Source organism: Carassius auratus, chromosome 4, assembly GCF_003368295.1.
Source record: "Carassius auratus strain Wakin chromosome 4, ASM336829v1, whole genome shotgun sequence".
NCBI classification, from domain to species: domain Eukaryota; kingdom Metazoa; phylum Chordata; class Actinopteri; order Cypriniformes; family Cyprinidae; genus Carassius; species Carassius auratus.
Genome location: NC_039246.1, coordinates 3,244,974 through 3,371,756, shown reverse-complemented (window position 1 = coordinate 3,371,756; position 126,783 = coordinate 3,244,974). Strand labels below are relative to the sequence as shown.

At 40.5% G+C, this 126,783-nt stretch overlaps 1 protein-coding gene across 4 annotated transcripts; it reads left to right on the top strand.

Annotated features, from left to right (window-relative positions):
- Nucleotides 1–29,648: 29,648 nt before the first annotated feature.
- LOC113066867 (membrane-spanning 4-domains subfamily A member 8-like) lies at nt 29,649–126,130 on the top strand. Of its 4 annotated transcripts, none has more exons than XM_026238963.1 (10): nt 29,649–29,758; nt 42,193–42,385; nt 94,975–95,085; nt 99,047–99,115; nt 101,751–101,888; nt 110,000–110,068; nt 112,707–112,844; nt 121,842–121,958; nt 124,754–124,825; nt 124,979–126,130. In XM_026238963.1, the coding sequence occupies exons 2-10, from the start codon at nt 42,218–42,220 to the stop codon at nt 125,051–125,053; spliced, it is 957 nt and encodes a 318-aa protein (XP_026094748.1). In that variant the 5' UTR covers nt 29,649–29,758; nt 42,193–42,217; the 3' UTR covers nt 125,054–126,130. The 4 variants fall into 4 exon arrangements, with proteins under 4 accessions (XP_026094748.1, XP_026094740.1, XP_026094757.1 ...); XM_026238955.1 differs by lacking the exons at nt 29,649–29,758; nt 42,193–42,385 and adding exons at nt 91,411–91,496; nt 94,290–94,476; XM_026238972.1 differs by lacking the exons at nt 29,649–29,758; nt 42,193–42,385; nt 110,000–110,068 and adding exons at nt 91,411–91,496; nt 94,290–94,476.
- Nucleotides 126,131–126,783: the final 653 nt, after the last annotated feature.

The following is a 126,783-nucleotide window of genomic DNA, read 5'->3' as shown; positions in this document are numbered from 1 at the left end:
CCAATTTCAGTTTAATTGAGATAACTTGAATGCACAATGAAAAAACATGGTTTTTAAAAATTGTTATGGAGTTATCTGTTTTTGCAAATTAATTCTTCATATTCATACATAGATATGTGTAAACATATAACATTTTACAAAAATAAAAAACAAATCTCATGGCAGATTTTGATCAATATGCATTTTATTAAATGTCCTGTGACTGCACATAAATAAACTCCTTCATGTTGTGGTGATGCTGCACTGATCAACACAATACTTTATGATATTTTATGAGAAAGGCTACAAAACTTTTATATGATTGTTTGTTTATTGATCTTGCCTTATGTATAATTTCTCAGGGATCCCACAGTTATTTGTCTATTTTTATTTAATTTTTTGTTATAAGACTGCTCCTGAAGATGACTATCGAGCATATAACAGTAGCAACTTTGTTAATGGATTATAAGAAAAAATACATGAATTAAATGTAATAAATATGCAATTTTTTTCTATGTAGTTTTTACTGTAAAAACTTTATTATGTAACTGGTCGTGTGACTTGTCAGTGGCAGGTGATAGAAAGTCCAGCAACTGTCAAGTGGGGGCTTAAACATACATGTATAATACAATATAAAGTGTACCCACTGTAGTTTAATTGTTTTATACAAAGTCAAGTATAGTAGCTACTTCATATTCTGTACTTTGATTCATGTTGTTTTAATATGTTTAGGTCACGGCAACCTAGGCAGACATTGAGGCACAGCAGGTGATACCAGACACACCCAGGCTCATTATGCTTGGTAAGTATGTGGTTTTTCATACAATTTATTATTTATGCACACACACACACATATCAAACATATCATACACACTGGAACACACTAACACACACTTTGTAAACTCACTCACACTCTCACAGACACTCACACATACCATGCTCATTCACACCCACACACTCACACATATGCATACTCATAAACACTCTCACTCTCATAGACACTCACACATAAGCTCATATTCACCATCATACACTCACTTACTTACACATACTCACAAACATACTCAAACAGTATTCACACTTACATGTTTGTACACCTACCCTCATATACACACATACTCATACACCCATTTACACATTCACAATAAAACACAAACATACTCAAATAAACACACTCTCACAGACACTCAATACATTCATGCTCATATTCACTCATATGCCCCACTCACTCACACATACAAACACGTACATACTTACAGATAGTTGTACAGCTACACACTCATATACACTCACATATACAAATTCATATTCACATGCATACACCCACTCACTCAAACACGCACATTCACATACACAAAAACTTACTTATATAAACACATATACATATACATACTTATACACACTCATATTCCCTCATACACCCACTCACTCACACACACATACAAACACGTAATATGCTGTACATACTCTCAGATGTTTGTACAGCTACACACATACTGTACATACTCACGCACAGATGTTTTACAGCTACACTCATATCCACTCACAGATACACACTCATACACCCACACTCACACACACAGCTGTATCAACATAAGTATTTTTATTCACTTTTATTATACTCTATGAATGTGTACAAACAGTAATGTATAAATTGCAAGTCATTCACGGACTTTGTTGACAATGTTGTTTTTGGAATAAAACATTTTAGGTAATTAACATTGTGTTCTTCATTTTCAGAACATTCAATTATGACAGCATCCAAGTGGATGCTATCAATTGAGGGAAACATTATCTTGACACTGGAAAGCAGTGACACGTTTATAACCGCCTTTGCAGTGATTTTCGCAAGCTACTACATCTTCAACATCGAGTACCAGGAGTCTGCTGCTTGTACACTAGAACTTGTTCAGAGGCAAGTGAATTTCTTTCTGCATTACACTTTTGTATTGTATTTAAATCATGTGTGCAACAGTTGAGTAAGAAATAAAAGTTGGAGGACGGGAGGAATTTGAGAAAAGGTTGAGTGCATTAGTCTTTTTTTTTTTTTAAACATATTTATTAACTGGTATGATATTGCTAACAGGTTCCTGGTCAGAATCAACCCTGAAGATGGAAATGCCAGACAGTTAAAGTGTACAGCCTGACAGGGAGTTAGCAAGAGGACCAAGAGGTTGGTGCAGAGGAAGGTGACGGCCATCAACCCACATGTTAATAGTTTTATTCAGTCCTTGATGGAGTCCTTGATCAGTCCTTTTATTCAGTTTGAATGGAAAACTTCAAACTGAAGCCTGCACTCACCACCACTGTTAGTGGGACACTCAAGTTCTCTTTTCTTGTATGTTTTCTTGTATGTTTTTGTTTCATTAACATTTGTGCAAACTTAAAGGGATAGTTGACCCAAAAATGGAAATTCTGTCATTGTTTACACACCCTCAAGTTGTTCCAAACCTGTATGAATTTCATCCTTTTGTTGGAAACAAAAGAAGATATTTTAAAGAATACTGGTAACCAGACAGCGGACGGCACTCACTGACTTCTATAGTTTTTTTTTTCCTATTATAGAAATCAAAGGCTACCATCAACTGTCTGGTTACCAACATTCTTGAAAATATCATCTTTTGTGTTCAACAGAAGGAATAAATTCATACAGGTTTGGAACAACATGAGGGTGAGTAAATGATGACAGAATGTTTATTTTTGTGTCAGCTATCCCTTTAAAAGCCATTAATACCTGTGAATTGCTGATGCACTGAACATTCAATGGTTTTAAATGAAATGGTTGTAATAGTTTTAATTGATTGAATAAAACATTTTTGACAAGAACATTGTTTGGGTTGTCTTTTGATTTGGACAGGTATTCTGAAGTATAATTATAATATTACTTCCTATATATTTATATACTGAAATAACTACATATTATAATCATAATATTAACATTATTAGTAATTATTTTGAAAATTATAGTAATATTTAGCAGTAATGAATCAATATAGATATTGCAGTACAATACCGTATTAATTACAGCAGAAGCAGACTAAAATGAGAAAACATTGTAAAAATACAGTAAAATACTGTTTTGTAAATTGAATTACAGTATAAATCTGTACTGTAAATCACAATACAGTAACTTGCTGGCAACCGTGCTGCCAGTACTGTACTGTAAAAATACAAGAAAATAGTTAACAGTGTAGAGAACACTTGCACTGTTGTTGGCATTTGTTTCTTTACTGTGCATGCCTATCCATCCATCCCTCCCTATCTATCTGTCTGTCTGTCTGTCTGTCTGTCTGTCTGTGTGATCAGAACCACTTTTGATTTTGAATTAAATAAATGTAAGGTACAATAATAAACCCTTTGAGCCAATCTTGGTAGGCTCAGTTGTGTTTCAGAGCCTTGGTTAGCAACTTTACAAATTATGAAGATTTTCATAAATGCTTAGTGAAAATGTTACTACCAATTAGAAGGTACTGTAAATCAAGGTACACAAAGACTAAGTCTTAACTTTTGTCATCGATGACCACTGTTGATGGTATCGCTATTGCCTGCATTTCGGTATGATCAGATCGGATGACAGAACACGGTACAATCTATTGCCACTATCATAAAAGGAGGACCTCAATTCTGCGCATGAAAATCTGTGACTTCTCCAACACCACTTTTCGATTGACTCTTGGAATTAGGAGAAGTCACTGCATCTGTAATAATAAATGAGAAATGTTGATACAGTGATGTAGACAGTACATTTACAATTCATTTTACGTAGACACTTTACAGGACAGCAATGGTGTCATCAGGGTACCCCTTAACTGGGTTGGTGCAGTCATGGTCATCACATATAAACTGTCTTGTGGTGCTGTGTAAGTACTGCAGATGGGATGTCATGATCTCGGCTTCGGGTCCATGTTTTTCACGGAAACATATAGATGTTTCCCACAGCCAAGACATTTTCCCCTGGGACCACTGTCATAGCAGGAAATGCTGATGCACCTTCAGTAATACCTTGAAGCATTCATCAAGGGCCTGCTTGTTCTCAGTTTCACTCAAAACTGTAGGTCTGTTCTTCATATCTAGAAAAATAAAATATAGCAGGTTGTCAATTGTGCATGTGTTTGCTAGTGCTATGGTTCTTCTTGCTATCTGTCCCTTCCCAGACCATGGAGGGGCAATGTAAATGCTTTCTAGGCAAGATATGTTTGATGGTGGGTTGTAGTATTTAGCTTTTTTTCTGTCTGCCTTTCTTCCATTTCTTCTCCTGGCTCAGTGGTAGTTCACAGTTGCTGGTTTCGGTTTCATTTTCAGTGACTCTCTTTTGGCGAGCTGCAGAAACACTCAAACCACGCATTCTACCATATAAGAATTTATTCATAATTTGTACAAAATCTCCAGGTCTTCTGTTGAGTTTGTTTCTGAAGATAGTTATCTCTATGGTCGGAACCAATTTTCAACCTGAGAATTTGTCTCTTGTTTTCCCTAGATGTTTTAATATAATGCCAGTCTATAATGGCAATGTTGCCAATTATGGCTTCAAAATGTCCATCAAGGTTGGCCAGTAATAGTGATTCACTTGAGCTGCCTCAGTGTCTTGTCCATGCTGTGCCTCCAGTAATGTTTTCTCAAATAGTTTAGCAAACGGGGAGTCATGAATGATTGTCTTTGGAGTTGTTTCTGGGATTAGGTCTTTCAGAGAGGTTTCGCTGCAATCAGTCTGGTTTTGTATTTTTGTCTCCAGTGTATTCAGACCATCAAGTATGGACAAAGTATCTCTTTGAGTAAATACTGGTAACATGTCTTTCAACAAAGTTTGGATTTGAGCCAGTGTGGTGGCATTTTGCACTAGTGCAAATGAATGCAGAAAAAAGGCTTTTGTTTCTTTGGTGCACTTAGCCTTTGCAATTTTGCTGCTCAACAACTCCATCATGTGTGCAGCACATACATGCACAACAGTAAATGTACATGGTTTTGCTTCCAGACATACCTCAAGACACTTCTGCAGGTATGTGTGCATGTTACACTGACAGAATGTATGCAAGGTTGCATGGATGATTGCCCAGCCTAAATCAGTTTCTACTTTCTGGGGTTGGAAGCTATGTTTGTACATGTAAATAAAATCCCAGCAAAGGCAGGTTAACCAGTTCTGAATTGTTGCTGTGCTCTGATCTAATGACATCATCTCTGCTACAGGAATAGTTGTTGCAAAAGTTGACAGAACTGGGCAGCAAAGTGCATAATATAAAATATTTTTACAATTTGCAAGTTTTTAACAACGCTTCCAGTGGGGTCTAGGTACAGAAAAAGTTTTGTGTCCTTTTGTAAATTTCTTATGAGTTAGAGCTGTTCAATGGTATACACATGTAATGTAAAGGGAGAAATTGCTATGTACTGCAGGTATTGGTGTTTCAGAGGTTCAGATTTTTTATAAAGTCCTGCGATTCTTGAATTTTTAGACGATCTGATTTTAATTGTCCATTAGCAGCTTTTCTGCAGCTGCCAGTTTTTAAAAAAATCCAAAAATTAGATTTGAACTTAGAACTTAAACCCTGAAACTCATGTTAAAACTTATGAATAAAAATTCACTGACCTGTAACGTCGTTCTGTCATCTTGAACAGGAAAATAGTAAGAATGTATCCTCTGTGATTATGGATTATGGTCATGGATTACATTTGAATGTAAGGTTATTAAAGGAAATCATCAGGTAAATAAAGTCACGGTCAGACTATAAATAGCTAGCCAGCAATGATCCCATCTTCTACTACTGCGATTCTTTAAATAATGTTAAAATGGTTGCTAAGAATTTTCCGGAAATGCACATAATTCATAACAATAAATGTTTAACACGTGTGTAATTAACTCACATGTGTGCAATTTAAGAAAATGTTACTGCCAATAGAGTCTGAGAATGTGACGTCAGCAATCCAATGCATTCTGGGACTTGGGCCACGGACGCTGCTGTATGTATTGTATTGGATTGACAATAAACTGCTTTGTACATTTTTTTTAGCTGTACAGAGCAAACAATGGTGAAAGCTTGTTATGTAATTAACTGCCATACTCGTACTCACGACCAGCGTGGTAAGTTTATTTAGAATGGAGTGCAATTTTTAAACTTTCCCGCCTGGAAACAGCACCTTGATCTCAGGTCTCCCGAGTTAACAAAGCGGCGTCACATGGCTTGGTTAGGAGCAATAAGAAGGAAAACCATCAGCTTCAACAATATTTCCCAAATCACGCTGGTTTGTTCAGGCCATTTTCACAAAGGTAAGTTATAACCAAAACACGTTACATTTTTGTTGTTTTTACCAATAGAAATTGAGTTATTGTTACTACGCAAACTTTATTAGCTTAACTTAATTAATGTCAGGGTTGTCACTTTGGTCTGGTTTATTGTTGGTTATGTGTGTTGGCAGATCATGGATTTGAGATTCGAGACAGTGTTGGACTTGTGCGTGCATTCACCAGAGGACGCAGCCAGCTGGATGCAAAAGATGTGGAGGAAACACAACGGATTGCTCACCTCAGGGTTCATGTGGAGAAGGTGATTGGATGTGTATGCACAAAGTAAACTATACTGAATGGAATTGTACCAGTCAGCATGGTACTCCCAAGTGAAGGTGAAGACATGACGTTCCTGGACAAGATATAGTGACTGTATGCTGTGCCCTGACTAATATGTGCCCCAGCTTTGTCACGAAACCATAAACTATATAACTAAAGACACATAAGAAATATTAACCTGTATATACTGTTTACACACATGTAAATATTTCGGATATATGTGCATTCATATATATATATATATATATATATATATAAATAAATAAATATACACAAATGTACGTTAAATAAACAACTTTCATTTTGGATGTGATTAATCCATTTTACATCCTTACATTAAATGTTACCTATGCATGAACAGCATCTCCTGCATTATTAGTGTTGAATTGAATTGACCACCTATTACAGTAATAAACAGCAAAATGTATCAATTCTTTATTTGTGCATCATAACACACTGAGGTACATGTGTACAGTTTACAATAATGAATATTAAAAAGTAAAGGGGAAATGTAACACATAAAAAGTAATTAGGTAAACAAGTATCAAGACCACAGGTAGGGCAGTAAAAAAAATATATTAATTTATACGTTCAGTGCACTTGTAGTGCTAATACAACAGGAGTAACATGTAACAACCGTGTAACCTTCAAGTATCAAGAACATAGATAATGCAATAAATGAAAAAAGGTAAATAGAAAGACAATTATTAAAATTAATTAATTCAAGAGCTTTGTGTAGACAACCATTTTCCACTCATTGACGTGGAAAATCTGAAGGTCCTGCACGCATCCATTTGTAAATTGCAGGTGGGCCTCGAGAGATTTATATTCATAATTTTCTTGTTTCAAAGGCTCTCAAAAAAGGAGCATGTAGAGGAGTTCAGTAATTCACTCTCTAATGAACACCTGCATTAGAACATTTTCTGATGTTTTATTATGGATATATGACCAAGACAAAATGCCCTCCAAAGCATCTGTATATGCCAAAAAAGCATATTGGGCATGTCATCATGTTATTTCAAAGGCTCTCAAAAAAGGAGCATGTAGAGGGCAACAGTAATTTCCTCAGTAATTGAACTTATTTTTATCCACAATTTATGTGCAAAAAATCTCATTCTCTTCTCTTCTGAAAGAACGGCGCTCCCTTTCCCAGTCTAAACAGTGGATGCAAGCGTCACGGGCGATGCCTGTATGCAATTCACCACTCACGCAACAGTAGCCGGGTGATATTGGTAGAGTCGGGTCATGTGATATTCAGATCAAAATGGCAATTGAAGAGGAGTGCATTCTAATTAAGTTGCATTAACAAGGTTCGGGAGGAGCACATCAGATACTTAGCATAATAAGCACAGGTGGTACACACTTAAGATAATCAACACTAGGGTATATATACAGCTGACTTACCTGTCTCCATTAATGCAGAAAAAAAAATATTATAAAACAAAAAACAAATAGAAGATGTCTGGCTTTTATGAAAATGACTGATGAATCATATTATTGGTATTATTATTATTATTTTAGTTTAACAGTTATTATAATTTTTTATTTTAAATAAATATGTATACTGTTCATGTCATATAAATAAGCCGTAGTATCAAAAAAATCGGACCTTACATGTTTGAGTCTCTATCACTATATATTTTCAAATGTATTAACTAAGTTAACAAGTTTCATTTGTGACTTTATTTTATTTATCCTCTTTCATGTTTCATATGACGTTTAAATTTGTCATATTCTTCAATCTCTTAACCTTTCATTTTGAATCACGCTGGGTCTCTCGCCAGAAGTAAATCAAACTTCAAGGCTTGTGATTGGCTGTTTGCCAGTGATGTCACACATTCATGTGCACGTGAATAGTGATGTAAAACTCCTAACTTGATTCACGTTGTTCACACGCTTGAAAGGGTGAAACGGATCGTAGCTGATTGTTTGCACTTGTTTCTAAATATTGCTGATTCAAGCATTTTAAACAATTTGCGCGTTAGGAGCTTGCGCGCACTCATTCAAAGCACGCGCTACGAGCAGCATTTGAGAAAATTCGCATACAATTAATTCATCTTTCGTGTACGCGTTTACGTAACTTCTGAATGTACACATGTAACCCAGGTTACAAGAGCCAGCACCTGTGAATAGAGAAAAATATATATTACCACATATGTAAATAAAATAAGACTATTTTATTAATATCATCCCATTATTTTATTCATATTCATATTATATATCGAATTCTCAACTTATACTAAGTGAAATAATTAATAACAGAAATGTCTAGGAAAATAAGTAAAATTAGAAACTGGCCGTTTAAGAGTAACCCCTCCCTCAAGGTTGACGTCAAAAAGAAAAACAGAAGAAGGGAGAGAACGGTGAGAAGCGGAGACATGGCGATTTAGCAAAAACAGCTTTTGAACAGAGATTTAAAGTGTTTTAAGTTAAGTCGATCTGTAAGAGAAGTGTTTTGAAATATGAGAACAGTGTTCGCTCGTTAGCAGTAAAGTGGTGCTTACATTAGACGATTTGCGATTGCACTGGATCTGGAGAAAATAGGAAACAGAAAAAAGTTAATTCACTCGAGAGAAACCAAAAGAGAGATTTTTATTTTTCCATCCGGGATTGTTCTGTTTACTCACTATTTTCTTGGTAAGTGAATTACATGTATATGTATTTGTCTGTCCTTTATATAAATTAGTTAGTGTAGTGTTTCACTACAAAACAAACGTCTAAATTATGCTTTATTTCTGTTCAATGTTTTAGAAGAAAAATATATGTGTATATATGTTGATTTGTGGTCAAATGGTTATTTTATGTCAATAATATGTGCTGAAAGTGTGATGCTAAGCACAGGGAGTTATGCTAACCATGCGGTCTTAGCTAATGGCTAACGCATTGATTTATATGGGTTGAGTAAGTTGAGCAAATCAGTTGTTGTATTTTAATGAGAAATGTGTTTAAAGGAAAAGAGATGTGTATATTGTGAGTGCAATTGTACATTTTTTCAGTGTGTTACTGAAATATGCTTTTGATATTGAGAGCTCTGATATTAATTGTAATTTTCTGCCTTGTTTTGCAAGGTTGGGTTTTTTTTTTGTTGGTTTCTTTTCTTTTCTCTCTCTCTTCTTTGTCTATTGATGTTCCTGAGAGCAATGCTGATTCTGGATCTGGAGTTTTGTTGACGTTTGGGAGAATTGTTTCTGCTGTCCATCGAGAGAGAGAGAGACACACGGTTGCAGAAACTGGCGAGCCATCCCATTTCATAGAATCTGGAAGTTGTTCATCACACTGGTAGGAAATATTGTGTAAACCTGTTTTTTACTTTTTGGACACATTTTTTGCTAAGCATCGAAACTCTTTTCACTCAAGGATCTGAGTATTTTTGTTTCCACGTTGGACATTTATTTCAAAGGACTAAGCATTTGCTTTGGACTGGTACCTTTTCATCTGGTTATTTACCTGTGCATTTTTGTTGTTTACTTTCTGTTGAGTTTTCTGAAAGAGTGTAAAACATTGTTGGTTATTTTAAGAGTGAAACTTTGAATTTACATTTTCAAGAGTGTGAAGTTGTATCAAACCAAAGAGTTATATATATTATATCATAATCTCATTAAACTATAGATAAATAAGTATAAAATAAATATAAATATATAATTAATATAATCAAATAATAGATAAACATATTAAGAGGTATTTAGGAGCTTTACATAAAGTGAGAGTTAAAGTGACTACTGTAAGTAGTTATTTCCATTAATTGAAAAGTGTTTGGTTCACTTGAGATTTACCATTGTCTATTCAAATTGTTATTCTTTTGCTCTTTCAAACAATCAAAATCTACATAAATACTTATCTTTTTCCAGAAGTTGTTGTTGTGTTCTTTCTCCTGCTGCAATCCTGACTCCTGAGCGAACGTAGTCTTCTGATCCGGCCCCACACATACATAGAAGTAGCTGTGAAACCAAATTATTTCCTTCCGTGCATTCTTCGCGGGTGTTACAGGGGAAAACTTGGCGAGCCAGCCAGGAGTCTTGGTTGCAACAAGAGTCTGTGAAAGAACCAGAGAAAAATAAACCTGTGAGCCTCAGAAACTTAATCTTTAAAAGCAAAAGATGGAGATAGTGAAACAGGAAAACGTTAATGTAGAGAACGCACTTTTGATTGAAGGCCTTACGTTAACTGAAGTTGACAATGAAATAGAAAAATATTTGCAAAGATTTGGCTCAATTAGCAAAAATCTCATAATTGACGACCCAGAGTCTGAGTTCCATAGAAATGCTATTGTTGAATACAGCCACAACTCAGCGATCCAGAAGTTACTTCCCCTTCTGCCCTTGACTCTAGGCAGTCTATCTGACCCAGCTGTGACTTTCCGTGTCCGTACCCTTCCTTCTGCATACACTAAGCCCACTAGTCGCACCGCCACAGAAGGGTATCTTGAAGAATTAAGAGCCATTGCCAAAGAAAGTGGGAGGCCTTTTCAGAGTGTCCTACAGGAAGAATTGGAGAAAATCGCAGATACTCATTCTGTCAACCCTCCTCCTGCAACAGATGCTCAAGATATTGAGAATAAAAACCCAACCAAGAGTGAGATTACCTTTGTGTCCCCACCTGTTTCGAGAGTCACTACGGAGGATGTTAGTGTACCCACCAGTCTCACATTTCCTGTAAATATCATAGACCCACCCGGTGTCCAGAGGATGGTCGTTGAGCACATAGTGAAAAGCGACAATACTTCACAGCAGACTTTGATTCGTCTGAGGGCCTTCTCTGGGAAGTCCCCACGTCCCCAAATGAGCTGGATTTCGACACTTGGCATGCGAGTGTCGACTTCTTGTTGAATGACCCTTCCATTTCTGACTTGCATAGAACCCGGAAAATTCTGGATAGTCAATTACCTCCAGCAGCTGATGTTGTGAAGCATGTGCACCCTCCAGCCTTACCTGCTGCTTATCTTGAGATCTTGGAGTCTGTGTATGGTTCTGTAGAGGATGGTGATGAGCTGCTGGCTAAATTCATGAGTACCTGTCAGAATCAGAGTGAAAAGCCATCAGGTTACTTGCACAGGCTGCAGGTCATTTTGAGTACGACGATCAGACGAAACGGAATAATGGAAACAGAGCGGGATCGCTACTTACTGAAACAGTTCTGCAGAGGGTGTTGGGACAATAGCCTCATCGCAGATCTCCAGCTTGAAAAAAGAGAAGCGCATCCACCTGCTTTTGCCGAGTTGGCAGTGCTTATACGTACTCAAGAAGATAAACAAGCTTCGAAGGAGGAACGTATGAAGAAACATCTTGGACTGTCAAAACCTTCAGCTGGTTTTCCAAAGCTTCGAGTACCTTCCAATCAGATGTTGGCTTGCCCTTGTGATATACCACATTCTGAGAATTCTGAAATGAGTCTGTTAAGGAAGCAAGTAGTGGAAATTCAGGCTCAAGTCACAGCCCTGAAACAGCCACCAGATCAGAAGAACAAGAAAGGTTTCTCTGAGAAGGTTGAGCTAACTGCTCTGAAGGGGATGGTGGAGGAGTTAAGCACCCAGGTTGCGGCAGTGAAGGAGTCAGTAGCCCAAAGTTCAAAATCAAGCGATTTGGAGGAATCAGAGATTCGTAAGCTGCGAAGTCAAGTGGCTGAACTGCAAGCTCAGAGTGCTATTCGTCAGACACCTCAAGCATTCTATATGCAGAGACCGCTTGATACAGTGAGGAACAATGACCCCAGGAAAAGCTCATTGAGGACTGATAGGCCTCGTGCTTGGTATTGTTTTTCCTGTGGAGAAGATGGACACCTGGCAGTTAATTGCGAAAATGCAGCGAACCCCGCTAAGGTGACGGAGAAAAGGGCTAAGCTGAGAGAGCAGCAGCGTGCTTGGGACTCTCAGTATGGAAGGCCTACTCAGCCTTTAAACTAAAGAAGGTCTTTGTAGGAGGGCATACGAAGACCATACATTCAGACTATCGCCCTGAATGTTTTGAACAGAACGTTGATACAGATAGACATAACACACCGCCGTCAAACTGCTTGCCCAAAGGGTTAGTAGGAGTGAAGTGTACGGCAGAAGTTATGATTGGAGACAAAAAAGTGAACTGTCTGCTAGATACAGGCTCACAAGTGACTACAGTCCCTCAATCATTTTATGAAAATAATCTGACAGACTCTCCCTTGAAACCACTGGGTAACCTGTTAGAAGTTGAAGGGGCTAACGGTCAGGCTGTACCATACTTAGGATACATTGAGTTAACCCTAAAGTTTCCTGCAACGTTCATTGGGGTGGAAGTTGAAATTCCTACTTTGGCGTTGGTGGTGCCAGACTTGACGAGTTCCCCACAGATCCTAGTTGGAACTAACTCCCTTGATGTGTTGTATAGCAAGAGTGCCAAAGAGAGTTCAGTGAAGCTTCAGTCCAGTCTTTGTGGATATCAGGCAGTACTTAGAGTGTTGGAGGCCAGGTGGATTCGAGCTACCAGCGAGAACCTTGGGTGTGTAAAAGTGAAAGGGACCTCTGTGGAAGTTATACCTGCAAAAAGTACAGTAGTTTTGGATGGTGCAGTTCATCTGAATGGGCCCTACATGAAAGGATGGGTGGCCCTTGAACCACCATCGATTCCTTTGCCGAATGGAATCTTGATTGCAAGCTGTCTGCACTCTCTACCCCATAAGCATCCAACTAAGTTATCAGTCCTGCTGAGGAATGAGACACAAACTGACATACGACTTACTCCTAAAACTGTGTTAGCGGAAATCCATGCAGTCCAGAGGATCATGGGCCAGCATCAAGGTTTAAGCAAGGAACCAGTGGAGAGAGAACGTAACACTGGCAACCTCACTTTTGATTTTGGAGACTCCCCTTTATCTGCAGAATGGAAGGAGAGGATCTCAAAGTTTCTGAGTTCTAGGCCTGAAGTCTTCTCGCAGCATGACCTTGATTATGGTCACACGACAAAAGTGAAACATCAAATAAAACTAAGCAATGAGACACCGTTCAAGCATAGGGCTAGACCTATTCACCCTCAGGACGTCGATGCTGTGAGAGCTCACCTCCAAGAGTTATTGTCAGCTGGAATCATACGCGAGTCCGAATCCTCATTTGCCTCGCCCATTGTTGTGGTTCGTAAGAAAAATGGTGGAGTAAGATTGTGCATCGATTTTAGGAAGCTTAATTTGCAGACAATTAAGGATGCTTATGCGCTTCCAAACTTGGAGGAAGTCTTTTCCACGTTGACTGGGTCGAAGTGGTTCTCCGTGCTTGACCTAAAATCGGGATTCTACCAGATCGAAATGGAAGAAACAGACAAGTGTAAGACAGCGTTCGTTTGCCCATTTGGATTCTGGGAATTCAATCGAATGCCACAAGGAATATCCAATGCACCGAGCACGTTTCAAAGATTGATGGAGCGTTGCATGGGAGACCTAAATCAAAAAGAGGTGTTGGTGTTTATCGACGATCTCATTGTGTTCTCAGAAACTCTGGAAGAGCACGAAGCAAGGTTGTTACGTGTCTTTAATCATCTGAAGGAGTATGGATTAAAGCTATCTCCTGAGAAATGCCATTTCTTCCAGACATCTGTAAAATATCTGGGCCATATTGTCTCCCAGAGTGGAGTGGAGACAGATCCCTCGAAAACTGAAGCTCTGAAGACTTGGCCGAGGCCAACGAATCTAAAAGAGTTAAAGTCCTTCCTAGGGTTTGCCGGGTATTACAGAAGATTCGTCCGGGATTTCTCTAAGATAGTGAAGCCTCTTACAGATCTCACGGCTGGATACCCTCCACTCCAAAAGAGTAGGAGTAAGAGGTTGAAAGATGGATATTTCAATCCCAAAGAGGAGTTTCATGAGAGATGGACTCCAGAGTGTCAAATTGCCTTTGATTCCATCATTGACAAGCTTACGTCTGCGCCTGTACTTGGTTTCGCTAACCCCAAGCTCCCCTATGTGCTACACACAGATGCCAGCACCACAGGGCTGGGCGCAGCTTTATATCAGGAGCAAGAAGGGCAGAAGAGAGTTATAGCTTTTGCCAGCAGAGGACTGACGAAAGGAGAGAGCCGATACCCTGCACATAAATTAGAGTTCCTGGCGCTGAAATGGGCAGTTACCTCCAAATTCAGTGATTATCTTTACGGAGCGGAGTTCACTGTTGTCACGGATAGTAATCCTCTGACATACATCCTTACCTCGGCAAAGCTTGATGCCATTAGTTACCGTTGGTTGTCCAGCTTATCAACCTATAACTTCAAGCTGCAGTACAGAGCTGGCAGCCAAAATCAGGATGCCGATGGGCTCTCTCGCCGACCACATGGTGAACTTCTTGATGACTGGGTCTCACGGAAAGAAAGAGAAAGAATCAAACAGTTCGCTCTGCACCATTTCATGGAGCAAGAAGCTGAGCCATCTGTTGTTCTTGCAGACACCATAAAAGCGATATGTGACAGACATCAAGTGGTTGGATCAGCTGAGAATTCAAGCCCTTCTGATATTTCACTTACCTTGATCGAATCCCTCACTTGCCATGAAGATGCTTTGCCCAAAGAGTTCCAGCAGGAGGATGAGCATGGTCTTCCAGATCTCCCTCAGCTGTCTCCATCGTCTTTAGCAGACCTGCAGAGAAAAGATTCAGAGATAAAAGCTGTCATAGAAGGATTGGAGAGTGGTAAGAAGCCCAGTAATCTTGGGAATCAGTCGTCTACTTTGCGGTTGTGGTTCAAGGAATGGAATCGACTTGAGTTAAAGAATGGGATATTGTACAGAAAGAAACAAGATCACGGGGTTCCCTTGTATCAGTTGGCGCTTCCCATTTTTCTTAGAAGTACAGTGTTGAGAAGTCTCCACGATGATATGGGTCATCTGGGAACTGACAGAACTTTAGATCTTGTCAGATCAAGATTCTTTTGGCCAAGAATGTCTCAAGCAGTGGAGAAAAAGATCAGGACATGTGAACGTTGCGTTCGTAGAAAGACCGCACCGGAAAGAGCAGCACCCTTGGTGAGCATAAAAACTAGCATGCCACTGGAGCTGGTGTGCATAGACTTTCTGTCTTTGGAACCAGATCGGAGTAATACCAAGAACATCCTGGTTATTACAGATCACTTCACCAAGTATGCAGTTGCGATACCAACCAGGAACCAAACTGCTCAGACTGTTGCCAAAAGTCTATGGGACAATTACTTTGTACACTATGGGCTCCCAGAAAAATTGCATAGCGACCAGGGGGCAGACTTTGAGTCAAAAATGATAAAAGAACTGTGTAAGATTGCCGGAATACGTAAAGTCCGAACCACCCCTTACCATCCAAGAGGGAACCCTGTGGAGCGATTTAATCGCACACTTCTCCAAATGTTGGGAACACTGGAGAATGAGAAGAAATCTCAGTGGAAGGAATTCGTAAAGCCCCTGGTACATGCTTATAATTGTACCCGGAACGACACTACGGGATACACACCTTACGAACTTATGTTCGGACGGCAACCCAGGTTGCCAGTTGATTTGGCTTTTGGATTACCGGTGGATGCCCCTACAAAGTCACATTCCCAATATGTGCAAGATTTGAAAGCAAGATTGCGAGAAAGTTATGACATAGCTACTAAGAATGCTGAGAAAGTGGCTGGACGTAACAAAAGGAGATTCGACAAAAGAGTGGTCGCTTCTAATCTGGAAGAAGGAGACAGAGTTCTTGTGAAGAATGTGAGACTAAGGGGTAAACACAAATTGGCTGACAAATGGGAGCAAGGAGTTTATGTAGTTGTCAAAAGGATTCGTGATTTACCTGTTTACGCTGTCCAACCAGAAGGAAAGACAGGCTCTCTAAGGACTTTGCATCGAGACCTGTTATTACCCTGTGGGTTTTTGCAGCCAAGCAGTCCTGATATACAATCTAAGGGAAAGGTTACTAGGAAACCTAAGACCAGGAGTTCTTCTAATGATGTAGAGGTGCTGGGATCAGAATCTGTCGCCGAAAGCCAAGAGTCTGAGGATGAACAAATCCTATGTAGTGTTCCAGGGAGATCCTTAGAATCTGACATTGAGATTGTTACAAGTTACTTACCTCGTGTTCTGGAAGGAACATCTGGCTTACCTGTACCTGAGCCTGTGAGGAAGAGCTTACCTGCCCTGGAATCCGAAGAGGATTTTTCAGTGGAACCTGTGGACGAATACTTACCTGAAGAGCAACCTGTGGAGGAAAATGCAGGAAGTACTGAGTTACTGAGTGAGGAGAAAAGCAGTGAGGCAAATGAAAACCGTCATGTTGCAGTTTCACAGAAAGAACAGACCGAAAATGCTGATCTTGAGGATATTATTCCCAGACGCTCACAGAGAGAGCGACACCCCCCTAAAAAGTTTGAATACCCCACATTAGGAAATCCACTCACCACAGTGTTTCAGTCCTTATTGCAAGGCTTAAGTAAGGCAGTCGAGTGCTCCTTTGAAGAGTCTGTGGTTCCCCCTATCATCGATGTGTAAATGCACAGGGACGTGCATATATTCCGTGAGGGAGGATGTAACCCAGGTTACAAGAGCCAGCACCTGTGAATAGAGAAAAATATATATTACCACATATGTAAATAAAATAAGACTATTTTATTAATATCATCCCATTATTTTATTCATATTCATATTATATATCGAATTCTCAACTTATACTAAGTGAAATAATTAATAACAGAAATGTCTAGGAAAATAAGTAAAATTAGAAACTGGCCGTTTAAGAGTAACCCCTCCCTCAAGGTTGACGTCAAAAAGAAAAACAGAAGAAGGGAGAGAACGGTGAGAAGCGGAGACATGGCGATTTAGCAAAAACAGCTTTTGAACAGAGATTTAAAGTGTTTTAAGTTAAGTCGATCTGTAAGAGAAGTGTTTTGAAATATGAGAACAGTGTTCGCTCGTTAGCAGTAAAGTGGTGCTTACATTAGACGATTTGCGATTGCACTGGATCTGAAGAAAATAGGAAACAGAAAAAAGTTAATTCACTCGAGAGAAACCAAAAGAGAGATTTTTATTTTTCCATCCGGGATTGTTCTGTTTACTCACTATTTTCTTGGTAAGTGAATTACATGTATATGTATTTGTCTGTCCTTTATATAAATTAGTTAGTGTAGTGTTTCACTACAAAACAAACGTCTAAATTATGCTTTATTTCTGTTCAATGTTTTAGAAGAAAAATATATGTGTATATATGTTGATTTGTGGTCAAATGGTTATTTTATGTCAATAATATGTGCTGAAAGTGTGATGCTAAGCACAGGGAGTTATGCTAACCATGCGGTCTTAGCTAATGGCTAACGCATTGATTTATATGGGTTGAGTAAGTTGAGCAAATCAGTTGTTGTATTTTAATGAGAAATGTGTTTAAAGGAAAAGAGATGTGTATATTGTGAGTGTAATTGTACATTTTTTCAGTGTGTTACTGAAATATGCTTTTGATATTGAGAGCTCTGATATTAATTGTAATTTTCTGCCTTGTTTTGCAAGGTTGGGTTTTTTTTTTTGTTGGTTTCTTTTCTTTTCTCTCTCTCTTCTTTGTCTATTGATGTTCCTGAGAGCAATGCTGATTCTGGATCTGGAGTTTTGTTGACGTTTGGGAGAATTGTTTCTGCTGTCCATCGAGAGAGAGAGAGACACACGGTTGCAGAAACTGGCGAGCCATCCCATTTCATAGAATCTGGAAGTTGTTCATCACACTGGTAGGAAATATTGTGTAAACCTGTTTTTTACTTTTTGGACACATTTTTTGCTAAGCATCGAAACTCTTTTCACTCAAGGATCTGAGTATTTTTGTTTCCACGTTGGACATTTATTTCAAAGGACTAAGCATTTGCTTTGGACTGGTACCTTTTCATCTGGTTATTTACCTGTGCATTTTTGTTGTTTACTTTCTGTTGAGTTTTCTGAAAGAGTGTAAAACATTGTTGGTTATTTTAAGAGTGAAACTTTGAATTTACATTTTCAAGAGTGTGAAGTTGTATCAAACCAAAGAGTTATATATATTATATCATAATCTCATTAAACTATAGATAAATAAGTATAAAATAAATATAAATATATAATTAATATAATCAAATAATAGATAAACATATTAAGAGGTATTTAGGAGCTTTACATAAAGTGAGAGTTAAAGTGACTACTGTAAGTAGTTATTTCCATTAATTGAAAAGTGTTTGGTTCAATTGAGATTTACCATTGTCTATTCAAATTGTTATTCTTTTGCTCTTTCAAACAATCAAAATCTACATAAATACTTATCTTTTTCCAGAAGTTGTTGTTGTGTTCTTTCTCCTGCTGCAATCCTGACTCCTGAGCGAACGTAGTCTTCTGATCCGGCCCCACACATACATAGAAGTAGCTGTGAAACCAAATTATTTCCTTCCGTGCATTCTTCGCGGGTGTTACACACATACACACAGTTATATCAAAATAATTGTCTCATTGGTAAAACTCAATAAAAACAATTTGTGCTTATTGTAGTTCTGTAGTAAGTTTTTCTTTTTACATCTATAATACTTTTGTAAAAGAAGCATCTCTGTCTGTAACTTGGCATTTTCGATTTGCATTACATTCTTTTCATTCTCTAATTTTAGTAATAAAATTTGAATAACATAGTTCTCATAGACAATCTACTTTAGGGCAGAAAAGAAATGACCTTTTGAAAAGATTTGGTCTTCATCCCTCCTGGGATGCCGCCGCTCTCCTCTCTAGAAATATGGCTCATAGTCTTAGTGTTTATACTTGACTAACTGGGGCCCAGGTCAGGAAGCAGAAACACTGGCTAAACCGACCGTCTGCTAGCAGCCTCACGTCACAGAGGTCAGCTAATTCTCAGCACATAGAGACTCTTTCACCTAGATATCACACTATAGAGACTGTGTCTGTTCCCCAAACTAGAAAATACCAAAAAAGTCAAATTTAAGAGTACAAATTAAATTAAGGTCATTCTGAACTCTACTGGGGTTAGACAACACTTCTCAGGACCTAGTCATTAGAGTTGTGACGTTCGCGAACGAACCGATTCTTTTGAACGGCTCATAAACATGAACGATGGGAGCCGAGTCGCGACTGGAGAGGAGCCGTTCTTTCTATCGTTCTTTTTTCCTATGCGTGTTCATACAAATGAGCTCCGCCAGGAGACAGAACAGTTATAGGGGGAGGGGCGCACCCAGCGCAGGCCAACCCTTTATAGCGTGATGATATTAGTTATTAGTTGTGCATGCATTTACATTGCAATTTGTGTTCATTTAAAACTTATTTTAAAATCATTAAAAATGTTCTTTTGTGATACTGTACTTGTATAGAAATTTTTCACTAAAAGCTGTTTTCCACAGACATTCATTGCAGCCCACTTTGTTATTGTTCATTGACTTGAAGGGGCTGATGTCCTATTTGCAAAGTTTACAGTAGTAATAGTATGTAGTATGTAGACATTTCCATTTTATTTATTCTAATTTTATCTACTTTAAAAAAAAAAATAGTTTTCTATCAAAATGTTCTTGTGTGATAACAATGTTCTTGTGTGGAAGTGTTTGTAGTAAAAGCTGTTTTGCACAGAAATTCATTGCAGCCGGCTTCGTTTTTTATGTTTATTTGTGAGTAGGTATTGTATGAATAACATAAGTCAACGTAGTTTTACACACACACACACACACTTTGTACTAAAGGTAAATCAAAATAATGATGTCACTGTCTAAGCAGAGGGATTTGTGCAACCCTATGGAATATAGTCCACACATGAGAAATGAGGTAACAATCAATATTTCAGAATAATTCAAACTCAGATATTGGTGTGTGATATCTGAGCTTTAATTATTTGACTACAAATCTCACCTCATAATACCTCCCAGTGATTATTTCCAGGATAAACTGAGATGCTCCCAAGCTGGCTTCTTAAAACTGACTAAATATTTAAAAAGAGCCAAAAGAGCCATTCTTTTGAACGGCTCTTTGAAAGGAACGGATCGCGAAGATCCGGATCCCCTCAAAGAGCCATAAATCCCATCACTACTAGTCATTGTCGAAATCATACTCTAGATATAATACAGCCAAACGATGCTATCTCAGATCATTACTTACTTTTGTGCAAATTTTAGTTAAAACTGTAACTTAATTCTTGTTATAAGTATGGAAGAACCCTCTCTTCTTCCACAAAAGACTGCTTTTTAAGTTATCTTCCTGATGTATCCAAATTCCTTAGCATATCCAAAACCTCAGAACAACTTGATGATGTAACAGAAACTAAGGACTCTCTCTTTTCTAGCATTTTAAATGCAGTTGCTCCTTTAGGCTTAAGTAAAAAAGTTTGACACCATGGTATAATGAGCATACTCGCACCCTAAGGAAAGCAGCCCAGAATATGGAGCGAAGCTGGAGGATAACAAAACCAGAGGTATTTCGGATTGCTTGACGGGATAGTAACATATCCTACAGAGAACCATTAAAAACTTCTAGATTCGATTACTTTTATTCTCTTTTAGAAGAAAACGAACATAACCCCAGGTATTTATTCAATACAGTGGCTAAATTAACGAAAAATAAAGCCTCAACAAGTGTTGACATTCCCCAACATCACAGCAGCAATGACTTTATGAACTACTTTGCCTTCTAAGATTGAACAGTGCACTATAGATCCCCTGAGGAACAGTTCCACTTATTCTCTACTATAGGAGAGGAAGAATTGTATAAACTTGTTAAATTATCTAAACAACATGTACTTTATTTTTCCGACTATAAGTCGCAGCTGAGTATAAGTCGCATCTGTCCAAAAATACGTCAAGATGAGGGAAAAAACATATATAAGCATACATACATACATACCAACATATTCCAGGAATCCAAGATGGCAGCTAAGGTCTCCTCAGTGTCTCTCTCTGGACTGATTCCATTTAACTGGATTTCATTGTATTTACTGCTTTTAAGTTGTAGTTTTTATGTTGTACAATTCATTTATATGGACATTTCATCTTGAACTTTTAAGAAGATTGTGGACTGCTATAGGAGTTTAAAAATGACAGTATACCTCTACTCTGAGCTAACTTTGCTAACCTGAGCCTGATCCAACTGATCCTATTAGCCCAATGGCTAAACAGAGCTAGGGAAACATTTTATCCATAGTTGTCTTTTGTAATGATCTGAGTGATCATTGTGTTATTGCTACTTCGAGAGGCAGTAAAATACCCAAATGTAAAATCGCAAATTATTAGAAAGAGGAATTTAAATTTTAATGAACTAGCCTATCATCATGATCTATCTTTGATTAACTGGGGACAGCTAGGCCTGTTGCCTGACGTTGAGCTTGCCTGGACACTTTTTAGGAGAATTTTGAGAAAATTGAAACCCTTGGTGAGTTGTCAGACAATATCCATCAGCAAAATGTGGCATGGGCTAAAGCTAGAAATGGTGATTCTGTCACTGATTGGTCCATTTTCAGACAACTAAGAAATAAATGTACCTCTCCTATCAAAAAGGCTAAATCAGAATATTTTTTATCAGTCACAAGTGAAAACCTCAATAATCCACAGAAATTTTGGAAAGTCATCAAGTCTCTTTCTGTGAATAAAAGTAATGAAGCCCTCCCAAAATTTGTCTTAAAAAACTCTCTCCCAGTCCACAACAGAGTGGATGTCTTAAATTGCTTTAATGAACATTTTGTATCAGTTGGTTCTCTGTCCGTTTTGTTGCAGAGCCTATTTTGTCAATTCAAAGCGATGAAATACCATCAGTTTGGAAGTCAGCTTTTGTTACTCCCTTGTTTAAATGAGGTAATCCAGCAGTTTTAACTAACTATCGGCCTATATCTAATTTGTGCGTTTTGTCAAAAATTTTAGAATCCCTTGTCCTTTGTGGTCACACGCTGCTGTCTGGAGGGAAACACAGAGAATTGTTAGCTGAGTCTTTTGGAGACATGTCTCACCTCTGTGTTCGTCGACGCTGCTTATAAAGCCCGTCCCTGATGGGCAGCAGGTGTGACCACTCAGCTCGTGATGAGCAGGTGCAGGTTTGCCTGCTCTGTTTCCAGGGCGACGATGATGAGAGCTCGGGATATATATATATATATATATATATATATATATATATATATATATATATATATATATATATATATATATATATATATAACAGACCAAAGGTTTGGAAACTTTACTATTTTTTATGTTTTTCATAAGAAGTTTCTTCTGCTCATCAAGCCTGCATTTATTTGATCAAAAATACAGAAAAAAAGAAATATTGTGATATATTATTAAATTTTAAATTAATTATTTTTAAATTTTATTATACTTTAAATTATCATTTATTTGTGTGATGCAAAGCTGAATTTTTAGGATCATTATCACATGATCCTTTAGAAATCATTCTAATATGATGATTCATTATCAAAGCTGGAAACAGTTCTGCTGCTTAAAAGTATCCTAAAAAAGTATCACATGTTCTGAAGAAATATTATGAATTGAAAAAAAAAAAAAAAAAGGAGCTATAATTTTAAAATATAAATATTTTGTAATAACAATAAACTCTACTGGTCAGTAATTTGGGGTCAGTATTTTTTTTTTCTTTCTTCTTTTTAAATAAAATCAATACTTTTATTCAGCAAGGATGTGTTAAATTGTTAAAAAGTGATAGTAAAGAAAGTATATTATTAGAATATATATTAATAGAATGCAGTTTTTCTTTTTACCTTTAATTCATCAAATATATTAGATAGCAGAACACTCATAATAAATCAGAATATTAGAATGATTTCTAAATGATCATGTGATCGACTGATGTTACATGTGACACTGAAGGCTGGAGTAATGATGCTGAAAATTCAGCTTTGCATCACAGGAAGTATATTCAAATAGAAAACTATTAATTTAAGTTGTAAAATTTTTCACAATATGACTGTTTTTTTTCTGTATTTTTGATCAAATAAATGCAGGCTTCATGAGCAGAAGAAACTTCTTTCAAAAACATTAAAAATAGTAATGTTTCCAAACTTTTGGTCTGTACTGTATGTGTCTCACACTGTAACAAGCCATGTCTTTAAATGAAGCGTGCCAGACGAAAATCCAAAAGAAGTGAGATTTTAATGATAACAATTAACTTAGAACAAACACATACATAACTTTATTTCATGCTACATTACTTTAAGAACCGACAAAACAGAACTAAACAGACAGGGTATATTAACGAATGGAAAGATGGAGCCTGTCGGATATGTAGTGGAAGACTATTCCACAATTTGGGGGCCACAACCATAAATGCTCTATCACCTTTGGGCTTTCTTTTGGAGCGAGGAACTGCCAGTAACAGTTTATATGCTTGATCTCAGTATCGTAGCCTATGTTTGGTACGTTAAAAGATTGGTAATATAACTTGGGGACTTGTTCTGAAGCACTTTAAAAACCATCAATAAAATCCTTTTTTTCGTGCCTCTCAAATGTCTGGCTGCAGCATTGTGTTTCATTTGCAGATGAAATTGTCGCTGACAGATCCCAACATAAAGTGAATTGCAATAATCTAATCTGGATGTAATAAATGCATGGACAAGGGTCTATAAATCTTTAAAACTAAGTATGGGTTTTAACCTGGAGATTATTCTAAGTGTGTAAAATCTACTTTTTACTACAGATTTTATCTGATTGTTAAAGCTGAGTTAAGTCAGTTATGATACCCAGGTTTCTTACACAGTTTTTTATAGTTAGATCTAAAGGAGCAATAGTTCTGGAAATCACCTGTTAAAATTTTGGTGGACCAAAAGTAATTAATTCAGATTTTTTTTCATTTAGCTGGAGAAATTTTGGTTGCACTTTATTTTACAGTACGTGTACTAACATGTACTTATAGTGTACTTACAGTGTATTTATCTAAGAAAGTTCTGGTAACACAAGGTAACTTCATGGGGTAGGATTAGGTTTAGGGGTAGGTACAGGGTTAGTACCTAGTTATTACATAGTTATTGTAATTACTATAATAAGTACATAGTATGTACATGAGGAACAGGACTGTAAAATAAAGTGCTACCGAAATTTTTCTGAAAACCAAATTTTGAACCGTTCCAGACACAGTAATAGGGCTTGAAACGAGTGCTCGCTCCCTACTTTAAGTGGTAAATATATCTGAGTGTCACCAGCATACATATGATAGGAGATCTCATAGCGACGACATATAGATCCAAGGGGGGACATGTACAATGAAAATAGTGTAGGGCCCGGAATAGAACCTTGAGGAAGACCATATTTTAAAGGAGCCACTGAAGATGAAGTATTTGCAAAATTAACAAAAAATGTTCATGCAGATATGAGTGAAACCATTTTAAAGCTGTTCCTTTGATACCTACATCATACTCCAAACATTTTAAAAGGATTGAATGATCAATGGTGTCGAAGGTGGCACTGAGATCCAGCATAATTAAAAACAACTTCCCAACCCAGTCACTGACCATCAGTAAGTCGTTCACAACTTTTACCAAAACAGTTTGCGTACTGTGACCAGCTCTTAATCCGGATTGGAATTTATCCAGGATATCACATTCAGTTAAAAAAGGGGTAGTTTGAGAAAGAACAATCTTTTCTAAAACTTTAGATAAACATGGTAATTTAGAAATTGGGTGGAAATTATTCAGCTCTGTAGGGTCAAGGACTGATTTTTTTTAAGTAAGGGAGAGACCACTGCTTGCTTAAGACATCGTGGGAAAACACCATTAATTAAATAGCTATTCACAATAGATAATATATTAGGGCCCATAATTTCAAACAGATCCTTTAAAAAGTGAGGATGAATAGTATCTAAAGGAGTATGTGACAGTTTCTTATGTTTAACAATGCCCTTCAGAACTGGAAGAGAGACCGTCAAAGCTATCAAATATACAAGAACTTGGCATAGAGGTTGCTAGAACACTATGGGAAGACACAATATATGCTCTGATCGACTCAATCTTTCTTATAAAAAGTTCAAGAAATCCTCACATGTATGTGAAATAGAGTCAATAGGTTATAGCTGGGTTTAGCACAGTGTTTATTGTGCTAAACAAAGCTTTAGGAAGCGGGCAGTATTAATAATTAAATCAGAAAAATATTTTGTTACATTGATATTTCTTAAGAAATTCCTGTAGCATTTCCAAGTAAATTTGTAGTTTGTCTTTCCGTTGAATGGGAACGGCCTTTGTTAATGCAATGCACTGTTGCGTCGTTGTCGCAATGCACTAAAATGCTACTAGCGGCCCATTTTTCCCCCCACAGAAAAGCAGCTACTACGAGAGGGTAGAGCTCGAATAGAGCTGAGGATTGAGATATGTCCTGGAGCTGCGGTGGCCACGGAGCTGCGAACCAACGACCTTGAAAAAATCAACCCGAAACCGATTGAGGGGGCGGCATCTGAGTACAGTTGGATATCAGTCGGGGACGAAACCAAGTTGTTATAGAAAAAGGATAGGCCATTCCACTGGTTTAGAAATGTTAACCATAGCCTGATTTCGTCGCGACATGCTTGATTTATGGAAACAAGTTCCTCTGGTGAGTGAACGGAGGACGCAAGTGAAAGGAGATGCGATATAAAGGGATATAAATCATTCCCTGCGGAATGATGCGCATTGCGATATTTAAATGTCCGAGCAGGGATAGGAGTTCGTGTTTTGAACAACTAGATTTTTTAAGGAAAGCAGAGGAGATGAGAATTATTCGGTCAATTTTCTCTTTGGGCAGGGATGCTTGGAATTTGTCTGAATCCAAATTAATTCCTAGGAACTCGATTGATGTAGCGGGGCCCATGGTTTTTTCCTCTGCGACAGGAATTCCTAGCTCAGAAAAAACGTTTTGGACTGTGAGGATGTGCGCGGCTGGGATGGCATTGGGAGGCGAGACTATTAAAAAATCGTCTAGCAAGTGAATGAGGAGGGGAATGGTGTAGTTGTTCGCCAAAATCCAGCACTGCTCCAGACGGCTTCTGATAGCATGTCGAAAATTTTTGGGCTGCTTTTGCATCCGAAAGTTAAACGCCCTGCAAAATAATACTTCCCGAGCCAGCAAACTCCAAATAGATGCCATGAATCTGGATGTATGGGCATTACTTTGAAAGCAGATGTAATGTCAATTTTTGCAAGCCAAGCCCCCCGACCTACGATTTTGATTATGTCGATAGCCTGATCTATGTCGTGGTAGTTTGTTTACGACTTCAGGTTCTATGAGGGCAGATTGAAGATTATTACATGCGATATTTTGGAAGAGTGGGCACTCTAAGCCGAGTTTAAAGCCATTTTTTAGGCCTGACAGCAGATAATGAGTAAATTCGGTGTCTGGGTGATGAGCTAGTTCAAAGTGCATTCGCAAAATATTTACAGGAGTCGCCAGATAATTTTTAGATTTTTTTATTCACAGATTTGTAAACTGGACATACGATGCGAGCATGAGCGCCGCCACAGAAATTACAGATGTGCATAAACCGGCAGCGCGCTCGGTTACATTTACCCTTGTTAAAATGGTTACAGGGCTGTCGGCTTTCGTCGAAAGGAGAGTCCTGGTTTGCGTGGGTGGTTGCTGCCCGAGGCACGTAGCTGGTGGATTTAGCGGTGTTTGTTCCCACGTAGGGAAGAGTGGAAGGGTTAACCTGCGGGCACGATGCGGTTGAGTGCGTAACTGACCTGCAAACTGCGCAAGTGATGTTTTGCAACCTAAAAACACTCTGCTGTGGAGATCGGAGTTGAGTGCGCCCCAGTATGCGCTTTGATTCCACTGTGCAACTCGCACTGCACTTTTTGCTGAGAAAAGTTTGTGGTACGTTTAGAAGTGACCACCCCCATAGGACAGCGCGAGCTCTGCTATGATTGCTTGATAATCGTACAGTTTGCACCGCCTGTGGGGGAAAGCTGAACAGATGATTTCAGTGAAATGGGAAAAAGAACGCGAGATGAGTGAGTGTTTGTATTTTTTAGGGTAACTGAAAAATCACCGCAATCTATACGGCGGTCTGGTTCCACTGCGGGGAGTAGAGGGAGAAGAGAGGAAAGGTTTATATCCGCACCTGATAGGATCTGTGCGCGGATGCTTTGGGATACCGGTGGTGGTTCCATGATGACTGCGTTGGATGGAACAGGCATCGGAGTCGCTGTGAAGAGAGAAAAAGGTGATTTAGTTTGTATGAGAGAGCTAGGAAGGGTATAATCCACGCTTAGATGACCCGCTGTGGTTTGAAAAGGAAAGTTAGTTGGAGGGTATGACGAACAGGGAGAATTATAATTTGAAGGGCTTTGAAGAGGCGGGCCTGCGCTTGTTTGAGCTACTGGAGCCGCAGGCCACTGGAAGTGGGCGGGGTTATAACCTGGTGGGTAGAATTGTTGGTATCCTTAGGTCTGTGCTTCTAGCAGCGATGGCCTCATGCTAGTGTCTCCAACGGGGGCTGTAAGCCACTGAAAAGAAAAAGGGTTAGGTACAGCAGGAGTATGAAACTGAGTGGCTGTGAGGGGGCCACTGGGCCCGGCTGCATGCGGCACTGCGGCAGCAGAAACCGTGGTGGAGGTGGATGTGGACCTGCCATGGCGGAATCTGGGACACGGCCTAGGCTCGCTGAAGACCTGTTTCTGCGGCTCGATGGGCGAAGCGAGCCGGATCCTTTGCGGGAACACGACGGTGGTAGCTGGGCAGGTGAATTTTGGGCCCTGCGGGCTTTGCTCTGCTTGTGGGTTGTCTTTGGAGTCGACTGTAGGGAAACGTACAGCTCATACAGCTCCACTTTGTTCATTTTTTGCGAAGCCTGTATGTCTGAGTTGCCAAGTGCTTCCCTCAATCCAGCTACGGTCCATTTCCCGAGCGGTAGAGCAACTAGAGCCCCCGATACAGATCCCCTTTAAAGACCTTGTCTCAAATTACCTCAAGGACAAGACCACAGGAAACAGATTTTTTTTCTGCACAATCTGACTTTGCTGCAGCCTGGAATTGAACTACTGGTTTCGTCTGGTCAGAGGAGAACTGGCCCCCCAACTGAGCCTGGTTTCTCCCAAGGTTTTTTTCTCCATTCTGTCACCGATGGAGTTTCGGTTCCTTGCCGCTGTCACCTCTGTCTTGCTTAGTTGGGGTCACTTCATCTACAGCGATACGGTTGACTTGATTGCAAATAAATGCACAGACACTATTTAAACTGAAGAGAGATGACATCACTGAATTCAATGATGAACTGTCTTTAACTATCATTTTGCATTATTGACACTGTTTGCCTAATGAATGTTGTTCAGTTGCTTTGACGCAATATATTTTGTTTAAAGTGCTATATAAAAAAAGGTGACTTGACTTGACTTGTTTCTTGCGGTCTTGTCCCGGTGGTCGTCTGAGAGATGAGGTCTTGACTGTAGATCTGTCTCTGGAGCTCATGTTGTCCTGGTCTCCGCTGTCTTTCAGGGATGTAGAGATCCTTTCTAGCTGCTGATCCACCTTCTGGTCTGGATACGTACTGGATCTGTTGACTAAAGTGACCTCAGAATAAAAGAGAAACAGACTATCAATTAAATTGTTACTCTTAAATTGGTTTGGATGTTTTTTTTATTTTCTTGTTTGGCGACCAGACATAGTCTCTAGTGTGATATAGAGAACATGGTTCACATTATCAAATAATACAATAATACAATTTCCTTATATATATATATATATATATATATATATATATATATATATATATATATATATATATATATTTATTTATTTATTTTTTGTATAAGCTGTATTTTCAAGATAGCAGTGGTGACAGCAATGGGAATAAAATAGAAAAAAGGGAAAATAAAGTGGATGGGGAAAAAGAAGATTATAGGTAGCCTACTATGCTTTTAATTTTACATGTATTAAAATTGGGAAAAATATTTATTTGCCTTTTTTATTTATTTTTTACATATATTTCTCTTTGTATTATCAATAAATAAAGATCTCAACCAATAATAACCAATCTCCGTCGGGAGGGTGCGTGTCGTTTTAAGCGTTTACACATGTAAATCGAAACTAAACTGAGTTCGTCCTCTGATAAAATCATGTAGTAAACATGTCCCACTCCTCAGCACACGAGCGCTTTACACAAAAGAATGTTTGGAAACACGAAGGTTTATGGCTTATCGATGTATTAATTCACTGGCATTAATATTTTTTCACCCAATAATACATATTATTGAAGTACGCACACACACACACACACACACGTCTTTCATGTCCCACCCACTTCTTAAAAGTTAACTACGCCACTGAGAAAGACCCATTTCTGAACACTGTGAATCAAAGTTGACTTCTGTCTAATTTATCGGTGAGTCCAGAATGTTCTTCTCATGATATGATTCTGTCATATTAACTAAGTGTTTGTTCTGTGTTTGCTATTTAAGTCGAGTTGATTGTGAGGTTTTACTAATTAATGGCTTACGTTTATCATAAAATGTATTTATGAATCTATGATTCACATCGAAGTCAATATAGTAGACAGTAAATTAAGTTATGGAGAGAGATTTCGCTCTTCACCTTCTTTTACCCGTTATTGTGTGGGTCGTTTGTAAATCTAATGTTTTTCTGCTATTTTTAACTGTACAGAAACAGCTCGTTTTGCTTCGTAATATTGCAAACTGCTGTTTCTTATCATATTAATAACACGTATTGTTTTAAGAGAACACTTGTGAGCAGCACAAACAGTTGGATTCAGCGGACAGAAGTCTTGCTCAATCTCTGGTTTTCCTCTGAACAATGTTTCTCACAGGAAAGTTGTGTCATGACACAAAAATTAGTTGGCAAAGCCATTTGATGGAGAAATAACGAAATGCTCGGGAGTTGTTGTCGATATAGAGTTAGAGACGGTGAATGTGGTTAACAGTTGAGTCGCATGACACGTGAAATAAATCACCATCGTGTTTTAAATCAGAGAGGCTTGATTAAGTGCTGGAAATAACGGATGATGTTACGAAACAATCACAGTTATAGACAGATGTAGTGGAGTGAAAACTATTGCATCCAGATGTTTTAGATAACTGTAAAAGTATTCACATTTTCACGTTTTTCTTTATTTAAATATTCAGCTGCAGATCTCAGTTGAAAAGATTCAGTTTGTTTTGCATTTTATTCAATTCCATTCTATTCTCTCAGTTTAAATGCTTATGATTTCATATAATAATATTATAAACTTAGTAAATATTCAGCCTCAAAAAGGGAATTCAAGGGCAATATAATCATTTTTTATATAATTAAACTTTTTTCTATTATATTATTATAAGCTCTTTCTGAGTCTGATAAAGAATTGAACTCTTCAGTGTGATTGAGATTTAAAAAAAAAAAATCAGTTACATCAAGGATCAAATCAAATGTAAATAAGATATTAATTTAAGAGTTAAAAGTAGTGATGCCCCGATACCACTTTTTCACTTCAGATACCCATACTTTTATTTTATTCTTGAACTAATACTACTACTTATAATAATAAAATAAATAGAAGCACTTTGCTCATTTAGTCACCCATAAACATATAAAATATTTGTAATTATTTTATCTTCGTTATTAAAAAAATATATACAAAAAAGATACAAATTCCAAATACACATAATACACTAATAAAAATAAACAGTGTTTTGCAGGTACAATAGTATTTAGCAGCATTCAAAAAAATTTATGAACAAGTAAAAATAAAACAATTATTATTTACAAATTACAGTTATACCTATATAGTTGCCTATGGCTATGATTATAATAATACAGTTGTTTGTTTGATTTTATAGTCTCAAGCATTCAGAAGTAACACACAAAAATTTTACTTCAATAAAAACAAGGATTAGTTTGGCCTCCGCAAAAAAGGTGGCCAAAAATGTAAGATTACGTGGATATTTGAATTAAACAGTTTAACAGGATTATAAAAGTACCTAAAAAAGTAAAAGTAAAGTGATGCATGGGCCTTAACTTGGGCTTTTTTCTTTTCCTTATCTCGGCGCCGGACTACTGTTGTCTTTCCCTGGGCTAAGTTGTCCATCAGTTATTATTATTTGCAGTCAGGAGACAGCCGCAAACACAAGGTGAGAGCAAGCGAGCGTGCGGATGTGGGAATGGCGGATCGATCGATAGAGCGTGCGCTGAAGCATAATACAACATTATTTCTTCAAAAGCATATCCTGGAGACATTTCTATCGTCCACGATCAAAAATATTCATATTGCACACCCCTTCCCTCATGCGATTATAACTGGCTACTACTGTTATCACGTGACAGGCAGCACGCTTAAATGGATGTAGCAGCAAGGGGAATGCTCATATTCAAGCATTTAGGCAATGATTTAAGCTAGATTTCCCCATGGTTTGTGTTGATTGGTATCGGACATTGGTATCGTATCATATGTTTTTCTCCCCTCCGATCTCCGATCTAGCGTTCTGGGCCAGTATCTGAACAGTACCAATGTCGTGGATTGGATCGGGACATCCCTAGTTAATACTTACACTACAGCTAACCATACACCCACATCCATTAAATGTGTATATATATATATATATATATATATATATTAGGGGTGTAACGGTTCACAAAATTCACGGCTCGATACGATACACTGATGTCATGGTTCGGTTCGGTACGTTTTAGATACAGCAAAATGTAAAAACATCTCAACTTTTCAGAATGCCGCAGGCGCGCCGCGGGTCATGTGACAAGAACTAACCAATCAGCTTCATCCTTTCCCATAACAACGTTGAAAGCTCAGCCAAGATGAAGGAACAGCTGATCATAGTTGTATATGGATTGCAATTTTGAAATAAATTTAGGAGCAGAGCTACTGCAAGCGATATTTAGAGCTATATCTAATCCATTTATCCTTTGCTGAAATTTCCGCGTGTCATGGAGAGAGCACGTCATTGTTGCTTAGCAAAGACAGACGCCTCATGAGCGCTTCTGCCCGAGCGCTTTGGAAAGGAGGAGAAAGCGGCACGACTAGCGTTTTCCACGCGTTTTTAGGCACGATATGTGAACGGCCCCTAAGGCGCTCGCTCACTCAGTATGAAAGTGAAAGTGACGTGACATTCAGCCAAGTATGGTGACCTATACTCAGAATTTGTGCTCTGCATTTAACCCATCCGAAGTGCACACAAACAGAGCAGTGAACACACACAAGCACACTCTGTGAACACACAACCGGAGCAGTGGGCAGCCTTTTATGCTGCGCCGCCCGGGGAGCAGTTGGGGGTTCGATGCCTTGCTCAAGGGCACCTAAGTCGTGGTATTGAAGGTGGAGAGAGCACTGTACATGTACTCCCCCCACCTACAATTCCTGCCGGCCCGAGACTAGAACTCACAACCTTTCGATTGGGAGTCCGACTCTCTAACCATTAGGCCACGACTTACCCTTAAATATGTATGCGATGAAGGCTCGTTGCAAAATGTCTAATGCATTTAACAGACCAGAAATAGAAGATCCTCCAATAACCAACAGGTCTGGTGTTTGGGTGCACTTTGGATTCCCTGTAAGCTATAATGGTGATGACAGAATGAATGGTAAATAGTAAGGTCTCATATCCGCAGCTATAACGTAAATGAAGCCTACCGATCTTTTGCCCTGTTTGAATCAGTTGGAAATGTTGGTCTAAATGCTGCGGGGATAGTTTGCTGCGTGTATGTTTCTCCTTCCGCTGGTGTTTTTTTTTTTGTATTCCCACTGGTGTACCCTATTGTCATGTAGCAGATGCGACATACCGTTGTTTTTTATCCACCACTCTCTTGCCATCACCATTATAGCTTAAAGGGAATCCAAAGTGCACCCAAACACCAGACTTGTTGGTTATTGGAGGATCTTCTATTTCTGGTCTGTAAAATGCATTGGCCACCGCGTACCGTGCATGAACTGCTCGCTCACTCAGCGCGTACTGAATGAGCGAGCGCCTGACTGAGTAGCCTAACATAAACATATAAGTTGGTGGGGGTTTTTTTCTTCGGGAGTGTCAGGGGCGTTGCCTGTTACATCGTTTGGGTTATTGGGCTACCTTGTTGAAAACATATCATTATATTTCTCTTTTTTTTTCAAATATAATTACTTAGTCCAACTAACCGTTCGTTATACATAATGCGTACCGCGTACTGAACCGAAAGCCTCGTACCGAACGGTTCAATACGAATACGCGTATCGTTACACCCCTAATATATAGGTTATGAACTACCAGGCTCAAGACAGCGTAACATGAAATGGGGAGGCCACGCACAGATAACTCAAAATAAACATTAATACAATTTAAACAACAGTTAAATCCAAAAGGGAAGATAAAGGAAACAACAAAAGATCGAATATCAAAGAAAGCTCAAAGTCTGGTGCTTCAGGTGCAGACTTCACTTTATGCTCTATTATGTAAGTAGCTACACAATCAGAAACTATGTTGTTAAATTGTTCTAATACCATTAGACCACACAACCTCTCAAAAGTGTCTGCTCCTGCAGAAACACACCAGCGATTGACATGTTAAATCCCTTGCGACTTCTACATGGATTTGTTTTTCTCAAACCTCTAAAACGCTGTCTATATGTTTCTGGAACAAGTTCGTATGCCTTGAGTACCACTTCTTTTACAACATGGTATACGTTTTGTTGAGATTTTATTAGGGCAATGCTGTGCCTCTTGTGCCTTGTCCACCAAAACACTCTGCAACAGGAAGGTGCACTCCACATCATCCCACACTCTATCTATCCTCAGCAATGTTTTAAAAAAAAAAACACGCCTGGGTCTTTCTCGTTAAATTTCGGTACACCTGTTACCATATTTACAATATTGAAATCTGACTATTTAACCCTGGCTGATCATTTGGTAAATTTTCAGAACCTGCACCTGGCATTTTTCAGACACGTTCCATTTCCTGCGACATTTTCAACTCTTCTAATTTATATTGTATTCTAAACTTTTCAAAGTCTCGCTCACGTCCTCGCTCTTTACTTTTCACCTTTTCCCATTCCAATTGTCTATCCAATGTGCATTCCTTTGTTCTGATTTTTAACAATAATTTTTGCTGCTCAAATGTTGTAAGAATTTGTAACGAAGACTGACTCGGTTGTGGGTTGGAATCCATGTGCAGAGCTTTATTAAGCACAACAGCACAAACAGAGGCTAATGGAGAGCAGACATCGTGGTCAGTAAGCAAGCCAAGGGTCGTATATAATAGCGTCAATCCAAATAGCAAACAAATCCAAATCAGCAATCCAAAAGACAAGGTCAAGGGCAGGCAAAAGACATATATAAGCAAACAATCCGTGAGTATGAGAAACGCTTGGTAGAGACAGGATAAACTGGCAATACTTCGCAACATATTGCACAAACAACATGGCTTATAACAGGTGTAGACAGGAAGTGATGAGAGAAGAAGCGGCAGTGTTCAGTATTCAGGAGACGGCTCCCTCTGGCGGTTGGATGAATGAATAGTGGATGCAGATGTTACAGAATCCCTCCCTCTATGAACACCTCCAGGTGTTCTCCGAGGCCGTCACCTTGGTCTGGGTGCAGGACGAGTAGGGTTTGCCTGGTGGAACTCCTGAGTCAACGATGGGTCTAGAATGTCCTTGGCAGCCACCCATGATCTCTCCTCTGGACCATAGCCTTCCCAGTCCACCAGGTATTGCAACCGGCCCCCATGACGCCTAGAATCCAGAATCTCCTTTTCCAAGTACGCTGGAGCTCCATCAATGTCCAGTGGTGGAGGAGGTTCTCTCTCCTCAGTAGTGGGGCCGGAAGCAGGGTGGACCGGTTTCAACAGAGATACATGAAAAGAAGGAGAGATACGGTAATGAGCAGGAAGCTCAAGCCTGTAAGTTACTGGATTAATCTGCCGTAATATACGAAATGGGCCTACATACCGTGGGCTGAGCTTCCTGCTGGGAAGCCGCAACCGTAGATCCCGAGTCGACAACCAGACCTTCTGACCCGGCTGATAGTTGGGATGGGGACGCCTCCTGCGGTCTGCTTTGATCCTCTGAGCTCTGATCGCCCTTTGCAGCCTCACATGGGCACTGTTCCACACACGTTCACTTCTTCTGACCCAATCGTCCACCGCAGGCACTTTAGAAGGTTCCCCAGACCAAGGGAACATAGGAGGCTGATAACCTAGAACACACTTGAAGGGGGTGAGTCCTGTAGATGAGTGAGTGAGTGAGTTCTGTGCATATTCCGCCCAAGGTAAAAAGTAACTCCAATGTTGTTGTTGCCGACTACAATAAGATCTGAGATAACGTCCCAATTCCTGATTTAATCTCTCAACCTGTCCATTAGCTTGGGGGTGATAGCCAGATGTTAAGCTCACATTAATGTCCAGTTGCTTGCAGAAAGCTTGCCACACACGAGACGTAAATTGCGAACCTCTATCAGAAACTATACTCTCTGGTATCCCATAAACACGGAAAACATGGTGAAACAATGCTTGTGCAGTTTCCATAGCTGTAGGTAGGCCCTTTAGTGGGATAAGACGGCAAGACTTAGAGAAACGATCAATAATTACCAGGATTGTGGTGTAGCCATTGGAGCTGGGCAGATCTGTAACGAAGTCCACAGCCAAGTGTGACCAGGGGTGTTGAGGAATTGGTAGAGGTTCAAGAAGACCAGCTGGTAATTCTCGTGGTGTCTTGGACTGAGCACACACACTGCAAGACTTGACATACATAGAAACATCATTAATTAGATTAGGCCACCAAAAGGAGTTACGCACCATTTCTACTGTCCGTTGAATACTAGGATGCCCGTAGCTTAAAGATGTATGCACCCATTGTATAATTCGTTGGCGGAGAGACACAGGGACATAATGACGGTCAGGGGGACAATCTGGTGGCGTGGTTTCTGTTTGTCTTTCACGTTGTAGTTCCTCCATTATATCCCAGCGAATGGGTGCCACAATCACTGAAGGAGGTAGAATAGGACCTTGGCAACAAGAAGTTTCATTTGAATCAAATTGTCGTGAAAGTGCATCAGCCTTGCCGTTCTTGCTTCCTGGACGGTAAGTGACTGTGAATTGAAACCTAGTGAAAAATAATGACCAACGGGCTTGTCTAGGGTTTAGACGTTTAGCACACTTAATGTACTCTAAATTCTTGTGGTCCGTAATAACCTGGAAAGGATGGCGAGCTCCCTCCAACCAGTGTCTCCACTCTGCCAGTGCTGCTTTAATTGACAACAGTTACTTATTACCCACATCATAGTTCCTTTCTGCGGTTGTTAGCGTTCTGGAAAAAAAGCACAGGGAAATACTTTTCCAGGGTTCCCATGTCTCTGCGACAGAACTGCTCCAATGCCGAAGTCAGAGGCATCTACTTCTACAATGAATGGTAAGTCAGGATCCGGATGTTTCAAAATTGGGGCTGTAGTAAAACTAGTTTTCAGAGTCTCAAAGGCTGTTTGAGCAGACTGAATCCAAGATAATTTCTTCGGTTTACCCTTAAGCAATGAGGTTAGAGGGGCTGCAATGGAACTGTAGTTACGGATAAACCTCCTATAAAAGTTAGCAAATCCCAAGAATCTCTGTAGCTCCTTAAGCGTGGTAGGACGTGGCCACTCTGTGATTGCCTCAACCTTTCCAGTGTCCATCTCTACTCCTTTGTGACTTATCTTGTAACCAAGAAAGGTGGTACTAGAGACGTGGAACTCACATTTCTCTGCCTTGACACATAGATTGTTAGCCAGTAGTCGGGACAGAACATTTCTTACATGATTGATGTGTTGCTCACGTGTCTTTGAATAGATCAGAATATCATCAATGTAAGCAATAACATAGTGATTCAGAAGGTCACGGAAAATCTCATTAATGAATGATTGAAAAACAGACGGGGCATTGGCCAGGCCATACGGCATAACAGAGTATTCATAGTGCCCCCTAGTGGTGATAAAGGCGGTCTTCCGCTCATCACCTTCTCTGATTCTGATTAAATTATAGGCACTGCGCAGATCCAATTTGGTGAAAATAGTGGCTTCACGTAACTGTTCTAATGCAGGAGGAACTAATGGAAGTGGATACCTGTTCTTGATGGTCACTGTGTTGAGACCACGGTAATCTATGCAGGGACGTAGACCTCCATCCTTTTTTTCAACAAAGAAGAAACCCGATGCTGCTGGTGACGTGGAAGGACGGATGAAACCAGATGCTAGAGCCTCCTCAATGTAATTTTCCATGGCCTGCGTTTCAGGAATGGTTAATGGATATACCTTGCTCTTGGGAGGTGTAGTGTTCGGTAACAGTTCGATTGCGCAGTCCCAGGGGCGGTGAGGAGGTAATTGGGTGGCCTTGGTTTTGCTGAAGACCTCATTGTAGTCAGAATGCTCTGGGGGAGTAAAAACTGATTCATTAGATGCAGGGCTTTCAATACTGGTGGTTAAACAGGGGAATTGTAACTGGAGTTGAAGACAATGGCTGTTACAGTATGGCGACCATTTAGTAAGCTCCTTGGAGCTCCAGGAAATTTGTGGATCATGGATAGTCAGCCATGGATTACCCAATACTACTGGATGTTGTGGTGTAGATGTGACATACAAAGAAATGGTCTCTGAGTGGAACAGGCCAATTTTTACAGTAACGGGCACAGTTTGATGGGTAATTCCTCCACCAATAGGTTGGCTATTTATGGCAGTGATGTTAATAGGTGGTACGCACTGGATAACAGGTATGTTGAGTTCACGGACCAATTCATGATGAATCAAATTTAAGGCAGAACCGGAGTCAATTAGTGCTGGAACACAATGAGCAGAATTAGCATGGTTGAGTGTGAGGAGAAGAGTAAAACAACTGGTCAGCATATTAGTTAAGGACGTACTCACTTTGATCTGGGAGGGCTTGTTAGGGCATGAACGACACTGATGACCTGGTTGACCACAGTAGAAACACAAACGATTAACTCGGCGTCGTTCCTTTTCCTCCACAGAGACTTTAGTTAAACCAATCTGCATGGGCTCAGCGGGTTCCTGATAATTAGTGGTTGGGGTGGACATTGAAGTAGCAAGCGAACTCGAAGGATTATTACGTAGCAGATTATCAATTTTTATAGCCATTGAAATCAGTTGGTGGAGATCAGAGCCAACGTCCTTGCATTCCAGTTCGGCCTGTAGTGTTTGATTGAGGCCCTGCTTAAACACTGGTTTCAGTGCTACCTCATTCCAACCACTCTGTGCCGCTAGGGTGCGAAATTCAACTGCATAATCAGCAGCAGTGCGATTCCCTTGACGTAACTGTAGTAGCTGCATTGAAACGTCTCTCCCACCCGCTGGGTATTCAAATACTTCACGTAGTTGTGTGGAGAAATAATCAAATGAGGTTCGTATATTATCATTCTGGTCCCAAACCGCTGATGCCCACTCGAGAGCCCTTCCCGTTAACAATGACATCATGAATGAGCACTTAGTTGAGTCTCTCAGAAACGCCTCAGGCTGGCTACCGAAATAGATGGTGCACTGACGCAAAAATCCCCTGCATTTTTCAGGTGAACCATCAAACTTATCGGGTAAAGAAAATCTTACCGGATCAGGCCTGGTCGGTGGAAGGGACTGAATGTATCGTGTCAGGTATTCATTTGTAGCTTGCAGAGATGAGAGTTGGCCCTGGAACTCCTGTATCATCACTCTCTGATAACTAAACGTGGCCTGTAGTTGAGATAACTCTGCTGGATTCTGGTCAGGCGAAGTATTCTGTAATGAAGACTGACTCGGTTGTGGGTTGGAATCCATGTGCAGAGCTTTATTAAGCACAACAGCACAAACAGAGGCTAATAGAGAGCAGATATCGTGGTCAGTAAGCAAGCCAAGGGTCATATATAATAGCGTCAATCCAAATAGCAAACAAATCCAAATCAGCAATCCAAAAGACAAGGTCAAGGGCAGGCAAAAGACATATATAAGCAAACAATCCGTGAGTATGAGAAACGCTTGGTAGAGACAGGATAAACTGGCAATACTTCGCAACATATTGCACAAACAACATGGCTTATAACAGGTGTAGACAGGAAGTGATGAGAGAAGAAGCGGCAGTGTTCAGTATTCAGGAGACGGCTCCCTCTGGCGGTTGGATGAATGAATAGTGGATGCAGATGTTACAGAATTTCCCAAATAACTTCTTATCTCTGTCATAAGCGGAGGTAAAGATCCTCCACATCAGATTGTGTATCCAAAGTCAAAACCATCCTTTCCACAATTTTTTCTTTAACAGGATTACAAAGTTTCCTAACTTAGCTGATTTAGGTAAAGCCAATTCAATACCAAAATGCTCACTCGCATTGCGCAACTGTTTTCTTATCATATTAATAACATGTATTGTGTCAATGACAATTGTTGGCAGCACAAACAGTTTCCAGTTCTCTCTCTACAGCGGACAGAAGTCTTGCTCAAACTCGGGTTTTCCTCTGAACAATGTTCCTCACAGGAAAGTTGTGTCATGATAAAAAAATGAGTTGGCAAAGCCATTTGATGGAGAAATAACGGCAATAAAGAAATGCTCGGGAATTGGTGTCGATATAGAGTTAGAGATGGTGAATGTGGTTAAAAGTTGAGTCGCATATAACACATGAAATAAATCACCATCGTGTTTTAAATCAGAGAGGCTTGATTAAGTGCTGGAAATAACGGATGATGTTACGAAACAATCACAGTTATACACAGATGTAGTGGAGTGAAAACTACTGCATCCAGATGTTTTAGATAAATGTAAAAGTATTCACATTTCCACGTTTTTCTTTATTTAAATATTCAGCTGCAGATCTCAGTTTAAAAGATTCAGTTTGTTTTCCATTTTATTTAATTCCATATTCTCTCTGTTTAAATGCTTATGATTTCATATAATAATATTATATTATAAACTCAATGAAAAAAATCAATCTCAAAAAGGGAATTCAAGAGCAATATCATTATTTTTATATAATATTAAACTTTTTAATATCATATTATTATAAGCTCTTTCTGAGTCTGATAAAGAATGTAACTATTCAGTGTGAGATTAAAAAAAAAATCAGTTACATCAAGGTTCAAATCAAATATAAATTAGATATTAAGTTAAGAATTAAAAGTAGGGATGTCCCGATGAGTTAAAAGACCTGTTATACACTACACTACAGCTAACCATACACACAAATCCATCATATATATGTATATGTATATGTGTGTATATATATATATATATATATATATATATGTGTGTGTATATATTTGTATGTATGTATGTATGTGTATATATATATATATATATATATATGTGTGTGTATATATTTGTATGTATGTATGTATGTATGTGTATATATATATATATATATATATATATATATATATATGTGTGTGTATATATTTATGTATATATATATATATATATATATATATATATATATATATATATATATATACGTATATATATATATATATATATATATATATATATATATATATATATATATACACACACACATATATGTATATATACGTATATATGTATATTTATGTGTATATATATATATATACATATATATATATATATATATATATATATATATATATATATATATATATATATATATACAAGTCTTCAAAATATATAATAAATATGTTTTATGTGACGTCCGTAAAGCATGTGTATTCCCAAATCTAAAAAAGCCTATAAAGCATGTTCATAAACTGATACTTTACTGATGTCTGGACTCTGTTTGGGATTTAGAAAAACTTAAAGAGATGGTTCAATATATTGTTTATGAATAGGCTCCATTCTGTGAAAATGTATATTTCACACAAATATTGAATGGACGCAACAAAATAAAATGGGCGACGCTCCACTCAGGGCTCCCATAGTTCTGATTGGGCTCAACCCTCCCCGCGGGATCGAGACAGAGACATGCTGCTGAGAAGAGTATGAGCGGAGCTACGTTATTCTGACCGGAGCGAGGAGCGGATTTTTTTAACCCCTTTACGGTCAAAGATCAGCGACGGCCCCAGTTTATTATTGTTTCACTTTCACAGCACATTAAACATCACTCTCTTACTTGAGCTGGACAAACTGTGCATCAATTGAAAGTTTAAAGCTTCTAGCTTTGATATTTGACCAATATTTTGATAAAATATTGTTGCAGTAACAGTTATGTAGTAATTTATGTCAGGAGTGCAAAATAATAAATCCTTATTATGCCAAAGAGCCTCTCCCAGCGATCTGTGTGTGCAGTCCTGTGTCCTTGTGCTGTGTGTCAGACAGACTCTGATTGGTCCTTAGCCTTGTCAATCTTTAGAGTCCCATAACCAAACAGCATCACTTCGTGTCACATGGGTTGTGTACACTTCCTGGTTGATATCTGACAACAACAACAACAACACAGATACACCTCAGTAAACACAAAATATCCAACTAATAAACCCGCAATTACGATAGTAAAGCTTGATATGAGATTTTCTTTGATTTGGGGCATTTTTAAAATGCTAACTTGTGCAGTGATGTAAAAGGCTATAAATAGCATATTTTTACAACCGTAAATGACCAAATTCCACTCGTGATCGTAAAAGGAAGTTATTATAAACACTCGATCAGGGTTTAAAGTGAGTTTTGAGTAAAAGTGTACTAATAATTTCATAAATTGTCTGATGTAGCTTGATGCTAACGTTAGGTTATAATGACAGCAAAAGTTAAAATATATACATATTTTATAAGTTTCTTTGGAAAGAACATCTGCTAAATGCCTTACAGTAAATTAAATGTGCTGTTTCATAATCATATTGTTCACATTTTGATTTACTATGATTCTGTACAGGTCAGTTTGAGATTGAGAAACCAGGATGTCCCACACTGTCATACCCATGAACTCTTCAACACTCATCATTCAACTGCAACCAGCAACACAAACCGCACCTGGGACGACGCTCACAAATGCTCCTGGGACGACAGGAGTTTCACCTCTTCAAGGACTTCAGAAATTTCTGAAAGGACAACCAAAAGCCCTTGGGGTGAGAAATGTCTCAGAAACTCAAGTATATGACCCTGGACCATAAAAATCAGCCTTAAGCTACACAGATATATTTATAACAATAGCCAATAATACTTTGTATGTATCAGAATTATATATTTTTTCTTTTACACCAAAAATATTTAGGATATTAACAAAGTTCCATAAAGATGTTTTGTATATTTCCATTTGGAAATATATCAAAACTTCATTTTGATTGGTTTTGCACCCTCAGATTCCAGATTTTCAAATAGTTGAATCTTAGACAAATACTGTCCTATCCTAACAAATCATAAATTACTGGAAGGCTTATTTATTCATCCTTAATGTGCTGTATAAATCTAAAAAAATTGACACTTGAGACTGGTTATGTGTTTTTTTATTTGTGCATGTCAGTGTGTCAAGTCAAGTCTGCTTTATTGTAAATTCTTCCACATGTAGAGAACATACATAAAGAGAATTTAAATTGTGTTACACTTAGACCCATGGTGCATACAGATAACACTAACAGTGGAGCCTAAAAATCTAAATCCGGTGGACGGACCTGGGGATGCGGGATCTGGGGGTGTTGGGGGGTAGTGGGTCATAGTTATGTGGTGCCTGGGGCAGAAGAGGGAAGGGGGCAAGTTTGAGAGCGAGTTCAGATTCCTTATAGCCTGATAGATGAAGCTGTACTTCAGTCTGCAGTAGAGCTGGGGGGTTTGAACAAAAATTTATATCGCAGTTTTTTTCTAAATTATGCCAGATTCCCGGTTTATGACATTTTTTTTTTTTATGCATAATCAGCTGTACAATGCATTTTCTGCTGGTTGTTATTCCAAGACGTGCTTTTAGCCCTACAGCACTTGCATAAAATGGTTTGTTTGGTCAACGTCTGATTTTTGGAAACCAACAACAGACCAGGCTCATCTTTTTGGCACAAGTTTTTCTGTGTCATGTTCTGCTAGTTCTGCAGCATCCATCTTCCCTGTAACGCCTGTTTCACACATACTCCGCCTGCAGTGCATATGCAGTCTGCAGCACGGACTCATTGTGCTTTCACACAGGACGCGTTTGCAGTCCGCTACTGATACGCGTTGGTTTAGTCCACAAACACAACATTTGTTCATTCTTTTGATACATATATACATATGATATTTTTTTCAGCATTGTGAGTCTTTTATCACAGAACAGTAACAATCTTTCATAGTTATATAAATTAGTTTAAACTCAATAAATATAAACAACGCATTATTCATGCACTTTACTTCTAGGTTTGTATAATAAGCTGCTCAAGCAAGAGGCAAAACATTTAAACACAATAATTAGCCTACTTTTCTTGTTAAAATATTTAATATTAAAACACAGACAGAAACAGTTTTGCATTTAAATCTTTATCACAAGCAACCCCACGGGTCTTAATGAACTTTGTTTTTCTGCCTCCATCAAAGTGAATACATAAATTGTTTTCCTTGCTTATCAAAAAGTGCACTTTTTCTTGTTTTAAACCTAGCCAAAAACCAATGTGTTGCATGTGAAACAGCTTTAATTAGTATACATTTATTGTGAAATGACTGCATTTCAGTGTCAATCCATGATAATTTTTCCCACGAACAATGCGCTTTCACTTTAATTCAGCACATGCAGCACAGCAAAAATAGACTCGGTATGTAAACAATCGCTGCACTGATGCAGACGCACCGCTCCTGGAATGCACTGACAGACCGCAACCTTGTGCAGTGTAAATGCTGAAATCCGTTAACATGGGTGCGTAAAAAAATATGCACCGCATACGCACTGCAGACGGAGTATGTGTGAAACAGGCCTTATAATGTAACACCAGAGCACTACTGTGTTTACCCTCACCAGGCCTTACAGTCGCTACATAGAAGTGCAACATTGTAAAGGGTCCGTCTGAAACAGTGTCACGCGGCCGCGGTGCAGCATAATTAAATAATTAAACACATCAGTATTGGAGTATATTACAAATTTATATCGTAATGAAAATATACACCGGTTTTCGGTATGAACCAGTATACCGCCCAGCACTAGTCTGCTGGTCCTGGCCTTGAGACTCCGCAGTCTCCTCCCTGATGGCAGCAGACTGAAGAAGCTGTGTGATGGGTGTGTGGGATCAACTGTGATGCAGAGGGCTTTACGAGTGAGACAGGTTCCATAAATGTCCTGGAGGGAGGGGAGAGAGACACCAATGATCTTCTCAGCTGCTCTCACTATGCGTTGCACAGTCTTTCGGCAGGACGTGTTGCAGGCACCATACCACACAATGACGCAGCTCATCAGGATGCTCTCGATGGTGCCTCTGTAGAAGGTGTACATGATGGGGGCCGGGGCTCTGGCTCTCCTCAGTTTGCGGAGGAAGTAGAGACGCTGTTGTGATTTCTTGGCCAGTGCTGCTGTGTTGTTAGTCCAGGAGAGGTCCTCTGTGATGTGCACACCCAGGAACTTGGTTTCTTTCACTCTCTCCACAGTCGCACCATTGACAGTCAGAGGAGCTTGCCGAGTGTGCACTCTCCTGAAGTCAACAACAATCTCCTTTATCTTCTCCACGTTCAGAGAGAGATTGTTGTCACTGCTTCACCCGACCAGGTGTCTTACCTCATTCCTGTAGTTTGTCTCATCTTTGTTGCTAATGAGACCCACCAGTCGTGTCATCTGCCAACTTAATAAAGAGGTTGGAGTTGTGTGACGGTGTGCAGTCATGGGTCAGCAGAGTGAAGAGGAGGGGGCTCAGCACACATCCTTGGGGGGCCCCAGTGTTCAGTGTGATGGTCCTGGATGTGTTGCTGCTGACCCGTACTGCCTGAGGTCTTCAAATCAGAAAGTCCAACAGCCAGTTGCACAGCAAAGTGTTGAGCCCCAGCTGGATCATTTTGTAAATGAGCTGTGGAGGGATGATTGTGTTGAACGCTATACTGAAGTCTATTAACAGCATTCTGACGTATGTATGAGTCCTTTTTGTCCAGATGTGTGAGTGCTGAGTGGACGGCAGTGGCGATGGCATCATTGGTTGACCGGTTGGGAGGGCGGGAGGGGGGGAGGGCAAACTTGATATGGTGCATGACTAGCCATTCAAAGCACTTCATGATAATAGGAGTGCAACTGGATGGTAGTCATTGAAGCAGGATGGAGATGGCTTCTTCGGGACTGGAATGCTGGTGGTAGTTTTGAAACATGTGGGAACAAAAGCCTGACTAAGTGAGATGTTGAAAATGTCTCTCAGTACACGGCCAGGAATGTTGTATACGGCAGTATATTCCCTCCGCAGATAGAACAGCCGGCACTAAATAATCTTAAACTCCAGTAGGGCTGAGCAGTGTTTGCAGGTGACAACAGCATCGTGGCACCACGCGTCTGTGATGTAAACACAAAGCCCGCCTCCCCAGGTTTTTCCTCCCGCGACGAAAGCTCTGTCTGTTAGATAGCACGTCAGCTGGTCAAGCTGTATAGCGCCGTCTGGAACACTGTTGCTAAGCCATGTTTCCGTGAACACAAAAACACAACAATCTCTTTCAGTCCTCTGAATTGAACGTAGTAGTTGAAAGCAGTCGTTTATTGTCCAAAGAGCGTACGTTAGCAAGTATGATGGTGGGGATAGCTGGCTTGTGTGGGTTAGCCGTTAGTCTAGCCTGCTTCCTCTCACAACGCTTGTGACGCCTCCACTCTGGGGGAGATGCAGTAGTGGGGGTCAGTGATGGTGTAGGCCTCAGGAGCAGACCAAGGTCCCGCAACTCTTCGGCGTGCGCCGAGTTTAACTCTAAAAATGTGGTTCTGCCGACATCCAGCAGAAACCCATGACTGTATGCGCACTTAAAGACAAGTAGACATGATAAAGACGTACAAAAACACTGCGACTCACAAGACAAAAAACATGAAAACACCGTCGGGAGCATGAAAAGCCGCTGTGTGTGGAAGCACTGACAAAAAAAAAGAAGGAAGTTAGCAAATATATACATTAATACATTTTAAAGAGAAGCCGTGCACACATAAAGCATACACAATATTTATTGAAGAATGAGACTTATTGTATTGGTGGTAGTGCAGGAAAGACACCAGTATAAGATCAGGTTTATCAGTTACAGAGTAAAATAGTAAAGATTACAGTGTGTCAGTCACAGAGAACAATGTTGTAGGAGCTGCAAAAAATGGGAAGTAATCCAGTCTTGCACATCTGCGAATACAAATGACATTCATACAATCATAATTCCACACTTATTATGATATTTTTCTAGTACAATCTTAAGTCCATAACTACAGCAGCCATATTGTATATTTAATATTTTCCCGCTTTATGAAAGACTCTCATGCTACTCACACTTCTTTTTGTGCCCCACAGACGGTCCAGATAATGATCGGTGTGATGACTTTCCTGTTAGGCATTGTGTCTACAGTTTATGCAGTACCCATCTTTGTCTATACTGGTGTTACTTACTGGGGATCATTCTTCGTAAGAAACCACTATACAATTAAGTGTACTGTCTTATAAAACGAGGTACATATTTCAACCCAAACCTCAATTTTGTCCTTTCTCTCTCTTCTCAGTACATTGCCGCAGGTTCACTCTGCATTGCTGCAGAAAACAAAATTAATTCACCTTCCAGTTTGTGTTTGGTATGTACATAACACTTATTTTGGGGTCTTAGCACCAGCTGGAAGTACAGAAATAGTGTTCTGTTGTGATTGTACTGATTTTCTAGAACTCGGGGAACCATGGCTGAGTAGAAAACTCAGGGGCCCATGGCGGAATGGCCTCGGATCCCTTAATGAAGCAATATAAAATATATATGTATGGTATAAAGTGGTATATACACAGGATATTTTGAGTATTCACACCAAATGGCATCAAAGTTGCACATGTAGGAGGTGCTTCAACTCCTCAACACTGTAACTGTAGGATTGTTAATGTTGAAAATGAATATGAATCTTCATCATATGAAAATAATAATATGAAAACATGGCCTCTATCAGTCAATCATCTTTCAGCTAATAAAAACGTCAAAAGTGCATTTTTATTACACTTCATATACTTTTCTATGTACATTAACATGGTAACACAATTTTTTAAAGTCTTTCTTTTTTATTAATCTGTTTTGTGTTTTTTTTCTGCCTATAGGTGAATGCTTCACTGGGAATGAACGTTTTCAGTACGATAACCGCAGGCATTGCCATTATTTTACTTTCACTAGACTTTGTTATATGGCCATACCATTACTGCGATGATTCTTCCTGTTATTTAGAGGAACAGTATGATGTATGTCATCAACTTTTATATTCACAATTAACATCAAATTGTGTCAAAATGAAAATGTTATTTAATATTTACCATAAGATCACTGTGTGGTCAGTACACAAGCCTTAATAAGCACTCTTCTGTTCACTGTTTTTATCTGGCATTTCAGAAGTAGTTTAAAGTATATAATATACATATTTTATATATAATTGTAAACTCAGTCTAGTTTGACATATCAGGGCCAGATTTACTAACAGCTTGTGCCAGTGCAAACCCTAATTTGGCGTTAATAAACTTCTGTCAACATTTACTAAAGACAGTGAAATATTAGCAATGTAAAGGACAGTTTTTTGTGGCTAACGTTACTGCATATGCATTTATTGGTAAGTGTTTCCCTTTCAGGCACAAAATTATTTAAATGAATCATGCAACATAATTAACTAAGGTTTGTGCTGTCAAGCTAATTTGCCTTTTTAGTAAATCTGGCCCTAAAATTGTAATATAAAGCTTCACAGATGGTTGATTCTGGAATGCTGAACTCTGATTGTACAAGTGTGAGTAGAAATGATAATGGATTATTTGTGTTAATGTTGATTTTTCTCTCAGACTCTCTTCAGGGGAATCAGAGGGGTATTAATGTTATTCGACGTGTTCGAGTTTATCATCTCCATCTGTCTGTCAGCATTTGCCTGTAAAGCCAATGCCTACAGTTCTCCTGCTCTGGTAAGTTATGAGCCAAATACTCACAAACAAGAAGTTTGAAAAGTGCTTGTGTTAACTGAACTGATATGTATATAAAATGGACATGGTTACTTTTGAAGCTGTTGACACTTGGGTTCACACTTTACAAGAACCGACAAACACTATGTTACAATACAAATATTTATTATAGTTCTTTAATCTCAAATGTTGAAACCATTGAGTTCTCCACTTGTAAAATTGAGTTTTATTCTCCTGTCCACAGAAATGTTTGAAATGAATGTTTGAAATGTTTTATGTCAATGTAAGTGAACTCAGCACACATCGTGTTCCCAAACATTAAACCTGCAGCACTTGCGTTTCCCTAAAAACATACTGCATAAAACTTTAATTAAATTTCATGCCACATGGTTTTACATGCATAAATTTAACCTATTATTAACACAAATTCAAAATAAACTAAAATAGTCTGTAATGTTGTTGCATATGGTATATAACACAAATATTTGTTGTTCATATATTGATGATTAACTACTCTCTCTGTCACACATTTCTGCCATATTTGTAGATTTTAAACGCCTATTATGTATATTTGTCATTCTTATCAAAGCGCTGACCAACACACAATGTGTTGTGGGCAATTTTAGCTGTTAAGAGTGTGCACAGACCTGCAGTTTGAATTTTAACCGTATAGTAAGTTGAACCAACATCACAAAAAGTGACATATATGTGTAATCTGGAGCAGTGATTAGCGACCGTGGCTGGAGAGTATGTATCTACTTCATCAGATTTCCGAGCTTTTCTCAATATTATTCATGAGAATGAACTCTTATGATCCAATCACTGTGCTGTGATATGTTGAGGACGTCTTACAGCGTAGAACTCAAATCTCATGAAAGAGCAAAGACTACTGATTTAACTAAAACCAGTTGGGGCTGTCAATGGGGGACCTGAGTTCCAAACAAAGACATGAAGATGCATCTTAAAGTTCCTTGATGCTTTTTATTTACTCAACAATTCCATTAATGTTCAATAAATGTTGAGCATGTTAAGTGCAGACAAGTACATTGGTATTTCCATGTGTGTGTATGTGGTCTTAAAACAAGCATTGAAAATGAAGTCGACAGGTTCAGTAAAATATCATGAATGTAATAAAATGCTTCTCACTAGTAATTTTTTCTAGTTGTTTATGTGCAATGAATGTTTTTCCTGAGGTAAATGTGACTTTACCCGACATTGTTCATGTGTTTTACTGACGTCTGTGGTAAAAAAAATAAATACACATTTGATGATTAAAATTGACAGAATTTGAAAGCTGATACTTTGTTACTTTTAATCAGAAATAAAGTACAAAACTCATTGCGATTATTGGATGGCAGGTGTGCTTCAAAATGTAAAAATGTATGTACGTGTAGCTGGTGCAACCAGCCCTTGATCTCGAGGATGCCCCCTAAAAATATCATTACAAGCGACTCTGTATTGTAAATAATATAATGGACATATACTTTACCTGTGTAAGTAGTAAAACAATATAAGTGCAAAAAAGTGTTTCAAGTTCAGAAATGTTTTAAATCCCCCCTCCCTTGCCTCACAGTGGTTTGGTCCACTGCCTGCTTTCTCCCTTTACCTCACTGATAAAAACGAGTCCAATACGAGAGAGCAAAGTTCCTTAGTAGTTATGTGTAAGTAAATTAGGCTGTCAAGGCTATTTTATTCTTTATCTTTAATACAGATCATGCTGGATCATAATAAATTAGTCATGACAAAAATATGATGTATTTTTCTTATGAGTGATTATATGGTTACCATTTAAAACTTTAGCTTGTCATTCACTACAACTAACACTGCGATAAGCCTGTGCGTGAACTTATATTAGGCTAATATTGAACTACTGATGTTTTGGGCTTTGCTCAGGACAATGTTAAGGGGCAGATCAGTGGGCGCTCGTCAGCTGTGGATGAGAAAGAACCGCTAAAGGATAAAGTTATTTCCTTAACATCATCTGATCCGAGGCCAGTGCACTGCTGGGTTCGGCCCAGGAAAAGCAGGAGATGTCTGAGGATGACGAAGAAGCTGAGGCTGAACCTTCCCAATCCTCCTGCCCTGTGTATGATGAGCTGTTGGAGGTTAGGGATTGTGCCATGGAGAGGCTAGACTTGCAGTGGAAGCAGGCTAAGAAAGTGACACCGCAAGGTCTCAGGTCTATAAGCTAAACACGAGGGTTTTTTCTCCCTTGTTGCTACTAGGGATCTGTTGAAAGCATTCCTTCAACAAGCTTACGTAAGAGCAAACAGTAGCCCCTGTGTGACAGGCCAAGGCTTAATATGATGCTAGGCTCTACGTCGTATCCCTTTAAAGGAATCTATTCTTGATTCCAAGTTTTGAACTCTACCCCAGGCCCAGGAGTCTGGCCCTAACAACGTAAGGGATAATGTCACGCACAGCTATCTAAATGTCCCAGGGGCAACTCTGATGGAAATGGTAGAGTTGGTGTCACAGTGTCTGGGTTGTGTTCCCTGGGGTTCCACTAGATGTCCTCCTTTCTCACGGTGTCTGTCACCAGATCACTTCCTGTTCCCTTATTTGGTCACCTTCCTCCTTGTTGTGTAATTGATTGTTTCCCCACCTGTCTCCTGTTTCCTCATTATCTTTCTGTGTATAAATACCCAGTCTGTCTTAGTCTGTGTTACGGAGTCCTTGTTTAATGTTGAATGTTATTCCTTGTCCGTCACTCTTGCCTTGTCGTCTTGTCTTGCTTTCATGTTTATGTTGGATTTGGATTCTCTGGTTTTGACCCTGCCTGGACTGTTTACCCCTTTGGATTTGCCCTATAAATAAAGATACATACCTGCACATGGTTCTCTCTTCTCGTTCCTGAAACGCTCCTCGTGACAGAAGGACTCCGTCATCAAGAGAACCAGCAGGTATGTCTGCCCATGCCTCATCCCCAGTCACAGAGCGGGAAAGAGGCGGTTTTGAAGGAACTCGCCTGGTGGTTTTCCGCGGAACCAGGGGAGGTCGTCGAGGAGGAGGTGGGCGAGAGGAAGCACGGCGCAAGATGGCCACCGACCCAGCGCCGCTGTGGTGCGTAACCACCAACCCCGCACCACGAGGCCAGATGGAAGCCAGCCTCACCCCACAGGGCAAGATGGCTGGCAGCTCAACACCAACGCCCAAGAGGGCCGCTGATACTCTTCTCGACTACTTCAAGATGCTATCGAGAATACTAGAAGTTCCCAAGACGGTTCACGTCATGGCTGCTGAGCCAGCGCTTCAGCACAAGATGGCCGTTAACCCAGCGCCACAGCTCAAGATGGCCGCTGAGCCAGCGCCACAGCACAAGATGGCCGCCAGCCCAGAGCCAGCTTAGAGCCACCAGCTTAGAGCCACAGACCAAGATGGCCACCAGTTTAGAGCCACAGCACAAGATGGCCGCCAGCCCAGAGCCACAGCACAAGATGGCTGATTCAACGCCTGAGTCGCCAGTACAGGTGCCACCGACTCGCCGTCATAGAGGGCGGAGGACGAGGAGACAGGCGTCGACCGTCCCTCAAGGTGCCCGATGCTGTTCCAGACGCCGAGGCGGTGCCCAATGCTGTTCCAGAGGTCGAGGCGGTGCCCGATGCGGTTCCCGAGGCCAAGGCTGTTCCCGAGGCAGAGGCTGTTCCTGAGGAGGTGCTCGATGCTGTTCGAGAGGCCGAGGCGGTGCCCGAGGCGGTGCCCGATGCGGTTCCCGAGGTGGTGCCCGATGCGGTTCCCGAGGCGGAGGCGGAGGCTCTTCCCGAGGAGGTGCCCGATGCTGTTCCCGAGGCCGAGGCTGTTCCCGAGGAGGTACTCGATGCTGTTCGAGAGGCCGAGGCGGTGCCCGATGCAGTTCCCGAGGCGGTGCCCGATGCGGTGCCCGATGCAGTTCCCGAGGCGGTGCCCGATGCTGTTCCCGAGGCGGTGCCCGATGCTGTTCCCGAGGCGGTGACCGAGGCGGTGCCCGATGCAGTTCCCGAGGCGGTGCCCGATGCAGTTCCCGAGGCGGTGCCCGATGCCGAGGCGGTGCCCGAGGTCGTTCCCGATGTGGTGCTCGATGCTGTTCTGGAGGCTGAGGCGGTGCCCGATGTCGAGGCAGTGCCCGAGGCCAAGTCCGATGCGGTGCCCGAGACCGCTCCCAAAGCCGTTACCAAGGCGGTGCTTGACGCCATTCCCGATGCAGTGTCCGAGGTCGCTCCCGATGTCTTGACCGAGGTGGTGCCCGAGACCGTTCCAGAGCCAGGACCAGTCACTGATGACCCTCCAGAGCCAGGGCCAGTCACCGGTTACCCTCCAGAGCCAAGTCAAGTCACTGGGTGGCCGGCTGCTCCGTCCTGGGGGACTCCGATGTTGACCACAAGGACGTGGTGGTCGTCCGCTCCACCCTGGGGGGCTCTGGCGGTGACCACAAGGCCGTGGCGGTCTTCCGCTCCGCCCTGGGGGACTCTGGCGGTGACCACGAGGACGTGGTGGTCATCCGCTCCGCCCTGGGGGGCTCTGGCGGTGACCACGAGGCCGTGGCGGTCTTCCGCTCTGCCCTGGGGGACTCTGGCGGTGACCACGAGGACGTGGCGGTCTTCCGCTCCGCCCTGGGGGACTCTGGCGGTGACCACGAGGACGTGCCGGTCGTCCGCTCCGCCCTGGGGGACTCTGGCGGTGACCACGAGGACGTGGCGGTCGTCCGCTCCGCCCTGGGGGACTCTGGCGGTGACCACACGGCTGTGGTGGTCGTCCGCTCCGCCCTGGAGGACTCTGACTTTGACCACAAGGTCGTGGTGGTCTTCCGCTCCGCCCTGGAGGGCTCTGGCCTTGACCACATGGCTGTGGTGGTCATCTGCTCCGCCCTGGTGGACGCCTCAACATGTCCTTCATGGACTTCTGTTTTGTGTTTTTTGAGTTCTGTTATGTTTCTGTCTGTTCCTTTTAGTTTGTCTGGCCCTCCTTTCCTCCCCCTGAACCTCCTCCGGTCCTCCTCCCTCCTGGTATCCCTGTTTTATGTTTACATTTCTGGTGTTGTTTTCCTTTTCCGGCCCTCCGTCCCTCCCCCTGAGCCTCCACCTGTCCACCTCCCTCCTGGTCTCTGTGTTGTGTCTTGTCTTGGAGCGTCTGGGAGCCGCTCTGTAGAGGGGGGGTACTGTCACAGTGTCTGGGTTGTGTTCCCTGGGGTTCCACTAGATGTCCTCCTTTCTCACGGTGTCTGTCACCAGATCACTTCCTGTTCCCTTATTTGGTCACCTTCCTCCTTGTTGTGTAATTGATTGTTTCCCCACCTGTCTCCTGTTTCCTCATTATCCTTCTGTGTATAAATACCCAGTCTGTCTTAGTCTGTGTTACGGAGTCCTTGTTTAATGTTGAATGTTATTCATTGTCCGTCACTCTTGCCTTGTCGTCTTGTCTTGCTTTCATGTTTATGTTGGATTTGGATTCTCTGGTTTTGACCCTGCCTGGACTGTTTACCCCTTTGGATTTGCCCTATAAATAAAGATACATACCTGCACATGGTTCTCTCTTCTCGTTCCTGAAACGCCCCACGTGACAGTTGGTACTTACTGCTTGCCATGGTTCTGGCCTGCACTCTCCTCAACATGGCAGCGTAGGTATACTGTTCCCCATAGTGACTCCTAGAGGACACAGTTTAAAGTTCCCTTGAAAGGGAACGTCCCAGGTTACTTATGTGACCATGGTACCCTAAGTAGGGAATGAGACACTGCGTTCTCTAGCTTCATGCCATGCTTTGGACGCAAGTTTCAGACGAAAAAGTGAATCACTTGTTCTCCTGGCGCCTATTTATACTATAGAATCACCGGTAGTGATGCCATGGGCTGTCGCCGGTCAACATGTTGTTGGTGTTTTTTCAGTGTATGCTTCAGACACAGATCACAACGAGGTGTTCCCCATAACGATCCCTAGAGGACGCAGTGTCTTGCTCCCTACACAGGGAAACCCTGGTTACATAAGTAACCTGAGACATTTATGTTAGATTAAATTTATGTGCCTGCTCCCTGGGGTCCGTTCTTCGTACTAGCTGGATTTGATTGTTGATGATTTCGCTTGATCTTGGATTATTTGGTTCTTCGAAGCTCATCCGGAGTTGTTGTCATAAAAACAGGTCTATAAGCTTAAACCTGCTCGAGAGGATTAGATCATATCTTTTTAAGCAGAACCGATACTTAACCCTCTAAGCGCCAAATTTTTATTCCCTACCACTAGATGGCAGACATGTAGTACTTCGATTCGTCAGCTCTCCTTGGCTACTGCAATTTTCCTCTGTATATTTACAATAAAACGAAATAGGATATCAAATACCACTGCCTCCTTTCATTTTCACTTAAACATAATAGCTGCAGAGATGTACTTAGTTGAGGGAAATGTGTATATACAGCCATTACAATGAAACAAAATATAATATCAATTGCCTATTTTTATTTTCATTTTAACATATAGATAAACTGAATACAGAACAAAGAATGTCTGTTAGATTTACCTAAAACTAATAATATTTTATGTTTAACTATTAAAGAGACATCAGAGCCAGCGGCACACATCAGAAGGTCTAGCCGAGGTGAGGCTGCTCTTGGCAGATACATGATAACTGAGCTCCCGCTGATTGCATGGAGCTGACCATCTCCGAAATCGGTGAAACACATTTTTAAATAGGCACTGTCTTTATAAATAAACTGCAGATTTGTGTTTTAAACAACTACATTCTTGCATGAAATATTTATAAAGGTACATTTCATGACAAAATAACAGTAATATTTTGAAAATTATCAGAATAAATGGTGGTTGAAATCACAATGCTATGGAACTCAACCAATCAGGATGTTTAGCGCCCAAGTCCCGCCCCTGAAAGTTCCAGAACTTTGAAAAAGTACCACCTCACCAGCAGAGACTTTCTGAGGGGCATGTTTTTACCCAGAACTTTATATAGTTTCTGGCTCCTGTGGTGGAAACATACCAAGTACCAGCTCAAAGTCCCTAGTTTCTGGATAAAGTTCCAGTGGTGGAAAATAGATGGACGCAAATGAGACCGGAAGCTAGACCCACAGAATTTACAAATGGCGGCGCCCATTTTTACGTCAGGAAAAAGGTGGATACTCTCAAGAACTATAAACTGTGTCACTTAGATATCTGATTGGGCAGATAGCTGGTCAACTGATCAGAAAATAGCATGCATCTTACTATGGCACATAATAAGTTACTACATTTTACTTTTTTTCCCCCCCCTGATCATTTGGAATGAGAAAAAAAAAAACTAAACAAAAACAAAACAACAACATGCAATTAGGTTCAAACATTCTTTCCATGTTATTATTTCTTGAATATTACTGATGAACTGATCAAAAGTAGGCTACGGTTCACATGCGTTTTACTACTATGTAGTAGTTATATAGTGATAATTTAGTCATTTTCTTGTCTTTTCATTTAATAAAAAAAAAAATGTATATATATATATATACCTGGCTATGCGTTCTATAGTAGACGAACTGAGACTTGTTATGGCACTTGTATACTGTTGTTGTTCTCTTGTTGACCTGACTGCTTCTATTGTTCTCATTTGTAAGTCGCTTTGGATTAAAGCGTCTGCTAAATGATTAAATGTAAATGTACTTCATCCTGTTTTATTGTTGGCTTCCTCTTTTCTGGTCACTTGGAATGAGGATAAAAAGACACATACACACAAAAAAATGCAATAAGTTCAAACATCAATTCAATATCTACTATTTCCGGAATATTATGAAATTTGAGATGGCCTCCCCCTGATCACATCATAATATGCGAATAAGATGAGTATATTAACACCCTAGATAAACTTTCGGTCATGCCCAACATTTTTTCTCATTTACAGTGGAGCTTTATTTTTAAGCCCTTTCAAGCAACAAGCTTTTGAAAAAATACAGCATTTTTTCCCCCAAAAAAACTCTGGTGCCTAAAGGGTTAAAATCTGTCCCATCCACCACTAATTTAATACAAGAGTATCCTACTGATCCAGGGACAATCATTAAAAAATAATAATAATTTAAAAATGAATTTACCGGAGATCACACTCCCGAGTCAAATACGCAAAGTCTGAACTACCGAGGATGCAATTCCATAATCAGCGGGCTGTGAATTGAGAAACAAATGCAGACCTACATCACCAGACTATTTGCCTAATCTTCCTGGTACTTTAGATCATGGTGGAAACACAGAAAGCAACAGGTCTGGGGGGAAAGTTCAGTATAAAACGTGGCATTAGATCAGCAAAGACATCATTATTGATGATGCTGTTCGTCAAAGCCCCAAACTCATTTAACCTGTCCAAAACCAAATGACTTCTGAGTAAAAGGAAACCTGTACTGTATGAACTCTCATCAACTTGCTGCGCGAGTGTCAACATGTCTTCGTCAATTTCACAGATTTCTACTGGATTTTTCAAAACATTATCCTAAATCGTCTGTCTATTAATGATTGTTTATTACGGTCAAGTGTGAGTGATGTCACTTCCTAATGCAAACACGCCCAATAAAATGGCCCCATCCCTTGTCACTTGATTGACAGGTTTCTGTGTAGACGTCAGAAATTCAAATGCAAAAGGAATTGCGATTCCATTTGAGTTTTGGCAGTTTACATCCACTGTGCAGAGAGAGTGAAAAAGCAAATGTGGTAATTAATATTGCTTTTTAAATATGACAGACTCATGGCTCGTAAGACATGAGAATTGCATTTGCAAATGGACTTAGCTTTTCAATTTAAAATTTGGCACTCACTGTGCGTTCACAAAAAAGCAAAAGGTAATGCGCGATTTGCATTTGCGTTTGGATTGTCACATTTTATGCGTCCACAAATTGAAAACGCAATTTGAATAATGTACGGAATATAATTCCCTACATAGCCCCTTTTACACCAACCCATGAACACACAATTATGTCAGATAACTCAATCCAGCCATATTAATCATCAACAACAGGTGTGCTCAAAGATCCGAATTAGCCAGATCCTGATTAGCGAGATGATATCATCTTGGGTTACGTCTACATTAATCTGGATGCAATTTAAAACGAAAAAAAAAAAATTAGCTTTGACCTCTGTAGGACTGTGATATAAAGAGTGTATAAAGTAACACATCTGTACCAATAGTGTAAAAGTGCACAGCACATAACGGGCACAATAGTTGATGACTCATAATGATTTGATTTCATCATATTTACAGTAGGTGTGTGTGTGTTTGTTTCGTCATCTCCATGACTTTAGTTCAGTTCTTTGAGTTTGATTGTTCAGACTCATCAGGATTAGTTCTACCTGTGTGTCGGATTAAATTCTTATTGAAAATGTATTTTCTGCCTCCTCCATTTGTATTCAGGTACTGAAACTGTAATACTGAAACTGTCTGCTGATGTTATTACATTTATGGCATCTCACAGTAAGAAGGATTTAAACACTATATGTGTTTTTTTTTTTTAAACCATAGGTGCAGTTTGCGCAGGTTTTATCACCTCAGTCGTCTGATTTCACGCGTTTCCATGATCTTAACAGCTAAGAGGTAAGAAAATCTTGGTCCCCAGTTTAACTGGACTTTGAGTAAAATGGTGGCAAATATATATATATATATATATATATATATATATATATATATATATATGTTTTTTTTTTTTGTTTTTTTTTTCAGATACCTGTGGCAAGCAGCTCTTCCATTAATCACCAGCCTGCAGACACTCCTCCACAATACAGTGAATCTAAATAAATATGAATACATGGGCTGTTGCCTTATGAAACAAAATATATGGGAATGTATTAGAACAGAGGTCCCAAACCTGTCCTAGAGGACCCCCTGCCCTGAACCTTTTGTATGTCTTCATCATCTAACACACCTGATTCCACTCATCAGTTCAATAGTAGAGACTGCGAAAACTAAATATGGTGTGTCTGATTAGGGAGACATACAAATGTGAAGTGAAAGTTTGTGACATTTGCCAAGTATGGTAACTCTCGGAATTGGTGCTCTGCATTTAACCCATCCAAGTGCACACACACACAGCGGTGAGAAGGGAACACACCGTGAACACACGCCTGGAGCAGTGAACACACACACACACAGCAGTGGGCAGCTATAGATCCAGTGCCCGGGAAGCAAAAGGGGGTTCAGTGCCTTGCTCAAGGGGACTTCAGTCATTGGTATTGAGGGTGGAAGAGAGCACTGTTCATTCACTCCCTCCACCTACAACTCCTGCCAGCACCGAGACTCGAACCAGTGACCATCTGGTAACTACTCCGGCTCTCTAACCATTAGGCCACAGCTGCCCCATGTGCAGGGCAGTGGGTCCTCCAGGACAGGTTTGGGAACCACTGTATTAGAAAATATAATGCGATATATTACATAATATACTTATATATTATATTTTTCAACATACTACAGTATATATTTGACCACAATTTGACATGTAATAGCTTTATTAAAACACTCAATTTCCATTTCAAAAGTTAATTCTTAGGTTCACATATAGCTCAACACAAACTTTTCTCTCACTTTATTGTTGTCACATTGCATAGTCACACATTCAGTATATGAAAATATTTGTGACCTATAAAAGAAAACTACTGGAAAAATTAAAAGTTTTGGACTTTTAGATGATCAGATGTCTGGTTAGAATCATTGCAACATTATGTGTGTGCACATACTCACAGTATCATTTTATCACATATATATCTAGATATTGCAAAGAATGTTATTGAGGACATACATAATGTATTAGGTAATCAATAATGTACTATTCACTGTATTTTCAATATACATTAAACAATTTCATAAATTTATTGTTAATATATAAGACAATGTTTTGGTTACATATGGGTTGTGGTCCTGTGTGATGCTTTTACGAGAAACATTTGTTTTCCCAACGTCCAACTGTCTTGTTTATTCTTATTAAAAAGGGGGACATGACAGCTAAGAAAAAAACCCTTGATCAGATAATAATTGGCACATTTTGTATAGTATGATTATTGTATTAGTTACTTTTTAAATGGATGGCAATCAAATTACAGTTACATCTGAAAAGTATTTTAGATTACCAAAGTAACAACTTTGAATTGTCAAAGCATCCAAAGCTCAAGTTCTGCTCACACATTTCATACCACTTGCATATGTTTACATAAACTCAACAGGCCAAAATAAATGAATTTACTGAAATGAATGAATTTACGCAGTAGAGGTTCGTTAGTGATTCATTTGGAGCCAAAGTCTGCACAGTAGAGATTAATTTGGAGCCAGAGTCTGCACAGTAGAGATTTGTTTGGAGCCAGAGTCTGCGCAGTAGAGGTTTGTTTGGAGCCAGAGTCTGCGCAGTAGAGGTTCGTTTGGAGCCAGAGTCTGCGCAGTAGAGATTCGTTTGGAGTCAATGTCTGCGCAGTAGAGATTCGTTTGGAGTCAATATCTGCCCAGTAGAGATTTGTTTGGAGTCAGAGTCTGCATAGTAGAGATTCGTTTGGAGTCAGAGTCTGCGCAGTAGAGGTTCGTTTGGTGTCAGAGTCTGCATAGTAGAGATTCGTTTGGAGTCAGAGTCTGCGCAGTAGAGATTCGTTTGGAGTCAGAGTCTGCACAGTAGAGATTCGTTTGGAGCCAGAGTCTGCACAGTAGAGATTTGTTTGGAGCCAGAGTCTGCGCAGTAGAGATTCGTTTGGAGTCAGAGTCTGCAGAGTAGAGATTTGTTTGGAGCCAGAGTCTGCACAGTAGAGATTCGTTTGGAGTCAGAGTCTGCGCAGTAGAGATTCGTTTGGAGCCAGAGTCTGCGCAGTAGAGATTCGTTTGGAGTCAGAGTCTGCACAGTAGAGATTCGTTTGGAGCCAGAGTCTGCACAGTAGAGATTTGTTTGGAGCCAGAGTCTGCACAGTAGAGATTTGTTTGGAGCCAGAGTCTGCGCAGTAGAGATTCGTTTGGAGTCAGAGTCTGCGCAGTAGAGATTCGTTTGGAGTCAGAGTCTGCACAGTAGAGATTCGTTTGGAGCCAGAGTCTGCAGAGTAGAGATTTGTTTGGAGCCAGAGTCTGCACAGTAGAGATTCGTTTGGAGTCAGAGTCTGCGCAGTAGAGATTCGTTTGGAGCCAGAGTCTGCGCAGTAGAGATTCGTTTGGAGTCAGAGTCTGCACAGTAGAGATTCGTTTGGAGCCAGAGTCTGCACAGTAGAGATTTGTTTGGAGCCAGAGTCTGCGCAGTAGAGGTTCGTTTGGAGCCAGAGTCTGCGCAGTAGAGGTTCCTTTGGAGCCAGAGTATGCGCAGTAGAGGTTCGTTTGGAGCCAGAGGGAGCCAAAGTCTGCGCAGTAGAGATTCGTTTGGAGTCAATGTCTGCGCAGTAGAGATTCGTTTGGAGTCAGAGTCTGCATAGTAGAGATTCGTTTGGAGTCAGAGTCTGCGCAGTACAGATTCGTTTGGAGCCAGAGTCTGCGCAGTAGAGATTCGTTTGGAGCCAGAGTCTGCGCAGTACAGATTCGTTTGGAGCCAGAGTCTGCACAGTAGAGATTCGTTTGGAGCCAGAGTCTGCACAGTAGAGATTCGTTTGGAGCCAGAGTCTGCACAGTAGAGATTCGTTTGGAGCCAGAGTCTGCACAGTAGAGATTCGTTTGGAGTCAGAGTCTGCACAGTAGAGATTCGTTTGGAGCCAGAGTCTGCAGAGTAGAGATTCGTTTGGAGTCAGAGTCTGCAGAGTAGAGATTTTAAAATGACATTCACAATGCTGACTTTATCCACATGGATGTGCTTTTAGAGTGAAATGCAACCTTCACATAATCAGGGAGTTTTTATTTTCATTTCTAATCGGTTAGTTTTAAAGTAGACATTTCAAGATTTATGTATATATATATGTATTTCTCATGTATGTGAGGCACCCTAATTCTAATTTATTTCATAATCAGAAAAAAAGTGATCAAGAGGGCACCTACCTGTCATGCATGTGTATTAATTTTCCACACAAACACTTGAATATGAGTAGAAATAGACCACATTTATTTTAGGTTACAGTAAGGGATCTGCATTAAAAATAAACCTTCACAAGTCTACAACCGAGACAGATGCAGTTATAACCTGTATCTTGCACACTAATATTCTAAGGAATAGTATACACTCCTGCATTTAAATGCGGCTACAAATTTGTTTTATTGTCTTATTATTAGTATTTTTTAAGTTGTATACAGATGTTCAAAAGCAAGTAAAGGGGGCTCCCTATAAAATCATTGAATCAATCTTTTTACACTGTCTGCCCTTGAGTTTAAAAGTGAGGATGTTTAATAATCCGTCCAGTTTCAATGTTTTAGCTAAATCTCGGCTAGGTTAAATTTATTTACATGTAGCCTAGCACCTTAATATTGCAAGCTGGTGTTTCTTATATTAATAATATAAATTGTTGGCAGCACAAACAGTTCTACAGTTTCCATGTAGATTCATTAGTAAAGGTTAATGACTACTTTCCAGTAATTTAATCCCGTCATTCTTCGTCAAAGTCAGAGTCTCGATTTGTAAATACACAGAGTCTCTGTTCTACTAAGGTTTTATCTCCAAATGCTGTAAGTGCTGTGCCGCAGATGGTGAGGATGGCCTTGATATATGCGAGGTCTTTAGCAAACAAATCTTTTATTTTAAATTACTTTTTCATCACAAATTTGCTTGTTTTTTTTTATTATTTGTGACTGAAACATAGATAAAACGGGATGAACTTTCATCTCTTGGTAAACTTTCTCCACCTGATTTTAAAAACAAAAAATTAAATAGAGATGTGTGCTTTAGCTTTTAGATATAGTTAATGAGAGTTGATATAGGGAGTCCTGTATTATGTGCACTGGTTTACAGGCCTCCGATATTCAACAAGGACTTTATGTGACGATTGTGTACCAGAGAGACACAGGAGAGAGTAGATCCAATTGCAGATGTTTATTGTCCAAGGGTAATCCCAATCGTGGTCAAACAAGCCAAGGTCAAAGCCAAACAGACAGTCAAAAATAAAAAAACAAATAAACAAAGGAGGTAACAGGAAAGGGAACTTGGAAGACAAGAGATTAGGGTGAATCCCGGAAGACCAGAAGACGCAGAAGAATCTTGGATGACGAGAAGACTGATAACACAAAGGGTAAGGACTCCATACAAACAACAGGAAAAGACTGGAATAAATAGGGAGGCTAATGACAATAGATTGCCTGCAACCGGTGCAATTAACAGGAGTGCAATTACTGTGAAGACAGGACGAGACTAGAGGAATTCTAGTGCCTACGGTGAAGTGTCTAATGGGAAGTGAGCCCACTAGTGGACACCCAGGGAAACAGAGACTAGACAGCGTGACACTTTATTCAACAATTGTCTCGCATTGATAGACTGTTGATTCTAGGAGACTTTAAAATTCACATTTGCTGTCCATTTAAACCGCTAGTGAACATTTTTATCCCCCATTGAATCATTAAATCTGTCACAAATTGTTTCCAGTCCTACTCATAATTTGGGACACACATTGGATCTGGTGTTCTCATATGGCTTCCCCACAACAAACCTGAGAGTGATTGATGCTCCTTTTTCAGACCATTTGCCAATTGTGTTTCAAATTGTTTGTGATTCCCCCACTTCCATATGCTCTCAGCCTGGAAGTTATTCCCATTTTATTCAGCTGTCCACTACCAGTTTATTTTGAAAGCACTATCATGCACACTCTGTGGATATTGCTGCCCTAAACAAATGAAACACTGAGATGGTGTAAAGCCATCAAAATATGATCCTCCACTGAGCTGTTCACCAACAAATTTGTTAACTTGTTTTCATCTAATTTCCTCTGTACAGCTAGCTGATTTTAGACTTTCTTTTTTAAGTTTGATGTCATCTCGGCTCATCTTTTTAAGGAAGTATTTGCAACCCTGAGTTTGGCCATAACTGTGTAAGGTCAAAAATGATCAAAGACTTCAGTTTTTCCTGTCCCAAACTATCTTGAGTAACAAAAGGCCCATTTGGCATTCCTGATGGCATTGAAGTGATGATATCAATCAAGGCCTGTAGGCCAGCATGTGTTTATATCGGGGGTCTGCTAATTGTCACTCCTTTCGCACAATGGGTGAAGCTGTAGTCTGCTGATTGGTCAGGTTGAATGTCTCACATCTGGGTTTCAGTCACATGGTCAAGGAAGGGATAAAAGAAGACTGTGAATGTTGCTCTAGGCTTTCTCTCTCTTCTGGCTTTTCTTTGCTGAATCTTTCCTTTACTGGAGCTCTCTCCCTCTATGTCTCCCTCTATCTATCTCTCCCTCTCTCTTTCCTTCTCAGGTAATATTTTACATACATGTTGGGTACAATTAACTATATGTTTTAGCATCCTTCATCTATTGTGTAACCAATAAGTGTAAGTGTAACCATAACAAACTATTGTTATTAAACCATTTTAATTATGAATTATGTGCTAACTAGTCTTGACTCAATATTAACTTTGAAGTGCTACCTATTGCAATACAATATAGTCACTTAATAGCAACGCTCTCCCACATATTTAGCTATTGTTACTGCGCTTATTTCCGTCGTTGGTATAAGTGGCAGTGGGTGGTAATAGACTAGAAATGTACAGTTTTATAACATCGTGCTGATAACGTTTCTTTAGTCTTTCAGCAGTCCTACAGCCTGAACCTCTGTAGGCAAACCACCCTTACAACGGACATCATTAATAGTTCTTTAGCAAATGGAATTGTATCAGCTAGTTTCAAACATGCTTTGGTTCACCCTCTGCTTAAGAAACCTCAACTTGACTCATCTATCCTCAGTAACTTCAGACCTATTTCGAAGTTGCCTTTTATCTCAAAGCTATTAGAGAGAGCTGTTTATCATCAGTTAAATTCCTATATAAGTTTCCTACACAGCTTCTATAGGGTGACTAAAAGAGCAGAACCAGCCGCAGAGAGAAAGCTACAAGAGGCTGTAGAGAGTAAAGCTGCTAAGGCCATGACAGAAGGCTGCGAGAGGTGGTGAAAGAGTAGATGTAATGAATAGGTGTAACGCCACCACCACCAGTATTTGCTTACTTTACCTTAAACTTACAGCATTACATTTTAGCAAAATGCATACATATAACAAGCGAAAGACTGTATGAGCTGTCTAATGACAGACCACATTATACCATTTAACACAAAGACTGCATAGTTCATGTAATGAGAAAAACCATTGCAGGCCAATTTTGTGAAGGACAATAATATATAGTTACGTAAACAATAATAGTCACTTACCTGAAGCCTTGTGTGTAGATGGCCATAGTTTGTGAAAACAGTCATCGACTGGACATGAGGAGCATATGTGAAGGACCACCACCAGTAGTTTGCTAAGAGTATAATAGTGTAACCTTGGGTTTTACCTGAAATAGCTTAGAGCCTAATCTTGACAGAAATATGATGAGGATGATCGTGTACATGGCAATAGATGAGGATTAAAGGAATTCTAAACCACCGCATTGAGTAAGAGAGGCCATTAGTTTAGGTTAAATAATAGAGGTAGAATTAGGGTTTTAGCAGCGACTTAAGCATATACACAGATACATAAACATTCTTTAGGCTAGACTCCTGTAATGCCACGCCAGCAGAGGGAGCCCTCGCCCGAGTACTGACTGTGTTCCGCTCCCTCGGCTTCACATGTCATTTCCTTTTTGGTGGACATTTAAGCATTGCCTTTGCCATGGTTACTTCGCAAAATATTGCCAGCCTGTCTGCCTTACCAAGCGTTATTCCTATTGCCATTGTTTGCCTTCTTGTGTATGATCTTTGCCTGGTTACCCTGTTTTCTGCATTTTGGATTGCCCACGGTTTTGTTGCTTGGATTGGACTGCCTATCTGTGTATGTACTGTTATGAGGTAAGAACGATGGTAGACCAGGGCGGGGTGCAATTAACAGTCTTTAATAAAGCAAATGTTTTCACTGAATAGTTTAGAACAAAAATCACGGGCTTCTATCAGAGCCAAAACAGGAATAGCCGGTTGACTAGGTCTAAGAAAAAAAATACATAAATCTCCACGAGGGCAGAGGCAGGGACCCCGAGATGCAAACAGCCAGTCCAAAAACAGTGAAGACAGCCGGCGGTGTGAATAGCCAAGGGCAGGCGCTGCACATGTACTCTGCAAACAGGCACAGCCGGATAATACACAGTCCAATGACTGTATAACTCACAGTTGCAGCAATGACTTTATAATCCACGGACAGGACAGGACAGGACAGGACAGGACAGGACAGGACAGGACAGGACAGGACAGGACAGGACTAGGAAACAGACGTGTCTCACGAGAGGTCATCGAATAATCCTACAACAAGACAGGGCTAGAAAGAGGGAATAAGAAGCAGAGACAATCAAGGGCATAAGAAGGGACAGGTGAGGAGAAGGGAATGAAAGGGGGAACAGCTGAAAGTGATAATGAGCGGAGGAGTGGATGTGTGTGCACGTGATAGTGTGAGTATGTGAACACAAGAGGGAGACAGTAAAAGAGGAGAAGAAGCCAGGATCATGACATGTACACCTGCCTGCCTAACGTTTATGATTCACTGTATGCTGTTTCGGATTTGTCTGCTGTGGATTTCATTAAAACACTGCACATGGATTCTAACGCCGCCATAGCGCCTTACAACTCCTTTGCACGCTTTATAGAGCTCCATTTAACTGCGAGAACCTGCAGAGGAAACCAATTGCCCCCGAAAATAGAAAATGAGCCAGATCAGCAGGACCATAAAAAGAAGAGATACTCAATGTTAAGCGAAGACCCCAATAGGCTGTGATATGTAAAGGCCACGATAGGCACAATTTCATAAACCGTAATGGACAAACTTATCTGATGACCACCATAGCAGAGTAATGCAATTTGCCACAACAGTCTGTGTAATTTGAAAGCCGCAACAGCCAAGTATGGTATGAGGAACAGTGTGAACCAACACCAGTAGATGCACAAAATAAACAAGCCTTGATTATAGCTTAAAATCTGCATAAAATCAAAACTGACTTTACTGACTAGTGCTCATTGCTAGTCTTGATGTAAACGATTAATCAAATTGTTTGTCTTCGTAATCTTAAATCCAAATCTGAACATTTACTTCCGCTCTGTAATGCATTCATTTTCTGATGATGTCAGTTTGACGACATGGGCAGAATAACCTTAAATATGCCCCTCCAGTCATAAGTTTGCTAAGAGTGAGAGACAGACCAGGGCCCGTATTCATAAAGATTCTAAGAATCCTCTCAGAAAACTCTTAATTTAGCTTAAAAACTTTTATTTGATTGGCTTAGAATGATAAAAAAATTTTCCACTCTTTCCAATTATTTTCCTATTTAAGTGGCGGTATGAATGTTGGTATTTAATGTATCAAATATGGAATCAAAACCAAGAAGGGTGAGAAAGCCAAACTGGACAGAGGAACAGTGTTTACTGTTAGCCCAGTTAGTGGATGAACACATGGCCATTCTTAAAGGAAAATTTGGGCCGGGTGTCACAGCAAGGGACAAGAAGCAGACATGGGAGCGTATAGCACAAACTATTAACGGTTCATTCCCCCTGCTTATGTTCACCGATAAGCCTGCTATATTCATAAATGCAGTTTTTTGAGCCTGCAAGGTGGGAATGTCCAGTGGAAACAAAGTTAACTGCGACACAATAAGATCTCCTGAAAGTGCTGTAATTGTTTGTGTGATCACTCTGCTTACAGAAAGTTGTGACAGACCCAAATCATCACTATTGCATTGTTGCATTTCGTAATGTAGTGATTACTTTAATTTCTGGAGCTATGGCATTTCTGCGCTGTGTCGGAGATGTTAGCACGTCTATAATAAGATCAGTCATAAACATGATCCCTGCACGATCTAATCTATAGCGTCTTATTAACTCACTGTCATCCATTGTCTGCAACACATTTCTTCTGCCTCTTCATCTTTCTGCCATTTTCTCCTCTGCTAGAGAAACTCTTAAGCCTCTTAAAAGTCCTTGTCTGTGCTCCTAACAAGTTTGACCTTAAGACCTCTTTTAAGGGTTAAGATGCTTTCTGAATTACTTTTTTCTTTACTGGGATTTTTTCTTTCATTTTAAGAGTAAACGCCCACATTTCTAAGAATTTTCTTAGAAATTTGTCTTTAGGAGCTACTTTTTGCATTAAGATTCTTTATGAAGGCCCAGGAGCGCAAACAAAACCATGACCTATATTCAATATTCCGTTTCAGCTGGAACTATGTCACTATGTACACTGAAATAAAGTCAGCAGCAGCTTCTGGTTCACATGAACCTTAAGATGTCTGTAGAGCATTTAGCAGAATCTTACGTAGAACTCATAATATCTGCGTTCATAATATACGTCACTTCCTGTTTGTTGCTTCTGTGTGTATTGTGCTTGAGCTCCATCACGTTATTTTATTTTTTTGACAATATTTTCACCTTAAAAATCTATTTTATATACAATTTTCGTTCTTATAACGTGCGAATATATCCTCTGTCGTATTGTAAAACAAAAACAATCAGGTCCCCTTCTATTTTCAATATACATGTTGCCCCTTGGTAATATTATTAGAAAATACGGGATTAGTTTCCACTGTTATGCTGATGATATTCAATTATATATCTTAACGAGACCAGATTAAACATCTAAATTATTTAACATAGTGTGTTAAAATTGTAAAAGATTGGATAAGACAGAGATATTACTTATTGGACTAAAAACAGTAAACGGGATCTAGTAGACTACAGTTTGCAGCTAGACGGATGTACTGTTACTTCCTCTGCAGACAAAAATCTGGGTATTATATTTGACAGCAACTTGTCTTTTGAAAATCATATTTCCCATGTTACAAAAACTGCATTCTTCCATCTTAGAAACATTTCCAAGCTACGAAACATGTTATCTGTTTCTGATGCAGAAAAGCTAGTTCATGCATTCATGACCTCTAGACTTGACTATTTTAATGCACTTCTAGGTGGTTGTCCTGCTTCTTCAATAAACAAGCTACAGGTAGTCCAAAATGCAGCAGCTAGAGTCCTTACGAGGTCAAGAAAATATGATCATATTACCCCAATTTTACAGTCTCTGCACTGGCTACCTATTAAGTTCTGTATCAGTTACAAATCATCATTACTTGCCTATAAGGCCCTAAATGGTTTAGCTCCTGCATACCTACCTAGCCTTCTACCACGCTACAACCCATCACGCTCCCTAAGGTCACAAAACGCTGGACTTTGGTAGTTCCTAGGATAGCAAAGTCCACTGAAGGAGGTAGAGCTTTTTCGCATTGTCTCCCAAAATCTGGAATAGCCTTCCTGATAATGTTCGGGGTTCAGACACACTCTCTCTGTTTAAATGTAATTTTATTAATAAGATTCGTGAGGAACACGTCAGATACTTAGCCTAACTAACACAGATGGACCATAATCAAGTAATCAATCCCATAGTATAAATATCGCTGACTTACCTCTATCCATTGACGGTTTGTCAGCATTTTGGTCCGCACGCATAGCACCATTTCCCAAAACTGAGATTCCTCGTCCGAAGACTCATCCAGCTCTTCTCCAGCCCCTTCACCACAGCCAGCCGTAAGCCGTAAATAAAAAATCTAAAAATTACCTATCGACACCTGTGAATATCTTTCGCATGACCATCGAACTAGCACACCATCCCGACAAAGAATTTACAAATTATCTCTTGTCTGGCCTCAGACACGGGCGTCGTTTGCGAGCTTTTCCAAAACATGGTCTGCCATAATCTCCAATCCGCCCTCGCAGAGCCCAACATAGTAGTTAACCTAATCAAAAAAGAAGTCGAGTCAGGCTTTATGATTGGGCCCTTCAATAAACCCCAAACGTTCAGAGTCAGCCCAATCGGAGTGGCTACTAGAAAATTTTCAGGTAAGAAACGCTTAATAGTAGACCTGTCATCTCCGCATAAATCCACAGTCCCGAGCATCAATAGTTTGATACCTCTTGATGAATTTTCACTCAAATACCAAGACATAGATCAGGCAATCGAACTGATTAAAATCGCCGGCCGAGGAGCCTGGCTAGCAAAAATAGACATCACTTCTGCTTTCAAAGTGATGCCTATCCATCCAGACTTTTGGCACCTGTTCAGGATACGATGGCTCGAGAAATACTATTTCGCCGTCCGGTTAACCTTCGGATGCAAAAGCAGCCCCAAAATTTTCTATATGCTATCCGAAGCCGTTTGCTGGATCCTTTCCAACAATTATGCAATCCCACATATTATCCATCTTTTAGATGACTTTCTGGTCATTTCATCGCCCAAGGCAATCCCAGCCGCCCATATCCTCACTGTCCAAAAAGTTTTTCCGAGCTCGGGATTCCCATCGCTCAGGAAAAAACCATGGGTCCCGCCACAACCATAGAGTTCCTCGGCATCAACCTCGACTCAGCTAAATTTCAGCTCTCCCTGCCAAAGGAAAAGATTGATAGAATAATCCTTGTCTCGTCCACCCTCCTCGACAGCCCATGTTGTTCTAAACGCGAACTTCTTTCTCTGCTCGGGCATTTAAATTTCACCATGCGCCTAATTCCCCAAGGACGCCCATTCATCGCACATCTCCTAACACTCGCATCATCAGTTCACGCGCTCGAGAACCTCATCCCCCTAACCCACGCATGCCGTGACAAACTTAAATTAGGGATCCTGTTCCTTAGACAATGGAACGGGCTTTCTTTTTTTTTAACCATTTAATTTCGTCTCCCATCGACTTACAGCTGTTTACAGACGCAGCTCCCTCAATCGGTTTTCGGAGGTTTCTACCAAGGTCGTTGGTTCGAGTCCACATGCCCCCCCTAGATGCAGGACTCTATCCCCTCGTAGTAGCAGCCTTCCTGTGGGGAAACGAATGGACATCTAAAAGCATCATTGTGTACTGCGACAACAAAGCTGTAGTTCATAATAATAATAATAATAATAATAATTTGTTACATTTATATAGCGCTTTTCTAGACACTCAAAGCGCTTTACATTGTCAGGGGGTATCTCCTCATCCACCACCAGTGTGCAGCATCCACCTGGATGATGCGACGGCAGCCATAGTGCGCCAGAACGCCCACCACACACCAGCTTACTGGTGGAGAGGAGACGGAGTGATGAAGCCAATCAGCAGATATGGGGATCAGTGCATAAACAACGGCCATTCTCACTCCCCCGCCCTCATGCCTCTCCTTAAATGTCTAATATGGATCGCAGCATGCGACCAATTTATAATTATCGCAAAGCACGTTCCAGGTACAGAAATCCAAATTGCTGACTCCCTGTCTCGTTTTCTGTTTCAGAAATTCAGGACGCTGGCTCCAGAGGCGGACTAATTCCCCACTCCAGTTCCTCACTATTCAGAATTAATATTCCCGTAACCCACACTCTAAAACCACTCCTCGAAGCATTGCTTGACTCTATTCTCCAAGCAGTCTCTCCCAGAACCCTCCAGTCATACGTGACTGTGTGGAGATGCTTTAAGTCATTTCACCTCACTTATAACATCCCTTTCCCTGATTTTTCCTTACTCTCCATCATCTCTTTCATTTCGTTCCTCAACGGCGCCAAGTGTCTTCAAGTCGGATCCATTAAAAGCTACCTGAGCAGAGTCCAGTTTTTTCACAAACTGATGACCGGCGCTCCTTCACCCAAAATAAACAATTCACAAACCTCCCTCCTGATTAGAGGGATCCAGCGATCCCAGCCCACCCATCCAGACACCAGGAAACCCATAACGCTAGATATCCTAACAAAATGTATCCACACCCTCCGCACAAATTACCAACCCCTCCGCATCGCCCACTAGCTCGACGCCATGTTCATCCTAGCCTTTTTCGTTTTTCTTAGGTCCTCGGAGCTTACGATCTCTTCTAAATTTAATCCGAAAATCAACCCCACCGTATCAGACCTAACCATACTAAATGATGAAACAATCGCTCATTTAATCAAACAAAGCAAAACAGACCAAGTCAACAAAGGCCATTTTATATACATTTTCAATCTCCCCTCCCCAATCCAGCCTTACCAATCCATCCTCGCATTTTTACACCTTAGGAATTCCCAGGCAAAGTCCCCGCACGAACCCCTATTCATCGACGAGCCTAAAAAACCAGTCTCTCGCTTCTGGTTCCAAAAACACCTCAAATGCGTCCTGCAATTATCAGGCATCCCAGCAAACAATTTCTCCACCCATTCATTTCGCATCGGGGCAGCAACTTCAGCAGCACAAAAAGGCCAAGCAGCAGATCCAAACTCTCGGAAGATGGTCCTCAGAAGTATACCAAAGTTACATCAGAATAAACCAGATTCACATAAAGAAAGCCCACCACACCCTCATCGGCCACATATAAAAATAAAAAAAAAATATATAAATATCCCAGCCAGCAACACATTCTTATTTAATACCAACAAGTACATCACGCGGAAATTTTGTTTTTTACTATTAATTATAATAAATACCGCCGATGCCAGCTGCAGACTCCCGGCCAGACAACCTTACCTTTTCTATCCTATGACCAGCGAGGCTTCTCTCTTTGATGACAGGAGCTCGAGCTTCCATCGGATGCTGATGAGAGCCTCCCGGCCAGACAACCTCACCTTTTCCATTCTGCGGCCAACAAGGCTTACCCGTTCATTACCAGGAATTCACGCTCCCTTAGGACGTAGGTGAAAGCCCCCGGCTACCTGTTTTGCCATTCTGTCTTACGTTCGGAGAGGTTTACCCATCCAATGCATGGAGTCAGGGCTCCCATTGAATGTAGGTGAGAGCTTCCCGGCTAGACAATCTTACCTTTTCCGTCCTTTGGCCAGCGAGGTTTATCCGTTCAATTCCGGGAGCTAAGCTCCTGTCGGACGAAGGTAAGAGCCTCCCGGCTGGACAACCTTTTCCGTCCTTCAGCCAGAGAGGTTTACCTGTTCTATTCCTGGAGCTAAGCTCCTATCGGACGTCGGTCAGAGCCTCCCGTTCGATGCGAGTGCTCCCATCAGATGCTGGTGAGAGCCTCCTGGCCAGCCAACCACGACCATTCCACGTGGTTTAGCTTACAAACCTACAAGCAAGTCTTTCGATGCCGCAAGTACCAAACACACAATTAAACCCTCCTTCCTTCCTACGGTCACCAAGACTTACCCGTCTCTTGTCGTGAGTAGCAAACTCTCATAAGACGCCGACAACAGCCTAACGACCACACAAACGTATCTTTTTCACCGTACGGCCTGCGAGGCTCACCCAGTTGTTTCATTTTCATGACTGAATTTTGAGATTCCATCCATCCTTTCCTGCTACCATCACATTTAAATTTTTTTAGTACCAACTTAGTACCGAAGTACTGGGTCTTTTGGCAACTCTAGTTCAAGCCTATGTAAGAAATCTTGGGGTTGCATTTGATTCGTTACTCAACTTTGAGAAACAAATTAGCACAGTGGTAAAGGACAGCTTCTTCCATCTGAGCTCAATTGCTAAACTGAAACAGAGCCTGGCTAGACAACCTGACCTTTTCCATCCTTGGCCAGCGAGGCTCACCCGTTCGATGCGAGTGCTCCCATCGGATGCTGGCGAGAGCCTCCTGGCCAGCCAACCACGACCATTCCACGTGGTTTAGCTTACAAACCTACAAGCAAGTCGTTCGATGCCGCAAGTACCAAACACACAAATAAACCCTCCCTCCTTCCTACGGTCACCAAGGCTTACCCGTCTCTTGCCGTGAGTAGCAGACAGCCTAACGACCACACAAACTTACATTTTCCACCGTACGGCCTGCAAGGCTCACCCAGTTGTTTTTGGGGAACAGGAAGTCCCCGTTGGATGCTGGCAAGAGCCTCCTGGCCACCTATCGTTACCTTTTCTGTCCCACATCCAGAGAGGCTTACCCATTCGATGCGAGTGCTCCCTTCGGATGCCGGCAAGAGCCTCCCGGTTAGACAACCTTACCTTTTCCTTTTCTATGGTCAGCGAGGCTTACCCGTTCGATGCGCGTGCTCCCTTCAGATGCTGGCGAGAGCCTCCTGGACAGACTTCCTTTACGTTTCCACTCAACGGTCGGCGAGGCTTACCCATTCGATGCGTGTGCTCACTTCGGACGTCGGTAACAGTCTCTCGGCCACGCAACTTACCTTTCCATTTAACGGTAGGCGAGGCTTAACTGTCCGACGCTATGAGTCTCATCCTCTCGCCAAATCCTGCAAAAAAATAAAAAAAACACTCTCAGCTACCCTCACATCTTTTAACCCCGCCTGGTGAGGCTTACCCGTTCAATGTTCTGAGTTTAATGCCCCATCGGATGCTGCCCCACCCGGAGAGTCCTCCCAGTCGGGTTTTCCTTTCCACTCTCCCCGTCCGGCGAGGCTTACCCGTCTGATGCGTGTGCTCCCTTCAGACGTGTGGCGAGAGTTCTCCTGGTCGGGCCTATGCTTGCCGGCCGCAAGCGAGTCTCATCCATCCGATGCCGTGAGTTGGGATCTCCCTTCGGATGTTGCCAGAGTCCTCCTTGTCGGCCAGCCCAAAGCTTTTTATTTGCCAAACCGAGAGGACCCAGACATCCGTCATCCTGAGTCTCAATCTCCTGTCAGAGGCTTCATGGGCCCTCTCGGTCAGCATTAGGTCCTTCGCCATCTTTTTATCCCTAAAAAATAAAACCAATGCCATTTATTATACTTGTTTACAATTATGTTTTTCTACAGGTAATATAATTATGAAAAACAGTAAAAAAGTTTCACACAATTTTAATTTGTCTTTAAATTAATGAAATTTAAACATATTTTATTTTTTGGTAAATAGAATAAAGGATTGGCTATTAAAATTAAAACATGGAAGAAATATTGTGTGTTATTTTGACGGGCTACTTTTATTTTGACACTGGTTTTGTTCAAATGAAGCAGTAAAATGCTTGTAAAGTGACTCAGAACAGTTCTGGTGATGTTGTTTATGTATTTATATCCTAATTGAGACGGCAGATGCTGAAATTACTGCAACCATCACGTGCTTCAGTCTATGTAGTAAACAAACCATTCATTCATTCACACAGAGACGCGCAGAACATGCAGGATTCATATTTCAACCAACTTTTGCGGCTTAACATTTACCGATACTGGTCCATATGGAGATTTGATTTGATTAATTTTGCTAACTTTGACAAATTCTGTGACTGTCCATATTAAAATATAAGTTTCATTTTCATGACTGAATTTTGAGATTCCATCCACCTTTCCTGCTACCGTCACATTTTCATTTTTTTTGTACCGACTTGGTACCGAAGTACCGGGTCTTTTGGCAACTCTAGTTCAAACCCATGTAAGAAATCTTGGGGTTGCATTTGATTCGTTACTCAACTTTGAGAAACAAATTAGCACAGTGGTAAAGGACAGCTTCTTCCATCTGAGATCAATTGCTAAACTGAAACAGTTTTTGACTCAAGATCTAGAGACTGTAATCCATGCTTTCATAACATCATGACTGGATTACTGTAATTCCCTTTACTGTGGCCTGCCTCAAACAGCGATTTCTCACATGCAAATTGTCCAAAATGCTGCAGCGAGGCTCCATACTGGAACAAAAAAAGAGGGATCACATTACTCTGATTTTAGCGTCTTTACATTGGCTCCCAGTTTCAATTGATTTTAAAATAGCTGTTAAAATATATCAGTGACCTTCTGATTCCTTACTCTCCTCAAAGAGCACTTAGGTATAGGAATTAGCTTCTCTTAACTGTCCCACAATGTCGCTGTAAAACAAAGGGTGGTCATGCTTTTTCAGCTGTAGCTCCTAAACTTTGGAATAGTTTGCCTGTAAATGTACAACTTACTCCTTCACTATCCAGTTTTAAGTCTGTTCTCAAATATTATTTGTTTTCTATGGCATTTGATTAATCTCAGTTTAAGGATTTGATGTCAGTTTGCTCTGATTATATATAAAAGAAATTGTTTTGCATGTGCAGTAAATATATTTATTTTTCTATTTTGCCTTTTATATATTGTGTTTTGTTGTATTGCACTTTGGTGTAACTGTTGCTTTTAAATGTGCTATAGAAATACATTTTGACTTGATTTTGAATCTTGTGTTTTTCAATGTCCCTCACAGGAAAGTTGCACCATGAAATGCAAAAATGAGTTGGGAAAGCCATTTGATGGTGAAATAACTGCAATAACGAAATGCTCGGGAGTTGTTTTCGATATAGAGTTAGAGAAGGTGAATGTGGTTAACAGTTGAGTCGCATCACAAACACAATGACATGTGAAATAAATCACCATCGTGTTTTAAATCAGAGAGGCTTGATTAAGTGCTGGAAATAATGGATGATGTAATAAAACAATCACAGTTCATACACAGATGTAGTGAAGTGAAAACTACTGCATCCAGATGTTTTAGATAACTGTAAAAGTATTCATATTTTCATGTTTTTCTTTCCCTAAATATTCAGCTTCCAGATCTCAGTTTAAATTAAATTAAAATTTAATTAAATTAAAATTTAATTTATGCATTTAGCAGACGCTTTTATCCAATGCATTCAGGCTGTGAATTTTTACATATGTGTTCCCGGGGAATCGAACCCCCCAACCTTGCTAGTGCAGTGCTCTACCAGTTGAGCTTCAGGAACACATAAAGGGGGGGTGAAATGCTATTTCATGCATTCTGAGTTTTTTACACTGTTAAAGAGTTGGATTCCCATGCTAAACATGGACAAAGTTTCAAAAATTAAGTTGTACGTTTGAAGGAGTATTTTTGTTCCCAAAATACTCCTACCGGTTTGTCACAAGTTTCTGAAAGTTTTTTTCGAGTATGGCTCTGTGTGACGTTAGATGGAGCGGAATTTCCTTATATGGGTCCTGACGCACTTCTGTGGTCATGGGCTTCCTCAACCCCTTCCAAGTAGATAGAATAACTGCCTGTAATATGGTAGACCCCAGAGGAGAGAGAAGATGCCATGGCCAGGCACAGTCAGGCAGCACAGACAACACACACAAACACACACACAGTCAGCAGTGTGAGGCAAACCAGCTGAGTGAGAGCCTGAGCCAGGTCAGTGTTCAATTTCAGGAAGGACAATCAAGCCCGAGCCAGTCCAGCATTCAGGGACAGACAGGGCAGTCACACAGGAGAAAGAGAGCACACAGTTTGAGGAGAGGCTGGTAACAGCTTTGGTTCCTGTGAGTAAGAGAGCTAGCACTCCTCAGGAGGACAGTGACAGTTTGTTTTTTAAAAGCATCCTGGAGGACTTCAGGACCCTGTCATTGAGGACCAGGCAAGATTTAAATTCCAAATTCATAAACTAGTGTATGAAGCAAAATGTCTGGAGGCTGGACTCTCTGAATACTGGGGAGAGAGTAACGGAGGGCTGCTGATAAATCTGTGAGGGGTGTGAGTAAGCTTATTTCCCTTGCAGTCTTGTCAGCTCCACTTTGTGCTTTCTCCCTCACACACAGTAAGCCTTGTATGAAAGTATTTATTCTAGCAATGTTCTAAATAAAAAGTATTCTAAATATAAAAGTACTCTTCTGCATAAAAGTATTTGCTCTGAAAAAAAATCTATAATTTGAATGAACACTGTTTTAGCAAGTTATAGCAATAAAATATTGTCAGCATTTCTGGTTATATGTGTTTATATTACAAATATATCATATTATACCATATCATATTGAAAACATGTAGGGAACCCAGGTGAAAAAAATACTCTACTAATTAACATTCTATCTCTGTATTAAAAATATATTGTCACAGTGTCTGGATTGTTGTTCCCCGGGGTTCCACTAGATGTCCTCCTTCTCACGGTGTCTGTCCCAGATCACTTCCTCCTCCCTTATATGGTCACCTTCCTCCTTGTTAAGTTAATTGATTGTTCCCCCCACCTGTCTCCTGTTTTCCCATTATCCTTCTGTGTATAAATACCCAGTCTGTCTTAGTCTGTGTTACGGAGTCCTTGTTTAATGTTATGTATTATTCATGTCTGTCAACTCTCGTCTTGCCTTGCTCTGCCTTGCCTTGTGTTAGTGTCTTGTTGTATGTGGATTGATGTGTTGGTTTCGACCCCTGCCTGGACTCTTTACCCCTCTGGATTATCCCTTGAATAAATCTGACTTACCTGCAATTGGTTCTCTCTCGTCGTTTCCTGCAACGCGTAACGTGACATATATATTTATTTAACACTTTGTAACATCTTGTGTACCAAATGGTACCTTGAAACATTTTCTAAATATTATTTTAGCAAATTTTAGTTTATATTCACGGTACCTCATGATAGCATTGTTGAGTACACTTAGATGTTCTTAAGAACTGTATATTAAGAACGGAGATAACTGGTGTCCTTCCTCACAATTCCCGGCTGGTCCCTATCCAGCCTGAAGTATCGCTGGATCCTGCCGTCATCCAGCCAGTGATATTCCCATCTGCTTTGGAGATTTGGAGAATGTCATGCACCCACACCGATCTCTGATGTCTTCTCCGCAGTCAGAGCAGTGCCACGCCAAACACAACAACTTGATCCTCCATCGTCATGTGAATTTAATAAGGCGCACAACTAAATTCATAGGCAACATTTCCCCGTTAGAACACTTGATTTTCAGAGGGAATGCAATTCATTTGCTCAAAATAAAACTGATTTGACCAACTGCATTAAAACTACACTTCAACAAGGAGCAGGCCCGGGATGGGTAATCAGGAGAATTCCCGGTGGGCCGCTTTACTTTTGGGCAGGTCAAGGTATTTTATTTTTTACATTTTTCACGTTAGTGAGTCTATCTTCTCTTAAATAACACTACACAAGTTCATTCTGACACCGCAGCACGCAGCCTCTGCATGGGTTCTGACATGTGAGGGAGCTCTCACCTCCCCTCCCATAGAGTTGGTTGCGTCCATAGCATGTCTTTTCCAAAACGTTTCCTCAGGTAGGCTAGTGCTGGCGCTTACTGATAATAATGGTATGCATCAGGGAAAATGGATGGGAGGAGCCTGGATGAAGAAAAGAAAGGCATTGAAGGAGGATGCTGCCAAATGTGCCAGGGTTACCGATTTATGGCAACTGGTAAAAAGAGATACGCCTAGTAATGATTAGAATTAGCAAAGTAATTATTCAGCTATTATCTATGTTAACCTATTCACAAGCAAAATATAAAATTTTATTAAAATGTTAGCCTTTTTTGTATCACCCAATACATGGCGATTCATAGACATTGCGAATATTATTCAGTTTAATATTGATAACCAATGTTGTGAGTAACGCATTACAAAAGTGATATATCTTTTTTTTTTTTGCTATAACGCAGTAGTGTAAAGCATTACACATTTTACATACACAGATATTGCTAGATAATCACTTTACCTCTACCATACTTTTAACTGACTTGGATCGTTTGTGATTCTGGCTGTCATCCGTTCTTGCATTGTCTTAAACCTTCACTTTGGCGATTATAAGCTACGTATATTGTAGAAGTCAGGATAGCCCACAGTCATTATGCTACACCATATCGTCCTCTACTGGATGAAAAATACTCTGCAGTATATTTTGACATTTCAGAATGTTAGTTCTACTTCTGTAGTTATTTTGAAAGTAACTCAAATGTAATACAGGAGTCATGTAATGCAGTACAATGCTGAGTCAGTAATATTTTAATGTAATGAATTACTTTAAAATGACCGTAACAAGTAATCTTTAATGTATTACAGTTTGGAAGTAATTTGCACGACACTGTTGATAACAAAACTCAAGCTTGATCTGCTGTCTACGAACACCATTGAGTCAGGACAATGTGGAGGCTTTCATGTTAATGTGCACAGAGAAGGATATCCATGTCTATAAGCAAGGACACGGTTATAGATAAAGTGGCTGAAACCAGTGCACTGCTTAGGCGGCTACTGATGCTGTTGGTGCTATTCGCAATGTAACCGTAAACTGTACTGTGACTTGAACTGTAAAAAATGGTTCAATATGCCTCTTTGTGGAAGAGAAGGATACATTTCAAATACTTTATTTATTTCTACTTTTGTTAATTTATCAACCTATCCTTGTGGAATAGTGGAATATTTTTTGTTAACTTCTCAGCTTAAGTGAATTATTATTTAACCTTTTACATTATTTGTTGAACCCTGGTATTAATAAAAACTACACAATAGTTAGAGCTGAACCCCTTCATTTATCCAATTTGGAAAAAGTGCTAATTTGGAATTCCACCACGGAAAAAGTGGGCCGGCCTTGGGCCTGAAACTCCCGGCCTGAAAAGTGGCCCCACTCCGGCCCTGACCAGGCTGCAGTTCTCAACCCAGACAGCTTTAGTGTTTGCTTGAGTTTTTGGTTAATTCCTCTACAGTGTTATTGTGTTGACACCCTTGTGATAACTGGAGCCTATGAGAAGGAATCTGGTTTGTGTTGGAAGTTATTATTTGTTTGTCTGTATTTATGTTATTGTTTATTTATTAAGCTTAATTAAATTGTTAATTTAAGTTAGTAGAGAGGTGGTTGCCATTTTTGTTTATCATGGTACTTGTTTTCTCCTGTTTATGCTAGTTAGGGAGTTAGTCTATTCTTCTTGTACTTTTGTTTCTTTCTTTTCGTAGTTTGGTTAGTTTCTCCCTAATAGTTAGAGGGGTTTTGTGTGTTATGTTGGCCTTGCCCCCTCTCGAAGTCTTGACGTCCTCCCATATTTGTTAAATAAAGAACTTGTTTTTGATATTGGGCCAGTTTTTGGCTTTTGTTTAAAGCCGGAAATTGAACCTTTCTGCTTCCACATCACCTTTTCTTATTCTGTTACGTGGTCTGATAGCCCTAGATTAACCGGGAACGTAACCCAACACAAATACCTTTTAATTTGTTTATCTCTTTAGCTAACATGTTACTACAATATAAAGTTATTTCCACTGATCAATATCTTACTTTAACATTTAAATTATTTAATGAGGTTAACTTATAACGTTACCCTCCTTGTGGTCAGTCTGCACTAGAACAACAAGATTTTGTTGTTTGTTGATTTTGAAAAGTTTTTTTTGCGGCTACTTTACAAACATTGGATCTACGTCAGAGCGTCCATGAATCTCTCTACAGCGTCACTGGCGGAGTGGCCAGAGTGGTTTTTGACGCTCTCGACGGCGTTGTTGTGAACACACAGTAACAGGGCATCGCATCACAAACAGGTATTTTGTGTAGTAAGAATAAATGCCGAGATACTAAAGCAAGAAATCAAATTAACTCCTCTTTCACACCGCAAGCAGTGCGCGAGCAGCACATATTTTTTTTCGGGGTCCATGTTAATCAATGAGTGCATTCACACTGGGACCAGGAGCAGCGCGTGAACAGCAGTGCAGCGGGGGTTTCGGCGTCTGGTCTATTTTTTCTGTGCTGCTCACGCTCAATTAAAGTGAAAGCACACTTTTGATGGACAAAATAAATGTGATTTAACACAAAACGTGCTCAAAATGCACAGAATAAGCATGTCAATAGTTTTAACAACAATGCCAATGTCTAGTGTTTTAACAATTATGCCAGAAAAGATAATTGAGTATAACAAATGTGTATTTATAGTTTTTAATTAATCGATTTGGGTGAAAGTATGGTGTATTATTATAAAAACAAAATAGTCAAACTAGCCACAAAATACATTATAAACTTTTAGTTTATTGTGTAATCTGAGGCGCTGCTGGTGGTGCTGTTGTAGCTGAATGATCGCTTCGCCTGAAGGACTGGTGGGCTGCTGTTGTAGCTGTAAGATAGTTTCACCTGAGGCACTGCTGTATGATCGTTTCAGAGATCGTTTCAGCTACAACAGCACCGCCAGCAGCACCTCAGGTGATACGTTCATTCAGCTACAGCAGCAGCCCCACCAGCGCCTCAGGTGAGATGATCATTCAGCTACAACAGCACTGCCAGCAGTGCCAGAGGTGAAACTATCTTACAGCTACAACAGCAGCCCACCAGCGCTTCAGGCGAATCGATCATACAGCTACAACAGCAGCTCCACCAGCGCCTCAGGTGACAGGATCATCCAACTACAACAGCACCGCCATCAGCCCCTCAGGTGAATCGATCATACAGTTACAACAGCAGCCCCACCAGCGCCTCAGGTGACAGGATCATCCAACTACAACAGCACCGCCATCAGCCCCTCAGGTGAATCGATCATACAGTTACAACAGCAGCCCCACCAGCGCCTCAGTTGACAGGATCATCCAACTACAACAGCACCGCCATCAACCCCTCAGGTGAATCGATCATACAGTTACAACAGCAGCCCCACCAGCGCCTCAGTTGACAGGATCATCCAACTACAACAGCACCGCCATCAGTGCCTCAGGTGAATCGATCATTCAGCTACAACAGCACCGCCATCAGCCCCTCAGGTGAATCGATCATACAGTTACAACAGCAGCCCCACCAGTGCTTCAAGCGATACGATCATTCAGCTACAACAGCACCGCCATCAGTGGAGGATGTTGGTCCCTCTCCCAAAGCTACAAAGGATTCTTACTAGCAACCACAGTCTCCTTACGTTCTTCACCTCCTCGAAGACTTCAGATAGTCGCACCTTCATCTGCACCTCCATGATGAGGATATCCACACTAATCTACATCTCTCATCTGGTTACATCTAACTGTATATGGATGCAACACCCTAAATAGACGGCAGTAAATATGGTGGCTGCCGTGTCGATTCAGAACAGCATCCAGAATTCAGTTCCTACAATCCACAGTCAAGAGCAGTCTCCACAGCATTATGAAACGAATCCCATAGCCGTAACAGCCATCCTTGGGGGTTTGAATAGTCCGAATAGAAATTGAAACCATAAACAATTCATGCATAGGCCACTTAACCTACTTAAAGGGGGGTGAAATGCTATTTCATGCATACTGAGTTTTTTACACTGTTAAAGAGTTGGATTCCCATGCTAAACATGGACAAAGTTTCAAAAATTAAGTTGTACGTTTGAAGGAGTATTTTTATTCCCAAAATACTCCTTCCGGTTTGTCACAAGTTTCGGAAAGTTTTTTTCGAGTATGGCTCTGTGTGACGTTAGATGGAGCGGAATTTCCTTATATGGGTCCTAAGGCACTTCTGCCGGAAGAGAGCGCGCTCCCGTATAGCGAGGCTGAGCAGCACAGACATTTACATATAGATAATACAAATGATACATTAGGACTTGCGTTTACTGACCTAATAAACTCCTTTGGAGTCAAGCAAAATGTCACCGGGCCCACTCATCGTTTTAATCATACACTAGATTTAATTATATCGCATGGCATCGATCTTACTGCTATAGATATTGTACCTCAAAGTGATGATATTACAGACCATTTCCTCGTATCGTGCATGCTGCGTATAACTGATATTAACTATATGTCGCAGCGATACCGTCTGGGCAGAACAATTGTTCCAGCCACCAAAGACAGATTCGCAAATAACCTGCCTGATCTATCTCAACTGCTATTTGTACCCAAAAATACACATGAATTAGACAAAATTACTGACAACATGGGCACTATTTTCTCTAATACATTAGAAGCTGTTGCCCCAATCAAATTGAAAAAAGTTAGAGAAAAACGTACTGTACCATGGTATAACAGTAATACTCACTCTCTCAAGAAAGTAACTCGTAGTCTTGAACGCAAATGGAGAAAAACTAACTTAGAAGTTTTTAGAATTGCATGGAAAAACAGTATGTCCAGCTATAGACAGGCTCTAAAAACTGCTAGGGCAGAGCATATACACAAACTCATTGAAAATAACCAAAACAATCCAAGGTTTTTATTTAGCACAGTGGCTAAGTTAACAAATTACCAGACGCCACCTGATTCAAATATTCCACCAACGTTAAATAGTAATGACTTTATGAATTTCTTCACTGATAAAATAGATAACATTAGAAATACAATAGCGAATGTAGATTCTACAGCATCTAACACTTCAGTTTCATCCATCGCACCCAAACATAAACTGCAGTGCTTTACAACCATAGGACAGGAGGAGCTAAATAAACTTATCACTGTATCTAAACCAACAACATGTTTATTAGATCCTGTACCCACTAAATTACTGAAAGAGCTGTTACCTGTAGCCAAAGAACCGCTTCTCAATATCATTAACTCGTCGTTATCTTTAGGACACGTCCCAAAACCATTCAAGCTGGCGGTTATCAAGCCTCTTATTAAGAAACCAAAACTAGATCCTAGTGTACTGGCAAATTATAGGCCTATTTCAAATCTTCCATTTATGTCTAAAATTTTAGAGAAAGTTGTGTCTGCTCAATTGAGCACCTTCCTGCATAAAAATGATCTGTATGAAGAATTTCAGTCAGGTTTTAGGCCCCACCATAGCACAGAAACTGCACTTGTTAAAATTACAAATGACCTGCTCCTTGCGTCAGACCAAGGCTGCATCTCATTTCTAGTCTTACTTGATCTTAGTGCTGCGTTCGACACCATAGATCATGACATACTCATAGATCGATTACAAAACTATACAGGTATTCAAGGGCAGGCTCTAAGATGGTTTAGATCCTACCTGTCCGATCGCTACCATTTTGTTTACTTAAATGGGGAGTCATCTCATTTATCATCAGTAAAATATGGAGTGCCACAAGGATCTGTCCTAGGTCCCCTTCTATTTTCAATATACATGTTGCCCCTTGGTAATATTATTAGAAAATACGGAATTAGCTTCCACTGTTATGCTGATGATACTCAGCTATATATATCAACGAGACCAGATGAAACTTCCCAATTATCTAAGCTAACAGAGTGTGTTAAAAATGTAAAAGATTGGATGACAAATAATTTTCTCCAATTAAATTCGGATAAGACGGAGATATTAATTATTGGACCAAAAAACACTACACAGAATCTTGTAGATTACAATCTGCAACTAGACGGATGTACTGTTACTTCCTCTACAGTCAGAAATCTGGGTGTTATATTAGACAGCAATTTGTCTTTTGAAAATCATATTTCCAATGTTACAAAAACTGCATTCTTCCATCTTAGAAACATTGCCAAGCTACGAAACATGTTATCTGTTTCTGATGCAGAAAAGCTAGTTCATGCATTCATGACCTCTAGACTGGACTATTGTAATGCACTTCTAGGTGGTTGTCCTGCTTCGTCAATAAACAAGCTACAGGTAGTCCAAAATGCAGCAGCTAGAGTCCTTACGAGGTCAAGAAAATATGATCATATTACCCCAATTTTACAGTCTCTGCACTGGCTACCTATTAAGTTCCGCATCAGTTACAAATTATCATTACTTACCTATAAGGCCCTAAATGGTTTAGCTCCAGCGTACCTAACTAGCCTTCTACCACGTTACAACCCATCACGCACCCTAAGGTCACAAAACGCTGGACTTTTGGTAGTTCCTAGGATAGCAAAGTCCACTAAAGGAGGTAGAGCCTTCTCACATTTGGCTCCCAAACTCTGGAATAGCCTTCCTGATAATGTTCGGGGTTCAGACACACTCTCTTTGTTTAAATCTAGATTAAAAACACATCTCTTTCGCCAAGCATTCGAATAATGTATCTTTTTAATTGTGAGTGTAGTTGCTTCTGATCAAAGGTGCATTTTTATTCATTAGCTTGGGTTAAACTAATTTTACTTTGTTGGATCAGCAGCTATGCTAATGATGTCTGTATTTTGTTTCTATGTTTTGCCACGGGATTCACATCCCGTGGTAACTAGGATTTACACAAGCTCCAGTCTGGATCCAGAACACCTGAGAAGAGATGATGCTGACCCTCAGAGGACCTCAGATGATGCTAACCCTGAATGAACAAACAGAACTAACAATTATTCCTAAATGTGTGACTTAATCATCTAATAACTTAATTAATAATATTGATAGTTCATCGTCTAGCTGACTACGTCTTGTATTATTATTATTATTTTTTAGTTTTTCTAAAATCCTGTCAAATGTGCACAAACTACTACTACTAAATATTGTAGAAACATAATTTTCTGTAAAGTTGCTTTGTAACGATTTGTTTTGTAAAAAGCGCTATACAAATAAACTTGAATTGAATTGAATTGAATTTGACTGATCAGAGCGATTCACTGATCAGAGCGAGAGCATCGCGAAAAGTCACAAAAGAAGTGTGTTTTTGGTTGCCAGGGCAAGACAACCCTGCACAGATTACCAAAAAAAAAACAGCATTAAGGGACCAGTGGATGGAGTTTATTTTTACAGAGCATCAACGGAGTTGTGCAAGTGTTTTTGTTTGTTCCCTGCATTTCGAAGATGCTTGTTCACAAGGCCCAGTTTGACGACGGATTTGCGTATCGTTTATCTCTTAAGGATGATGCAATCCCATGGAAAAAGGGTCACGATCGTGTGTTGGAACCGCAAAGAGTAAAACTGCTTCAAATATCTCTGCCTCCTTGTTAGTGCGTCCCCTCCCATGCCAGAGACCCGGGTTCGAGCCCCGCTCGGAGCGAGTCGTTGCTGCTGCTGCTTTCGTTCAGTTTCAGCCTCTGGATCTGATCATAAATAAACGGCTGAATCTGACTGTAAGCCATGGTTTGTTTTGGATGATGGGTTTTCCCTCACGGTAATGTCAGAGCCTTTAATATGTTTTTCAACGGCTATGGGTAATGTCACAGCTTCCACATGCTCTCAACGCAAAAGCCTATTCGCGCTTGTGATTCTTTAGGTCCGCCCACACGTCACGCCTCCAGCCGGTCGTGTTTTTCCGGGAAAAATTGGTACAGACTATCTTTCTCTTATGAATATAATAAAACTAAAGACTTTTTGGATTTATGAAGGATGCAGTACTACTCTATATGTACTCAAGATTAACAGGATATTGAGTGAAAACGAGCATTTCACCCCTCCTTTAACAACAATTGCTCCCCCAAGCAATCCTATAGCACGACTCCTTAATCTGGTAAACCGGCTCTTCGTCTCGTTTCCCATTTCAGAAGTTAGACTTGGCTCCGGGATCATCTATTCTTTCAAAAATCTGTGATTGCCCAGCTTCTCTCATTCTCACACATTCATACTTCTAAAGGCTTATGAAAACAAGAACCTGCGTTAACTATTTAAAGCCTGAACTAATAAGCCTCTGCGTCCTCTCTGTATGATCGGGCATTCCGAGCTCACGCTTGACTCTGCTCTTCCCATCTTTGGGGGTCCTCATTGTCTGGCCTAAATATATGCTAGAGACGGTACCCCCACCTTGAGTCTCTCTGAGCCCAAATTCAAGATGCCCTGATCAACCTGAACATCATCCCATTCCTTCGAACCCTTCATCCCATTCCCTCGACCTCTTCATCTACTCTTCCCCAGTTCCTTAGTTTATTTGTGGCGTGGTGATAGCTTGTGAAATGTTTTTATTATTATTTGTTGTAGCTCCAGATACACTCTGCAGTTGGAAGATGTACCTGTGGACATGACTGCTGCAGAAGATGATGTGGAGCCAGATTTAACAGAACCATCAAGGCCAAGTTCTCCATTGCCACCTCAACAGAGATCTGCAATCCCAACACTTTCTACCATTTCACAATCGAACATCTCCACACCACCACTGGCCAGTTAGAGGTTAACTACTCCCATTCCAGAGTGCAAGCTCTAATTAGTGAGGCTCAGCCAACAATACAGAAGAGGAGGAGGTTTAATGATCCAGCTGCAACAGAGCAACAGCTATTGGACATTTTAACACAACCAGCCACAACACCGTCACCATATATTCCCAAATATGGAGATGAAATGTACTACTTTGCTCTTAGTTTAGTACCTAGACTTTCAAGACTACTTCCCCGGAACCAGACAAAAGGACAGATTAATATACTGACTTACCCTCTCAGATCTAGAAGAAGAAGAACAAACCATGCAACAAAGCCACACTTCAACCCAACCATTCACAAGCAGTCAGCAACCAAACAGTTCTGGATTTTATCAATACCAGCCAACCCCCACTTACCATCAAAGCCACACTCAGCAAATCCAGACACATAACCTAGCCCAATCAACACCATCTTCAACAAGGTCTGGTCAACAATAAGGTACATCTATGGAAGACCCATCTTCACCAGTATATCACCATTTTTAATAAATAAATTTTGCTTTCCAACATTTAATTAGGCTTAATAGCAGTTTTGCAGTTGAACTAGTTTGTAAATATTGATGACTTTAATTTAATAAATTGTATGTTTTAGTAATTATTTTATAGACAGTTTTTGACAGTTATATAAAAGTTTTCATACTTCTGTAGTGATCTATCATTCTGACTATTTCTATCTATCAATCTATCAATCTGACTATTTCTATCTATCTATCTACCTATCTATCTATCTATATGACTGTTTCTATCTATAATGACTATTTCTATCTATCTTTTTCTATCTATCTATCTATCTATCCATCTATCTATCTATCTATCTGTTTCTATCTATCTATCTATCTATCTAATACTTCTATCTATCTATCCTAACAACATGCTAATCATGCTAAAATCATGCTAGCAACATGCTAGAAACATACTTGCAACATGCTAGAAACAATGCTAGCAACATGCTAGTCGCATGCTAATCATGCTAGAAACATGCTAGCAACATGCTAATCATACTAAAACCATGCTAGCAACATGTTAGTTGCATGCTAGTCATGTTAGAAACATGATAACAACATGCTAATCATGCTAGCAACATGCTTATCATGCTAGCAACTTGCGAGTCACTTGCTACTCATGCTAGAAGCAAGCTAGCAAAATGCTAATCATGCTAGAAACATGCTAGCAACATGCTAATCATACTAAAACCATGCTAGCAACATGTTAGTTGCATGCTAGTCATGTTAGAAACATGATAACAACATGCTAATCATGCTAACAACATGCTTATCATGCTAGCAACTTGCTAGTCACTTGCTACTCATGCTAGAAGCAAGCTAGCAAAATGCTAATCATGCTAGAAAACATGCTAGCAACATGCTAATCATGGTAAAATCATGTTAGCTACATGCTAATCGCATGCTTATCATGCTACAAACATGTTAACAACATGTTAATCATGCTTAAATCATGCTAGTAACATGCTAATCATGTTAGAAAAATGCTAATCATTCTAAAATCATGCTAGCAAACATGATAGTCGCATTTAATCATGCTAGAAACATGGTAGCGAAATGCTAGAGACATGCTAATAATGCTAGCGACCTGCTAGCAACATGCTAATCATGCAAGAAACATGCTGCCAACATGTTAATCATGCTAAAATCATGCTAGGAACATGCTAGCCGCATGCTAGTCATGCTAGAAACATGTTAAAAACATGTTAATCATGATAAAATCATGCTAGCAAACATGCTTGTCGCATGCTGGTAATGTTAGCAACATACTAGCAACATGTTATTCATGCTAGAAACATGCTAGCATCATGCTAGCAAACATGAGCATCATGCTAGAAACATGCTAATCATGCTAAAATCATGTTAATAATGCTAGTAAACATGTTTGTTGCATGCTAGTCATGCTAGCAACATCCTAGCAACATGTTAATCATGTTAGAAACATGTTAACGTCATGCTAGCAAAATGCGAATCATGGTAAAATCATGCTAGCAACATGTTAGTCGCATGCAATCATGCTAGAAACATTCTAGCAACATGCTAGTCATGCTAGAAAAATGCTAACAGCATGCAAATCATGCTATAAACATGCAAACAACATGCTTATGCTAAAAACATGTTAGTCATATGCTAGTAATGCTAGAAACATGCTAATCATGCTAACAACATATTAGCGACATGCTAGGAACTTGCTAATCATGCTAGCAACATGGGTAGTCACTTGCTAGTTATGTTAGCGACATGTTAGCAACATGCTAATCATGCTATAAACATGCTAGTCACATGTTAATCATGCTAAAAACATGCTAATCATGCTAGCAACATGTTAGTCACATGCTAATCATGCTAGAAACATGCTAGATTCATGCTAGTAACTTGTTAATCATGCTAGCAACATGGCTAGTCACTTGCTAATTATGCTAGCGACATGCTAAATACCTTGTTAATCATGCTAAGTACATGCTAGTCACTTGCTAATAATGCTAGCAACATGTTAGTTGCATGCTAACCATGCTAGAAACATGCTAGATACATGCTAGTAACTTGCTAATCATGCTAGCAACATGGCTAGTCACTTGCTAATTATGCTAGCGACATGTTATATACCTTGTTAATCATGCTAAGTACATGCTAGTCACTTGCTAATAATGCTAGCAAGTTTGCTAATCATGGTAATGACATGGTAGTCACTTGCTTGTAATGCTAGCAATATGTTAATCACTGCCTTTTTTAAACTTCTTAGACTTAAATCTTTTTAAACTTTTCAAACTTTTCACATTTTCAAACTTTTCAAACTTTTCACATTTTCAAACTTTTCAAACTTTTCAAACTTTCTAAACTTTCCAAACTTTCTGGTCAGGCTTTCTCAAGCCAACTTAAAGTTTGTCTTGACAAACTTTTTTATCTAGTTACCTCAATGTAATTGCAAGACACTGTTTGGGTTCGATGGCTGCTCGATAATTCGTTGACTGCCTTGTGAGCTCTGGTCCAACAACAGAAAAAAGTTAGTCCATTTGCTCAGCACTCATACGGAAATATGTCAGATGACGGTCTTTATCCAGGCGCAGTTCCACGACAAGATTGTTAAAAGCACCAAACAGTCTCCTGCGCGGGTTGATTGGATGAACCCACAATCTTTTATGCATCCTTCTACGAAACTTTCTGAACAAAAGGTAAAGTGCGATGATTCTTCTTCTGTCTACAACACGTTCTAAAGGGAATTAAAACAAAATGTTAACATACGTTCAACCGTAAAGTAGACTATGAACAATGATTTTAGATAAAACAAAGGCTTCCAGGTATTATAAATATTCTACAAGTTATAATGTATAAAAACAAAAATAGTGAAAGAACTTAGCCATTGTTTGAAATGGTTATATAGGGCTTGGGCGTCATGACGTCATTACTTGGCGTGTCCACCACGTTGACAGCCTCCTTTACTGCTACTCGGGCTACTGCGCAGTGTTTAGACATACTCCCTCTCATCCATGTGTCTTAATTTGATTAATTACATTTGAATTAATTACAAAACATATAATCGCCATGGGGAAAATAAAATGAGAATGGATTAACTTTACACCGCTTTCCTTCTTGGAGGCGCGACTGAGACCATAACATTTGAATATTCATTTATATAGCTTAGGTCAACATTGAAAATAAGGGAAATTTCTTGGGTTACTCATCCAAAATACGGGAAATTTCAACATTCATCTTTTTGTTGCTATCCCTCTGCTGACATAAAAAATTTGAACTACAAAACTGTTGCATTAACTAACGTTAAGCGATTTGTGAAGCTAGGTCTAACGTGACTTTAGTTACAGGTTGGCATGATATCATGCTCTCACAACAACCATGTTATCTTAAAAAGCCCAACATCACGCTAAGGTTGCTTTCAAGTAAGCAAAACGATGCTTTGAAAACAGCTGTTTCGCTGGAAGGGCAAGGAGTAGCAACAGGACAACAACACAGAGACTTGACAGGTCCGATTGAAGAGCTAACGGGATATTTCACAGGAAAATACCCATCCATTTGTGAACTGTACATGACACTTCAATGACTTGTAGCTTCGGAACTATTCTGAAGTATGGGCGCTCACAAAACAAACAAGGTAGCCGAAGATATCTATTATGCAAAAGTGCAGCAGCAAGTCTCCGTCGGTACTCCACTATTTGTTGGGAATTTCATATGATCCAAACCGTTAATAGTGCCGATTTTGTCCACATACCGGTCCCTGGCATCCATATTTAGCGTATCCATATAAATCCCACAACCTTTTCACGATTTTACCTTTCTCCTAACTCTGCTTCTTCTCGTTCGACTTGATGTATGTTTACATTCGCGAGGCTGCCAGCTGGACCGCCATGTCCCAGAATGCAACGCGTAAACATTTTACTTTAAATATCTAAGTAAACTTAGTCTATCTCAATCGTAATACACATAAAAAAGTGTCAAGCACCAAAAGCAGTCCATATTAAATCTATAAGTTGCTTTAAATTGAAAAATAAATGTTTATGGTATCTATTTATTTACTATCATTAAGGACCTAATACATTAAAGTACACACCCACACACACACTAACTCCTATCCTGTCCCACCCACTTCTTAAAAGTTAACTACCCCACTGAGAAAGACCCATTTCTTAACACTGTGAAGCAAAGCTGACTTCTGTCTTATTTATCGGTGAGTCCAGAATGTTCTTCTCATGATATGATTCTGTCATATTAACTATGTGTGTGTTCTGTGTTTGCTATTTAAGTCGAGTTGATTGTGAGGTTTTACTAATGAATGGCTAACATTTATCATAACATTTATTTATGAATCCATGATTCACATCGAAGTCAATATAGTAGACAGTAAATTAAGTTATGGAGAGAGATTTCTCTCTTCATCTTCTTTTACCCGTTAGATTGGACGCTCGTTTGTAAATGTGTCTTTCTGCTATTTGTAACTGTACAGAAACAGCTCGTTTTGCTCCTTAATATTTCAAGCTGGTTTTTTCTTATCACATTAATAGCATGCATTATCTTAATGACACTTGTTGGCAGCACAAACAGTTGTACAGTTTCCAGTTCTCTCTCTACAGCGGACAGAAGTCTTGCTCAATCTCGGGTTTTCCTCTGAACAATGTTTCTCACAGGAAAGTTGTGTCATGACACAAAAATGAGTTGGCAAAGCCATTTGATGGAGAAATAACGAAATGCTCGGGAGTTGGTGTCGATATAGAGTTAGAGACGGTGAATGTGGTTAACAGTTGAGTCGCATGACACGTGAAATAAATCACCATCGTGTTTTAAATCAGAGAGGCTTGATTATGTGCTGGAAATAACGGATGATGTTACGAAACAATCACAGTTATAGACAGATGTAGTGGAGTGAAAACTATTGCATCCAGATGTTTTAGATAACTGTAAAAGTATTCACATTTTCATGTTTTTCTTTATTTAAATATTCAGCTGCAGATCTCAGTTTAAAAGATTCAGTTTGTTTTATTCTATTCCATTCTAATCTATTTGATCAGTTAAAATGCTTCAGTTCATTTTTATATATAATAATAATATAAACCTAATAAATAATTATCCTCAAATATGACACCACAGCTATAGAAACCATAAATATTATACAGAAGTGCAGTGTAGCAGGGCATTGCGTCACAGACAGGTATTTAATGTAGTGAGAATGAATGCAGATACTAAAGGAAGAAATCAAATTAACACAACAGTGACCGCACCTGCGCAACGCACATCAGGGACAAACAACATAAGGACAGTATATTTTAAAAAATCGTTTATTGGCATATTTTTTATGCCTGAAAGTGAGTTTTACTGATACAGCTGATGTCTCTATGAAAATGACCATTGACTACAGTCATTCAACATTACAGTATGAATGAGAGCTATGAATAATAATAGCAATAGTCATAGAATGCATTACAGAGTGCAATGTTTGGATGAGACCAAAATAGAAATGATGTGTTTAAATAAGAAGAGATATGTTTGGAGAAAGGAAAACACTGCATTCCAGCATGAGAACCTTATCCCATCTGGGAAACATGGTGGTGGTAGGATCATGTTTTGGGCCTGTTTTGCTGCATCTGGGCCAGGACAGCTTGCTATCATTGATGGAACAATGAATTATGAATTATGAATTATTCCAGCAAACTCTAAAGGAAGATTTCAGGCCATATGTCCGACGACTGAATCTCAAGAGGAAGTGGGTTATGCAGCAAGACAAGGACCCCAAGCATACAAAGATATTATACCAAAAAATTGTTAAAGAAGAACAAAAGAAACTTCACAGTCCTAGAACTATTGGTGAAAGATCCCACCTTTTGGCTCGTTCGCACCGCAGGAAATAGGAACGGTTTTAGTAGGAATTCTATTTGGGGGAACTAATTAAGCTCCTACTTCAGAGTAGGGTCTCAATAGGAAATGAATTGCCAAAGGCATATGAAACACTGGCTCCCCAGCATTTAAAAACAGATTTACTCCACAAACATGGAAAACAGCAATGACAGGATTTACCAGTTGTCTGCAGTGTTGCGTTCTTTTTCTCAGCTTTGATGATCTGTTACACTGCAAGTCTCTTAGCCCAAATTTTAGCTTGTTTACATTTTCATCTCTGTTATTTCGGAATCCATGACACACAACAAAAACACTGCTCTGATCGCGATGTCCTTAATTCACTGGTTGATGTTTGTAAATGCAGTGAATAAAGACGTTATCGGCTGCTTCAGAGTTCCTGCTGCCGGTGCGAATGCAACCAGGAAAACAGCCCGAGGGGGAAATTGGTTCTCCAGGAACTACCCTGCTGGCTAGTTCCTACATGATGCGAAAACCTCTAAAGTTAATGTTTGTGAATGTCTGAGTCAAAGTCCAGATCTTAATCCAATTGAAATGTTGTAAAAAGGAGCTGAAGCAAGCCGTTTATAGGAGAAAACCCAACAACATCACAGAGCTCAAGTGGTTTTGTAGGAATAGGCTAAAACTCCTACAAGTCATTGTGCAGGACTGATCAGCAGTTACAAGAAACATGACCTGCAGTTATTGATGCAAAAGGGGGTCCCACCAGATACTGAAACCAACGATCCACATACTTTGGCACCGCACAGATTATCACTAGATAATTTTTTCTCAATAAATAAACTAGAAAGAAAATATTTTTGTCTTATTTTTTTATTTTTATTTTTTTGGATTCTCTACTTTTTTGGATTTACTTGTCTACTTTGAGGACTTGTGCGAAAATCTCAATGCTTTGGGTCATATGCAGAACTATAGAAAGCTAATGGGTTCACTAACTTTTAAGCAGCTCTGTGTGTGTGTGTGTGTATATGTTATTCATGAATGTATCTTATAAGTGTCTTTGGAAAGAGCATCTTCTAAATGCATTACAGTAAATGATGTAGATTAAGTTAAACATGAGCTGTTGAGCTTTTTTATAATCATATTGTTTATGATTTACTATGATTGTGTACAGGTCTGTTTTAGAAACCAGGATGTCTCACACTGTCATACCCATGAACTCTTCAACACTCGTCATTCAGCTGCAACCAGCAACACAAACAGCACCGGTGACGATGGACCCAAATGCTCCTGGGACGACGGGAGCTTCACCTCTTCATGGACTTCAGGCATTTCTGAAAGGACAACCAAAAGCCCTTGGGGTGAGAAATGTCTCAGAAACTCAAATATATGACCCTGGACCACAAAACCAGTCTTAAGGTTAAGGGTATATTTGTAGCAATAGCCAAATATACTTTGTATGTGTCAAAATGATATTTTTTTCTTTTACATTAAAAATCATTACAATATTAAATAAAGATAATGTTCCATTGTCTTGGTGGCAGTGCAGGAAAGACACCAGTATAAGATCAGGTTTATCAGTTACAGAGTAAAATAGTAAAGATTACAGTGTGTCAGTCACAGAGAAGAATGTTGTAGGAGCTGCAAACAATCAAAAAATGTGAAGTATCCAATCTTGCACATCCACAAAAACAAGGACATTCATACAATCATAATTCCACACTTGCTAAATATATTTTTGGGGATTTTTTTTAGTAAAATCATAAGTCCATAACTACAGCAGCCATATTGTATATTTAATATTTTCCCACTTTATGAAAGACTCTCATGCTACTCACACTTCTTTTTGTGCCCCACAGACGGTCCAGATAATGATCGGTGTGATGACTTTCCTGTTTGGCATTGTGTCTACAGTTTATATTGAACCCATCTTTGTCTATACTGGTGTTACTTACTGGGGATCTCTCGTTGTAAGAAACGGTCTCAGGTTACGTATGTAACCATAGTTCCCTGAGTAGGGAACGAGACACTGCGTCCTCTAGGGGGCGCTTTGGGGAACACCTCGTCGTGACCCGTGTCTGAAGCATACAATGAAAAAACACCAACTTGTTGGCCGTCGACAGCCTCCGACGTCACTACCGGCGCGACTATAAATCAGCACCGGGAGAGCACGTCATTATCTTCTTCGTCTGAAGCTTGCGTCCGAAGCATGGCAGAGAGCTAGAGGACGCAGTGTCTCGTTCCCTACTCAGGGAACTATGGTTACATACGTAACCTGAGACCGTTCCCTTTCGAGGGAACTTCGAACTGCGTCCTCTAGGGGGCGCTTTGGGGAACAGTATACCCACGCCGCCATGCTGAGGGGAATGCAGGCCAGAATCATGGCGAGCAATAAGTACCAACTCTACCATTACTATGGGAGTTGCCCCTGGGACGTTTAGACGGCTGTCTGTGACAGTACCCCTTATGGCCAAAAGGCCTAAGCTACATACCCAACTTAATTGTTAGGGCCTCGGCCCAGGGTAGAGCTGAAGGCTTGGAATCAGGAAAGATTCCTTTAAAAGGGATACGGCTAAGAACCTAGCATTTGTACCAAGTCCTGCCTGTCACACAGGGGCTACCGCTAGCTTACGCATAAGCTTGCTGAAAGAGCTGTCTCAACAGTTCTCTAGTAGCAACACCCTGTTTAGATAGGTATCCGAGGATACATAGGTGGAGTGGCGCCCAAGATGAATGGGGCTTTTACCAACTCAAGAAAGGGCACGAAGCAACCGCGCAAAGCCCTCACCATATAGGATTTTAGAAAGAACACAGAATACTAGCGTGCAAACTTACCACAGTGTGGATTTCAGAAAATGTGCAAAGACTACACGTGCACACTTACCATAGCATGGATTTTCAAATACTGTTCTAAGGAGGGGCTCTCGTGGCACTCGGATAGAGCAGCTCATAGATGGAATGTTGCATCTTAAAACAGTATGATTGAGAGTCATCAACTCGATCTATGGAAACAATACTGGAGCGCTCTGGGAAAAAAAACAGAGAACTCCGTCTCGTACGAGAGGAGAACTCCGAGCTCAGAGTAGCGCACTCATAGGTGACCCATTTTTTGGAAAAAGGGGAGCGCTGCTAAATTACCACGAGAATCAATAGCCCCTCATGTTGAGAAAAGCGATGCTTGAGGTGTATAAACAAATACACACTGGCTGAATGGAGCCCAAGGAACCAAGGTCTAATCATCTCAAGAAAGGGAACGAAGCGTTACCCCTCATCGTACAAGATTTCAGAAAGTTTCCAGAGTCTTGCATGCAAACTTACCACTTGTGGATTTTTAGAAAGTGTGTTCACATACACACTGACCACCATGTGGTTTTGAGAAAGTACACAAAGCTTAGCGTGTGTACTTAAAGGTTCCTAAGCATCGTAGAGGAGCTGAATCTCACGGGAGAGGCAAGCTCAATTTTACAAACCTCGGGTGAGGGGAGCATCACCTGAGGCAGCATATACAAGAAGACTTCTGTAACTGCCACCTCCACTTCCCGGTAGATACGACAGCACCCCTAAGCGGCCAGGAGACCCCTCGGGGTGACCTGGCCAGACATCCATGAAATTCCCTGCAGTGCTGTGCCAGGCCTGATGATCAAGGAGGCTCCCTCAGAAACCTGTGATCTCAGCCGCCTAATACCGGAACATGAAGCCGGATGGCTGCTGCTGACAAATGTTTAGTAAACACTGTAACTGAGCACTGCAAAGGAAACTCAGACAGAGTTTATTAGTAGACACGTAACCACCAGCAATTAAAGACACATAAGTATATACAGAGAGGGTTACATGTACTCACTCACCCTCCTACGCCGGAGCCCCGCTCAAGGGGTACCTCCTTTTAACCTGGACCATCAGTTTCAGGTTGGTTGCTATGGACATAGAACCATAAAAAAATATTATAGGTCCAGCATAGGAGACTGTTATGCGAGAGGTTTCCACCTAAACCTCGATCAGGTGGAGAGCTGGTGGTTACAGGGGAATTAGGAAGGGGAGTATAAAAGCAGAAGTTAACCTTTCTAAGTCGATTAACGCATATACGCGTTTGTCTTTTCTTTTAGTAGATACCTCGGTATCATTCTGATTTGGACGAGAACGCTGCCTCGTCTAGATCATACCTCTTAGGTTCTGCTTACCTCCTCATGACCCACGATTCCTCTAACCTCTGCCCGCAGGTGGGGGAGGAGCGCGAGTTGCGACACTAGCCTTCTGTGCCCATCTTTGATCCTCAGAACGAGACAGGCCAGGACCCCTATGTTGTTTGGGCTCAGACCTGGACCTTCGTGGGACGAAGGATCTGAAAGCAGCAGAGCGCGCCTTCGTCTCCCTGAACTTTTCAAATCGCCGCCTCAACGGAAATACCGAAAAGTTCAGAAGGCGAAACCTGAGCATCGGGCAGAAAGCATTTTCTTTCCTCCCGATGTCTGTTCATCCACAGATGTCTCTCCGCTGCCACCATGGCCGCCATAGTCCTGCCCCATGGCGGAGGCGGCCTGCTTGGTAGCATGGAGAGAGATCCATGGTGTGGCGCAGCTCAGCTACCAGATCGGAAAAAGGCCCCAGCCTCTATCCAGGTCTCTTAGCAGATCAGTCTGATATGCTTGAAGCACCAGCATTGTGTGTAATAAAGCCTCAGCCTGACCTGCTACTGCGTATGCCTTGCCATTTAAGCGAGATGATTTTCTGAAGGGGCTTAGATGGCAAGGAGGGAGAATAAGAGAGGAGGTTTCCCCTGCAGAAAGAAAACATTTTTCACATATAAAAATTTATAAATTATTTATAAAATTTTTAGCTCTTTCTACAGGGGCATTCCCTCCTAGCCGCTTTCACGCATCACCTCGATGTCGGCAGATTACTTTAATGCCGAAACCGATGGATGCAAAAAAAAAAAAAAAAAAAAAAACGGCATCTTTCATTTCTTTTTAATCTCTGTATGGAGATCATGCACAAATGAAAGGCTTACCTGAGCTGGAGGGTTATGGTCAAAAGGTAATTTTCGCTCAATAACCTCCAACAGCTCTACATACGCAGGGCAGGAGAATTGAGAAGGCTCAGCCTCAGCTTCTTCACCATCCTCAAATATCTCCTGCTTTTCCTGGGTAAAAACCCAGCAGAGCACTAACCTCAGTATGAGAAAGTGTTAAAAATATAACATCATCCTCCCAAGGCTCTCTCTCGTCCGCCGCCCCTTTTTTCTTTTTTTTTTTTACGATCTCGAAAGGGAAAGTCCCTCTTTAAACCATTCAGACAGATCCATATGTATTCTCACGAGCTCATTTTCTTTCCTGCCTCAGCGTGGACAGATCCTGAACCGCGGGAAGCAGATGGCTTGCCTTTTTTTTTTTTTTTTTTAGAAGAGAGACGAACGAGAGCGGAGCTTTTTCCATTGAAAAAACGCTCATAGTGCACGCAGATTGCCTCCTCAAAGACATCGCGTGCGTGCTCTTCACCCAAACAAATGACGCAAAGATCGCGTGTGTCATCGGGTGTCAAATAACGCCGACACGGATGCACACATCGTCTAAACGCTTGCTAGTTGTCGCCATGATAAACAGAGAAAGATCGCCCTTACCGGTTCTTTCAGATGCACGCTTCAAACAAAACAGTCAGTTGAAGATGAAGAAGATAATGACGTGCTCTCCCGGTGCTGATTTATAGTCGCGCCGGTAGTGACGTCGGAGGCTGTCGACGGCCAACAAGTTGGTGTTTTTTCATTGTATGCTTCAGACACGGGTCACGACGAGGTGTTCCCCAAAGCGCCCCCTAGAGGACGCAGTTCGAAGTTCCCTCGAAAGGGAACTACTATACAACTAAGTTTTCTGTCTTTTATAAAACAAAGCTACATATTCAGACAAAAGCTTTAATTTTGTCCTTTCTCTCTCTTCTCAGTACATTGCCGCAGGTTCACTCTGCATTGCTGCAGAAAACAAAATTAAGTCTCCCTCCAGTTTGTGTTTGGTATGTACACAACACTTATTTTTGGGGTCTAAGCTGCAGCTAAAAGTACAGAAATAGTGTCCTGTTGTGATTGTACTGATTTTTTTTATCATGGTACACTTGTAGCTTCACACGGGAGTCAGTCTGCAGTTGCGGCTCTGTAATTAACATGAAGATTTGTGTTGCGTCTTATAATGCGCACTGACTGCGTGTTGGCCACAGTGATACTGATAAATCACGCCGTGTCGTTGTGGACAAATTTATGGAGAGATGTGACATTTTGTGTGTTCAGGAGACGTTCCTTGCTAAACAAGAACTGGATGGATTAAATTCCCTGCATAGTAACTTTCATGGAACGGGTGAATCAACAACAGACTTAAGTGCTAAAGTTGTCCGGGGGCGAATTCCTGGGGGGGTTGCTACGTTGTGGAATAAAAAAGTATGATCATTTGGTCAGTGTTATAAGATTGGGAGTTGATTGGGCCATTGGTATTGAGCTGTGTTGTAATGACAGGAAGATAATAATTTTGAATGTTTATATGCCATATGAGTGCATATTTAATGAGGATTAGTACCTCAGTAGATTGGCATTCATTATGTCTTTTATTCAGGATAATTCATCCACCTGCATATATGTTTTAGGTGACATGAATGCTGACATCACTGGCATGGAAGCTGCAAAATAATAATGTTAATGATTTCTGGAAAGAAATTAAAACTATTAATAATTGCAAAATATCTCTTCCGTCTAATATAGATGGTGTGAGTGGTCCTGATGAAATTTCACAGTTATGGCGGAAACATTATTGTGAACTACTAAACTGTGTAAAAAGTAATCTGTTTGTGGTGGATAATGTGGAGTATAATGATGATGTTGTTATTACTTCTTCTGAATTCAATGAAGCAATATTGAAGCTAAGGGATAATAAGGCATGTGGTCCGGATCATATTACAGCTGAACATCTTAAACTTGCCAGTAAGAAACTGTGTCCTCTGGTGGCTATGTGCTACACAGGGTTTTTTGTACATGGGGAGTTACCTGATTCTATGCTGTCTGTTGAGCTGGTACCTGTTATCAAGGATAAAGTGGGGAAGCTGAATAGCTCAGATAACTATAGGCCAATAGCTTTGGCCAATGTTATGTCAGAAGTGTTGGAGACAGTTGTTCTGTGTAGACTTGAGAGGTACGTCCTGTCTACAGGTAATCAATTTGGTTTTAAACGAAAGCATGGTACTGATTTATGTATTTTTGCACTAAAGGAAATTTTAGATAGATATAATAAACAAAATTCCACAATGTTCTTGTGCTTCATTGATGCCTCTAAAGCATTTGACAGTGTTAATCATCAAAAAATGTTTTTAAATTGATTAAAAGTGGGGTACCTGGTTTTTTGATTAGAATCTTGGTCTATTGGTATTCTCATCAGACAATGAGAGTTAAATGGGGGAGTGTAACAACGGCTCCCTTTAAAGTGACCAATGGGGCTCGACAGGGTGGAATTCTGTCTCCTTTTCTTTTTAATGTGTATATGAATGATTTGTCTATGATTTTAAATGCTTGCGGTACAGGTTGTAGCGAAGATTGTAGCGAAGCGAACATGTTGTGTCGTAAGTTTAGTATGTGCTCTGTCCCTGTGAAGATTTCACTCTTTAGAACATAACATTTAGATTTATGGGTAGGGTGTCTAAGTCAAAAAATGACCTAATTGCTGTTTTGGCTAACCCTAGATGAAGTTCTGTAAGATTTTCGTCCAGACTGTGGAACCATTGGTGTACATGTCTGTATGTTAGACACTGAACACTGTGCAGGGTCTATTTTTACTTGTATATTTATTATTTTATTTTTTTCTATGTATGTGTTTTTGTATTGTACTATGGATCCCTCTCGGTCTGGAAATAAAGTTTATTATTATATCTCGGAAGTATTTCAATTCCGTCTAAATAAATATCTGCCATTTTGAATCTTCTGGGGGAAAATGATGGTAAAAAGTTAACAAACTAATTTTGAATTGAAGAATTATGAAGATAGAAGGCAGAGAATCAAGAGTCAGTATAAACAATCCAAAATCAGACACGGAAGGAACAAACACAGGGAAAGTGCTTGGAAAGGCCAGACAGAACTAAACAAAACTTTGCCCAGACTGAGAGTGATTGTGCTGCTTATATGTGTGTGTGTGTGTGTGTGTGTGTGTGTATTAGCTGCAGGTGTGTGTAATTAGATGCAGGTGTGTGTGTGTGCAATCAGTCCCAGGAATGAGGCAGGATGGGAAATGGAGTTTGAAAAGGGGGATGGAAACAAAAATGCCAGAGTTCTGGATGGAGTGCCCTCAATTGGATTTTATGGGCACTCCAGCTGATGATCGTTACAGGTATACAAACAGGATATTTTGAGATTTCATGCCAAAGTGCATCATAGTTGCACATGTAGGAGGCGCTTCAACTCCTCAACACTGTAACTGTAGGATTGGTAAAGTTGAAAATGAATATGAATCTTCATAATATGAAAATAATAATATGAAATATCAAAATTTCAGCAACTAATAACGTCAAAAGTGCATTTTTATCACACTTCATATACTTTTCTATGTACATCAACATATTAAAAAAAAATTCTTGCTCATTTATTATTCTGTTTTGTGTTTTTTTCTGCCTATAGGTGAATGCTTCACTGGGAATGAACATTTTCAGTACAATAACCGCAGGCATTGCCATTATTGCACTTTCACTAGATTTTGCTTTATGGCGATACCATTACTGCAGCGATTATTCCTGTTATGTAAGGGCAAAGTACGAGGTATGTCATCAACTTTTATATTCACAATTAACATCAAATTGTGTCAAAATGGAAATTTAATTTAATATTTATCATAAGATCACTGTGTGGTCAGTACACAAGCCTTAATCAGCACTCATCTGTTCACTGTTTTTATCTAGCATTTCAGAAGTAGTTTATAGATCATTTATAATACAAGAAGTCATTATACGTTAATTCTACTCAGTCCAACTCAGTCCAGTTTGACTTATTAGGGCCAGATTTACTTACAGCTTGTGCCAGTGCAAACCCTCTTTTGGCATTAAAAAAGACTTGTCAGCATTTACTAAAGACACAATGAAATACTAACAATATAAAAGACAGCTTTTTATGCTGCTAATATTACTGCATTCATGCATTTGCAAGTTTTTTTTCAGGCACAAAATTATTTAAATGAATTGTACAAGATGATTTACTAAGGTTTGTGCTGTCATGCTAATTTGCCTTCTTGGATCCACTTTATTTTAAGTGGCCTTAACTACTATGTACTTACATTTTAATTAATAATTTAGTACAATGTACGTATTGTGTACATACATGTTTTTACATTGTACTTATCTTAAAAAAAATGACATGTAATTACATGTATAATTACACTGTTGACCCATACTTTACACCTTAACCCACCCTTAAACTTACCCATACCTCCAACCCTCTCCCTAACCTTACCCCATCCCACCTCAAAAGCAGCAAAAGTGTTTTACAATACAATATGAACACAATAAGTACATTTTACTTATTTTTTTATGTCAGTACATAGTAGTTAACCCCTTTGCGTGCAAACATCGCTGACGGCCCCAGTTTATTATTGTTTCACTTTCACAGCACATTAAACATCACTGTCTTACTTCATCTGGACAAACTGTGCATCAATGGAAAGTTTAAAGACTCAAGCTTCGATATTTGACCAATATTTTGATAAAACATTGTTGCAGTGACAGATATTTAGTGATTTATGTCAGGAGTGCAAAATAATAAATCCGTATTATGCCACATTTTGAATAGAAATTCACAACTCACTCATATTCAGTCACGTCAAGAGCGGTTTATTTGTGTTCACATAGACTCACTGAACAGCGTCAATAAGGATTTTTAGACCAAAGATGCATATCTGCGGAGATATATGGATATATTTACTGATGTTTACTTCATATTTCTTCAGACAGAATCGTCATTTCTATTCATTTTCCACGGATTTACGCGATCAGATGATAAACAGCCTCTCCCAGCGATCTCTGTGTGCGTGCAGTAGTCACAGCTCGTGCGGTGTGTGACTCAGACTCTGATTGGGTCTTTCAAACGTCAATCTTAGAGTTTCATATCTGGACACCGCCCCATCGTGTCACATGCTTCCTGCACACTTCCTGGTAGTTATCTGGCCAAAACAACACTGAAACACCTCTGTACACACAAAATATCCGAATAATAAACCCGCGATTACGATAGTAAAGCTTGGTATGAGAATTTCTTGAGATCTGGGGCGTTTTTATAAAAAAAATCGAAAATGTACATCGGAAATGCTAACTTGTGCAGCGATGAAAAAGGCTACAAATAACATATTTTCACAACAGTAAACGACCAAATTCCACCCCTGATCGCTAAAGGAAGTTATTATAAACACTCGATCGGGGTTTAAAGTGAGTTTTGAGTAAAAGTGTATTAATAATTTCATAAATTGTCAGATGTAGCTTGATGCTAACGTTAGCACCAATGCTTCTAATAGCAGGTGCTTTTCTTCTTCATAATGCATTTTTGTCTCAATAATTCACGTAAGGTCGTAAGAAAATGTTTTGTTGTATTTTTATAGTAAGACTTTTGATAAATAAGGGCTAAATGCAAAGAGAGACTTAAGTGAGATCGCTGCTTTGTTGCTTTGTAAAGCCTGAAAAACCACAATCAAGGCTAATAAAGGTGGAATAAAAACAAAAGAATAATGATAAAAGAATAATGCGGATAATGTGTCATACTTGGCGGAGGTGTGAAAGAACCGTTTGGTGAGAACAATACAATCATGATTCGGGCAGTTTTCAACAGTGAAACATACACAAAGAGAACAGGAAAGTTTACATGTGAGATCTTACAGAGATGACAAGGGCCATAAATCAATCTGATGAGCCTTCTCTAAAAACACACATGACATGGCCTTAGAAAATATTTCATAAAATTCACAGTTTTACAGATTCGATTATGAAATTTTTTATGAAGTCTTGGAAGACTTGTGGCCTTAGCTACACTGTGTTTTCAAACTCATTTCCTACATCAACATTTTTTTAAATACATTTAAAACATATGTTTTTAATATTTTTATTTTTGTTTTTATGTTTGAGCTTATATATCTCTATTATCATAACAGTCTGAGTGATTCTGATTCCTGAACAGTAAACTTTAAAGTGTCAGCTTTGTGAACAAAGGTTGGTTATGTATCTAGTGAGAAAGAATCATGAGCAGAAACCTTTTTATTTTGGGTATGTAATTTCGGTCTCCATGCCAAAAAAGGGGGGTTACTAGTAAGGGGTTAAAGCCACCTAATATAAAGTGGGACCGTCTTCTTTAGTAAATCTAGCCCTAAAATGTTAATATTACTATGAAAACTTCACGGATGTAAGATTCTGGACTAGGGATGCATCGATCCGATACTCAGGATCAGTATCGGCTCCGATACTTGCATTTTCTGTGGATCGGGTATCGGTCAGATGAGACCGATCCAAATATGATACTGTGCGTATAGAATTCGGTGTTATTACTGAGCTCCACGAAAGGCACAAAAACATTATAAAGCACAAAACATTTAAGAGAACCTATTTCATGTGTTCTGAAGCTGTTCCATAGTTCCATGTTAGGTATAGATTAATATTGAAGTCATTAAAAGTAATTCCGTTACGCAAACAAATAATTTGATTTAACCAGTTCTTCTAAATGAACTGGTTGAAGCAGTTCACCAAATCGGATTGAATCGTGTTCACGTCTCCAGTAAGCATTAATCCACAAATCACTTAAATTATTCACTTTTTTTAATGTGGCTAACACTCCCTCTGAGTCAAAATAAACCAATATCCCGGAGTAATTAATTTAATTAAACAGTTTACTGACTGAACTGCTGTGAAGAGAGAACTGACAATGAACTTGAGCCGAGCTGCTTGTGTGTTGTACTAACTGTTCTCTGTGGACTCGGAGGACTGCAAATCTGCACACTGTGACTCTGTGTTGTTTCAAGCTCATCATTCTGTACACAGGATGTGTATAAGCGCTCTGTATTTGTACCTTTAGTATTATAATAAATGCCAATGCCTAGAGGTACAGGGGTTTTCTATTATTTGGGCTGATAGATCTGCCTGTCAGGGTTCTGTCACTTCAGTCTAGTGGTTTTCATGTTTTGTGACAGAGCCCTGATACTCTCCTCCTGTCATTGTTTTCATGTGAGTGCGCGGCTTCGAGACCGCTCGAGCTGTGCGCTCTTGTCTGCGTGTCCTGTTTCATGTTGGAGCGTGGTGTTCGGATCCCGGCACTCATGTCTTGCTGAGTTTCGGTTTCGTGTCGGGGACCGAGCACTCGCGCTCCATGTTCTGTTTTATTGTGGCATTGTTGCACACAGCTCGAGTTATCGGCTGTGTGCTTGTTATATTTTGTCTTGTGCTGTCGCACGCAGCTTAGTTTTTACTGGCTGCGTGCTGTCTTGTGTGAACACGCGGGTTATGAGCTTGCTCGTTAGCTGCGTGTTTGTGTGAACGCGCGGCGTATGAGCTTGCTCATTAGCTGCGTATTTGTGTCCAATTCAAGCACATGGTTTGCGATTGGTTTGCTGGCCATGTGCTTGTGTTTTTTGTTTTGTGTGAGCACATGGCTTTTGTCTTAGTCCCTACGTGCCATGTGCTCTCGTCAATTGTCTTGACCCCACCCATCTTGTTACCTGATTATTGATGTAATTCTCCCCACAGGTGTTCCTTCGTTACCCTCCTTATTAGCTCCCTATTTATTGTCCTTGTGTTTGCAGTCTGGTTGCTCGTTCGTCGTCTAATATTTGTCGGTGTATGCCTTGCCTTGCCTTGCCTTGCCTTGCCTTGCCTTGCCCTGCCTTGCCTTGCCTTGCCTTGCCCTGCCTTGCCTTGCCTTGCCTTGCCTTGCCCTGCCTTGCCAGTCAGGTTTGTCTGTTCTCCCCCACGGGGTAGTTTTTGTTTGTTTGTTTTATTTTTATTGCTATTAAAGAGCCCTTCTCTCTGCATCCTTGAGTCCTCGCCTCATCCCTCTACCCAAACCCTGACACTGCCACCTCAGGGAAGATTTGGGGCGGTGGCTTCTGTGTGTTTGTAAATGACCAATGGTACAGCCAAACAACAGTTAAATCCACATTATGCACTTCGGATATTGAACTTTTATGTCTTAGTCTAAGGCCTTTTTATCTCCCAGGAGATTTCGGGAATATTTTAAGTAGTGTTGTCTACATTCCTCCATCGGGCAAGGCAGCAAAAGCTGCGGGCATTATAAGAGACTGTATCCAAACACACCTCCATACACCAGGAGCGCCGGTTCTGGTACTTGGTGATTTTAACCATTGTAAATTGGAGACAGATCTCTCCGGTTATGAACAGTATGTAAGAGTCAACACACAAGATAAAAATGTTTTAGACAAATGCTATGGCAATATAAAAGAAGCTTATTCGTCCAGAATAAGGCCTCCTTTATCGAACTCACTCTGATCACATTACAGTGTTTTTAATCCCAACGTACAAGACTATGCTGAAGAGACACAAACCGGTGACGAAAAGTACGGATTGGGAAGCCTTTCAGAGTGAGGATATTGAGGAAACTACTGTGGTTACTATAGACTATTCTAAATTGTGTGCTGATAATGTGATTCCCAAAAAGACTGTGATTACATATGCCAAATATAAACCTTACATTACGAAGTAGATAAAAGACTGTATTAACAGGAAGAAATGTGCTTTTTATAATCATGACAGACCTAGAGTAAGCAAAATCCGGAAAGAGTTGAATGGTCTATTTAGGGATGCAAGGAAAAAACATAAGGAATTCCTGAAGGACAAACGATGTATGGCCAACCCTAAGTAGTTGTGGGATTCCATCAAATCCATAACTAACATGCAGCCTATCAGGAAAGCTGTTTCAACCCTTGATGACTTACAGATGGCAAATTATTTAAATGACTTTTATTTAAGATTTGAGAAGTGTGGGCATAACTCCAGTAGTGCAGACAATAATGATTTCAGGCCTGTAGCCCTGACACCTGTGATTAAGAAATGTTTTTAAAAATGTTTTATGTCTATGTTAAAAGTAGGACTTGCAGACAAATTAGACCCCTGTCACAGTGTGTCTGGTCTGTGTATCACTGGGTGTCCACTAGAGGTCTCACTTCCCCTTATTGTCACTGTTCATTATTTTCAGCTGTTTCCACTTTCATCGTTTGTACATGTCTTGAAATACCTGGGTTGTTTCTGTCCTTGTTACGGAGTCCTTGTCTAATGTCTATGCGTTTTACAGGTCCGTCAACACTTGCCCTTGTCTTGCCTTGCCTTGCTCTGTGTCCACGTCTTGTTTATGTTTTGTGTTGGATATTCTGGTTTTGACCCTGCCTGGACTGTTTACCCCTTCAGATTTGCCCTATAATAAACTGCTTACCTGCAATTGGATCTCTCCCTGTTTTCTGTGTCGCCTCACGTGACAGAAGGACTCCGTCACCAAGAGAACCAGCGGTATGTCGTTTTCCCGTTCCCCAGCCAAGATGGCAGAGAGGCGCGCCAAATATCTGAGGTTAACCGCCCTCCGCCAAGAGGGCAATGAAGTGGGTGGCCTGGCTCAGGTGTTCTGTTCCCTGGCAGAGGGCATGGGCTACAATGAGGCGGCCTTTAAGGATTATTTTAATGACTGTCTGAATGATCCGTTGCCTCAATGGGAGATGGAGGGGTTGGAGATCCTGGACTTTTGGGGGTTTACGGATTACCTGCACCATCGTGCTCAGTGGGAGGCAACAACCCCATCTGAGTTTCCAGACAAGATGGCCGCCAGCCCAACGCCACAGCACAAGATGGCTGCTGAGCCAGCGCCTCAGCAAAAGATGGCCGCCGACCCAGTGCCACAGCACAAGATGGCCGTCAGCCCAGTGCCAGAGCACAAGTTGGCCGCCAGCCCAGCGCCACAGCTCAAGATGGCCGCCAGCCCAGCGCCACAGCACACGATGGCCGCCAGCTTAGAGCCACAGACCAAGATGGCCGACTCAAAGTCTGAGTCGCCAGTCAAGGTGCCCCCGACTTGCCATCGTAGAGGGCGGAGGAGGAGGGGACAGGCTTCTACCGTTCCTCAAAGCCTGGAGAACGTTCCCGAGCAGGCTGCTGCTGTCCAGGAGGACGTTCCCGAGCGGGCCGCTGCCGTCCAGGGGGACATTCCGGAGCGGGCCGCTGACATCCAGGGGGACGTTCTGGAGCGGGCAGCTGCCATCCAGGGGGACGTTCCGGAGCGGGCCGCTGCCGTCCAGGAGGACGTTTCCGAGCGGACCGCTGCCATCCCCGAGGCGGTGCCCGAGGTGGTACCCGAGGCTGTTCCGGAGGCCGAAACGGTGCCCGATGCTGTTTTGGAGGCCGAAACGGTGCCCGATGCTGTTCCAGAGGTCGAGGCGGTGCCCGATGCTGTTCCAGAGGTCGAGGCGGTGCCCGATGCTGTTCCAGAGGTCGAGGCGGGGGCCGATGCCGTTCCAGAGACCGAGGTGGTGCCCAATTCCGAGGCGGTGCACAATGCTGTTCCGGAGGTCGAGGCGGTGCCCGATGCTGTTCTGGAGGTCGAGGTGGTGCCCGATGCCGAGGCGGTGCCCGAGGTCGTTCCCGATACGGTGCCCAATGCTGTTCTGGAGACCGACGCGGTGACTGATGCTGTTCCGGAGGCTGAGGTGGTGCCCAATGTCGAGGCGGTGCCCGAGGCAGTTCCGGAGGCCGAGGCGGTGTCCGAGGCCGTTCCTGATGCAGTGTCCGAGGCCGCTCCCGATGCCTTGAAAGAGGCGGTGCCCGAGACCGTTCCAGAGACCGTACCCGAAGCCAAAGCGCCTCAGGTCTTCACAGACAGTCCAGAGTCTAGTCCTGTTCCTGTGGACTCTCCGGAGTCGAGTCAGATTCCCGTGGACTTTCCGGAGTAGAGTCAGGTTCCGGTGAACTCTCAGGAGTCGAGTCAGGTTCCGGTGGACTCTCAGGAGTCGAGTCAGGTTCCGGTGGACTCTCAGGAGTCGAGTCAGGTTCCCGTAGACTCTCAGGAGTCGAGTCAGGTTCCGGTGGACTCTCAGGATTCGAGTCGGGTTCCGGTGGACTCTCAGGAGTCGAGTCGGGTTCCGGTGGACTCTCAGGAGTCGAGTCGGGTTCCGGCGGACCCTACGGAGTCGAGTCGGGTTCCGGTGGACCCTCCGGAGTTGAGTCGAGTGCCAGTGGACCCTCCAGAATCGAGTCAGGTGTTTGTGGACCTTCCAGAGCCAGGGCCAGTCACCGATGACCCTCCAGAGCCAAGGCCAGTCACAGATGACCCTCCAGAGCCAAGTCAAGTCACTGGGTGGTCTGCGGCTCCATTCTGGGGGACTCCTGTCTCAACCACGGGGGCGTGTTGGTCATCTGCTCCGCCCTGGGGGACTCCGACGTTGACCACGAGGACGTGGTGGTCATCTGCTCTGCCCTGGGGGACTTTGACGTTGACCACGAGGACGTGGTGGTCGTCCGTTCCGCCCTGGGGAACTCTGGCGGTGACCACGTGAATGTGGTGGTCTTCCGCTCCACCCTGGAGGGCTCTGGCCTTGACCACAAGGTTGGTAATTAACACAAAAAAGACACAGGAAGTTGTACTTGATCCAAAATGTATTGGTGACCATCAATCAGTGGTTATGATTGTGCCCCACAGACGGTCCAGATAATGATCGGTGTGATGACTTTCCTGTTTGGCATTGTGTCTACAGTTTATATTGAACCCATCTTTGTCTATACTGGTGTTACTTACTGGGGATCTCTCGTTGTAAGAAACCACTATACAACTAAGTTTTCTGTCTTTTATAAAACAAAGCTACATATTCAGACAAAAGCTTTAATTTTGTTCTTTCTCTCTCTTCTCAGTACATTTCCGCAGGTTCACTCTGCATTGCTGCAGAAAACAAAATTAAGTCTCCCTCCAGTTTGTGTTTGGTATGTACACAACACTTATTTTTGGGGTCTAAGCTCCAGCTGGAAGTACAGAAATAGTGTCCTGTTGTGATTGTACTGATTTTTTTTATCATGGTACACTTGTAGCTTCACACGGGAGTCAGTCTGCATTTGCGGCTCTGTAATTAACATGAAGATTTGTGTTGCGTCTTATAATGCGCACTGACTGCGTGTTGGCCACAGTGATACTGATAAATCACGCCGTGTCGTTGTGGACAAATTTATGGAGAGATGTGACATTTTGTGTGTTCAGGAGACGTTCCTTGCTAAACAAGAACTGGATGGATTAAATTCCCTGCATAGTAACTTTCATGGAGCGGGTGAATCAACAACATACTTAAGTGCTAAAGTTGTCCGGGGGAGAATTCCTGGGGGGGTTGCTACGTTGTGGAATAAAAAATCTGATCAGTTGGTCAGTGTTATAAGATTGGGAGTTGATTGGGCCATTGGTATTGAGCTGTGTTGTAATGACAAGAAGATAATAATTTTGAATGTTTATATGCCATATGAGTGCATATTTAATGAGGATTAGTACCTCAGTAGATTGGCATTCATTATGTCTTTTATTCAGGATAATTCATCCACCTGCATATATGTTTTAGGTGACATGAATGCTGACATCACTGGCATGGAAGCTGCAAAATAATAATGTTAATGATTTCTGGAAAGAAATTAAAACTATTAATAATTGCAAAATATCTCTTCTGTCTAATATAGATGGTGTGAGTGGTCCTGATGAAATTTCACAGTTATGGCGGAAACATTATTGTGAACTACTAAACTGTGTAAAAAGTACTCTGTTTGTGGTGGATAATGTGGAGTATAATGATGATGTTGTTATTACTTCTTCTGAAATCCATGAAGCAATATTGAAGCTAAGGGATAATAAGGCATGTGGTCCGGACCATATTACAGCTGAAAATCTTAAACTTGCCAGTAAGAAACTGTGTCCTCTGGTGGCTATGTGCTACACAGGGTTTTTTGTTCATGGGGAGTTACCTGATTCTATGCTGTCTGTTGAGCTGGTACCTGTTATCAAGGAGAAAGTGGGGAAGCTGAATAGCTCAGATAACTATAGGCCAATAGCTTTGGCCAATGTTATGTCAGAAGTGTTGGAGACAGTTGTTCTGTGTAGACTTGAGAGGTACGTCCTGTCTACAGGTAATCAATTTGGTTTTAAACGAAAGCATGGTACTAATTTATGTATTTTTGCACTAAAGGAAATTTTAGATAGATATAATAAACAAAATTCCACAATGTTCTTTTGCTTCATTGATGCCTCTAAAGCATTTGACAGTGTTAATCATCAAAAAATGTTTTTAAATTGATTAAAAGTGGGGTACCTGGTTTTTTGATTAGAATCTTGGTCTATTGGTATTCTCATCAGACAATGAGAGTTAAATGGGGGAGTGTAACAACGGCTCCCTTTAAAGTGACCAATGGGGCTCGACAGGGTGGAATTCTGTCTCCTTTTCTTTTTAATGTGTATATGAATGATTTGTCTATGATTTTAAATGCTTGCGGTACAGGTTGTAGCGAAGATTGTAGCGAAGCGAACATGTTGTGTCGTAAGTTTAGTATGTGCTCTGTCCCTGTGAAGATTTCACTCTTTAGAACATAACATTTAGATTTATGGGTAGGGTGTCTAAGTCAAAAAATGACCTAATTGCTGTTTTGGCTAACCCTAGATGAAGTTCTGTAAGATTTTCGTCCAGACTGTGGAACCATTGGTGTACATGTCTGTATGTTAGACACTGAACACTGTGCAGGGTCTATTTTTACTTGTATATTTATTATTTTATTTTTTTCTATGTATGTGTTTTTGTATTGTACTATGGATCCCTCTCGGTCTGGAAATAAAGTTTATTATTATATCTCGGAAGTATTTCAATTCCGTCTAAATAAATATCTGCCATTTTGAATCTTCTGGGGGAAAATGATGGTAAAAAGTTAACAAACTAATTTTGAATTGAAGAATTATGAAGATAGAAGGCAGAGAATCAAGAGTCAGTATAAACAATCCAAAATCAGACACGGAAGGAACAAACACAGGGAAAGTGCTTGGAAAGGCCAGACAGAACTAAACAAAACTTTGCCCAGACTGAGAGTGATTGTGCTGCTTATATGTGTGTGTGTGTGTGTGTGTGTGTGTGTGTGTATTAGCTGCAGGTGTGTGTAATTAGATGCAGGTGTGTGTGTGTGCAATCAGTCCCAGGAATGAGGCAGGATGGGAAATGGAGTTTGAAAAGGGGGATGGAAACAAAAATGCCAGAGTTCTGGATGGAGTGCCCTCAATTGGATTTTATGGGCACTCCAGCTGATGATCGTTACAGGTATACAAACAGGATATTTTGAGATTTCATGCCAAAGTGCATCATAGTTGCACATGTAGGAGGCGCTTCAACTCCTCAACACTGTAACTGTAGGATTGGTAAAGTTGAAAATGAATATGAATCTTCATAATATGAAAATAATAATATGAAATATCAAAATTTCAGCAACTAATAACGTCAAAAGTGCATTTTTATCACACTTCATATACTTTTCTATGTACATCAACATATTAAAAAAAAATTCTTGCTCATTTATTATTCTGTTTTGTGTTTTTTTCTGCCTATAGGTGAATGCTTCACTGGGAATGAACATTTTCAGTACAATAACCGCAGGCATTGCCATTATTGCACTTTCACTAGATTTTGCTTTATGGCGATACCATTACTGCAGCGATTATTCCTGTTATGTAAGGGCAAAGTACGAGGTATGTCATCAACTTTTATATTCACAATTAACATCAAATTGTGTCAAAATGGAAATTTAATTTAATATTTATCATAAGATCACTGTGTGGTCAGTACACAAGCCTTAATCAGCACTCATCTGTTCACTGTTTTTATCTAGCATTTCAGAAGTAGTTTATAGATCATTTATAATACAAGAAGTCATTATACGTTAATTCTACTCAGTCCAACTCAGTCCAGTTTGACTTATTAGGGCCAGATTTACTTACAGCTTGTGCCAGTGCAAACCCTCTTTTGGCATTAAAAAAGACTTGTCAGCATTTACTAAAGACACAATGAAATACTAACAATATAAAAGACAGCTTTTTATGCTGCTAATATTACTGCATTCATGCATTTGCAAGTTTTTTTTCAGGCACAAAATTATTTAAATGAATTGTACAAGATGATTTACTAAGGTTTGTGCTGTCATGCTAATTTGCCTTCTTGGATCCACTTTATTTTAAGTGGCCTTAACTACTATGTACTTACATTTTAATTAATAATTTAGTACAATGTACGTATTGTGTACATACATGTTTTTACATTGTACTTATCTTAAAAAAAATGACATGTAATTACATGTATAATTACACTGTTGACCCATACTTTACACCTTAACCCACCCTTAAACTTACCCATACCTCCAACCCTCTCCCTAACCTTACCCCATCCCACCTCAAAAGCAGCAAAAGTGTTTTACAATACAATATGAACACAATAAGTACATTTTACTTATTTTTTTATGTCAGTACATAGTAGTTAACCCCTTTGCGTGCAAACATCGCTGACGGCCCCAGTTTATTATTGTTTCACTTTCACAGCACATTAAACATCACTGTCTTACTTCATCTGGACAAACTGTGCATCAATGGAAAGTTTAAAGACTCAAGCTTCGATATTTGACCAATATTTTGATAAAACATTGTTGCAGTGACAGATATTTAGTGATTTATGTCAGGAGTGCAAAATAATAAATCCGTATTATGCCACATTTTGAATAGAAATTCACAACTCACTCATATTCAGTCACGTCAAGAGCGGTTTATTTGTGTTCACATAGACTCACTGAACAGCGTCAATAAGGATTTTTAGACCAAAGATGCATATCTGCGGAGATATATGGATATATTTACTGATGTTTACTTCATATTTCTTCAGACAGAATCGTCATTTCTATTCATTTTCCACGGATTTACGCGATCAGATGATAAACAGCCTCTCCCAGCGATCTCTGTGTGCGTGCAGTAGTCACAGCTCGTGCGGTGTGTGACTCAGACTCTGATTGGGTCTTTCAAACGTCAATCTTAGAGTTTCATATCTGGACACCGCCCCATCGTGTCACATGCTTCCTGCACACTTCCTGGTAGTTATCTGGCCAAAACAACACTGAAACACCTCTGTACACACAAAATATCCGAATAATAAACCCGCGATTACGATAGTAAAGCTTGGTATGAGAATTTCTTGAGATCTGGGGCGTTTTTATAAAAAAAATCGAAAATGTACATCGGAAATGCTAACTTGTGCAGCGATGAAAAAGGCTACAAATAACATATTTTCACAACAGTAAACGACCAAATTCCACCCCTGATCGCTAAAGGAAGTTATTATAAACACTCGATCGGGGTTTAAAGTGAGTTTTGAGTAAAAGTGTATTAATAATTTCATAAATTGTCAGATGTAGCTTGATGCTAACGTTAGCACCAATGCTTCTAATAGCAGGTGCTTTTCTTCTTCATAATGCATTTTTGTCTCAATAATTCACGTAAGGTCGTAAGAAAATGTTTTGTTGTATTTTTATAGTAAGACTTTTGATAAATAAGGGCTAAATGCAAAGAGAGACTTAAGTGAGATCGCTGCTTTGTTGCTTTGTAAAGCCTGAAAAACCACAATCAAGGCTAATAAAGGTGGAATAAAAACAAAAGAATAATGATAAAAGAATAATGCGGATAATGTGTCATACTTGGCGGAGGTGTGAAAGAACCGTTTGGTGAGAACAATACAATCATGATTCGGGCAGTTTTCAACAGTGAAACATACACAAAGAGAACAGGAAAGTTTACATGTGAGATCTTACAGAGATGACAAGGGCCATAAATCAATCTGATGAGCCTTCTCTAAAAACACACATGACATGGCCTTAGAAAATATTTCATAAAATTCACAGTTTTACAGATTCGATTATGAAATTTTTTATGAAGTCTTGGAAGACTTGTGGCCTTAGCTACACTGTGTTTTCAAACTCATTTCCTACATCAACATTTTTTTAAATACATTTAAAACATATGTTTTTAATATTTTTATTTTTGTTTTTATGTTTGAGCTTATATATCTCTATTATCATAACAGTCTGAGTGATTCTGATTCCTGAACAGTAAACTTTAAAGTGTCAGCTTTGTGAACAAAGGTTGGTTATGTATCTAGTGAGAAAGAATCATGAGCAGAAACCTTTTTATTTTGGGTATGTAATTTCGGTCTCCATGCCAAAAAAGGGGGGTTACTAGTAAGGGGTTAAAGCCACCTAATATAAAGTGGGACCGTCTTCTTTAGTAAATCTAGCCCTAAAATGTTAATATTACTATGAAAACTTCACGGATGTAAGATTCTGGACTAGGGATGCATCGATCCGATACTCAGGATCAGTATCGGCTCCGATACTTGCATTTTCTGTGGATCGGGTATCGGTCAGATGAGACCGATCCAAATATGATACTGTGCGTATAGAATTCGGTGTTATTACTGAGCTCCACGAAAGGCACAAAAACATTATAAAGCACAAAACATTTAAGAGAACCTATTTCATGTGTTCTGAAGCTGTTCCATAGTTCCATGTTAGGTATAGATTAATATTGAAGTCATTAAAAGTAATTCCGTTACGCAAACAAATAATTTGATTTAACCAGTTCTTCTAAATGAACTGGTTGAAGCAGTTCACCAAATCGGATTGAATCGTGTTCACGTCTCCAGTAAGCATTAATCCACAAATCACTTAAATTATTCACTTTTTTTAATGTGGCTAACACTCCCTCTGAGTCAAAATAAACCAATATCCCGGAGTAATTAATTTAATTAAACAGTTTACTGACTGAACTGCTGTGAAGAGAGAACTGACAATGAACTTGAGCCGAGCTGCTTGTGTGTTGTACTAACTGTTCTCTGTGGACTCGGAGGACTGCAAATCTGCACACTGTGACTCTGTGTTGTTTCAAGCTCATCATTCTGTACACAGGATGTGTATAAGCGCTCTGTATTTGTACCTTTAGTATTATAATAAATGCCAATGCCTAGAGGTACAGGGGTTTTCTATTATTTGGGCTGATAGATCTGCCTGTCAGGGTTCTGTCACTTCAGTCTAGTGGTTTTCATGTTTTGTGACAGAGCCCTGATACTCTCCTCCTGTCATTGTTTTCATGTGAGTGCGCGGCTTCGAGACCGCTCGAGCTGTGCGCTCTTGTCTGCGTGTCCTGTTTCATGTTGGAGCGTGGTGTTCGGATCCCGGCACTCATGTCTTGCTGAGTTTCGGTTTCGTGTCGGGGACCGAGCACTCGCGCTCCATGTTCTGTTTTATTGTGGCATTGTTGCACACAGCTCGAGTTATCGGCTGTGTGCTTGTTATATTTTGTCTTGTGCTGTCGCACGCAGCTTAGTTTTTACTGGCTGCGTGCTGTCTTGTGTGAACACGCGGGTTATGAGCTTGCTCGTTAGCTGCGTGTTTGTGTGAACGCGCGGCGTATGAGCTTGCTCATTAGCTGCGTATTTGTGTCCAATTCAAGCACATGGTTTGCGATTGGTTTGCTGGCCATGTGCTTGTGTTTTTTGTTTTGTGTGAGCACATGGCTTTTGTCTTAGTCCCTACGTGCCATGTGCTCTCGTCAATTGTCTTGACCCCACCCATCTTGTTACCTGATTATTGATGTAATTCTCCCCACAGGTGTTCCTTCGTTACCCTCCTTATTAGCTCCCTATTTATTGTCCTTGTGTTTGCAGTCTGGTTGCTCGTTCGTCGTCTAATATTTGTCGGTGTATGCCTTGCCTTGCCTTGCCTTGCCTTGCCTTGCCTTGCCCTGCCTTGCCTTGCCTTGCCTTGCCCTGCCTTGCCTTGCCTTGCCTTGCCTTGCCCTGCCTTGCCAGTCAGGTTTGTCTGTTCTCCCCCACGGGGTAGTTTTTGTTTGTTTGTTTTATTTTTATTGCTATTAAAGAGCCCTTCTCTCTGCATCCTTGAGTCCTCGCCTCATCCCTCTACCCAAACCCTGACACTGCCACCTCAGGGAAGATTTGGGGCGGTGGCTTCTGTGTGTTTGTAAATGACCAATGGTACAGCCAAACAACAGTTAAATCCACATTATGCACTTCGGATATTGAACTTTTATGTCTTAGTCTAAGGCCTTTTTATCTCCCAGGAGATTTCGGGAATATTTTAAGTAGTGTTGTCTACATTCCTCCATCGGGCAAGGCAGCAAAAGCTGCGGGCATTATAAGAGACTGTATCCAAACACACCTCCATACACCAGGAGCGCCGGTTCTGGTACTTGGTGATTTTAACCATTGTAAATTGGAGACAGATCTCTCCGGTTATGAACAGTATGTAAGAGTCAACACACAAGATAAAAATGTTTTAGACAAATGCTATGGCAATATAAAAGAAGCTTATTCGTCCAGAATAAGGCCTCCTTTATCGAACTCACTCTGATCACATTACAGTGTTTTTAATCCCAACGTACAAGACTATGCTGAAGAGACACAAACCGGTGACGAAAAGTACGGATTGGGAAGCCTTTCAGAGTGAGGATATTGAGGAAACTACTGTGGTTACTATAGACTATTCTAAATTGTGTGCTGATAATGTGATTCCCAAAAAGACTGTGATTACATATGCCAAATATAAACCTTACATTACGAAGTAGATAAAAGACTGTATTAACAGGAAGAAATGTGCTTTTTATAATCATGACAGACCTAGAGTAAGCAAAATCCGGAAAGAGTTGAATGGTCTATTTAGGGATGCAAGGAAAAAACATAAGGAATTCCTGAAGGACAAACGATGTATGGCCAACCCTAAGTAGTTGTGGGATTCCATCAAATCCATAACTAACATGCAGCCTATCAGGAAAGCTGTTTCAACCCTTGATGACTTACAGATGGCAAATTATTTAAATGACTTTTATTTAAGATTTGAGAAGTGTGGGCATAACTCCAGTAGTGCAGACAATAATGATTTCAGGCCTGTAGCCCTGACACCTGTGATTAAGAAATGTTTTTAAAAATGTTTTATGTCTATGTTAAAAGTAGGACTTGCAGACAAATTAGACCCCTGTCACAGTGTGTCTGGTCTGTGTATCACTGGGTGTCCACTAGAGGTCTCACTTCCCCTTATTGTCACTGTTCATTATTTTCAGCTGTTTCCACTTTCATCGTTTGTACATGTCTTGAAATACCTGGGTTGTTTCTGTCCTTGTTACGGAGTCCTTGTCTAATGTCTATGCGTTTTACAGGTCCGTCAACACTTGCCCTTGTCTTGCCTTGCCTTGCTCTGTGTCCACGTCTTGTTTATGTTTTGTGTTGGATATTCTGGTTTTGACCCTGCCTGGACTGTTTACCCCTTCAGATTTGCCCTATAATAAACTGCTTACCTGCAATTGGATCTCTCCCTGTTTTCTGTGTCGCCTCACGTGACAGAAGGACTCCGTCACCAAGAGAACCAGCGGTATGTCGTTTTCCCGTTCCCCAGCCAAGATGGCAGAGAGGCGCGCCAAATATCTGAGGTTAACCGCCCTCCGCCAAGAGGGCAATGAAGTGGGTGGCCTGGCTCAGGTGTTCTGTTCCCTGGCAGAGGGCATGGGCTACAATGAGGCGGCCTTTAAGGATTATTTTAATGACTGTCTGAATGATCCGTTGCCTCAATGGGAGATGGAGGGGTTGGAGATCCTGGACTTTTGGGGGTTTACGGATTACCTGCACCATCGTGCTCAGTGGGAGGCAACAACCCCATCTGAGTTTCCAGACAAGATGGCCGCCAGCCCAACGCCACAGCACAAGATGGCTGCTGAGCCAGCGCCTCAGCAAAAGATGGCCGCCGACCCAGTGCCACAGCACAAGATGGCCGTCAGCCCAGTGCCAGAGCACAAGTTGGCCGCCAGCCCAGCGCCACAGCTCAAGATGGCCGCCAGCCCAGCGCCACAGCACACGATGGCCGCCAGCTTAGAGCCACAGACCAAGATGGCCGACTCAAAGTCTGAGTCGCCAGTCAAGGTGCCCCCGACTTGCCATCGTAGAGGGCGGAGGAGGAGGGGACAGGCTTCTACCGTTCCTCAAAGCCTGGAGAACGTTCCCGAGCAGGCTGCTGCTGTCCAGGAGGACGTTCCCGAGCGGGCCGCTGCCGTCCAGGGGGACATTCCGGAGCGGGCCGCTGACATCCAGGGGGACGTTCTGGAGCGGGCAGCTGCCATCCAGGGGGACGTTCCGGAGCGGGCCGCTGCCGTCCAGGAGGACGTTTCCGAGCGGACCGCTGCCATCCCCGAGGCGGTGCCCGAGGTGGTACCCGAGGCTGTTCCGGAGGCCGAAACGGTGCCCGATGCTGTTTTGGAGGCCGAAACGGTGCCCGATGCTGTTCCAGAGGTCGAGGCGGTGCCCGATGCTGTTCCAGAGGTCGAGGCGGTGCCCGATGCTGTTCCAGAGGTCGAGGCGGGGGCCGATGCCGTTCCAGAGACCGAGGTGGTGCCCAATTCCGAGGCGGTGCACAATGCTGTTCCGGAGGTCGAGGCGGTGCCCGATGCTGTTCTGGAGGTCGAGGTGGTGCCCGATGCCGAGGCGGTGCCCGAGGTCGTTCCCGATACGGTGCCCAATGCTGTTCTGGAGACCGACGCGGTGACTGATGCTGTTCCGGAGGCTGAGGTGGTGCCCAATGTCGAGGCGGTGCCCGAGGCAGTTCCGGAGGCCGAGGCGGTGTCCGAGGCCGTTCCTGATGCAGTGTCCGAGGCCGCTCCCGATGCCTTGAAAGAGGCGGTGCCCGAGACCGTTCCAGAGACCGTACCCGAAGCCAAAGCGCCTCAGGTCTTCACAGACAGTCCAGAGTCTAGTCCTGTTCCTGTGGACTCTCCGGAGTCGAGTCAGATTCCCGTGGACTTTCCGGAGTAGAGTCAGGTTCCGGTGAACTCTCAGGAGTCGAGTCAGGTTCCGGTGGACTCTCAGGAGTCGAGTCAGGTTCCGGTGGACTCTCAGGAGTCGAGTCAGGTTCCCGTAGACTCTCAGGAGTCGAGTCAGGTTCCGGTGGACTCTCAGGATTCGAGTCGGGTTCCGGTGGACTCTCAGGAGTCGAGTCGGGTTCCGGTGGACTCTCAGGAGTCGAGTCGGGTTCCGGCGGACCCTACGGAGTCGAGTCGGGTTCCGGTGGACCCTCCGGAGTTGAGTCGAGTGCCAGTGGACCCTCCAGAATCGAGTCAGGTGTTTGTGGACCTTCCAGAGCCAGGGCCAGTCACCGATGACCCTCCAGAGCCAAGGCCAGTCACAGATGACCCTCCAGAGCCAAGTCAAGTCACTGGGTGGTCTGCGGCTCCATTCTGGGGGACTCCTGTCTCAACCACGGGGGCGTGTTGGTCATCTGCTCCGCCCTGGGGGACTCCGACGTTGACCACGAGGACGTGGTGGTCATCTGCTCTGCCCTGGGGGACTTTGACGTTGACCACGAGGACGTGGTGGTCGTCCGTTCCGCCCTGGGGAACTCTGGCGGTGACCACGTGAATGTGGTGGTCTTCCGCTCCACCCTGGAGGGCTCTGGCCTTGACCACAAGGTTGGTAATTAACACAAAAAAGACACAGGAAGTTGTACTTGATCCAAAATGTATTGGTGACCATCAATCAGTGGTTATACACCATCATATTACCCAGTCACAGACCTACAAGTATCTGGGTGTGTATATAGAGAAATCACTTAAATATAATAGACATATTGAATGGGTTTTTACTCGCTTAGAATAAAGATTGTATTTCTTGTGCAGATTACGTCTGTTTGGTGTGAACAAAAATGTCCTTATAGATCACAGGATAACATGAGGCTGTTATATAAAGCTGTTTTAGAAAGTATTGTTAGGTACGGGATCACAGTCTGGTATGGTAATCTTTCATTGAAGCTTAAATCTAAGTTTATGCACCTGATATTGACAACATATAAAATTGTTGTGCACAAGAGAGATTTTAACCTCCAGGATTTATATGAGGAATGTATTCTTAACCAGGTGGAAAGGATCATTGGTGATCAGAGTAAGTTTTTAAACTCACAATATGAACTGCATCCCTCAGAAGATACAGATTCCCAAGGTGTAAGCTAAATCAGTACAAGAACTCCTTTGTACCAGTATCTGTGTGCCTGTTTAACAGATGTTTATCTTAAGGTTTTTTTTTCTATTTTATCTTTTATATTGTTTGTTTTATTTTTTTTACTTGTCTATTGTATGTAGATTGTATGTAGGTAATGCAGCAATTTTGTTATCCAAAACAATTTTCCTCTCGAGGACAATAAAGTATACTACTACTACTACTACTACTATAATATTGGTAGAACTTTATTTTACAGTCCTGTTCCTCATGTACATACTATGTCACAACTAGGTACTAACCCTGAACATAACCCTAAACCTAACCCTACCCCAAGTAGTTACCCTGTATTACCAGAACTTACTTAGATAAATACACCATAAGTACACTATAAGTACATAAGTACATGTACTGTAATATAAAGTGCAACCAATCAAAGATTATTAATAGTCTATCATGTTCTGTCCTATCTATCACATGTTGCTGTCTTTATTATTGTGCTATGCATTTAAAAGAAACCTCAGATACTCATAAGTTTCAGTACTGGATCGGTTCTGAAGAAATGGTATTGTTGCATCCCTATTCTGGACCGTTGAACTTTGATTGTACAAGTGTGAGTAGAAATGATCATGGATTATTTGTGTTTATGTTGATTTTTCCCTCAGACTCTCTTCTATGGAATCAGAGGGGTATTAATGTTATTCGCCGTGTTCGAGTTTATCATCTCCGTCTGTCTGTCAGCATTTGCCTGTAAAGCCAGTGCCTACAGTTCTACTTCTCTGGTGAGTAATGAGCCAAACCAGGACTTTCCGAACTTTTTGTTTTGTATCAATATACCTGTGCATCTCAATAAATTCATGGAAAAGTTAATTTACTTCAGTAATTCAACTCAAATTGTGAAACTCTTGTATTAAATTAATTCAATGCACACAGACTGAAGTAGTTTGTAAGTCCCTGGTTCTTTTAGTTGTGATGATTTTGGCTCACATTTAATAAAAACCAACCTATTCACTACTCTATCTCAACATATTAAACCAAAAAAAAAAAAAAAAAAATTGCTGACCTTCTGGAAAGTATGTTAATTTACTGTACATGTACTCAAAACTTGGATGGGGCTCCTTTTGTTTAAATTACTGCCTCAATTCAGCGTGTCATGGAGGTGCCATCTTCAGCTCATCTGCATTGTTTGGTCTCTTGTTTCTCATTTTCCTCTTGGCAATAGCCCGTAGATTCTCTCGCGTCCAGGTCTGGTGAGTTTGCTGGCCAGTCAAGCACACCAACACCATGGTAATTCAAACAACTTTTGGGGCTTTTGGCAGTGTGGGCAGATGCCAGATCCTGCTGGAAAATGAAATCAGCATCTTCAAAAAGCTGGTCAGCAGAAGGAAGGATGAAGATTGTGTAGTGAACCAAACTGAGAGATCAATTTGAAGGCTCAGGAAACCTTTGCAGGTGTTTGGAGTTGATTAGTTGATTGGCATGTCACCATATTCTAATTTGTTGAGATTGTGACTTGGTGAGTTGTTGTTAAACGTGAGTCAAAATCATCACAATTAAAAGAACCAAAGACTTGAGAAGAACTATTTCAGTCTATGTGTACTGAATTTTTGTAATACACGAGTTTCACAATTTAAGTTGAATTACTGAAAATAAATTAACTTTCCACGACATTCTAATTTATTGAGATGCACCATTACTTGAAATAATTGTGCAAGTAGTTCAACTATAAATGAAACAAAGCGTTAATAGAGTTAGGGTTAACCCTTAGACTTAAAGTTCAGGAATGTTTTAAGTCCCCCCTCCCTTGCCTCACAGTGGTTCGGTCCACTGCCTGCTTTCCCCCTTTACCTCACCGATACACACAAGTCTGATATAAGAGAGCAAAGTTTATCAGTCGTTGTGTGTAAGTAAATTAGACTGTCATGGCTATTTAATTATTTCGGTTCAATACAGATGATGCTGGGTCATAATAAATTAGTCATGAAAAATATGATATCTGATGTATTTTTCTATGAGCGAGTATAATGTTACTAATTAATACCGTATCTTGTCACTCACTACAACTATAAGCCTGTGTGTGAACTGATATTAGGCTAATATTGACCTACTGATGTGTTGGGCTTTGCTCAATATGATGTTAAGTGGCAGATCAGTGGGCTTGCTCAAATAATGTTCTAGTTAAATTAAAATTTACACCCTTGCTCCCCGGGGTCCGTTCTTCGTACGTCGCTAACTCAGTTAGCTGGATTTGATTGTTGATGATTTGCCATTATCTTGGATTGGTTGGTTATTCGAAGCTCATCCCAGAGTTGTTGTCATAGCAACATGTCCATAAGCTTAAACCTGCTTGGGAACGGCTTATTTCATGTAAACATTATTAGATCGGTTCTTTATAGGCAGAACTGATACTTAAAATCTGTCCCTGCTACTTTATAACAAGAGTATCCTACTGATCCAGGGACACTAATTTAAAATAATAATAATTATAAAATTAAAGATATTATAATAATGTTGTGTCGTCTTTGATATTATAGACAATGCCAATTTTACTCACTGAAAGATTTATTCGTCATGAAATTATTCATAATTGTATTAGAGTCTTACACACATGCTATACAGAGAATAGAGTCGTGCATTAATCTGAGTGATCACAGATATTATGTGGCTTGATGGAGCGCAGGAGCTGCAGATAACATGATCTTGACCCTTAAGAAACTTCAATTAATGCTGTCATGTAACAAATCTGTTCAAATATAAAATTAAATTAATCGTTAATAACAACATTGGAATAAAAGTGTAAAGCCTCTACAAATATTAGAAATCGTGAATAATTAAGAATCATGTAAAGCATTTAAACAAAATAAAAACAGTGCACGTTTAATTCATCTATTATAACATTTTATGTAGTTTTGTTCTCTTGGCTGTTTTTTTACAAAAGTAAAAAAATGTGTCAAGTTTTTTGTCAGGTGTCTTTTTTAATTATATGATGTCATTACCTTGCTGTTTTGCCGCCAGCCAATCGCTGAACTGCTGATCATGGTTTCAAGTATCATTTCATAGCCCCTTTTTAACTAAATCATGAACACACAATTATCTCAGATAGCTCAATCCAGCCAAACTAATCATCAACAACAGGTGTGTACAAAGAACCAAATTAACAAACGGTGTAACAATTAAACAAACTTCATAATCTCGGGAAGAAGGAGGCGAGAACCGGCGGACATTCAAATTAAGCTTTTAATAATAAAATAAAGACCAAACAGCACGACAGCCCCTCGTGGACGACTGCTGCGCACAAACAAAAGCAGAACACAGCAGGCTCTGGCTCCCTGGTGAATGGCGCCGACTCCTCCGCTCCCTCACGGACGGCAACCGCCCCTTCACATCTTTGGCGGCTGGCAGCGAGTTCGTCTACGGCGTGTTTGATTGCCAGAATCATCAGGGTTAGGTCTACCTGTGTGTCGGATTCAGCTACTGAAACTGTGATACTGAATCTGTCTGCTAATGTTATTACATTTATGGCATCTCACAGTAAGAAGGAATTAAACCCTATATGTATTTATTTTTTAAACCATAGATGCAGTTTGCGCAGGTTTTATCACCACAGTCCTCTGATTTCACGCGTTTCCATGATCTTAACAACTCAGAGGTAAGAAAATCTTGGTCCCCAGTTTAACTGGACTTTTCGAGTAAAATGGTAGTAAAAAAAAGAATATATATATGTGTGTGTGCGTGTGTATAACATTTTTTTATAACATGCGTGTGTGTATGTATAACATATGTTTTGTTGTTTTTTTTTCAGATACCTGTGGCAAGCAGCTCTTCCATTAATCACCAGCCTGCAGACACTCCTCCACAATACAGTGAATCCAAATAAATATGAATAAGTGGGCTGTTACCTTATGAAACAAATTATATGGGAATGTATTAGAACAGAGGTCCCAAACCTGTGCTAGAGGACCCCCTGCCCTGAACCTTTTGTATGTCTCCTTCATCTAACCAGTCCCTCCAGGATTTCGCAGAGCTTTTTTCAGATTTTTGCGGCCTAAAATTACATTTTTTTTCTGCAGCTTTTTTCAAAATTTGTGGCAGTATTTGTGCCATTTCTTATTGTTTTGCAGTGCAAATATACCACAGAGAACATTCTTCTAACACTGTTATGACTTCTCTGACTTGGAAAACCACTGTAGGTCTCCAGACTAATGTTTGAGGACACCAACACTAGTGCTATGAAGATCTAGAGAAGGTGTCTCCAGCACCTGACAGTAAAACACTCCCTAATCACACATGTACATCTTGGAGACGTCTTTTTAATGTCTGCATTTACAAATGCAAGATGTGTTTTTAACAGTGCTTGTTCATCTGCTGTACGTCTCTAAGATGTTTCCTGTCAGATGTCAAATAGACATTTATTAGAATGGATGTAAAACTGCTTCTGAGACCTTTATCAGATTACACAGCAGATGATTCCCAGATCTTTAGCAGACGTCTTACTACATCTGATAAAATGTACTTTTATTAGTTTTTTGTAATGTCTAAATGTAATTTAATGAATATGGAAATATATATTTTAGGGAGTGGCCTATAAGTACTCCTCTGCAGCCATCTAGTGCTAAATTTTATATATATTTTTATTTTTAAATAACTTTGCTTTAATACATTATGAAACGTTTGGTTTTATTCATGGGGGAAACCTATGAAGGATGTACAAATATTAATGTCACATTAAAAATAACTTTCAAATTCTGTAATAATTAAAGCTTTGAAGTGCTGGGGAAAGTGTGAAGCATTTAATATCACTCGAAAACATTAAACCATTTCTGCCACAAGTTGTTCCTGTAGTTTACTGTTAAATCAATGGTGAGCGGAGGTGGAGATTTGTGTTTATTGAACAATGTTTACCTGGTTTCCACATCAGTAAATTATTTAACAACTAAATAATTAAAAATGTCCTCATAAGTTATGGCCACTTCTTCATTTCTCCTTCCCACTGTGTTATGCAGTAGATGGACATCCAAAATGATCGTTCTGCCACCAACTCGTCTGTAAAGTGCATTTGCAGCTTTTGACCGCTGAGTGGCGCTTTAACCACAAGTTATCAAACAAGCGCATCAAAGCACATTTTCTCAAATACACGTCAGTTTTGCCTCACTGATGTGTTACATTTGACTGGTTCAGTCACGGAAAATGAAAAAAAAAACCACTGTATTTAAAATATTTAATATATTTAATATGTAATATTCACAGATGAACGTTTAGTACTTATGAAGTTATGTGCGTTTCTTAGAACAAATTCAAGCAGGATAAATGTCAAGCCTATGCCTGAGCTTATATTTCTCTAAGCTACATGGTATTAAACCATATTTTAGATTTGATACATTTAATAGGTGTGCAGTATTATTTATATTATATGATATTTGTGTTATATTAGGACTATATTTTAATTTATATTTTAAAATCCCTTTAATAAAACAATATGCGTTTTTGTCATGCACTACTCTGTTATTCTTTTGACATAACTTCTTGGGAAAAATATATTTATCTGTTCACTAATTAAGAAATTGTTGTGAGTTTTATCAGTTATTTTCTTTCATCTTCAGTTCTCTC

Coding starts and splice junctions, on each gene's coding strand:
- LOC113066867 (XM_026238963.1), top strand. CDS start 42,218: ATGTCCCACACTGTCATACCCATGAACTCTTCAACACTCATCATTCAA. Junction 95,086..99,046: donor CTTACTGGGGATCTCTCGTT/GTAAGAAACGGT, acceptor CTCTCTTCTCAG/TACATTGCCGCAGGTTCACT. Junction 101,889..109,999: donor ATGTAAGGGCAAAGTACGAG/GTATGTCATCAA, acceptor CTCTCTTCTCAG/TACATTTCCGCAGGTTCACT.